This window comes from Prionailurus viverrinus, chromosome F1 (assembly GCF_022837055.1).
Source record: "Prionailurus viverrinus isolate Anna chromosome F1, UM_Priviv_1.0, whole genome shotgun sequence".
NCBI classification, from domain to species: Eukaryota; Metazoa; Chordata; class Mammalia; order Carnivora; family Felidae; genus Prionailurus; species Prionailurus viverrinus.
Genome location: NC_062577.1, coordinates 36890205 through 37034383, shown reverse-complemented (window position 1 = coordinate 37034383; position 144179 = coordinate 36890205). Strand labels below are relative to the sequence as shown.

Here is a 144179-nt window from a genome sequence, read left to right as displayed (position 1 = left end):
TGTGTGATCTTGGGCAGATCGTCTGTCCTCTGAGTTATGTAAAACTCAACCTTTGTTGTAAGGATCGCCTGAGAAGAGGTTGCAAAAGAATCCTGGAGGCTACTTTATGAGATCGGAGAGCTGGTGCTTCTCCAACGGTACATGAATCACCTGGGGGTCTGGTTAAAATCAGATTCTGAAGCAGCTGATCTGAAGCAGCCCCTGAGACTGCTTTTCTCACAAGCTCTTCGGTGATGGCAATGTTATTGGTGTACGGACCCGTGGTAAGAAGCCAGGGTTATACCAAAGCTTTGCCGTAGGCCAGACACACAGGAAGCACTCCAGAGGTGGTAACTATGATTAGTTGTAATATTCTAGATAGGTTTACTCTCATTTTGGTCTAGGGAATTGCTTCCAGACTAACTTTTCAACCCTACCACTAATCTAGACGATGGTATATTTTGTAGCCCCGAGGAATATGTATACCAGGATCTCTTTTTTCCTGAAGAACTCTCCCTGTAGGCGGCCCCTTCAAAGTGAGGGCTTTTCTGATTATGTTTCTAGAAGGATTTTTCTTTATCCCTTTTCATTATCTCTGCTCTATAGATGGGTTAAGATGCATCGCATCTAATTTTCTGTAAAGCCCAAGAGCTTGGGATAATCCTGTGTCACATCAAAAGAAGCATAAGAGCTCACCATTTCTACCAGTTACGTAACAGGTAGAAATGAGACAGGAGAAAATGTGAATTTTCTTATGATCCTCCTTAAATTCCCATAGTCCATTCCATGGCTCTGGAAGATGTGGCTTCCTCCAGTTCTGACATAAAATAATAAATACATGCATAAAATAATAAATAAATAATAAATACAAGCTGGTAGCCCCAAGGAGCTCAAAGATGTCTCTTTTCCTCATTCACTTTTACTGAGTTTTAAAAAATAAAGTTTCACAGTTAACACTGAACTTGAGAGGCATAAGAGAATTTGTAATAGGTAAAGAGAGAAGGAGCCCTTGTCCCTTGGCTGTCAGTCACTGTCTCCATTTGATCTTATTTAATCCTTAACACCTCATTCTTTTTTTTTTTTTAAGATATTTTGTTTTTTGAAGTCATCTCTGCATCCAATGTGGGGCTCGAACTCACAACCCTGAGATCAAGAGTCACATGCTCTACTGACTGAGCCAGCCAGGTGTTCCCTCATAGCCTAATTCTTACTATTACCATCCTCATTTCGCAGGTGGGGAAACCAAGTGCACATTCCCAACAAGGGTTAACGCTCATCAACTGACCAAGAAGATACATCCCTTGACCTCAGTGCTGAGTAAATGATCGAGTGGGGTGGGACGGGATTCCTGTTCTTTTGGAAGAATGGGACAGTTCTTTTCATTCCTTCCATTTGCAGAGGACTTGATGCCTTTTCCCTCAACTGTCCGTGACTAGTTGTTTTCCGTCCGCATTTCTCCGTACAATGAACTTAAAAGGAAGCTCTGGGCTTCCAGTCCATTTGGATTGTGCACCATTTACGAACTGTCACTTTTCACCTTAGGAGGGGCCGCATTTCAGTGGGAGAGGATGTGCTCCCAGTGTGTAATTTATCTGTCCGTTTATAAAGCACTTTAAGGTCTTTTGGGATAGCAGGGCTGTGTAAATATGCTATTTATTATTTATCAACTTTATCCTTGTAATGATCCCCCCCTGACAGGTCTGAGTCAATCCAGAGGGGTCGGCCTTCCAGGAATGCCACTCCACCTCCCTTGAGAGGCTTGGCCACTGCTCACACACTGTCTTGTCATAGGTTACGTTAGGGTCCACAGCTGACCTGAGGTGCTTATGAAATTCCTACGGTCACCTGTGCCCATCGCAAAAGTGTTGTTCAAAACACAGAGACCTCAATTTATGGGTAAGAGAGCAATAGTCTAGCAAATTGAGTATTTTTGTCTTAACCCTTTGGAGTTGCTGAAAATCTTGCTAAACATTATGGCTCCTACTTCCTACCTTGCTTAGTGGAGTATACTGAATGCAAATACTCTTCTAAAAGTCAGACTTTTGGGGGGCATCTGGGTGGCTCAGTTGGTTAAGCATCTGATTCTTGATCTTGGCTCAGGTCATGATATCATGGTTCGTGGGCTCGAGCCCAGCATTGGGCTCTGGGCTGACAGAGAGGAGCCTGCTTGGGATTCTCTCTCTCCCTCTCTCTGCTCCTCCCCCCTCACTTTCTCTCTCTCAAAATAAATAAATAAACTTAAAAAAATAAAAGTCAGACTTTTTTTTTATCTGACTGTGAAAATATTAAAGTGCTCATTTGTAAAAATGTAAGAAAAATAAAGAAATTAAAGAAGAAAATAAATATTACCGGCAGTCCTTGCTGCCCAGGAATAATAACTGCTCTAAGCTTTTAGTTTTAATTTCTTTTGTCATTTTCACACATACACACGTGCACGTGCGCGCACACATAGAGGTTCATCATGCTGCCTCTTGCTCTTTTCATTTACTGTTTTATGTCGAGTATGAGGGTGGTAGAATCGTTTGAGAGCGTACCGGGCAAGAAGCAAGCAATGATAGTAAGACCACGATCACGGTTCTCCAGCAGCCATCACACCTTCAAAGACTCTCTGATGCCTTCACTCGTACACTCTCTGTATTTAGTGATACCAGACATGAGAGCTTAGATAGGTCTACTCTGAGGTAGACCTTTCCCATTCCTTTTAGAAGTGTGAACTGGAACAGGTCAAGCTGTAACTAAAAGAAAATAAATCTGAAATAATTCACATGAAGACCCAAGAGTCCAGGGGGAGAAGCAAGCCTGAGCAAAGTTTAGCCTCCGTGTGGCGAAAGCCCTAACCGTACTGGGTGAGTGTCCATCACGGGCTCTTCTTAACGGGGTTCTTTTTTGGAGCCTCTTCTTATGAAGATTTAATTCTGACCCAAGTTTCTAGCGAGCTGGGGCCGTGTCTGTGTATCCCTTTGTACCGTACCTAGCCCAAACGCACTTGCAATGGCACTAAAAAGAGGTCTTAATGTATTTATTTCCTAAAGAGGTCATGCATGGAGACCTGGTTCAAAATCCAAAAGGCACAAAAGAGTGTCCAGTAATAAAAAGCTTTCTTCCCACAAATGTCCCTAGCCACCCACCTTTTCAGTTTCTTATATGTCCTTCCATAGATATTTTCATGCATTTTATGCAAATACCTATATATTTTTTTCTTCTTTTTAATCAAACAGTACATTCTATATACGCTCTTCTCTGCCTTGCTTTGTTCACATAACAATATTTTGGGAATCATTTCAAAATCCGTTCACTAAGAACTTCATTTTATTTTACAGCTATATGGTATTCCATTGTTTGAGCCATAATTTAATCTATTCCTTATTAACTGACATTGAGGGTTTTTTTTTTTTTCAATCTTTTACTATTACAAATGGTGCTTCAATGAATACAGACAGAAGAGGTCATTTTATACGTATGAGGGGATAATGTATGCCTTTGAGTCTCACTAAGCAGATTTGAAAACTTGAAAGGAACAGGATGAATTGGGGCCAGTGTAGTTTCACATTGACCTGAGTAGGAAGCCAGTTGGCTCAGTTCATTTTCTAGTAAAAACAAAATGAACTAAAGTATCTGGGAAGGCAGATTGCGTACTGTTGGGATGACTGATGTACAGGCTTTGCTCTGTCCTCTCTCTCATCACCGCATGTAGGTAAAAAGCAGTTGATTTTAGGTCCTCACATTTTCCAAGACCTTCTCTTTTATTCTTCCCCTCACCCATCCCATTTTCTTGCATTTTTAAAGAATCACAAATAGATATCAAACATCCCAAACACGGGAATTTCAAGTGCTATCCATTCTCTGTCTTTAGCTCGAAAGGAAAACTGAGCCTCCTGTCATGTTAATTGTATTTCCTTCCCTTTCCTTCCTTCCTTCTCCCCACCCCCCCACCCCGTACCTGCTTCCTTCCCTCTCTTCCTTCTTTTCTTCCACCAGCATCCAATCGCCAGCCTTTACTAAGTGCCTGGTGTGTGTAAAGCCTGTGCCCCAACCTCTGCCCTCCATGTTCTTATGACTTAACAGGAGAGGAAGAGAGGGCAGTCCCTTTGGTGGGACAGTTCAGGGTGGACTTCCTAGAGAGAGGCGTGAAGAAGACCTCACGGGCAGGATAGAGGTCAGGGAATCCCAGGCACTGTTCTCTCCAGGCTGAGGGAACGGAATGAGTGAGGCCCAGAGGCGGAAGGTGTGTGTGACCCAGCCACAAAAAGCATCCAAGCAGTATGGGGTGGGGGGAGCGGGCATTGCAGGCAAGGTTGTAGGTCTTCCCGGTGCTAGGAGTCAGAAGCTGTGTGAACAGAGCGGTGCAGAGGTCAGAGCTGGAATGAAGTCACTGATGGACTAGGCAGACTGGCCTCTGGTGTGGATTGAGGGGAGGGGAGGCTGGCATCTCAGGACCAGGTAGGAGGCCATCACAGATGTCCAACTGAGAAGAGCGAGCCTGAGCAGTGGTGATCGGGGAACCCATAGCAGATGGGGGGGGGGGGGGGGAGGGTGGCGGCACTGGAGAGCTGTAAGCGGAAGGATCTGATGAATACGACACCAAGGCTTTGACGTTACTTTTGAAAGAAAAATTAAAAGTTGCATTTTCCCAGGTTTAGTTGGAATTGTAGGAGAATGCCCATGTGGAGATGACAGGAACGCAGATGGACAGAGAGGGGGGGGGGGGTAGGGGTAGAGAGAGAGGGAGAGAGAGAGAGAATCCGAAGCAGGCAGAGCAGACACAGGGTTTGATCTCACCAACCTTGAGGTCATGACCTGAGCCCAAATCAAGAGTCAGATGCTTAACCAGTTGAGCCACCCAAGTGACCCCAAAAGTCTGTCAAATTAATAGGACCTGATGAGGTACCAGAATGAAAGTCAAACCGTGGGAAGCCTGGCTTCACCTCCCTTGGTCTCTCGTGAGCCTCTCAATGCCTCCTCCTAAGGCTGTTGTGAAGGGAAAATAGCAGGAGGCAGTGAAGAGTTGTGAGACGGAGCCCCGAGTCAGGCTCTGCACTGACATCGTGGAGGCTGCTTGGGATTCTCTGTCTCCCTCTCCCTGCCCCTCCCTCTCAAAATAAATGAACTTAAAAAAATTACATAAAATATAAACATTTTCTCACATTTCCTTACATGTAGCTTTTATGTGTGTGTCGGGGGGAGGAGGGGTTGAGAAGACTTAAGATCTACTCTCAGCGAATTTCAAATACATAATGCAGTATTATTGATTGTAATCACCATGGTGTTCATTAGATCCCCAGAACCCATCACCGAAGGACTGTTTACTTTGACCAGTAGTTGCCCCTTCCCTGACCCTCCAGCCCCTGGCAACTGTGTGAGGTGATGAATGTGTTAATTAACCTGGCTGTGGTAATCATTTCAAATTATTCATATATACACTATATATGTGTATCAAATCACCACGTTGTATACTTTAAATACACACAATTTTATTTGTCAATTATATGTCAAGAAGGCTGAGGGAAACAAATACCTGGTTATTCTTGTCCCCCGGGTATATAGATACCAAATCAAAAACAATGGAAAGAATTTTTCTGAAAATGCCATTTGGATATATACTTTTTTAATGTTTATTTACTTTTGAGAGAGACAGAGACAGAATGCGAGTGGGTTAGGGGCAGAGAGAGAGAGAGAGAGGGAGACACGGAATCCGAAGCAGGCTCCAGGCTCTGAGCTGTCAGCACAGAGCCTGACACGGGGCTCGAACTCACAATCTGTGAGATCATGACCTGAGCCGAAGTTGGACGCTCAACCGACTGAGCCACCCAGGCGCCCCACCATTTGGACATTTTTACGTAAGAATTATCTGAGAAAGAATTTCTGGAAGTTTGAACTCAATGTCTCAAATATATTAAGATCATTTCAAATGAATGTTGAAGGAATGATAGTCATGCAGACACCGATAGTTTTTTAAAAAATGTGTCTTTTTTCTATTTTTAATAATTAAATTGTTAATCTAATTGGAAATGTAGCAAAATAAAAAGAGGAGGACAATAATCCACAATTCTCCTTCTAGAGAAATTATGTTAACATTTAGGAATCTTGTTCCATGTTGAGGTGTTAAATGTAACATATATGTGCATATGCATATACATAAATATGTATACTGCTTTGCTTATTATATTTTCAGTATATTCTCATACCAATCAATATTCTTTCACACCATTACTTTTAATGACTGCATAAATCCATTTCTATGAATGCACCATCACCATTCTTCTAGCACGGGAGATTTGTGTTTTTCCCAATTTCACACTATTACAGATAATGCTTCAGCAAGCATTCTGGTGCATAAACAGTCGCATCTCTGATTATTTCTTTAGGACATATTCACAGAAGTGAGATTACAATATCCAGGGGAATGGAATTTGTAAAGGAGTTGAATAGGTATTGACAAATGTACATTCCCACCACCAGTAAAGGAAAGTGGAAGTCTCAACATAAGCTCACTAACAATGAGTATTATTACTTTAAATAATTTTTAGGCTATTTCATAGGTGAAAAATGACACCTTGCTGTTTATTTAATTTAATGTTTCAGTTATTAGTGAAGGTGAACATTTTTCCCATGTGTTATTTAACCATTAGTGTTTTTTCTTTTTTCTTTTTTTAGTTTTTTGGATGTTTATTTTTGAGAGAGAGAGAGAGAGAGAGAGAGAGAAACAGAGAATGAGTGGGGGAGGGGCAGAGAGAGAGGGAGACACAGAATCTGAAACAGGCTTCAGGCTCTGAGCTGTCAGCACAGAACCCGACTCGGGCTCGAAATCAGGAATGGCAAAACTATGACCTAGGCTGAAGTCTGACGCTTAACTGACTGAGCCCCCCAGGCACCCCTAGTGTTTTTTCTTTTACGAAGAAATTGCTTATGCTTTTTGTTCATCTTTTTATGAAGGCATTAGTGGGGTTTTGTTTTGGTTTGGCTTCTATTTTAGTTTGGGTTTTATGTTAGCCTCTTCCGTGGATTTATAAAATTTTGTCACGTGTATTGTAAGCATAGTTTTCAATTTCTGGTTTGATATTAAACTTTTCTCACAAATATTGCAAATATTTTCCAATTTCTAGATTTCCTTTTAATTTTGTTGTATTTTTGAAATTCAGGAACTTAAATTTTCGTGGGGTCAAAATCAATCAGTATCTTATTCCATTGTTTCTTTCCATACATTTTGTGCCTAGAAAACCTTTTCCTATCTTCAGTGTGTATAAATAACATTGTATTTTTCTAGCTCCTGTTAATGCTTTCACTTTAAATTCTTTAATGCATTTGAGATTTATTTTGCTGTATAAGAGGTAAGGAGGAATTTTCCCAAATAATTAGCCATTTTTATTAAATGCTATTTTTCACACACTACAGTCTTTCCTCCTTGATCTATGATTTAAAAAATAAATATTCAGGGGGGCCTTGGGGGGCTCAGTCGGTTGAGCAACCAAGTCTTGATTTTGGCTGGGGTCATGATGCCAGGGTTATGGGAATGAGCCTCGCCACGGGCTCCAGCGTGTGGCTTCTCGCTGAGTGTGGAGCCTGCTTAAGATTCTCTCTTTGTCCCTTTCTCCCACTCTCTTTCTAAAATAAAAAATATATATATATAAATAAAAAATATAATACTCTAATATCTCAAATATTCTAAGGCTCATTTTATAACCATTTTTTCTATCGCGTCTATTTATTCTCACGTCAGTTCCACATTGTTTTAATTAATATGTCCTTAAGTCGGTTTTAATGTCTGGTAAGCCAAATCCTCCTTCATTATTCTTTTCTGTCAAAATTTCCTAACTATTCTCAACTGTCTATTATTTCAGATAAATGTTGAAATAATTTTGTCAAACTTTAACGGATGGTATTTTAAATTTCCTAAGCCTATATGTTAATTGAAATAAAGTATTCCTCCATGAATTTTCCTGCCTCTCTTCTCAGATGTGTTGCTGATTTTAATCCAACATGAGAAGGCCCTTAAAAGTCCCTGGCAGATGACAGAGAGGAAAATTAGAAGCAGATAATAGCTCTCTTGGGTGACTGGTATTGAACATTACGTATTTCCTTGTCAGAACAATTAGAAAGGGGGAAAAAAATCAGTGGATGCCTTAAAACCTACTAGGGAGTTAAGTGGGCAATTTCAGAAGTAGAAGTTACATGCACATGTATGTTAAAAGAGTCGAAGTGGCCTTAATTGCAAATGTATTGCTTGCGCTCAAGAGAAAGGTCGCACGCTGTGTGTGCCTGTATTTCCTTAATAATCTGGAGTCCCTTTCTGTCAGGTCGCGAAGAGCTCACATCAGCATAAACACAGCCAACAGCAGCCATCGTGTTTTTGTGTCCACCCCCCTCCCTTGCCCCTGCCCCCATTTCGTGGGTTGGCGTGTCATCAAAGGAGTCAAGCATGATTCACTCCGCTGAGTCAGGGTCAGACGCCGGGAATCTTAAAAATAGATGTGCTGCAGAGCAGAGTTAGCCTGATTTCACAAAACATCCTATGGTACAGGCAGTATTAAACCCTGATGGACACGTCAGTATTTTAAGACTTCTCGGAGAAAATTCTCCTTTGGGCTCAGTTTCAGGGGAAACCTAAGGGAAACAAAAGAGAGAAGAAACTCCCTTTAAGTTCTCTCTGATTTTATAAAGACTCACCCATGAGGGGATGAAGTCCTTGTAAAAGTAAAGCTAAAGTACTTTATTCACTTGTGCGGAGCCTTACATTAAAATGACAGCAACGCAAGATGTCTCTGTTGTTACAGAAAAAGCAGTGTTTATCATTTCAAAAAGACTGTCTTGGAGTTTTATTATTTGGGGCGGACTGATTGTTGTAACAAACAACCCTCGTATTGAGGGGTTTAACACAAGAATGCTTTATTTCTCGCTCGTGTTACAATCGAATGAGGGTTGGTGGGGCACTATTTCAGGGGTGCCAGCTCCTTGTACCTGTGGCTGTTCCACCGTCCTTTAGGTTATTGGAGTCCCTTCTTTTCAGCTGGCAGATGGGAAAAAGAAAAGAGCATCCCATATGGGCAGTTTTAACAAGCCCAGCCTGGGCATAGTACTTCCAATGGCCATACTTCGGTCCCATGGCCAGACCTCGCTGCAAAGGAGACCAAAAAGTGCCATCTAGTTGTGTTCCCCGGGGAAGAAGAGACACTGCGGAGTGCTAGAAGCTTCTGCCACAGGACTCCTTTATTCATTCATGACATTTATTGAAGAGCTATAGTGTGTCAGACACTATCTGTAGCTAAGACAGCAGTCCGCAGGATTGCACGGGTGTCTGCCTTCAGGAGAACGTAGTCGGTTCTGAATCCTCACCAGCTGTGTGAGTTTCAGCTGTTTGAGCTGTAAGGTGGGGATGAATGAAGCTTGCAGTGCTGTTTGAGGGCTGTCTGAGATAATCATGCTTTGGATGATGTAGTAAAGGACCTGTTACATGTTGATCGCATAATTTGTCTCAATATTGATCGCTAAACTATCACTGTTAAGGCACAGAATTCACACAATACAGGCTTTCCTCTCAAATCCCAAAATTGTGGATTTGTTTTCAAAGTTCCAACGTTTTTCAGCAGTTACAAATTAAATGGCTGGAGTTTCTATCCAAACATCATTTATCTAAAAAAAACCCCATCTTAATCCTTCAATCTAAATAGTTTATGGGTTTTATTATGGCCCATTTGTACTGTTAATACTGAAGAAATAAAAACATCCATTTGAGAGCCTAGACACCATAGTCAGTATAATTAGTGGGAGTATTGGTGGAAAGGAAGGTCATAGGTTTGCAAATTAAAACCTAGAATTTGAGGGACAAAAGCACCGCCAGTCATCAAGTGCAGTGCTCATATTGGCCACTAGATGCCAGTGTCTCACAGGAATATGGTGAATGCACGGGGTGGCTAGTGGGTCTACTTGCCATTGGACTTCAAGTCCTAACTTCAAAATGAACTAAAAAGAATTTAAAGGAGCAGTAAAAAAAAATGTCAAAAATGTTTTTGTTCTTAATATTGTGAAAATAAATACCTCTAACTCAAAAATTTCTCTTGTGGCATTTTATATCTATTTTTTTAATACTTGGAGGCCAACAGAAATAATACAGTGATTTATGAACGCTGAATGTGTATACATGTGACTTGTGGGGTTTTCTGAGTCATTTTCTGAGTGCCCTTTGAGTTTCACTTCTATTCTTGGTTTTCTATGCACATTGAGGAGCTGGTCTTGATTGGGGCTGCTGATATAAATTCTCATTTTTTCCTGGTGAAAAAGAATAGAATGAGGCATTTATGTGGAGATATCTAGAGACACTGAAAGCTAATGGGGAATTCTAGTAGTTTTTGTCCTTAAGGTGGTCATAAGACTGTCCAATCTGGAATGGAAACCAGGTAATGTTTTATTTGTTGTTTTAGTTATAATTTGTATCTATACAGTTTTTTCAGAGAACTCAATGTTGAGTGGCACATCAGCAGATATGGATGGTGATGGTGCCTTGGGAGAAAACTTCATTAATCATCATCATCATCATCGTCGTCAGAAAGGCTATCATTTATTGAGCTATTGCTGTGTGTCAGGCACTGTTCTAAGGGCTTTACATGTATTATCTCATTTAATTCTCACTCAAGCCAAGCATGTGAAGAAAATACTGTTATGGTTAATTTACAAGTGGGGAAACTGAGGCAAAGAAAGGTTAAGTAACTGGTCCATGATCACAGAGCTAGTAAGTGGTAGATTGAGGACTTGAATGTTAAAGAAAAAAGAAAAAGGAAAAAAATGGACCATTGTTTTTCTTATATGTCATTATTTTATGCGTCTTCTAAATTCTAGGCTCTGTCTGTATATTAGCATTTTCCTCATCAGGTGCTTTCAGAGGTCAGTCCTCATTAACACCATACGAACACCCTACCACTCGCACCCCAAAATCAAACTTCATTTCTAGAACGAATCTAGTGGGGCGCCTGGGTGGCGCAGTCGGTTAAGCGTCCGACTTCAGCCAGGTCACGATCTCGCGGTCCGTGAGTTCGAGCCCCGCGTCGGGCTCTGGGCTGATGGCTCAGAGCCTGGAGCCTGTTTCTGATTCTGTGTCACCCTCTCTCTCTGCCCCTCCCCCGTTCATGCTCTGTCTCTCTCTGTCCCAAAAATAAATAAACGTTGAAAAAAAAAATAGAACGAATCTAGAAAAAAAAATCTAGCCAATCAGCCTCAAGCAAGAAGTTGAAGGAACTAAGATATTATAGAAGTCTTCCCACCGTGGGAAGCTCACTTGCTTTCTCTAGGGAGTGCCTGGAGACACATCCGAGGCCTGAAATTAAGCCCTCCCCACCATTGCCATCAGCCAGGACTGCCTAACACCTTCCCATGGCTTCCCGGTGGTCCCGACACCCTAAACCAAGCAAGGACAGTGAACAGGTCGCCAGGGTGATGCGCCTCCCCCTTTCACTCCCAACCTCAGCTCTGCCGGACACTTACTCATGTTTCTGCTGTTTCATATTGAGTGTACCGGGTCCCTTCTGACCTTCATAGAATGTATCTGGGTTCCCAAGGACGCATTTATTTGGTTACTGGATGGTCCCCCAACAAGGCCGTGAATCCCAGCACAGCCGCGCCCATGGCTTCCGCTCTGTCCATCCCGATCTGAAGGGTGCTTGATACACAGCACGTCCTCCAGCATGACTGCTTAGATGAAGAAACTTACTGGGATCGTATTTGCAGAATAAAAACAAAGTCACACGCTCTGGAAAGGGTCTTTTTCCTGATCGGTGCATTTATTTATAGGCAGTCACGTAAAGGTAAATATACCTCATCACGCTTTTTATTACTTTTAAAAACCAGCATAATCCAGAGCTTTCAGTAATTTATGCTGGAAGCGGGACTGCAGGGAAGACAGGGCTGCGGTGGGGCTGGGGAGTTGGTGCCCGGGCGGCGGGGCCAGACCGTGAAACCAACGACCTGCTCTCCTAGTTCAGAGAAGCGCGGGCCTTGCAGGGAGGCCCCAGGGTGGGGGGCAGAGGACAGGCGGATGCGGGTGAGGGCTGGGGGCTGCCACCTAGACCCCCTCGTGGCGCATCGCCCCGCTTTGCCTGGGGTGGAAACAAACACCACGGGGCTTTCAGCATCGCCTTTCTACCACTTCTCCGTAGAAACTTTTGCACTAAATCTCAGCCTTCGGGAGAAGCAAGCTTTTGGCATCTCAGCAATAGTTCTGGGGCCTCCCGCCCCCGCCGGCTGTCAGGTGTGCGGGTTTTATTTGTGTGTGTGGTTGGAAAATTCCCCTGTGAGCCTGGGCAATAGCATCGATGTCGCTACACAAATGGGCTCGTGGTTCAACCTATAGGATTGGGCGAGCTTTGAAAGTGAGGCCCATCAGAGAGGTGAGGGTCAGGCTGGTAATTTCGCTCCGGGCTCTAGTCCGACATTGGTCTTTGTTCTGCACTATTAGGAGGTGACAACAGCCTGGGGAAGATGAGGCCGCGCTGAGCAACAGGGCACATAAAACACGTTTACGATGCCCACGGTGGCGCTGCTTATGGGCTGTTTGTGAGATCCTGGAACCAGAGCTGTTTTGTGCTCTACCTGAGCCCCCCGCCCCACCCCCCGCTGAAAGTCTCCACAAGGCTGTTGGTGTCGATGGAAGGATCTCCCTCAGTGCAAATGCAGCCTGGCCAGGTCTCTCTCCTTCCATGTCTTCTTACCCCCCAGTGCCCCCACCCCCACCCTCCTCCGCTCTTTTTTTCACCAAAGACACAAAGACAAGTGTTCTCTCTCTCTCTCTCTCTCTCTCTCTCTCTCTTGTCCACCAAAACCAAATCTCTCTTCTCCATGATCCTTGATAGTTTTGGGGGAAGTTCACTACAGGAAATTTATTTCGCATTTTAATGTTTCCATTATTGGGTGTCGTGTGTGATATACAAGCATGGCCACACGCATTGATAAAACCAAGAAGGATTTGCTTAGGAAGCAAGGCCACATTTTAGTTTACACCAGCATCTTTCCCCCCTTCCTTGCTTCTTTGTAAAGTGCTTTTTTGTTGCCAGAGCCCCGTCCGGCACCACCTGTGGAAAAATTGCCCTCTTACCTCTTGGTGTGGGACTTACTTCATCTCCAACCTCTGATTTTCATGTCTCTGAAATTCCCCCAAATCTTTTGGGCTCATATTTAATAGACCTGTGTTCGTGTAAATCAATGCCTATAAACCGTTCACTTGGGAGCCCGGAGCTGGTATTTTTTATGGCTCAAAGGACAGTAAAAGCAGCCTCCACATAGGGCAGCCACAAGTTTTGTGATTGAGTTATTAAGTTCCTGTTAGATCCCTGTCCTGATGTACTGTACCTCTCCAGTAGCCTGTAATTTCTCTAGCGAGAGAGGGGCTAAAAGGCAAGCAAGTTCCAGCCTGAAAGACTCTGGAATCTCAAATACACGTGCAGTTTGAGAAATGATTCCAGTTCAGGTTTCCTGGGAGGGCAAGAATTAAGTATGGGGTGAATTAAATCAGTTCTACCCAAATATATCTTTTGCAATGCTTATTTGTTCCTATATCTTTCTTTCTTTCTTTCTTTCTTTCTTTCTTTCTTTCTTTCTTTCTGAGAGAGAGTGTGTGTGGGGAGGAGTGGGAGAGTGTGTGTGGGGAGGGTGGGGAGGGCAGAAAGAGAGAGAGAGAGAGGGAGAGAGAATCCTAAGCTCAGAGTCTGACGTGGGGCTCAATCCCATGACCCTGAAATCATGACGTGAACTGAAATCAAGAGTCAGACGCTCAACCAACTGAGCCACCCAGGTGCCCCATTCCTATATTTGTTTTTTAATGTATTCTTTCAAAGCAGGGGTTAGCAAAAAACGGCCCATGGGCCAAATCTCATGCCTCTGCCTGTTTTTGCATGGCCCTCAAACTAAGAATGGTTTTTACATTTTTAAATGGTTGGAAAAAAATCAAGAGAATAATATCTTGTAATGTGAGATTACATGAAATTCAAATTTAAAATCCATAAATGGAGTTTTATGGAACACAGGCACACTTGTTCATCGTTATACTGTTTATGGCTGCTTTTGTGCTTTTGTGAGTAGGCGCCACAGAATGAATGGTTTGCCAAAGCCTGAGATACTGTCTGGCCCTTTGCAGAAACAGTTTGTGGGCTCCTGTTCTAAACAACCAAAATGATGCTTCTTTGTTTGCTAATAATTTCTTAAAATGCAAGTCCCCAAAAGGCTACACAATTCTTTCATGTTTAGGAGTGCCTTTCCACAATGGTCCCTTCCGAGCTAGGTCCTGTATCATCTTACAGTTCTTCAGATCAGGTGCTTGTCCCCAGGAAGAAGTCTGTTCAATGAGTATTTTTTTTTTGCCCTAGATGTTACCTTTCAACAGGGACAGAAACTCTTCACTTGAGAAACCTGTAGATCAGGGCTTCTTATCCCTGACTGTACTTCAGAATCAGGGGTGGTGGGGGAGTGGGGGGGGGGGGAGTGGGGGTGTGTGGGAAGCTTGAAAAGAATCCCAGTGGCCAGGTGTTACCCCTGACCCATTAACTTAGAACCTCTTGGTGGGGAGCCTAGGCATTGGTAGTTCCTAAATGTCCCCAGGTGATTCTAATGTGGGTCAAGGTTGACCACCACTGTGAAAATTTATAAAGGGAGAACCGTCTGCTATTTGAAATTAAGGTTCTAATCGCCATAGCCAATTCCATTGAGAATTCAGTTTCTTTCCACACATGTTTATTGAATTCCCACAGCCATAGCCAATTCCATTGAGAATTCAGTTCATGTCCACACATGTTTATTGAATGCCCACAAAATGGTAATTGCTTAGGAAGTTGTATCTCAAAAAGAAAGACAGATGGGGCGCCTGGGTGGCTCAGTCGGTTAAGCGTCTGACTTCAGCTCAGGTCATGATCTCACGGTTCATGGGTTGGAGTCCCGCATCGGGCTCTGTGCTGACAGCTCAGAGCCTGGAGCCTGTTTCAGATTCTGTGTCTTCCTCTCTCTCTGCCCCTCCCCCACTTGCACTCTGTCTCTCTGTCTCAAAAATAAATAAAACATTAAAAAAAAAAAAAAAGAAAGAATATCAACACCAAATGAAGTGTTCTCCTTGTTCCCAGATAGGCTAGTATCGAAGTCATCATTTCTGGGAACCAGTTTAATATGCAGAATTGGGTATGTAGGTATATGGAAGCCAAAAGGTATTAATAAATAAAGTACTAGCTTTATTTTTTCATTCATTAATTTTTTTTTTTTTTTGAGAGCAAAAGAGGGAGAATCTTAAGCAAGCTCCACTCACATTCAGTGTGGAGCCCAGAGTGGGGCTCGATCTCACGCCACTGAGATCATGACCTGTGCTGACATTGAAAATCAGATGCTTAACTTACTGAGCCACCAAGGAGCCCCAAAATACTAGCTTTAGAGCCATCTAATGATCATTTTGGAGATGACTTCATTTATATTAGCCAAAATCTGTATGTGGGGAGCCTTCAATGTTGTTTATCATTAGAAGCAGCAGCATCACAATATAGAGCTCTCAGGTCCTCCCACATACCAGCTAAGCAACCTTTAGCATGTCCCTTGATTTATTTTAGATTTGCTTTCCTCTTTTGTGAAGTAGAGGTAATATGATACCTATGTCACAGAGTTGGTGGAAAGATTAGATAATACAATAGAAGCTCTTCTGTGACTATACAGTTCTAGTCAACACACTTTCACCGGGGCTTACATTGCAGTGGGACAGACAGAAGTAAACAAGGAAACAAGTAAAATATAATGCATGCCTATGGTGCTAAATGCCATCCAGAAAAGTTAAGCAGGAGAGGGGATAGGAGTGCTTGAAGGAAGGGGTGAGAGTGTTGTTTCAAATAGGATGATCAGAAAAGACTCACTGAAGAGACCCCCCCCAACAGCTGTTAGTTATCATGACAGTACTGATGAAAAATAACAAACCATCTGATAGGACTACAGGAAGGTCTAAGAGAAGGCAGTGACCAACTTACCCAGAACTTTTGTCTCCTTCTCTTGTTTGATCCAAAATTGTCGAGGCCCTAATTTGGACAGGGTATAACTTTGCAATATCTGGTGATGCCTCTTGTTCTAATAAGATAATCAGATATGGATAAAATAACTCCCCACTTTTCAGAAACCTAATGGTATACCTCACTTAGGTATAGACTTAGGTCAGCCCCAAACATAGGCAGTTGACTTTGTGTGTTACATGGACATGCTAACTCCAAACCAACTTGCAATTGATAAGATTAGAGGCTGCTTAAAACTCCTTCTAGAAAATGGGTCAAGAACATGAAAAGAACTTCACAGAATAATTCATAAAATTGGTTAATAGACATATGGAAAAAGCTTATTTTCACTAGTGACCAGGGAAAGACATATTAGACCAAGATAACGTTGGGAAATTGGCTTGGTCATAAAATGGTGGCCGGGGTACGAAATGACACCTCCTTTTTTGGAAGGCAATTTGTTGATGCCTGTCAAAATTTAGAATAGATGCACATAAACCCAGAAATTCCATTTTTTGGAATCTATCCTCTATAAATAATCACACACAGTATATAAAAATATATGTATAAAAGTATTTATTATAATAGTAAAAAATTATAGACAATTATTATATCATAGGTACTTGATATATATTTGTTACATGAATGCATAGATAAATGGAATATGGAATATTAGAAGGCAATTATAAATGAGGTAGATCTGTATGAACAAAAAGGAGAGATTACTATGTTAGTGAGAAAGAAGTACATTGGAGAACAATATTAATACATGCAGCGTGTAAATACAAACACGCATACCGTGTTATGAAAAGGTCTGAAAAGCTGCTAATCAGGTTGTACAAATCTATTGTGCTAAGAATAATAAAGGGCACTTAAGTAAAGCTTCTCTTCATATGTTGCAGAGTGGGAGTTAAGGAGATAGTGAGGGAAGATTTTCGCTTTTCATTTTACACATTTCAACATTGGTACACATGCTTTCAATGATCACTTACTACTCAGGTGAGTTTTCAAAATTAAAATAATTCGGGGCGCCTGGGTGGCTCAGTCGGTTGGGCGGCCGACTACGGCTCAGGTCATGATCTCGCGGTCTGTTGAGTTCCAGCCATGCGTGGCCCTCCGTCCTGAGAGCTCAGAGCCTGGAGCCTGCTTCGGATTCTGTTTGTGTGTGTGTCTCTCTCTCTGCCTCTTACCTGCTTGCTCTCTGTCTCTGTCTCTCTCTCAAAGATAATAAACAATACAACATTTCTTTTTTAAATTAAAATAATTTAATGTATGTTTAAAAAGCTTTTTAGAAAGTTATGTATTTGTAACTGGGAAAAAGCATAATATTCCTCCTTAGCTAACTAACAATCATTTCCGACCTAATGTAACTGGTTGAGCATGGAAGTCATCTCCTAAGTGTCAGGCCCTTTGCATATATTTTTTCATTTAATTTTGCCAAATGGGGAGATGGAAGCCTCTAGAAGGTAAGTAATTTGCCAAGGACCACACATCGGCATGTTGTTAGACTCCTCTGGTTTCAAAGATCATGAGTCTTCTTGCTGCTGACCAGTGATCATGGAGGAGGTCAGGGTCCCGAGGACACAGCCTACCAGATAGAAATGAGGGCTCTGAGATCATACCAGGGCACTCTCAGTGGCCCAAGAGCAATATTGGAGGCAGGGACATAAAGTACAAACTGCCTTTTTCACGTTTTGCCTAGTGTCAATCTATGTGCAATTAAAAACCAAGATATGGTGCTAGAAAATTTTGAATCATTTCAACACTACGAGGCCAGACACAGGCACCAAAGAATGAGTTTAGAACTCACTGAGTTGCATTTCAGCCACTGAGCCACAGTAACCAGAAAAAACCATCTGAAACCAGAGAAAGCCATGTGAAAACCAGTTCTCATTTGCTATAAAACAGATTTCTGGGAAACTGACCATTCTGTCCCCCAAGGTCCTGAGTACATGATTCTGGGGAAACATTTGTAGAATCGAGTGGCTAGGCAGGACTCAATTGGTCACCCCGAGAAAACAGCTACACTTTCTCCTTTCAGATAACTTTCAGACAACTAGAACCTTGTAACCCACATGACGCTGCTTTTTGGCTCTGGTTGTTAGAAAGCAAATTTGAAGCTCAGTTATTACATCTGTTAGGCCTTAGAGGTAGCAGATCTGTTGACTCTGGATATTCTCTTCCCAGATTTTCTAATTTTGCTTATATTACATTGCCATGTCTTTTGCCCACAGAGTCAAAGCCAAAGTCCTAACAATGTCCTGTCAGGCTCCCTGTGGCCTGGCTCCTGACCAGCTTTCCAGCCTCACGGCTAACCATTCACTCTGACCACAACACGCTTTCTGCAAACACACACCAAAGTCAGAACTGCTTGGGGCTTTTGTCCTCTCTCGGTTCATTTCTGCACTTCCCGTGCAGCTCTTTACGTGGTTGGTTCCCTTCAGGTCTCGGGGGAAGGCCTTGGGGAGGCCCTCGGTGACCTTTCCCCATTCAGTGTCAGTTACGCTGCACCGGGTCACCATGTTCATTTCCTTCGGAGCATTTATCGTGGTCTGTATTGATCTTGTTTACTTACTGACCATCTCTCACCATTGAAAGGACCAGAGTTCAGGACCTAACTTAGTCCTCTCTATTCCTGACTTAGTCACCTCTATATTCCTAGGGCCTAGAAGGGTAGCATGAAGTGGGCACCCCATAAATATTTGTTGACTGTTTAGTGAATAAATTTGTTTTAGGCTGCTTCAAATTCTTTTTGGTTCTACAGGAAAGGTAAGTTATAGATATTCAGATCAATACAAATCGCAAACATAATTGTGAGCTGGGGAACATTTCTCTCCTATTTGCCTGCCGGAGCACATACCCAGGATTTTAGCTTATTGTACTAAGCACTGCAATTACTGTATTTCCTGTAGACAGGTCTCTGGCAGGGTAGAAACTGCTTTATATAATCCTTGCACACCAGCTATCAAACTTTATTCCTTAGTCTCCCTTTCATGGACCCACAGAATACTGTTATTGAGGGGGTCGAATGCTCCCTCTCGGCCTTCAGACTACTCTAATTTCTCCTTTCTTTGGAATGTTAGGCATCACACAACTGGTTCACCCCTGAGTGTGTGCTCTTTCCCTTTGTCTGCTCTTTCCCATGTGTTGATCTCGTCTCGAGGAGATGTCTGGCAGGGTAGGAAGGGCTTATATTTTCTTATGTGACTTCTCTCACTGCCTGGGACCTCGCACAGCATAGATACTATGTATGCATTTGATGATTGAATGATTGATGGGCATGTCATGTTATCAACAGGAAGGCATGTTTATTTCATATTTAACTGAAGCTGTGCCTTGACAGTGTGTCATTTAGTAATGTGCTAGATGAAGCCAGAGAGCACACTCATCAAGGGTAGAACAGATCTAGGCATTCTGGAGGAGGTTGGATGAATTAGATGGTCTCTGCCTGCAAGGAGCTTGTGGTCTCACTTGGGAAGTGGGAAATATAAAGTTAATTAACTTAAAAGTTAGCAAACTTTATATATATATATATATACACACATACGCATATGCATATACATAAACATAAACATAATTGTGTGTTGAGATAGTATATAGTAAGCTCATGGAATTTTAGTATTAGAAAACATAATAAGGATCTAGGCTAGGTATTAGCAAACTTTTTCGGAAAAAGGCCAGACAGAAAATGTGGTAGGTTTTGCAGGCCATGTGGTCTCTGTTGCAACTGTTCAAATCTGGTGGTTATGAGCGGGCAGAGAGCAGTATTTGGCCCCAGGCTGTAGATTGCTGACCCCTATCCACAGTATTTCAGTAAATGTCTTCGGGTAAGCAGAAAGCTGGGCTCCTGTGGTCCGGAAGGCAGCACTGAGGTAGGAGGTGGGAGCTGACCTGGTCTTTAAGGCATCATTAGGTTTGGAAAGGAGACAAGAGGAAAAGCCACGGTTGAAGTCAGATGACTGTCACAAGAAACAAAGCAAAGCTGAGTATTTGGGGAAATGGTGAGAAGGTATGTTGGTAGGAACAGAATTGGCATTCGGGAATAAAGAGAGGGAGATAAGACAGGAAAGGTGGTGGGACCTTTGGGCTAAAGAGCTTCTGGAACCTTTCTACTCAAACAGCAGAAGGGGATGATAATCTGAAATGATGCTGTCTTTATGAACGGTTTTATCTTTTTTTAAAAAAATATTTATTTATTTTTGAGAGAGAGACAGAGCGAGAGTGGCGGAGGGGGAGATGCACACACACACACACACACACACACACACACACACAGAATCTGAAGCAGGCTCCAGACTCTGAGCTGTCAGCGCAGAGCCCGATGTGGGGCTCGAACTCACAAACTGTGAGATCATGATCTGAGCTGAAGTCGGACGCTTAACCAACTGAGCCACTCAGGCGCTCCCTGAATGATTTTATCTTTAAAAATCATGTAACTTATCATTCTACTCTATAGTGTGTGTTTTAGTGAAAACGACTAATGGCATAACCTACTTACTGCTGTGTGAAATGAATGCTTTAGGAAAATGTGCTCTTTTCATCCAGTGGTTTTGAGGACTGTGCAGCCGTGCTGGAGGTCCTCTTATTTTAGTCTGAGAAGGATGGGTGGAGGCAAGGAGAAGGATTTGCAGAAGCACTGGGACTGGAGAAGGAAGGCCCTTTGTAAAGGCCAGTGTAACATGCTCAGCTCGCTGGGCTATATGCAGAGGGACTAACATTGAGGGGCCTGGGGACTGATTAGAAAGCTCTTTTCATAGACAGCTTTGACATAGCTATGACACAGATAGATGAGAAATCATGAGGGTCTGTAGTGGAGGGACTGGAAAGACAAACACATCAAGGGGCAAGGATGCCAGGGCGTGGTGACAACCAGGTGGGCAAATAGGTATACCCATCCAATAACTTCAAACTTCAAGTTAAGACAAAAGACTGACCATTTTTTTATGCTCTCAGTTTAGAGATATCCATCTGTTGGGGAGGACTGAGAGGCAGGCCTCGTAACATCGTAACATATCTGGAGTCGGAACGCATCAAACAATTGAGGATACAACACGACATTATGAAATTATGGGATGTTTTACCATGCCTGCTTAGATTTTTTTAAAAATATTTATTTATTTTGAGAGAAAGAGAGAGAGAGTGTGGGGGGGATGGGCGGAGAGAATCCCAAGGAGGCTCTGTGCTGTTAGCACAGAGCCCAATTCGGGGCTCGGTCTCACCAACCCTGAGATCATGACCTGAGCTGACATCAAGAGTCAGACACCTAACCGATCGAGCCACCGAGGCGCCCCTTAGATTTGCTGAAATACAGTATTTGTAAGGTTTCAATGATAAATTAGCAGCTAACAATTTCTCTATTTAATATACTAAAAACTGCTCCAATGTGCAAGTAATTTTATCTCATATTAGTGTGTGAATGAGTTAATCAGACTCTCTATCTAGTAGGGAAACAGAGACGGGGAGGCAGAGCTGACTCCAAAGAGAGCAAAAGGTAGGTACAGGTCTGCAAACGAGTGAGGCTGGGTAAGCGATGAAGTGAGGGGAGGCTCCAAGCCCTTCACGCCCAGGCTTTCTGAGCCCATCGTGGGGTTTTTTGATCCTATTCTCAAAAAAGGGCTGTTCTCATTGTCCCGTTAATATATGGAGGCAGCACAGACTAAGCTCCCAGGACTTTTCTTTTCCTCCTGTAACTGCTCAGAACAATGCAAGTTTGTGTGATCACTTAATTTTTCACCTACTATCCAGCAGAGACAACATTATATACAACATGTGAATAAATCCAATAACCCTTCCATGACCTTTGAGAGGATGTAGATTTTGTCAAACCAACGTGAAGATTTTTTCTTCAGACAACGTCCTACTTTTATTTATGGCAGTTAACTTACGGTAAATGTCAGCTCCACTGTTTTCGGAGCAAAATATTAGGTAGTTTGCAATATTCTAAAATTCTGGAAGCTGAAAAATAAAAAAGTAACCCCAAATTTTGGAAGCTGTCCTTTCACTGGGAGGTGAGTGAGTCATCTTGCCTCAGCCTTGGGTGGAAGATCTGGACTGGCCAGAGGTGAGGCGGGGAGTGTGGGCGTGAAGGGCTTGGAGCTCCCCGCCCCCCCACCCTGCTTCATCGCTTACCCAGCCTCACTCGTTTGCAGACCTGCACCTACCTTTTGCTCTCTTTGGAGTCAGCTCTGCCTCCCCGTCTCTGTTTCCCTACTAGATAGAGAGTCTGATTAACTCATGCACACATAAATAAGAGATAAAATTACTTACGTTCTAACCCCCAAGAGGCTTTTGCATTTTCAGTTATGAGCTCATCCCTTCAGCCAAATTGTAAAATTTCAGGAACTCAAACTTACACTTAAAAATGTACTACAGGGGCGCCTGGGTGGCTTAGTCGGTTGGGCGTCCGACTCTTGGTTTCGGCTTGGGTCATGATCTTGCGGTTTCATAGGTTTGAGCCCCTCCATTGGGCTCTGTGCCGGTAATGTGGAGCCTGCTTGGGATTCTCTGTCTCCCTCTCTTTCTCTGCTCCTCCCCCATTTGCCCTGTCTCTGTGACTCTCAGGATAAATAAACGACTAAAAAGTAAAAAAAAAATGTACTATAAAATGTCATCTGCGCATAAAATAATAATAGTAATAATGACATTTTATAGGGTGGTTGTCAATGAGCTGATTTTCTCTGAGTGTCGAGCACAGAGTACACACTCACTAAATGCTGACTGTTATCACTACTGCTATGTAGCAAAATCCCTAGGAACTATCAAAAGATGTTATCTCTGCAATGGTGCAGAGACAGTGAATTCTCCTTCCCAGCTGGCATAAGCCAAGAGCGGTCTGATATAGGCAGTGAGCTTCAAGAGCTACACATTTTATAATGTATTTCTGGTGTGTATTTTTTCAATTTGAAACATGCATGCATTTTCCCACCGTGGCTAGGTTTAGCTAGTAGTAGGTCTCACTGAGCAATGGCAAATTTCAAGGGCAATGAGCTAATCCAAACGTCTTAGCAAATGGTTGAGGACCTATGTGGGATGGGAATTTAGAAGGGATCTGCTAACATCATATTCTTCCTTCCTTAAATTGCCCTCCCCCCACAATGTAAATATTTTTAATGAAGTGAATTTCGTAATGTACCTATGAGATGTCCTTCTCAGGACACAGCTTCAAGGAGATTCCAGGCTGATAGTCAGGTTCTGAGTCGTGGAGTGAGGTTGGTGAGGTTGGTCGGACCCTGCTGGGATTAGGGTTGATTAATGACGTTGTGATAAGCAGGGAAACAGAGTGGCGGCTCCTGCTCCCAGCTGTCACAGCTGTGCCTTTTCACTCTTCCAGCCCCAGGGTGCTCCCGGGCAGCCTTTAAAGCACCTCCTTTCTATGGAATTTCTGCAGATTATTTGCTCAGATGCCAAGACGCCATAGAAGCAGCTGACTCTGAGAATTTGGTCAGATGCAAGTATTACCTTTTAGCAATTCCTCCTCCCTGCCTTCCCCAGGAGGGAAGGGGAATACACATATTCTAACTTTGGGGAGAGAGAGAGAGAGAGAGAGAGAGAGAGAGAAAGCTAGCGAAGTGGCAAAAGCCAAGTGCACAGTTAGTAGGGGAATGTCGTACATCATTTCTTTTTCTGAAATGTTTTATAAAGGTGACTGATGGGTGAGCCATACATGGGCTTCTGAGACCCTTACACAGAGAGTGAATTGCCAAGTGAGACTTGCTGTCTGAGTTAATTCATCCATTGCAGCAATGTGGCATTATTTCCATGGGTAATGGAATAATAGTAATCCAGTGACCTATCACATAGCAACAGGCACTCAAATCACCCTCAACACAGGGATTCAGAGGCACGCTTTCATTTTCAGGAGTCTCCAAAGGGTCAGTCCATTAGGTCCTGAAGAATGATTTAGGCTGGCTGAGGGAGAAGCCAAAAGCAGGCCACACGAACAGTGCTCTGTTTTACCCCAATATGCGCTGCGTGCATCGGGTTTCGAGGACACTAAGGACAGGAGCAATCCATGGCACGTTTACCATGTTGGCTAGACTGGTATTGCTATTTCCATTTTTAAGAGGGAAACACTGAGGCTCACAGAGGTGGATGAACGAGAGAACTAAAATAAGATCTGGACCCACATCTTCTGAGTCCTCAGGCTGTTTTCTTTCTACCACATCATATCAATACGTTTGTTTTTCTTAAAAAAAAAAAAAAAGAAAGAAAAGAAAAGGGATAACACTCGACAATCTGTAAGGTCTCTTCTGTTTTGTTTTTTTTTTAATGTTTGTTTATCTTGATAGAGAGATAGAGAGAGCCAATGGCAGAGAGAGAGAGGTAGAGCTGGGTCTGAAGCAGGCTCCGTGCTGTCAGCACAGAGTCCGATGTGGGGCTCGATCCCACCAACCGTGAGATCATGACCTGAGCCAAAAATCAAGAGTTGGACACTTAACTGACTGAGCCACCTGGGAGCCCATGGTCTCTTCTAGCTCTTGTGGTCTGTAAGTCTATGATTCTGAAATGCAAAACCTGGATTTTCAGACTCAGGTGACTGTCTTGGTCAGCGTCTCAAAGGCTGCATCCCGCAATGCAGACTTGTTCATTCTGAAAAAGTAAGTTGCATCCTTGAAGTCAGAAACAGAACGAGATGATTTAGCAATATTTGTTAGTACGGCATCTAAATATGTCTCAATAAATGGTCTCCAAGTAAATAATGAGAACAATACAGTGAACACTGAAAGGCATTTAGAATTCTTGATCCTTTCTGGAGCAGTTTCAGAAATATGAGCAAAACAAAGAAATGAAAACACTTTTGAAGAAACTCTTGTCGGTTGGGTTTCATGCTATTAAAATAAGACATTACTAAAGGCAACTCGGACCTCCACACTCCTCCCAAGGCTCCTTTACACAAAGCTAGCAGGTAATTTTTCTGAGAGACATTGGAAGACCCATAAACCAAATCTCTCATTAAAACAGGATTATGGAAATGTGTTTTCCATGGGAGAAAGTTAATTTCTTAAATATACATCTTTTCAACTTCTAAATATGGAACAAAAAGTTTCTCTTTATTTTTAGATATAAAATGCATATTCCTGAAAGCAACGTGACTGAAGACCTTTTGTCTGCAACTTCTACTATTTATTTATTTTGCCATTATCTGGGATGTCATCAATGTCTTGTAATGCCTTGTGTCATTACACAAAAGCAAACACAGTCACGTTACATTAATGACTAGGCTGAGATCATATAACTGACTGGCTATAATTCTATGCCCCCTTGCTATAAAAAACATGACCCTAAATCCTAACCAGCTTTGGAATAAAAGGCCCCACAATTATGATATAGTAACAGCGTTCATGTTATATACAATTTGATTGTTTCAATGCTCTTTGTCTATGCATTTTCTTTTACCTACTATTTATATGTGGTAGTGAAAAGTCAAGCAGAAAATCCACTCTGGTATTTTAGGTACAGGACTCATTTACCCAACATGTTTGGCAGGGAAAAACTAAATACAGTGGAACTCTTTTTCATAATCCCGGTGTTTGAAAGTTAGAACGGTGTAATTGTAATCACAGACCTTTTCCATATGTATTCATGTTTTTCTCAAATGAGGCCTGGGTAACGATCTACATCTAAATATATGATCCATCATCCCCAATACCACCTGATTTTTAGCTAACCTTGTCTTTGCCAGATAGTAGGTCCTCAACAAGTGCTAACTATCTGAGGCAGAAATAAGCTTTGTTTGGGCTGCGACTTACCCGACAGGTTCAGCAGAGATTTTTTTTTTTTTTTTTTTTTTTTTTTTTTTTTTTTAGTGAAAGCAGTGATACATGCGCGATATTAGGCAAAACAGCACTAGTGAGAGGGGATCTCTATGATGCTGTCTTCCTGACGCTAGATAGAGAAGGCATCCACCATCGTATCATTTCCTTCAGAGCCAGCAGCTTTTATTCTTTTCAACAAGTGTTTAGAGGAAAGTGTTGGTGCTTATTAATCTGTTTCTTGTCTTAGAAATGTGCTGATGCATGATTGGTGGCAAAACTACCCATCTGACAGCTCTCAATGTAATCTACGCGGCAGGACAAGATTGTTACACTGAACAGATCTGTTTGGAGTTGTTATTCTTTGTAATTACCTTCATTAAGTGAAAGCATGTGTCAATCAACTTTGAACTTTAAACATACCAGTAATTTGCAAGAAAAAAAATGCATTTCTATTTCCTATAGGCGCATGTGTGCTTGAAGATGAGTATATATGTAGGTAGGTATATATACTGTATTAGAAACGTATTTCTGTAACTCTCTGAATATTTACTTACCCCCTGGTTTGCATTTGAGAACTTTAAATATAAATAAAGTGCACAACTCCAGAGAACTGTCAACAAAGTAAGTTTAATAAATAGCTAAGTTATGTGCTGGTGTGAAGACAGTTTTTAAATAAAGAACACTTCTCCCCAAATTTCTGCAATAAGAGTGTACATTCACATTACTTTCAAACAAAAACTGCTCATTAGGGATATAATTCGAAAACACATCAACTCTGTTGCTCTACCGTATTGTAAATCAACCAGGGTATTGCAACTTTCTTGATCTGATCAGACTCATCTGGGTCAGAAACCTGCAGACAAAGTGCAGAGCATTCCACGAAAGCATCCTGAACTTTAACAAGTTAGTCAACAAGCACTACTCATTCTGCCCTTCACTGACAGTTATTAACTGGTACCTTTCTCTCCTCGGTAACAGATGCCCCCATGTGTTTATTCATTTATTCATTCACTCAATCAACCCACATTTATGGGAATCCCTGCGATGTGCGCAGCACTGTGAAGAATTAAAAAATGAATAAGATGCTCACAGCAGAGGCTCTAAGAAGGGTAAGAGGAGGAAAGCTGCGGAAGTAGCCGCATGGTGTCCTGGCGTGGCTCTCCGGGGGCGGCGCATTAGGCAAATTCCTTTTCTGCTTCTTTCAAGTGGCCACTTACCTCCACCAGGGGGTGTTCAGGGATAGAAAGTAAAGATAAAGGGGATGGAGGCAGCTGTGCAATTGCCTGGCAAACTCCGTCCCTGGTAAGGGCTAGGATTAGTGGTGAAAGGGAGGGTCTCAGTTAACCTGTTGACTTCAGCTTATGCTCAATATGGGGATCCCTGGACACGGCCAGTCCCCAGTCTTAAACCTGCCAGCGGCTTCCCAGCTCCCAAAGCGAAAGTCGAGCCACTGTCACCTCATTTGTCTCCTGGAATCCCACACCGTATCCCCCACGACTCACCCCATCTCTGAGGCCACTGCAGCCCCACATCAGCGTTTGCACAGTCTGTCCTCTCTGCCTGGACCTCTCTTTCCCGGATGTGCTCCTGGGTGTACCCCTTCCAGTCTGTCAAATGTCACCTTCTCCATGAGACCCGCTCTGACTGTGCAACCCCTCCCTCTACATGCACTGGCATGACCTCCCCTCCGCCCCGACTTTAAAATAGCGTGTACCTCCTTGTTTTAAAATTTCTTTTTTTTTTTACTCTCATTAGATATATTATAAAATAGCACGCACCTTCTAATACACCACATCATTTATATACTATTTTCATTGTCTGTCTCATCTCATGAAGAGAGAAGTTCTATGAGCACACGGGTTCTTGTTTTATTGTATGTATTCCTAGTTCCTAGAGCAATACCCAGATCCTAGAGCCATAGACATCGTGTCTACTAAATATTCTGCAAATAAATGGGTATTTCCAGATCCCCATGACCAAGCACAATGGGGCTGGCTGTGTTAGGCCATCCCCTTCACTTAAGTTTTGCTATTTCCAGTGGAAACATCGGAGGTGAGTGTTGTCAATGCCACAGTGCCTGGCACATGGTAAGCTCTCGCCACGCGGGAGGGGAGGTCATGATGGGAGGCACAGGGTTAAAATGTGTGCTTTGAGTCTTTAATCCACCTTTCCTTCATGTGCAGCCTTGGAAGATGACTTCATCTCTAGGTGCCTCAATTTTCACTTCATAAAATGGAGATGGTAATAATATGAACTACCTCAGGCTGGGGTGAAGCTTTACTGACTGAATCTCTGTGAGGTGCTTGGACGAGAAGCTGATTCCTGAAAACCTCTTAGGGGATGGCTATGGGAGAGGATGATGGGGGACTATGGTGAGAAAGAAATCTTAGGAGAAACTGAGGGCTAGTCTAAAAACTCTCAGTTCCAGGAGTGCTTGGAGGCAGAGTGACTCACGGAGATCACGAAGCTCTTTGAACAATTTGAGAAAACTTGACTCTGGAGAGCTGACCTGGTGGTGCCCCTGAGGGCTGGTTCACTGTGGGGTTCTTTAGAGGAAGAAATCCTACAAAACTGTGGAGTTTATTCAACTCACAAAATCCCTCGTGGTCTTTATGTGGGGCTGAGCGTATGATGTTGAGTAGATATTGGGTGGGGATGTCATTTGGATAAGGGTCGGTCCCGTACTTGAACACAGGGTCTTTAAACACGAAATCCTAATCTCTTCGGTGAGAAGGGCTATAACTTCCATAACTACCTGTAAGTGGAGGTTGTGAAAATTAGTGAGCCAAATACAGAAAACTTCATGATTGACAAGGAAGAGGTGCCATTAAATTAAATGGGAGAAGGGGAAGACGGGGAAATAGCGTATAACATGCCCAAACAGCACATGCAAAGGTCCCTGATGTTTCCATAATTAAGGAAAACATTTTTGGAAGTGATGGGTCGTATTTCTCTGTGTTATACGGTGACCCCTCTGACTATAATATTCCAATTAACACACTCACTTAAAGTCTACATGATTTTTAAAAAATATGGTCACTTCAGCATTCATAGTGTTCTCTTGTTGAAGTACACACGTTATTTTTATTTCTAATGGTTTTATTCAGATATGATTCACATGGCATATAATTCACCCATTTAAATTACACAAGTCAATGGTTTTTAAAGTGTATTTGCAGAGTTGTGCAACCATCACCACAACTGATTTTAGAACATTTTCATCACCCCAAAAGAATTGTACTTATGAGCAGTCACTTCCCATTCCTCCCTCCCCCAGGCCCTGACAATCACTAGTCTTCTTTTCGTCCCTATGGATTTGCCTCTTTTGGACATTTCATGTACGTGGAATCATGCTGTGCGGGGAGGCTCCTCCTGACATCTTCCACTTAGCATATGTCTTTAAGATTCACCCACGTTGTAGCATGAATCAGTACTTTATTCTTTTTAGGGATGAATGATATTCCACGATATCCATTCTTAAATAAAATGTGGTGCAATCATACAGTGGAATATCGTTGATATTGATGTTGATGGACATTTGAATTGTTTCTACTTTTTTGGCTCTTATGAATATTGCTGCTATGTATATTGGTATACCAGTGTCTGTGTTGATGTATATTTTTATTTCTCATATATATTTATATATAGGAGTGGACTTGCTGGGCCATATGATAACTCCATATTTAATTTTTTAAAGAACTTCCACCCTTGTTTTCAAAGCAGTGAAGCACAGATTCAGCAGTAAAGCAAGAATTGTGTATATGCTATGGCTTTTCAACAAGCTTTGATTTTTATCCAGACCTTCTCCTGAGAGCTGATGTCTGCAACCTGAAGCCTCCAGGGTAGCTGGCCTGCCTACGGTGTCACGGGCAGGTGTGTGGGAGGTCTGATGGAAGAAAGTGAGAGGACAAGCAGGACAAAGAGAAGAGAAAGAGCAGGAGGAAAAAGAAAGAAGGAAGGAAAGGAAGGAAGGAGGGGGGTGGGGGGAGAAAGAGAGAGAGGAAGGAAGGAAGGAAGGGAGGGAGGGAGGAAGGGGACAATGGAGGCAGGAGTAACAGAGGGTTGGGTTGTCTATTTGAGGCTGCCCACTGCTAAGCCTCGAGTTGATTAATGTATCTGTGTTACAAGCTTTGTGAATAATTCTTCCAAGTGCTGGAGAGGAAGCGTGTGTGTCTCAGCTCCGTGAAGAAGGCTGCACATTGTGTCATCGGCTGTAGCCCATCCACAGGATTGCTCATGTCCTGTGGTGAAGGGCAGATAGGAAAGTGACTCACCTCACCTACGGCAGTGCTTCTGACTCACATGAGAATCACCTGGGAGCTTTTAAAAACTATGGATGCCGGGGCCTCATGCCAGACATTCTGATGGGATCTGTCTGGAGTGGGGGCCTGGGTGCAAGTATATTTTAAAAGGTCCCCAGGTACTTTGTATATGCAGCCAGGGCTGAGAACCACTGATGCAGCCCTACGGATTTTATATTTCAACAGACATTTTTAAGACAAACAACTACCGTGATGATCTTTAAATGATCTTTTCAGAAGCACATCAGAGCCCCATTATAGCTGCTTCTAAAGGATGCTAGTGAATAGGGGATTTTGACTGTGATATTAATTTGCCTCCTTAGTGCTCTCCTTTGATCAGAAGCTATTCTATTTTGGGACCATGGAGCACATCTGTTGGGACCCATGAGAATCTCGAGGGGGAAGAAAAGAGTGTCTGGTGGAGCTAGACTAGGTAAGTCTAATCGATATGGCCTCTCAGAGACCCGTGAGCCCAGAATGAGTTTCCTGATCTCCAATCTGGGGGTCATTCTAGGGAGTGATTCTCTTTATCCAGCCATATATTCATCCAATACGTATTTACAGGGCCCCTTCTGAGCACCTCGTAATAATTCAGGGCCCTATTGTAGAGTTAGCAGCCTGGTCCTCTGGGCTCTCTGACTTCTGTTTCCGTGAGTCTCAGTGCCCTTCGCACTGCCACCCTAGTCTGGGCCACCATCTTCCCCAGCCTACACCTTTGCAGACCTACCTGGTCTCCCTGCCTCTGTTCTTAGTCCCGTGTGACCTATCCTTCTCAAGGTTGGAGAGATCATTAAAAAAAAAAGGTCAGACGTCATCATTCCTTTGCTCAAAGATTTCAAATGGCTTCTCATCAGACTTGGAATCAAATTCAAGCCCCTCGATCTTACAAGACCTCACCTGTTCCCATCTCTCCACTCTCATGTCTCTCCTCCTCTTTCTAGCACTTTGGACTTCGTGCTCATTTTCTCCTCAGGGTCTTTGCACTTGTCCTTCCTTCTGCCTGGAATGTCCTCCCCTCAGCTCATCGGTAGCTTTTCTCTGCCATATCCCCTGTGAGATGACGAGCCTCTCTATAGCAAGGACCCTGTGCTTGTCATCTGTGTGTCCCTCACAGCATCTGGTAAGGTCAACTGCATTTAGGAGGTACTCATTAAGACACTTGAGGATGTGAGTGGACACGAATATAAAGAAAGCAACATGCTGGAAAAAACCCTTGTCCAAAGTTCTGTGGAACAGGTAACTCCAAAAAACCAACTCAGCATATTAAAGTCTGATGTGGTTCTCTTGCTGCTCCGGGAGCTGCAAAGATTTTACGCTTGTGCAAGCAGATCCTCTAAAAGAAGTAATTTTCTCTTTAGGAGAGTAGCAGTACACAGGCTCAGCAGTAAATTCACAGCATTTTACAAGAAGATGAAAAGTGAAAATCATATGAAAAGTAGTCATCGTACACTAGCAGCAACTATCTCTGCAACTTAATGGTATGGTGCCATAATTCGCCCATAATTTCTCTCTCCCTCTCTGTTTCTGGCTCTCTCAACTACGGAAAATCCTTAGTGGTCTACACAGCCTGAAATAAACCAGTGGGAATATAGACAGATACATTTTGACACAGCACAGTCCTTGTTACCTATGTTTCTGCTACCATTTCAGGAGCAGTCACCTCTGCCTCTGTATACGTAATGCAGACAATAGTGTGGGACCTTAAAGACATGGCCCATGATGGCTGGAGTCCATGGGTTACCAACCTCAGATGAAGGTAGAGACTGGCAGCAGAGGTGGGCACCATTTCCATGTGGGGTTTTTTTTTCTATCTTTGCTTTTTTTAAAAACAAAATATTTTATTATTTTTAAGTAATCTCTACACCCAATGTGGGACTTGGCCTCACAACCCTGAGATCAAGAGTCACGTGCTCTACCAACAGGTGCCCCCATCTTTGTTTTTAATGGGTTTTCCAAAAATGTTTTCACCCTATAAGATTCATTCTACTTACTATTTCGAAGTTGCTCTTCATCACTCAAAAATTGTCTATGACTGACCTGAGTGTACAAGTCCAAGAGCAATCCATGTGAATTCTAATGGAATAAAGAAAAAACAGTCACCCATAGTTCTACCACTCAGGGAAAAGTCTTAGTAATTCTATATTCCTATGTGGGAATACTTGAACATTTTGAACTTTTTCCCTATGATTTTGAAAGTAAAACATCTTCATCATAGAAATTCTGGAAAATGCAGAAAACTATAAAAGAGGCAGAGGGATAAACAGTCCATAACGCAGGAAGAAATTTTGATAATGAGTATTTTACCACGACACACACGGAAAACAAAAGCATCAGGCTTACTGGTTGAAAGACCCAAGTAAAAAAAAATACAAGTACAAGAATATTCCCCTAGGCCTGAAGTGAACAACATTTGTCGCCTCTCAGCATAGACAGTGCCTTCTAGTTTCTGGAAATGCTGGGGGTAATTCCTGGTCCGGAGGATGACTGTGGAGTGGCTTACAATCACCACAAGAGATGGGAAGCAGGGTGAGGTCTAAGAGTGTGTGTGTGTGTGTGTGTGTGTGTGTGTGTTTGCAGAGGGGACAGGAAAGCAAAGTGGGCTTGCTTACATGAGCATTCAGGGTGGGAGAGGCCACCAGAAGTGGCTCAGGGCAGGGTCCTGAGCTGGTGGCCATTCTAGTTTGCAGGCTGTTCTCCGGGGTTGCCTTGCGGGCCCTGAGATCCTGGCGTGGGGTCCTTCGGATGCAAGGTGGCCTTCTCTGTGGCCTGGCAGGACTATTTGTCTGTAAATCAGCTTCTCTGCACCAACTAGGGTGCCATCTACCCAAGTAGACCAAGATGAAGGGAAAGCGGGCTCCAGAGGTGGAGGTGGACCCTCATCCTGCTGTGTTACGGGGGGAAGTAACGGGGAGAGCTCCAGCTCTCCAGGTGCTTCTGGATGTAGCCTTGAGGAAAGAACACTCTCCTGGAGCTCATCAGGCATCCTGCTTCTCACCCAGCTCTACTACTGGCCAGCCTAAAGCCCGTTGTTCTCTTTAGCCCAAGTGTTTTGTTTTTGTTTTTGTTTTTGTTTTTTAAGTGAAATCAACATCTGCCTTGCTCACCTCTCAGGAGTGTTATCATAAGAATAAAATGAGGTGATAAACACGAGAATATTTTTACTATTTGTAGTAATGTTCTGAGGCTGATTCCCACCCACCCTTCAGATCTGTTAGTTCAGCACTCCCTCCAGGAGGCCTCACTGGACCGCCAGCCTGGGTGAGGTGCCCCCACTTCCATGGCAATTGATCCCTGGCAGATTGATTGGCAGTCTGTTTTCTTCTCTGCCTAAGCCAGTGGTTGGCGTCCTGGGTCTTACCCCAGCACCTCGCAGTGCTGGGGCCCGATACAATTTGTGGACTGAATGGCCAAGTGCTGCTATTGAGTCACTGCAGAATATAATGCAATAGTTACTGGTCTGCTTTTCATATAACACAACCAGAAATTGAGAGATAGAAGAAGTAAAACTCAGGAAGACTCCAGCTGCTTGAGGCACATTTGTATCCTGGACCGGCCAAGCTCCACTGTAAAACTGCCATGCTGGATATTCACTGGGTGGGCATTTTGTGCCCTGGGAAGGAAATCTGTTAAAACCTCATGACTGCTACTTTCCTCCCAGGCCAACTCCTTAGAGCCAGAGGTAACAAAAAGAAGATTGGACGAAGCAGGACACATAAAAAGCCCTGGATTCCAATCCAGCCTCGCCACTGGCCCGCTCTGTGGTTCTGGGCACATGTCACTGCTCTGGAACTTTGCTTGCCTGTCTGCAACATGAGTTGGTAGGGCTGCCTCTGACACCCTTTGATTTATGTTGTCCCGAAACACAAAAACGTGTGAACCCAGCAATACAGGCTTAGGCAGCCACCCAAAGAGATGGGTTTTGTTTGCTGGCTAAGATGAGGCAGCAAATAACCTTTTTGTCACAACGCCTGGCAAGGATGAAAACATTTAAGCGAAAGACGTGAAATGGAAGAATTTGTGCCGTGTGTGTGGCTAAGTTCGCACGTCAGTGTGTGTGCAGAAGGTTAGAGCAAGGGGAAGAGCCACACCACTAGTCCAAGCTGGTTAAGCACGTGTGCCATACTGATTGATAATAAAGAGAATCACAGAAAGTGTGTGTGTGTGTGTGTGTGTGTGTGTGTGTGTGTGGCAGGAGGAACAGAGTGGAGGATTAGTAGGGGAAAAACCATTTATCTCATCATAGGTACACTTTCACTTGCTATTTTGGTAAATTTCCTAGGGTGTGATATATTTTTCACACATATTTGTAATGTGACTGACTATTGTCACCATCTCCTGCTGTGTCACAATTGTTCCTAACTCAAGGACATTCTCTATTCAAATTGTGAAGTTATCCCTGAGCACCTTGTGTTATTATGTTGCTAAGCTCTTGACCTTATTTTATTTTAAATGAATCTAATGCAGTACCTGACATGTTTGTTATACAGATATTATATTTAATATGCACTTCATGTGTATTAAAAGTGTGTAATACAAAATATTTCTGACTTTACATTATAGCATCGATGACTCTGCATTCTAAAATTGGTAGCATGCTTCTCGAATCATATAAGGAATCTTTTCTAGAAAGAAGTAAATTACTTAAGGTTTGGATGGGCGAAAAAAGTAGTTCGCACTTTCTTTAATATTTTTCATTAAAAGAAGTTTTTGTTCATATGTAGTTATTGCAAGATGAACGTGCTGGTTCCTGGTAACGTTCTCATTCCTGCACCCCGCAGCCCCGCCCATCTCATCACTGCATATTTATTTAGTAGCTAAAAGTATCATCCTCAATTGAATGGAGGGTGTTTCAGATCAAGGCACTGGTTATCTAATAATCAAAAGGATGGTTGACTTTCCTACTGTGCCATCCTAAAAAAAAAAAAATCAGTGCATATTTTGGAGATTAGAGTGATCCATCATGCATAGAAACTCTTCATTATTACTCTACAAACTTCTAAAAAATAGGTGTTGTGGACCCAGAAAGAAATGTGTTGTAGACTAAGAATTGCATCTGAGTGTAAAAGAAAAAAAAAAAGTCTGTTCTCTTGTAACAGTGTTTAAGATTTATATAGAATTAAGCTTTTTCCTTTGTTTGAAGAGAACAATAGCACAACTCTCTGTTGGGGATGATTTATCTCTTGCTAAACCGCCCTAACTGTTTATGACAGCAAAAAGACAGGTATCATTAACCTTAGGTGTTGACAATTTAGAATTCATGAGAATGAGTTGGAAACACGATAGACGGGTCCCACCCCTGAGTTTGTGGAAAGCAGATGAATCCTATGAACTATTGCCACTGAAGCCTTTCGTTACCACAAAAGAGTTGCCCTCAAATTTTCATAGAGGGTATTTGGTTTTTAAATGTCCCTTTTCTCTGAAGTGGAAGTGGAAACTGTTTTTAGGAAAAATGGATCTATATTGCAATCCAAGTATTTGCCAAGGTCCTAGAATCAAGTTTATTTGTAAATCCATAATTTACTGAACCATTTTACCTTTCTTGTAAGTGATTCATGTATAAATTAGTGATGAATTCCTGATTAATTTATTTTTGCTGCTGTTCTTGGATTTTAAAAGCTTGCATTCCTCAAGATCACCCTCTTCATAAATACCTTCAATAAATTTCAGCACAGAACGATGGCTCACGCTCTTTTCTCCTTTACAGGATGGTCTAATCGGGCATTCTAAGGCAAATAAGAATTCGGTGACCCCAAAAATGTACCAGATTAAAACCTACCAATAAAAAATAAGGTGTTGCTGGAGAAAATACTCTGCAGCTCTTTTTTGCTTTAGGCATACATAACGACAACATGAATTTAGGGTAGGATCTGGTCTTAGTGCAGCATGCATTAATTCACATTTTGAGGTCTTTTACATATATTTATTTTCCTATGGGCCTATTGCTGTACTACATTAGATCTACTTAAAATCTATTGAGAGTATTGATTTTTTTTTCTTCAGAAAAATCAACGCAGTGAGATGGTCTCTCTCCTCTTATAAAGCCCATTAGAGAAAGCCAGAATTGTGTTGACATAAAAGGAGAATGCTTCCTAATGTACATGACTTATTGCCGTGGTTCAGAGGACTCGGCTCTCATTCAAATCTAATTAACCGATTTTGTCCAGCTTGTGCTCCAGTCTCTGCACGGTGATCACACCTCTACCAACATAAACTCCCCTGCTTAAGAAGTGGCTAAAAAGGACTGATAAAAATATAACTCTCTTAATGCTAGTGATAATAGTATATCCAATAATGGCATGAAATGTTTGAGTTTCATTGGGGCAGCTTTTTTTTTTTTTTTTTAAAGATAATTTCAATTACTATGAGCCTGGAATTGAAGAGTGTATGATTTAGCTGAAGTGTTTTAGTAAAACTTGGTAGATAAATCAAATACCCTGAATTCCTTTAATAGCTGTTACGATTCTGACATCTCCTTGGTTTAAAGAAATTGCTGAAAATTTGACAAAACTAATGTGGATGGCTAAAATTGAACTTGACAACATCTATATGGGGGAAGAGGTGAAATCACTATATTTAGAAACGAATGTTCCCATCCCAGCCCAACTACATATTCAGGTTAAATGTGTGCACATCCTGGTAGCTGGAACATCTGTTTCTAGCTTGTTGTTCCTCTTGGCTGCTTTTCAATTGGATTTCCTCGAGCAGGTCCCAGGCTTGTCACCGCAGCTAGGGTCTGTTAACCATCACCACTGGTCCTACATTAAGTAGGAGGTTCAGGGCTAAGCTAATAACTCGCCTGCCTTTCTGACTGATCACAGTGATGCTCCCCGTGGCCACTTATCATCAGACTCCTCTGGGAGGGTGCTTTTCTTTGTCTGTACCTTTGGGGGGAATTGGTTTTGTTTTTCCTTGCTCCTGGAGTTACATGTGAAAAGGCACAGCTCATTGTTGTTTCTTTGGCGCGGCTGTGCGATGCTTCGCCTGCGTCCCTGCTGTCCCAGAGTCAAAGGAACCAAGTCTCAACCATGACACTCGCTGTGTCCTTTCCCAGGAACCCTGTTATGTGTCTGGGATGATTCTCTTCCTCCTCTACTCTGAAAAACAGAAAAGAAACTGTCACTGAATATGGGTTAAAGGCAGCGAGGCAACTTTTAGCACGAAACGCGGTACTTTAGCGTTCCAAATCGTGGTTATGATTTGGCATAAAATCCCAAGTGGAAAACATTTGATGTCTATAGGGTGGCAAGCATGTTGTCCACATCCCAGGGGGTGCGCTGAGGGTGGGGTTGGAAGGAGATAGGCAATTGTAAAGATGCTTATAAAGGCTTTCGTACAATTCGGTGGCTTCCTCTTTAATAAGTGTTCCAGGCTGAGTATAAAAGGGGATGGTCACATTCAAGGATAGATGAAATGCACTCAGAGAGTTTGCTAATGAGTGTGGGGACGCTTGCCGAATTTGCTTCCCGTTCCTACTTTCCAAATGGCTTCGGAGATCTCAGAGAAATGTGGATTCAATCCAGTCCTTATATCCCGGGATTGACACCATCCTGGGGTGACTTCCACAGTTGAGCTCTGATAGGAATCGGTTCCCTCTGCCAAACCCTATGCTGACTTTAAACTTGGCAAGTATTTCTTTCCCTAGGGCAGGGATTTCATAGGGAATTCTCTTGCCAAACCTTGCCCTGGTCCCTTGTAGGGGTCTATTGCCAGGTGAAACACGGACACTGGATGAGTAACCTCAAGAAATAATAACACCAGAGGGATCAGGTATGGTTATTGAAGTATAGGAAATAAGATCAGGACACAGTACTATTCTGATACATGTGGGTGTTCCTTCTTTTGAGGGGAGGTGGGGAGCCGGTGGGTGTTATCCAGATTTCTGACTACCAAAGTCATGAGTAAACCTAGCACTGAGTCTTACTGAATAGGACAATGACAGATATTTTGTTCTGATTTTATCTATTCCCTTTGCTTACCCATTTTTTTGAAGTTTATTTATTTTTGAGAGAGAGAGAAAGAAAGAGAGAGAGAGAGACAAAGAGAGGGACAGAGAAAGCACAAGCGGGGGAAGGTCAGTGAGAGAGAAGGAGACACAGAATCCGAAGCAGGCTCCAGGCTCCGAGCTGTCAGCACAGAGCCCAACGCCGGGCTCGAACTCATGAACCGTGAGATCATGACCTGAGCCAAAGGTGGATGCTCAACTGACTGAGCCACTCAGGCGCCTTCCTTCGTTTTCCCATTTTATAAACACTTCTGGGAAAGGATCCTACCTTTAGGAATTGTGGTTATTAAAATCTCATTAGCCTGCTTTTAAAGCACAGAATTCCATTGTTAGTGATTTGAACTTTAAAGAGAAAATAAATTGATGACATAAAGAATCAGTGAGAGCTCTCGCATTTGGGGATGAGCCAGCGATTGCCCTTTTGGTCCTGCTGGCAAGAAAAAAATTGCACCTGCTGCTGTTGACAGGTGATGGTGCAGAAGTCGCAGGCTAGTACTTACTGAGCATTTACTATGTAGCTAGTCTTGTACTGAGTGCTTTGCCTGTGTTACTTCCCTGAATTTTCACAAGAATCCCACAAGGTCTCCGTTGCCTTTGTATTTACTGAACCAAAAACAGTGCAGTTGTTCTAAAAGTTTATCAGCACAGCAAGTGTCTACTTCTGTTTAAGGAAAGTCTAAGAGGTGGATTGGGGGGATGGGTGAAATAGGTGATGGGGATTGAGGGGTGCACTTATCATGATGAGCACGGGGCGATATGTGGAATTGTTGATTGACTACATTGTACATTGAGACTAATACAGCACTATGTGTTAACTTGACGGACTTAAAGTGAAATAAAATTGAAAACAAACATACAAACAAATAAAATTGCCAGCTACTAAAAAAAAAAAAAAAAAAGGAGAAAACTATGAGAAATACCTGGATCCTTCCTTCCCCTTCACGCCCCCACTTTGTCCGTTCCCTTTTAGGCTGAGGGAAACTTGTATCGTACATAAGTATAGGGTGAACCCGAGAAAAACCTTGAAGAAAGATGACGTAAGTTGAAAAATCACCTGAAACTGCAGTTCCAGTCCCGAGCTTCGCAGAAGAAATGAAAAAAATCTGGAGGGAGGATAAAGGCAGCAGAGGGTGGCTACAGAAAAGGAAGAACCAAAGGCACAATGAATGTAGTCTTGAGATTAAGAATTTCAAGACAATTAAGGTTATCCTTATTATGATGTCTTTTTGAGTAATCTATAATTTTCTATACTAGAGTGACTTTTTTTTTTTTTGTCTTGTTTTGGGACAGATGCAATTATGTATGATAATAATGAAAGAATTCTCCCCAAGCATAGTAACATGTAAACACCATGACTAAATCCAGACTATTTCCAAATGCTGGGAAGGGGAAGGGAGATACGTATTACAAACTAGCAGTATTAATTCAAACTCCTTCCTTTTTTAAAAAAAAATTCATTTTAAATGATTTTATATACCACATACATTATTTCCTTGACCATAAATAATAGTAACTGCTCATACTTTCTGCCTATATTGCAATTTTCTTATTTTAGGATTTTGTTTTACTTTGATGTTCTACTCAGGCTCCAGATTCAATTTTGCATACTGCCTTCCCCTTCTTAGCATTCTATCTGAAGCATAGCACTTGCTATGGTCTTAAATATGATACAGACACAAGGTTTTTTATTTATTTTTAAAAAATTTTATTTGTAAGTAATCTCTGCACTCAGCATGTGACTCAAACTCACAATCCCAAGATCAAGAGTCACATACGCTTGTGACTGAGACAGCCAGGTGTCCCCAGAGACAAGATTTTTAAAGGCTATATAATGCTCTGTCCAGCAGGTGGTTCAGAATTACCCCCATAGCTCATATTTTGAGGTTGTTGCCAATGTTTTAGTGACAAATTTGTGTATATGTACAAACATTTTAATAACTAGAATTTCTTCTGTGTTATAGTCCCAGCATGACTGAGTTAAAGGTGTGCATAGTTGAAGAAATTTGAAGTTCTTTATTTTTTTTCTTTTTCCCCCTTTTTGAAAACATGCCTTAATTTTTTCAATACCAGAAAGAATGCCCTCTTTCAAAGTTTTAATTTAGCAGAGGAGCTGAAACTTCTACCACAGGGAATTTGCTTATATGACCCACGTCTTAATACACAGGATGGTTCCTGGCTTATTCAGAAACACTGCCTGGGTGGCTCAGTCGGTTAAGTGTCTGACTTTGGCTCAGGTCATGATCTCACAGTTGGTGAGTTTGAGCCCCATGATGGGCTCTGTGCTGACAGCTCAGAGCCTGGAGCCTGCTTCAGATTCTTGTCTCCCTCTCTCTCTGCCCCTCCCCTGCTTGTGCTCTGTCTCTCAAAAATAAATAAACATTAACAAAATAATATATATTTTTTTATGGGGGGGGAGGGGCAGAGGGAGAGAGAATCTTAAGCAGGTTCCATGCCCAGTGCAGAGCTCGAGCTCACAACAGTGAGATCATGACTTGAGTTGAATGCTTAACCAACTGAGCCACCCAGGCACCCCAACCATAAAGAAAATTTAAAGTGAAAAAAGAACCACTGCATACTCTGTGCTCAATACAAACATATTTTCCAGGGTAAAAAAAAAATTCTGATTTATCTCATCTATTTATAAATTTGGCTTGTAAATATATCTTAGGGAAGGCAGCAGATGGGATTAGGAGGATGCACAAACAGAGAGGGTGTATTAATAGGTCTGTAATGATATAAAATTTATTCTGGGGGTAAGGTAAAACTTAATGGTTCATAAATAGCAAATTCATTTTGTTTTTAAGACTTGGGTTATATTAACACCATATAACATCTTTATGGTACCATTAGTAGCATTTAAATCCTTGACTCAACTTGAAAAACAAACATTTCCAAATCTTGACCATGAAATGATTAGCCAAATAAAATGTTTTAATAAATATTATTGGATTAGCACATGGTTGGTTGGGTCATAAACTGTCTTATAAATGTTTTATGTCATCTGTTACACTGCATTTTTAAATGTTAACAAATTAATTTATTTTAAAGGCCACATCAAGGTGAAAACACCTTGTTTTCACTGGGGCATTAGGTGGCAGGCCAATTCATCATGTAAGCCATTTCTCATTCAGTCATATCAGTGGCAGAAGAGATGTTAAGACATAAAATGTGGTACGGTTTGTTAAATATTCATTTATAATTTGCATTCATTATTAAATTCTGTGTTGGGTTAATCTTTAATCTTAAAAATACATACAGTGTCATAAAGCTCTCAGAAGACATAATAAATATTTAATAATTTAGTGTTACTTTAAGTGTTGACTAGAATGCACACAAATGTTTGTCAGTAATGATACTTAATTATTCCAAGGAGATTTGATCTGCATTGGTATTGAGTTCAATAATTCATTCCAGCCTTCAGGTCACTAAGAGAACTATCAGTTTGGGGATCCCATCTCTTCATGATTAATGGTGATTCAGCTACTTACTCCTCATGGTAACACTGTCATTCATTCATTGCCTTAAACCGTTTCGACGGAGTGGTGATTTTTGAGGGGTTTAATTTTTAGTGGTCTCCATGACTATCATGATAAACTTCACTTTGGGTTTGGAAGCTTGAGAGTTGAAATTCTCTGAGATTCCGTCCTTTGAGTGACTATCCCAGAATACAGTAAATTCCAGGCTAAGAATTTCTCATGCTCGAATAGTCAAGTATTTGATTAAGCTCCATAGCCATGATATTCAATTTGCATTTGGTAAACTGAAAAAGTACAACCATCATGAGAAAGCTGGATGTGGCAGAGTGGTGATTTGTATTATAGTAGCCTGGTAGCTGCCCAATGAACCATGTAAAAACAGTTCATTAAAATGTTTATGTGCTTGGCTGGTTAATGCAAAGAAAGCTTTATTGCAGCTTTATAAAACCTTAGCAACTTCAGGTTGGAGTCAAATCAATGCATTGTAATAACTCAGGCATATGTTTCATCTCTCCTGGAGTGGAAAGAAGAACCCAGAAACTTCCTTTTCTTCCTTGTTTCCATGCCCACATATTTTCAGGGTTTTTTAAGCCAGTCTAGACTTCATTCCTTTTAGCTCTTTTTTTAAGCCAGATAAAATATTCCAAGTTCATTTGTAGGCAATTTGTAATAATTTTTTTTTTTTTGCATAAAACCTTGGGGGTACTGTTTGTAATAAAATCTAATCAATGAATATGTGACTGCTACATTTTGTTTGGAGGTTAGACTTTTATGGAATCTCAGCTTTATTGAACATCAAAAAAATAATATGTATTAAATTGGAAAACAGACATGCTTATTTATTTGCCAGCTGGCTTCTCCGATTTACTTAAACATTCTGGGGCGATGTATGGACATATTTTAAGCCCATGAGGATATTACTGGGAGATAATAACTGTCTGAGACTATTAGATTCCTCTATGTTGACATTTAAAAAGTATTTAAAAACAACTGGATTTATAACAAGAAATTATTTTTTAAATTCCCTTAAAACAAACAGAACATCCGTTTTAACAGAAAATCAATCTCTGTGGGCATTTACCTTCATAGGATATACACAATTAGGCTTACAGTTGGAAAGTAGTATTTCCAATTCATCAATACAAAGTCCTCTAATAAAAATGGTTTATTTATTAGATTAATATGTTGAAAACAAGCATGAGAAGAACATACGCTTTCAGGAGCAGAGCCAAAGATGCTAATGTCATAAAAGTATAATATATATATATATATATGTATGTGTATATACATATATACATATATGTATATATACATACATATATATACATATATACATATACGTATATACACATACATATATATAAAATACATATATATTATATATATAAATATATATAATATATATATTATACTTTTACATATACTTTTATATATATATATTATATATATACTTTTATATATACATATATGTATATATATATATTTGTATCTATGTATATATATATATATATATAAAGTTTATTTATTTGAGAAAGAGAGAGCATGCACACAAACAGGGGATGGGCAGATTGAGAGAGAGAGAGGAGAGAGAGAGAGAGAGAGAGAGAGAGAATCCCCAACAGACCCCACACTGTCAATGCAAAGCCTGATGGGGGGCTCGAACTCACTAAACACAAGATCAAGACCTAAGCTGAGATCGAGAGTCAGACGCTTAACCGACTGAGCCACCCACATGCCCCCAAAGACTACAATATTAAGAAGTATATCTCTATATATTTTCTCTCCTTCCCTTGCTATACATACCACTATTAATTATAAAAAGCTAACACAGAGGAAGAGACCACATAGTACAATATTATGGTAAAAAATACATCAATTAAAATAGATGCTACCTGCACACAGAAGTCTCAAAATATTCTTAATGTTCTGTGCATCAGCTGAACCATGACATTTGAAAATTGCACCTTAATATGCTTGTGAACATCCAAACCTACCCCTACCCTCCCCACCTCCCGTAAAGTTGAAAATTGGATGGCTGCCTCTAGTTGGCACTTGGAGTTATACTTCCCTAATTCCCAGAACTGTTCAATCTAAAGGGGAGTTCTTTTGGAGTTAGGTACAATATCATAGCAAGATGAATTTGACTGCAAGATACTGTATATATTCAAAAAGTATCAGTAATAAATCTAAGCCAGCACCAAGCACAATGTTTGATACATGGTAGACACTCAGTAAACATTTGTTGAATGAATGAAGGGATGTTGAAGGAGTGACTTTTCAAATCTGCTTTGAAATCCAATGGCTGGTCCTCTTACCCGAGAGTCTGAGGGAAGGAAAGGAAGGGAAGAATTCATGAAGCTAAATACAAGAAGCCAAATACTGATCTGCTTTGGAGCCCTAGCCTAGGCTTCAGATGTACACAGAATACCATTTAAAACACCTATCAGTGGGGCTCCTGGGTGGCTCAGTCGGTAAGCATCCGACTTCGGCTCCTTACTGACTTCGGCTCACATCATGATCTCACGGCTCATGAGTACAGCCCCGCGTCGGGCTCTGTACTGACAGCTCAGAGCCTGGAGCCTGCTTCGGGTTCTGTGTCTCACTCTCTCTCTGCTCCTCCCCGACTTGCACTCTGTCTCTCTCTCACAAATAAACATTTAAACAAACAAAAAAAACATCTATCAGCACACTGCTGGACACAAGACAGTTTTCCTTCCCTATGTGCATTTTTAAAGGAGACTTTGAGTTGTTGAATTGGGTCTGAAGCCACACCAGTTTAAGACCACTTAATTGAGAATCTCTTCTTATCATTTTAGATTGCACATCCCATCAACTTCCCCATAAGATTAAGAGGATGTAAGCAGTGATGTGGCCTCTGGTGCGTTATCCTCTGGTTCGTGATTATAAATGGGGCACTTATGTGTGCTGACCCATATCTTACACTACACTACAGATATCTGTGGCCATACTCAGATTTGGATGACTGTTTTGGCTTCAGATGAGACTCAAAGCAAGTCAAGAATCAATTTTTAAATTTATTTGACTAAAATCTGTGTGTGTGTGTGTGTGTGTGTGTGTAGCTATGGGTATGACTATGTGAGTACAGTGGGAGAGGGGATAGTACAGAGCTGGAACAGAAGGCCCTAGATCTGAAACTCACTATACTCCTGACCATGGCTTTTCAATTCCTAGGATGAGAAAACAGATCTTGGATAAGTTTAATTAAGCTCCCTCATCTCTTGCAGTTTCAAAAAGGCTGAGTGGGGTGGAGGGAGGAAAGCTTGCTAACCATGTGGGTCTCCTCAAGCCCTCTCAGATTTAATTGCAAGCATAAATGACCCCCAGTCCTGCAGCGTATCAACTTGATGTGTATAATTGATAGCCAAACATTTTTTACAGACTGTTAAATGGTAAGGCCAGAACGAAATGCATATAATGTTGATTAAAGTGATTTTTTTGGTACAAAAGGGTCAGAGACATTAACAAGTTAAAAGAAAAGTTGTGAGCTCTGTTCTTATTCCTCTAACCTTTGTTCGGTTTTTTCCCATAATTGACACCACATGTTTACTATGCCTATTTTTGTCAAATCTAAGGCTGTAAGTATTGAATGTATTTAGAAGTGCTCTTGAGATTAAGACACTCGCAGAGTGCTCAGAAAGGTAGATTTCAGATATTATTGTATATAGGAGTAAGATTTAAATAAACCCCTCCAGTGTGCCTTGTATTAAATTGTCTGGCTCCTAATGGCAGACTAAAGTAACAGTAACTCTGAAAAGGATTCAAACGGACATCTAAATGATAATTACTGGGTAATTTTGTTTTGGTTATAATTTGTGGTGTTATTTTTATAACTGACATGAGACATAATATATTTTTCAGGGTTCTGCGATAGCCGAGCAACAAATGGAAGCTGTCAGAAAGTATTTGTAGGAACAGTTATTGAAGAACACTGTGAGGTTGCTGAAATGCTACACAGACTAATTTTTTTTTTTTTTTTAGCCCATACAGCAGTGGAATACCTTCTTAATAGTGTAATGACTGCGGACATGTGTTGTATAGCAAGCCCTCTGCCTAGGCTGTTAAAATCCTTTTATTTTCATTAATGCAAAACCCAAAGTTATCTTTCAAGAATTTTTTTTTTTTTCCCAACACGTCCTGTGTCGTAACGTCAACATCATTGAGCATTTGATGCTGGAGGTGTTCGCTGTCTCACCTCCTATTCTCTGGACCCATCACCCCTCTCCCTCTTCCTCACTCTTTCCTCTCCTGTCTGGGCTTTGGATCTGTCTGTGGCTCCAAGGACACCACAGGGTCTTTAGCTCTTGGTCCTTAACTGGCAGCACTCAAGTCTGCTGAATTTACTGACCTCTGCCCGAGCCATGAACTGAGACGGATGAACAGACCACCCAAACTCCCTGCAACTGCCAGATGGCGGCCACACTCGGCCCTTCCAGCACGAGGTAATTTCGTGAAATTTACCTCTCTGCTCATACGGCTCTGATTATTTGCTGACTTGCAATTTTAGTTACTTGCGTGCAAGTCTTATCTTCCTTGCCAGACTATACGCTGCTAGACGACAAGAGCTATGCCTGGTGCTTTTCGTGCGTCTTCCCTCCTCCCCCGGGCTTAGTATGGCGCTCTGCACAATGTGGAAATTCAGCAGACACACACTGTGAATGAATCGGTGACATTTAAGCTACAGACATGGGGTATCCTAAAGACAATCCAGGTATGAATGCCCAGAGATTGGCCACATCCCTGGCTAAATCTTCAGCTGTTCAAAGTAAGTTTCCAGTTTCTTAGTTTCATAGCTATGAAATCAAGAGGATCTACATTTTAAGATTTCCACAATATCTTATTGCCAGAGATTTGAAATCAAGATGTTGTATCTTCCTTCGATGAGTAGGAAATAGCTCTCAACGCCCTGCTGTGGCAGTACAAGGCTGAGGGAGTTATAATGATCCTTGAACTCAAATCTACTGATAACACGTTTTGTTAACTGGCTGGAGACCAGAATAAGACTGTGGGTGAAACCAGCGTGTCTGAAGCAATCCTAATTTTCAGGCACGGAAACTGCACTTTTTAGCAGCAGAATTTAATTTGAGAAGTGACTTTACAAGAGGAAGTTCTACCAATCATTTAGCTTCTTTCTTCCCCGAAGTTATAGAAAAAGGGTAACTCATAGCCTCAAATCCTCAAATATTTTTGACGTTATAATAAGTAGACACATTTGTATCTTGTTTGCACAATGGTAATTTTGGAGAAATGCACAAGAGGCTAACTGGGTTTCTAACTTTTCCAATTTGTCCTGCCTCGTTTTTTGCCACATAGAGATTTAAAATAATAAAATAGTTATTATTATTCAATAGTTACTGAAATAATTAAAACAGGAAAAAGTCAGTACTATTCTACATATATTGCCTTCCAGAAAAAGGATTCTTTCATCCCAAATTTTATTTTTCCTCAATTTCTGTTCAGTCTTTGATATTACATTTTAATAATAATTTAATAATAAAATATTTTTCACATCGTAAGCCCATCAGCAGATAAGGTATTTCTACTGTAAGTTATAAAAGTGAAAATTCGAGGATACTGAAGTTAGAAACATGTTTGTGTCTTTTTTCCATGACTAACCCATGTCTATTCTCTATGAAATTGATGTCAAAAAAGTATTATATATTTTCAGTGGGAAATAGAAGACTGCCCTCTACTATCCTTGTCAGGATGTCGTATCCCTTTAATCATACTTTTCATTTCAGTACATTGAAATTTCCGTTACCAAGGACAACATCATAAATAAAAGTGTTTGTGAAATTTTACCTGCGGCTTCCTAACTTTGTGCATTAAGCATGAGACTAGCAGAGAGGTGGTCAAATGTGAAAATTTATAATCATTTATTACGTACGGCTGAAGCAAGAAGGGAATAAAAGCGTGAAGGCATACATCTATAAACGGAAGCCGAAAAGCTTAAATGAAAAGTAAAGTGAATTTCTGTGTCTTGTCATAAAGTAATGAGAAGCTAGAGCTTTTATTCATAGCAACCCAAGATGCATTTACTCTCAATCTAGCTTCAGCAGTAAACGCTTCCCTGATGTATTGCTTTGGACTTACAAAGAAATATTTGTGCTCTACATAATAGTATAGTTAGGAGAATTACTGCATGGTTGAGAAGATTCTATAAAGGTTTATAGCTGGTGGTGTTACTGTAATTTAATCACAATGTAGCTAATGTAGTACTTTAATATCATAGGTTACTTTTTTATTTACCATTTATTAGTAACTGACAGAGTCAATCATCTCTACATCATAAACAAATCACGGATGGATTCTGTAGAAACCCTAAAATTCCAGAATAGATGTACTATGGTTGTTTTACACTACCACATTCCCTGTAATGAGCTAACCATCAAATTATTATTTACATCTGTGGAATGTAAGTCAGGCTTCTTGTTCTCAGTCCATTGGCCAAAGACAACTTGAGAACATTTTATCTTATGAATACAATTAGCCCTGCATGTTGTTTACGCACAGAAATAAGCCCTTGGTCCAATTCGAGCAATAATTGGAAGTGATTTCTGAACTTACGGTGTTTAGCTAGAGATTCTTCATAAGTGTTCTGTAATATATTCATGAACATTACCATAATATTAAACTTAAACAAATGCTTTCTCATTAGGCTTTTTTTTAAATGTTTTTATTTATTTTTGAAGGAGAGAGAGACAGAGCATGAGCGGGGGAGGAGCAGAGAGACAGGGAGACACAGAATTTGAAGCAGGCTCCAGGCTCTAAGCTGTCAGCACAGAGCCCGATGCGGGGCTCGAACTCATGAACCATGAGATCATGACCTAAGCTGAATTCGGACGCTTACCGACTGAGCCACCCAGGCGCCCCTCTCATTACACTTTTTAATAAAAAGTTTGTTTTTGCATTTGAAAACAAAATGCAATTACTTCTATACTTTCTGTTTATATATATTCCTCTTTTGATACGTAAAGAGATGAATGAATATGAACAGATAGTAATAATTACTTTTTACGTAAATCAAGCCGTGTTAGGCAAGGAGTATTAATCAGGACTAGTCAAAGAAAGGCACTGATGTAAGCTGTGTCACATTGTGGAAATTAAGCCAAGGTTTAATTCTCCGACCTTGGACAAGTCTCCTGACCTTGGTGAATCTCCATAGTCCCATCCATAAAATAGGAGTAGTGGGACCTGCCCTACTAATCCCTTTGGATTGTTGTAAGGACCAAATAGGACATTGCATGAAAAATCATTCTGCACACTGAACAGGTACACAAACTATCAGTACATTGGACATAAAAGACATTAAATGAATGTAGATTTGAGTGTTCAGAGCTGATTATTTTTATGTAATATTTCAGCAGCCTTTATTACAAAGTGGGCACAAAAGTCATCTGAAAAAAAAGGTCTGTCATCTAACTAGTATTTTTTGAGCACCTACTATGTGTCACACTGATGGAGCCTATTGCACTGAGAATAGTTGATGAAAGTTTCCAAAGGGATAATGAATTGAAACTCGGTTAAATGTTAGTATATAGCTAGTCTCAATCATCTCTTCCAGAACCTTTGCACTTGAGACTATATGTCACTCTGCTTTTCAGTGTGATTGATTAGAGCTTCTAAATTCTTTAATTTCTGGGAATTTACAGACTTTCAAATTTTCTGTAGACCTCCAGTTCACGTAAGGCTAGTCCCATGTGAAGTCGTTAGGCCGTAATTCGGTGACAGTGACCGATTTCTAGTTTGGGAGGTGATACTTCTGGCAATAAAAATAGCCCCGTTCAAAAGTACAGTCTTAGATTAACAACTCAAAGAAAGAGAAACAGTCTTCAGGTAACTGAAGTGACCATTCAGTTGAGAACAGAAACGTCAACACAGGCATGGGTTTTATTGATTTTTTTCACGATGTTATTTAGTTCATGGTGCCTGGAATACCCTTCCCTTTGTCTGTCAAAGTCTTGCTAATTCTTCAAGGTCCAGTTGAAGGGTTACCTCCTTTGTAAAAATTCTCCTGTCTGCCCCTTGTACTCCACTGTAGTACATCTCATAATTCTAACATTCTGCTCCTATTACTGTTATTTCCATGTCATTATGTATTATACTTTCAATTGTTAAAAGCAAGGGCAAGTTATCTTCATCTCTGAGCTCCTTTTGGCTTCTGATGCTATGCCTTGCACAAGAAGCTAACCAAATGGTTGTTGAATTTAATTACCACTATTTTTAAAAAACATGATCTAATATGCGTGTGTATATAACATCAGGATTTTAAAATAGTGGTGACTTCAAAAATAAGAGCTAAAGCTATGTTAGGTATGATAAGACAGTGATATATTGGTTTTATTGTTTTCTTTTATGAGATTAATTCTTAAAATTAATATCAAATGAAAATTATGGTTAAAAAAATTTTTTTAATGTTTATTTTTGAGAGAGACAGACAGACAGAATACGAGCAGGGGAGGGGCAGAGAGAGGGGGAGACACAGAATCTGAAGCAGGCTCCAGGCTCTGGGCTGTCAGCACAGAGCCTGACGCGGGCCTCGAACTCACAAACCGTGAGATCGTGACCTGAGCCTAAGTCGGACGTTTAACTGACTGAGTCACCCAGGTGTCCCAAATTAAAATTACGTTTTTTTTTGTTTTTTTTTTAATTTTTTTTTTCAACGTTTATTTATTTTTGGGACAGAGAGAGACAGAGCATGAACGGGCGAGGGGCAGAGAGAGAGAGGGAGACACAGAATCGGAAACAGGCTCCAGGCTCTGAGCCATCAGCCCAGAGCCCGACGCGGGGCTCGAACTCACGGACCGCGAGATCGTGACCTGGCTGAAGTCGGACGCTTAACCGACTGCGCCACCCAGGCGCCCCTAAAATTACGTTTTAAACATCACGAAATTTTATACTTTAAATGTAGCATCACCTTATTCTTTCTCCTTTGTAGTTAATTTTAACTCCTTTTTTGGGAACATATTATGGCATTCTCTTTAGTAAAAAGTAACAACAGTTCTGGCCTGAATGGTCCTCCTATGTTTGTAGCACTGTGATGGGTACAAAAGAAAAGGAGAAGATGAAGTACCTTCCAGGGACCTTCCTCGTATTAAGAGTTATAACAGATTGGGGGATCACCCCTCTATCAAAGCGAAACACTGTGATGATCCCTGTGAAGGTGTAGGTTCTATTTGATTTGATATGGATGGCATATCAAAGAGGGAAAACTGAGACAATTTACACATCCCGCTTTTCCAGCCTGACTGTGGTTGAGGCACATTATTTCCATTCTAGAATATTGAACATCTTATGTTAGGGACAAGAGAACAGAAAACTACAGCAAAATAGGATTAATAAAATATGCCCAATGCCTTCCTATTTGAGGTAATTTTTGATCATTTTCTAAATAATTTATCTTTCTATCACCATTGGGTAAAGAGATAAATATTTGTGTTAGTAATAATAGAGAATTATGATTTAGTGCCCCAAAACCCCACCACAGTTTGGGAAGTTCTGCGCATTACATAAGCTCTAACACCTGTCTGAGTATCTAGCTTCACATCTCTATATATAAAAACATTGATTTTTTTCATAACACATTTTGTGTGAAATGTCTAACTGTACCTTTTACAATTACAGACTAAGAGAATTTAGTTTGGCTTAAAAATTTTTTTGAAAGTCTACTCTGTGCCAGGTTCTTTGCTAGGGGTGCGCGTGTGCTTGTGTGCACACAAATGCATGGGTATGAATGCGTGTGTGTGTGCACACGTATGTGTGCCTATGTTCTGGAGGATGTTGTGAAGAGAAGGATAAACAGGACTTGAAGTCTGCTGGGGAGGAGGATGTAGATCACTTAAATGCAAATGGCTTACCATAGATGATGCAGTTTGCACAGCATCTATAAGGGAATTCACTAATAGGAAGTAGTATCTCTCATATAATATTTGAGACATATCTTCCCAATTACCTTTCCTTTTAGTTGTTTTTAAGTGCTTTAGATGTCTATTCTTCTTGACTGGAACCTATTATCTTTTGTGATTTTTTTTTTCTATTTTCTTCCAAATCTTGGGACACTATCATTCTTCCAAAGGAGTGATAAACACAGATGAGCTTTTCATGATTAATATTTGACTCCTTCAGTCAATGTTGTTAAAGACACTTTTAAACCTCATTTTTCCAGATACACACAAAATAGAGGAAACTTGCAGATGTAAAGAGCCCCTTGGAAATTTTTGAAAGGCGTTTTAGCACAATACAGAAAACAAGTAAAAGAAAATCTTGCTGGGTTTAGAAAGAATCTCCACTCTGGAGAGGTATGATAGGTAGTAAATAAAATAGAGCAGGGGAAAATATTTGTCACTGTGACTGGTATGTAGAAAATACCCAAATTCTTGTTGTATTTGAAGCTCAGGGAAGATGCTTGTGATAACTCTGGAAACCACTTGAAATTCCAGGTATGGAGACGATCCTACGTATGATGCTTTTTACTCAAGCCTAAGGGAAAAAGCAGGAAAGATATGTAGGCATGAAAATCAAGGTGAAAAGTAAGTGTACTTACATTTTTGCATTTCTTGAAATGTTGCTTTACATTATATAGTTTCAGGGCACCTGACTGGCTGAATCGGAAGAGCACGTGACTCTCAATCTCACAGTCGTGGGTTCAAGCCCCACGTTGGGCATAGAGATTACTAAATAAATAAATAAACTTTAAAAATAAATGACATGGTTTCAATTTAATTGTAATTATTTAACTTAATTAACATAATTACTCAGATGCAGTGTTTCTATTACTGATATTTAATGATAGTATTTAATGTAAAGCAATGATCAAATTTAATGAGATTATTTAGCTGCCTAGAGAAAAGCATAGCCAAGTGGCTAATTCTGCCAAATTGGTACCCCAGTTAGTTATATTCATTCATTCATTCGTTCATTCAATACTATTTATTGAGTTTCTACTTTGTGCCTGGCACTGTGGGTATAGCCAACAACCAGCTGTAGGGCTTAATTGTGGCAGAGAGAGATATTCAACAACTAATTACAAAATAAGTATTTAACTACAAATGTGCAGAGTGTGTCACAGAAGAAGTACAGGGGGCTAAGAGGGTACAAGTTAGATGTCCCAGATGGAAAGCTGGCTGGTGGGCTTTTCTAGAGATGAGGTCACAACTGAGACACCATGAACTCATCATGGTGTCCAACCTCTCCTATACTTGTATAACACCTTCCTGAAGAAGGAGGAAATGGCCTATGGTGAAGATGGGTCCTCTAGGCCCATTGTCACCCCTGTTTGATAGTCGATCTAATTGCAACTGGCAGGGAGGGCAGAAGAGGGAGCAAGAGAAAAATTCATTATGAGAAACGCAAAAGGAGAAAGTTACAACTGGGATTTTCCCATAGACTCAGGAATACTCAGAGAATGGTTTGGAGCCGCTGTTGGACTTACCTTAAATGTTATCAAATAAGGTCTCTGGTAACAGAGGGCAGGTGGCAAAGGCAAGGAGATTTAAAAGAGGCTGAGGGAGTGAGAAAATGAACAAGAGATTTAAGGAACATTTGAAAAAGAACTGAAAGGAGACAGGGGGAATGTCCGACAACATTGCAACCTAATATGAAACAACTTATGGTTATTTAAATTAACATACTATGTCCCTTTGTGGTGAATATTCAGCTGAGTGCCTTAAATGTGCTAGGTAATGTGGTAGGTGCTGGGAATACAAGGGGGGACACAACTAGACCTTATTCCTGTTTTCATGAAGTTTGCAGTCCAGTAAATCACAAAGTAAATTGTAGGGAGAGATGTATAATTAGAAGTGGATTCAGCTGGATCACATTGGCTAAGTGCTGTGAAAGACACAACTCTACAACAGCATGCCACAGGGGAACCCCACCTGGTCCAGGACAAAGGGCATGAGGCCAGTCATATCTGGTTTGAAAGGTGAAGAAACAATATAAGGGTTCACTAGTAGAAATGGAATGTTCCAGGGACAGGGAATACCATGTGCAGAGGCCCTGTGTCTGAAGAGAGCGTAATGTGTTGGGAGTCTAAGACATTCAGTATGATAACAGCCAAAAGCAAAAACAAGTGTAGACAATGAGACTGGAGAATAGAGGGGTCAGGCTGGACAGGGCTTAGTAGAGCATATTTAGGATTTGAGTATTCGCCCCAAGAGCAGTGGGATGTGTTAAAGAGCTTTAAGTAACAAGTGCTATAATCTGAGTTTTATAAGATTGTTACTGTCGTGAGAAGCACGTACTGGAAAAGGACTTGAATGGATTCGGGAAGACCAGTTGGGATGCAGCTGTTGTAGCCTAATGGAGCGATCATGGAGGTGTGAGCTAGAGGGGGGCTGGTGCTGCTGAACACGGAGAGAAGCAGACAGACCAGGCGTATGTTTAGGAGGCAAAGTTTTCAGGACTAGGAGAAAGTTCTGGTCCATGGAATTCGCTGTTATTTCCTGGCAGGGTCATTTTCTGACAGAGGGAAGCCTGAAAAAGGACCAGATGTGCCTTGCAGACAAGCAAGTGGAGATGTTGAGCAGGCAGCTGGATATTTGTGTTTGGAGCTCAAGTAAGCGATCAGGGTTAGAGCTAAAAATGTGAGTGCATTGGGCTGTGGTCACAACTAAGATGGCCTTAAGAGGGATTTAGGGGAAGAAAAGTACAACTTTTGGGACTAGCCTTGAAAAGTTCTAGCCTTTAGGGTTTAGGGAGGGGGGAATAAGGCTGAGAAGGAGCCAGAAAATAGGGTCTGGATTGCAACTCCAGCTTTCTGAATTCTGGTATTCCAGTATATTGCACTTTTTTTTTCTCTCTTCATGGAAAACAACATACCATTATCTCATAGTCCACAAATGCTGATCTGAGTCATTTGTGTCTTGAGACAAACCTAGATGGTTATGTACTGTTCCAAAGTCTTTCACTGAACAAAGATGCATTGATTAGCAAAGCACTTAGGTCACATCTCTCTCCTGCTCAAAATCTGTCCAAGGGTTAAAATATTGCTATTTTAATTCCCATTTCTTGAGTTACAATGAGGCTGAGCACTGTTTCCTTTTCTCATATCAATAGGGAAATGGGAGCCACCTTAAAAATTTATGGGGGAGGGGCGCCTGGGTGGCTAGGTTGGTTAAGCTTCTGAGTTTGGCTCAGGTCATGATCTCGAGGTTTGTGAGTTCAAGCCCCACGTCGGGCTCGGTGCTGATAGCTCAGAGCCTGGAGACTGCTTCAGATTCTGTGTCTCCCTCTCTCTCTGCCCCTCCCTCTGTCTCTCTATGTCTCTCAAAAATGAATAAATGTAAAAAGAATTTTTTTTTTAAATTTATGGGGGAAAGGTGGAAAGGAGGACAAGAGGAAAGTTTCCAGGACTAATCTTAGTCTCAAAACCTCTCTTCCCTCTGCCCCCATCTCCTGGGGCGTAGCCATGGTTTACCTAAAATAATTCTTGAAATAGACCCTGTCATCTCACGTGGGAAGAGATTCAAGCTGCAAGGACAGCCTGAACCCTGGCCTTTTAGGATGGGAGAACATCTGAAGTTGAAGCGTGGGAGGGAGGGTGATCACCTCTTGCCTCTTCTGAGTATGTGAAGTAAACACCCCAGGATCGCTATTGCTGGTTTATATCCGTACTGCAGTCGCCAAGAGGGAAGAAAATGAGGAGACCATGGTGTCACCAAAGTCAAGGAAGATATTTCAAGGAGAAGGTCAAGTAAGATATGGCCTCAGATATGTCTCATAAAGCTGAGGAGATCATTTTTCATGGGAGCTGTTTGGGGGTGAAGGCATGGACACTGTTTCAAAGTGAGTTGAGGAGTTAAGTGGGAAGTGAAGAAATATATCGGAAGTACAGATGTCTCTTTAGAAATTTGATTGTAAAGAGGAAGAGAGCAATAAGGCCGGAGAAGGATGTGAGGTTTAAGGAAGGTTTTTATTTTTTGTTTTTTGTTTTTACTGAGATGGGAGAATCCTGAGTGTGTTTAAATTTCTATGGCAAGGATCCAGTTGAGAGAGTGCAGTGAATACGCCTGTAGAGAGGAGGGATAGTTAAGAGGAATTGAAAGTAACATTCCTAAGAAAGAAGGAGACTGGGATCCAAACTCCTGGGGCACTGGCCTTACATAGCAGAAGGGAGACGCAAGAGAACTCAAGAAATGGGCAAAGATGCTCTTGAAATAAGGACTGCATCTTCTCATCTTGAAAATGAGGAAAATGAAGCAGTTTTAAAACTGGCTAAAAAATTCTCCCACTAGGGGCGCCTGGGTGGCTCAGTAGGTTAAGCCTCGGACTCAATTTCAGCTCAGGTCAAGATCTTGTGGTTCGTGGGATCGAGCCCTGCCTTGGGCTTTGCACTGGCAGTGCAGAGCCTGCTTAGGATTCTCTCTCTCCCTCACCCTCTGCCCCTCCCCCACTTGCACACGTGCACTCTCTCTCTCTCTCAGATAAATAAACATTAAAAAAAAATCTCCCATTGGATTGTGAGTTCATGGAGGTTAAAGACTCTATCCTAATTATTTTTGCTAAAAAAAATAAACCCACTCAATAAATGTGTGTTGAACTGAATTGTTAAAAGCCTTACTATTTCTTAAATCTCTAGTAAATGAGTGCTAAAATCCAAATCCAAATCCTGTGGGCTATGGATTATGATGTAACCTATAAAACATACAGATCTTTTTTAGCCTGGTGAGAGGATATATCTTAAAATGCATGGAGGTTGATAGAATGAAACCTCACCATATTTACGAACAGCATCATTATTGATAAATTTTTATTTTAATCCAGCAGAATTTAAGAATGTGTGTCTTACTTGAATGTGAAATTCAATTTTATTTATTTGCCTGATTTTAATGCTTGCGCTAGTGCTCCATGAAAGCCCCAGACTGGTATGTTTGCATTCTGTAGAGTCCTAAAACTAACCGTATCTTATTTTATAGTATTCAAGGTATGTAGTGGTATTTAAGGTAGATCTATAAATGAGGAATAATTATGCATTAGAACACTTGTAATATCAAATAAAAGTCAAACTTGTTGGCAGCCACAAAGAGAGCCACCAAGAGCATTATATTAGGAGAGAACACTAGATTGTGACTTCCGGTTTCAAAATAAATAATTATCATAAACAATTGAATCAGCAGTAAGTCTGGCAAATTTCTACTTTCTTTATTAAACTAGATTTTTGTAGATAGAGAACAAGTTTCCCTTCCTATTTTTAAATAAAGTTCATCTGTCCCTCCCTTAAGTCAGTCTGACACCTGTTAAGTCTTTAACATAAGGAAGATACTTGCATGAGAAATACAGTGTTGGCTTGGGTCACTATTGAACATCATTAGAATATTCATTCATATTTATTTATATTGATATTAACTTGTTATCCAATGTCAAGTTCCATAAGTTCCATGTCTCTTCTGCACTCATATAATTTTTGTATTCACATGTTTTTATGCATATGTATCAATGCTGAGCACAGAGCTTGGCTTATCAGTCAGTGATTATCAATTAAACAAATTAATGCTTCCCAATGATACATGTAGATGTCACGTATGTGTCTCCTCCATTCAACAATAAATGTAGGGCAGGTGCCATAACCTGTTCCCCCTTCCACCTCTTACATTGCCCGGCATGCAGTAGATACTTCATAGATATTTGTGGAATAAGTGCATATTTTGATAATTGCATTTAGTGCTTAGTTTGCCTTTAATTAATAATGTCTCGAAAATAATCATTATTTGCTTTCTTTAATTTTGGTTCTTTTTTTTCCCCCTGTTCCTTCTCTCCCCTTATATTGGTCAATTTCTCTCTTTACCCTTTCAAGTGTATTTTGGTATTAATCCCTTTAAATTTTGCAGTCTGGCTGAACAGGGGGGATTAGGTCACACAGCCTCTTCAGTCATAAAGACCCCACAGTGTCAGTGCTATGATTGATAAAGTATAGTCAGCACAATGATGACTCACTGTGACGCCGAAACCCTTGGATGTCCTTCAGAATTTGTCAGTTGAGGTGACTTCAGTGTGTGTGTGTACAAGTGTATGCACAAGTGCATGTGACTGTGTAAATGTGTATGTATGTTCCATTCACAACCTCTATCCTTATTGTAATAGAGATAAAAGAACACTATTTTCCACTTCTCTTTTTGTGGTTTATTGACCCTTCCTTGTCGTGTATTCATAATAATGATTTTGGCATTGGAATCATGACATTTGTGGCTATATCAGCTTCCCTTGGATGTTTAATCACCCACAAAAGCGGCTCATTATGTTTTATACTCCACTGCCACGAGCATTACTTCTTAAATATATTTTGATTTAGCTCAATGGGACTCATGTACTTTTGAAAAATAAAGTAACAATTATGATAAGTTTTTGAGTCCGATACTCACGGTAATTCTTGTTTGCACTTTCAGACCCTCTTTTTTTAGGTGGGTTCAAGGAAGCAACATTAAGCTAATCTGAGTCTGTTTTGCATCTTGACAAATTGTATCCTAGTGAATAATAATAATTATTGTCCTTGATTGATGGTTTAGTCTGTGACGGTATTTGACTTATATTATTCCTCACCATCACTACATCCATACAAGGTATTATTCTCCTTGTTCAGATGAAGAAATTGAGAGTTAGCAAGGTTAGATTACTTGCTTATAGCTATTCAACTAGTGGCTCGATTATAAAAGAAGGAACTACACAACTTCCAAAGAGAAACATACTTTGTAAATGGGGTGGAGGGTGGTGGAAATGGGGAGAAAATGGTTGGACAAAGAGGATAGACAGGGTAAGTGATTCCCTGACTCCTGACTTCCTCACATGACTGCTATGATCCAGATTCCCACCAGGAATTTCTGGCACCATTGCTAAATGGAGGTAAGAAACTAGTATAAAGTCATGCCCTACCCCAGAAAAAATTTTCTACTGGCATAATGAGTGGAGGGAAAACAGAGATGCGGGGATGGGATTAGGAGATTTCAGCGAGGTGTATTTCGAGTAGACCATTCATCACCTGCATCAGATCACCAGGCATGCTTGTTAAAATGCCAGTTCCAGGGGCTCCTGGGTGGCTCAGCTGGTTAAGCCTCTGACTCTTGATTTCAGCTCAGGTCGTGATCTCGTGGTTGGTGAGTTCCAGCCCCGCATCGGGCTCCATGCTGACAGTGTGGAGCCTGCTTGGGCTTCTGACTCTCTCGCACTCTCTCTGCTCCTTGCCCGCTTGATTTCTCTCTCTTTTTTTTTCCTCTCTCTCTCTCTCAAAATAAATAAATAAACTTTAAAAAGAAATGCAGTTTCCTGGACTTGCTCCAGGCCTGCTTCAATGAATCTTGGAACGGATGGGATGGGGGCTTGCCAGGTGACACTCAGGCACAATGGGGAAACTCCTAATTTAGGGTAAGAGCCAAGAGACTGAAAGGTGCTAGGACAGGAAATCATGATGGAAAGATGATATAATTTAATATTTCCAGCTTGCTCTCCAAAATTGACTTACAGTCCCTGCTTTGCCAGCACATATGCCAAAAATAATTAGCAAGCAAAAAAAAAAAATCAGAGAAATAAACTTACTGATAGTTTAGTGGGATTATTTTTACAAGAAAATTAGGAAATTTAGGAAAATATAAAGAAGACAATAAAAATAACAAACAATCCCACAACTAGAGAAAATCCCCGTGACTATTCTTGCTATTTCCTGTCAGTCTTTTTCAGGATCCAAATCCCAATATATTTATGTAATTGGGGTTACACTCTTTATACTCTCTTCTCCTAACGTTTATCTATCATAAGCAAATCTTCAAGTTGCTAAAGATTCTTTGAAAAATTGACTGCATAATATTTTATCATTAAAATGAAACAATTCAATGATCTTTTCATCACTGGACATTTAAGTTGCTTTCATCCCCCCCCCCTTATAGTCAGTATCTCCAATATCGTTTTTATTATTTAAAATTCAGCTTTAACTGAGTTAACTAATCTTTTTCATATGTTAGAAAGTTCAAGGAAGGTTCTGAAAGATATGTGTTTCAGGTATTTTTTTAGTATTTTTGCATTCTGAGATGCATGTCTATTTAGCTGGGGCCCAAGGGAATGGATGTCTCTGGGTACAAACAGGGGTAGCGTAATGAGTTTGGCTTAGAAGCGCATTATTAGAAAGAATGAATGAATGAAATAGTTATCTGAATAAAATCAAAACCAGGGGATTTTGCTGAAGCTGCTTTCAAAACATGAATGACCTATGCTGACATAAGGAAAGAATAAAGATTACAAGGTTTGGTTTCTATATGATTGTTTTGGGGGTTTTCCAGTGAAAAAGTGTTATTTACTAGTACTATAAAAGTATGCCAAAAATATGTCTTCAAATGCAGAAGAGATCATTGGGTTTCACTGTCCCAAGTCAAAAGAAAAAGAATTATTTTCTGTCCAATCTCTAAAACTTTGGCCACCTGCCTGGTATTTCTCTTCAATTTCACACTTTAGAATGGCCTCCGGGCAGACACCGTTCAGGATCAGTACCAAAGAACAAAGCTGCCAAAGTAACCTTTCCACCCATTTTTCAAAGCAAACCAGCCATATTAAATCTATATGGAGAAGGATTGCTAAAATTAACTTTTGCTTATGGAAATTATTGTTTTTGTGTCATATTTCTCATAGTATGGCTATCCCTGATTATAAGCCAACAAAACTCATGCAATTTATAATAAACATAAGCTATCTCACCTGAATCTTCAGGCTTATAAAATTTTAACTAGATTGTGTTCATTTCCCCACAAAACTAACTCTCGGCATATTTTTGAAAAAGATAAAGTGTTTCTTTGGATATTCTTGCACTGATGTTTTTGGGGTCCTTACACGTTCTTCCTTTTTTCTATCTGCAAACCATTCACGCTAAGTTACAAAGCACCAAAAATCACATAAAATGTTACCCCTCCCAGATGTTATCGCCTGTAGGCAATATTTCTCAAAGTTTAGAGTGCAAAAAAGTCCTTGCTAAACTGCAGTTCCTGTCCCCGCCTTCCTGGGTGAAGCCCAGGAATCTAAATTATTAATAAATACCTCAGGTTACTCTGATGCAGGTGATAGAGAACCCCATATATAAGGGGAGAAGGCTCAGATGGTTGGGATTATAAATGCTGTCCAGTGGGCAGCTGAATTATCATAGTGAATATTGGACTCTTTTCTGTGGTTCCTAAAATGGATGCAGGGAAATGTTCTTTTTTTTTAAACTGAAGTATATATGACATGCAACATTATATTAGTTTCAGATGTAAAACATAAAGGTGGTTGGACATTTGTATACGTTGTGAAATGATCACCACAATAAGTCTAGTTACTGCCTATCACCATACAAAGTTACAACATTCTTTCTTCTTATGATAGGAACTTTTAATATTTGCTTTCTTGGCATCTTTCAAATTTGCAATACATTATTGACTATAGTCACCTTGCTGTGTATTACATCCCTATGACTTATTTTATAACTGGAAGTTTATACCTTTCAATCCCCTTCACTCATTTTGCCCACCCACAACCTCCCTCCCCTGAGGCAACTGCCAGTTTGTTCTCCGAATTTATGAGTTTTGTTTTGTTTTTTAGGTTCTACATTTATGTGAAATGGCACGATATCTGTCTTTCTCTAACATTTCACTCAGCATAACGCCCTCAAGGTCCATCCATGTTGATAAAAATGGATAAGATTTTATTCTTTTTTCATGGCCGAATTGTATTCCAGGGTGTGTGTGTGTGTGTGTGTGTGTGTGTACGTGTGTGTGGACATGGGCACACGTGCATGCATGCTCACATATGTACACCATCATCCGTATCCATTTTCTTTAGCCATTCATCCCCTGATGGACAATTAGGTTGTTTTCATATCTTGGCCATTGTAAATAATGCTATAATAAACATAGGGGTAAACATATCTTTTCAAATTAGTGTTTTCATTTTCTTTGGGTAAATACTCAGAAGTGAAATAGTTGGATCATATGGTAGTCCTATTTTTAACTTTTTGAGGAAACTCCACACTGTTTTCCACAGTGGCTGCTCCAAATTACATTTCCATCAACAGTGCCTGAGGGCTCCCTTTTCTCCACATCTTCACCATTCGTTATTTCTTGTTCTTTTGATAAAAGCCATTCTGTCAGGTGTGAGGCTACATCTCATTGTAGTTTTTATTTGCATTTCCCTGATAATTAGTGATGTTGAGCACCTTTTCATGTGCCTATTGGCCATCTATATGTCTTCTTTGGAAAAACGTCCATTCAGATCCTCTGCCCATTTTTAAAATTGCATGTTTTTGGTTGTTGCTGTTATTGAGTTGTATGAGTTCTTTATATATTTTGGATATCAACTCTTCATCAGCTATATGATTTGCAAATATCTTCTCCCATTCAGCAGGTTGCTTTTTCATTTTGAAACCATTTGTTCGCTGTGCAGAAGCCTTTTAGTTTGATGTAGTCCCATTTTTAAATTTTTGCTTTTGTTGCCATTGCCTATGGAGTAAGATCCGAAAAACATTGCCAAGACCAATGTCAAGAAATTTACTGCCTATGTTTCCTTCTAGGACTTTTATGGTTTCTGGTCTAACATTCAAGCCTTTAATTTGAGTTTATTTTTGTGTACGGTGTCAGTTTCATTCTTTTGCATGTGGCTGTTCAGTTTTCCCAACACCATTTACTGAAGAGACAGACCTTTCCTCATTGCAAATTCTTGCCTTGTTCATCATAAATTAATTGACTATATAGGAGTGGTTTATTTCTGGGCTCTCTATTCTGTTCCACTGATCTATGTGTCTATTTTCATACCGATACCATACTGTTTTGATCACTAAAGCTTTGTAATATAGTTTGAAATCAGGGAACGTGATGCCTCCAGCTTTGCTCTTCTTTCTCAAGATTGCTTTGACTATTCATGATTTTTTTTGTGGTTCCATACAAATTTTAGGATTGTTTGTTCCAATTCTGTGAAAAATGTCATTGGAATTTTGATAGTGATGGCATTAGATTATTTCGAATAATATGCATATTTTAATAATATGAATTCTTCTAATCCATGAGCACAAAATATCTTTCCATTTATGTATGTCTTCTTTATTTTTTTAAGGATTTAAAAAATATTTATTTATTTAGTTTTTGATAGAGAGAGAGACAGAGAGAGAGTGGGGGGGGGGGCAGGGAGGCACAGAGAGAGCGAAAGAGAGAGAATTTTAAGCAGGCTCTGTACTGTCAGTGTGTACTGACGTGGGGCTCAATCTCACAAACCGTGAGATCATGACCTGAGCCAAGATCAAGAGTCAGACGTTTAACTGATTGAGCCGCCCAGACGTCCCTCTTCTTCAATTTCTTTCATCAGTATCTTATAGTTTTCAGTGTATGGGTCTTTTACTTCCTTGGTTAAATTTTGTCCTAGGTATTTCATTCTTTGTGATGCCATTGTAAGTGGAACTGCTTACTTAATTTCTCTCTGATGTTCACTGTTAGTGTATAAAAACAGAACAGATTCTTGTATATTGATTTTATACTCTGCAGCTGTACTGAATTTGTTCATTAATTCTAACAATTTTTTGGTAGAGACTTCCATATATTTTTTAAAAAGGGTCTTTTAATGTATAAAATCATGTTGTACACAAATAGTGACAGTTTTACTTCTTTCTGTCCACTTTAGATGCCATTTATTTATTTATTTATTTATCTTTCCTACCTAATTTTTCTGGCTAGGACTTCCAGTATTATGTTGAATACAACTGGTGAGAGTGGCATCCTTGTCTTGTTCCTGATCTTAAATGAAAAGCTGAAGCTTTTCATTGTTGAGTATGATGTTAGTTGTGGGCTTGTTATATATGACCTTTATTTTGAGGTATGTTCCATCTCTATCCACTTTGTTGAGAGAGGGAGAGGCTCTTAACCTACTTCCAGCTAGGTGAAATCTATTCTTCAACTGTTTGTTAACTATTCATTCACTTACTCATTCGTTCACTCACTCATTCAATCATTTAACACATTGTATTTTATGGGGCGCCTGGATGGCTCAGTTGGTTGAATATCTGACTCGTAATTTTTGGCTCAGGTCATGGTCCCAGGGTTGTGGGGTCAGGTTGCACCCCGTGTCAGGCTCCATGCTGACCATGGAGCCTGCTTAATGTTCTCTCTCTCCCCCGCTTGTGCTTGCTCTCTCTCTCTCTCTCAAATAAAAAAAAAATTATTTAAAAAACATTTTAAATGCATGATCTTTTAGGGAATTGATGGGGTGGGATGTGGAAAAGTAAAAGGTGAAAAAGACTTTATATTTGCCTATGAATTATACTATGGAATTTGCATTTGTTAACAAGGAACCATGGTATGAGACAAAATTCAAGATATACCAAATAATATTAATTTTTCATAAGTTTTTGTTGACTTATTTTTACCTTATTTGGTTTCAAAAAACGATGTGAGATGGCCCCAAGGATACACAGCACACAACTGAATGAAAACAGAACAGATGAAGAAGTCAGAAAAATACAAAGGTAGGAAAAGAAGATGAAATCAGAGCCAATACCATACACAAAATGTCCATCTTAAGCATATGTATTACTAGAGATGGGCAGCACATTTGGATCTGAACTCTCTTGGCTGCCAAAGAACTGGCTTATATGTGGCAAATTCACTATATCTGTAGATATAAATCCTCCTGGAACTAAAGCTTGAGAAAAATCTCTTTTGTTGGTCTTCATCAGGGATACCTGTGTGATGTAGTGGACACTATTACCAACCAACCACATTGCTTCAAAAAATACAAAGTTGTGTTTCACAGAGCAGTTTATTATAATGCTAAGATACTCCTTGTAAAAAGAACCTAGGACAGCTACATGCAAAAGAATGAGTTGGGTCCTTACCTCACACCATATACAAAAATTAACTCAAAATGAATCAAAGACCTAAAAGTAAAATCTAATGTTAGAAAACTCTTAGAAAAATGTAAAGGTAAATCTTTGTGACAATGGATTCTTTGATATGACAACAAAAGCACAAACAACAAGTACATGGGATTTCATCAACATCGAATGATTTGTGCTTCAAATCAGCAACAAAGAATGAAAAGTCAACCCATAGAATGAAAGAAAATATTTGCAAATATAAGGAACTTCTTTCTTGAATATACCAAGAACTTTTACAATTCAATAATAAAACAACAAAGAACCCAATTTAAATAATGATCAAAGGATCTTAATAGACATTTCTCCAAAGAAAATACACAAAAGGCCAATAAGCTCATGAAAAGATGCTCAGTATCATTAGTCATCAAGGAAATGAAAATCAAAACAACTAGATACTACTTCTCTCTGACTAGGATGACTGCAATCAAAAATTCAGATAGGGCACCTGGCTGCCTCAGTCGGTAGAGCATGCAACTCTTGATCTCGAACCCTACATTGGGTACAGAGTTTACTTAAGAAAAAAAGTCAATTAATAGCAAGTGTTAGAGACGATGTGGAGAAATCAGAACCTCATATACTCATGGTGAGAATATTATAGTTACTGTGCAAACCAATCTGGCAGTTCCTCAAAAATTTAAACATAATGAGGGGGGCCCGGGTAGTTCAGTTGGTTAAGTGTCTGAATTTGGCTCACATCATAATCTTGCAGTTTGTGGATTTGAGCCCCACATCAGGCTCTGTGTTGATAGCTTGGAGCTTGGAGCCTGGAGACTGCTTTGGATTCTGTGTTTCCCTGTCTCTCTTCCCCTCTCCTGCTCGTGCCCTGTTTCTCTCTCTCTCTCTCTCTCTCTCTCTCTCTCTCAAAGATAAGCATTTTAAAAAATGAAAAAAAATTAAACATAATGATCCCATTTGGCCCAGGAATTCTACTCTTAGGCATATACCCAGAAGAAATGAAAACATAAACCCACCCCAAAACCTGCACATATTGATAGCTGCATTATTCATAATATTCAAAAGGTGGAAACAACCCAAATGTCTATCAACTGATGAATGGATAAATAAAATGTGGCATATCCGTACAATGGAATATTATTTGGCCATTAAAAGGATGAAGTACTAACACATGCTACAACATGGTTGAACTTTGAAAATATTATTAAGTAATGAAGGAAGCCAGTCACAAAAGACTACATATAGATAATTCCATTTCTGTGAAATGTCCAGAATAGGCAAATCCATAGAGATGGAAAGCACTGTAGTGGCTGCTTAAGACTGGGGGAGATAGGCTGTGGAGAGGTGATTAATGGGTACTTTTGTTATCATTGTCATTAGATGATAAAAATGTTCCAAAATTGATTGTGTTGATGGTTATACAACTCTGTGAGTATTCTAAAAACCACTAAATTCTACACTTTAAATGAGTGAAGCATTTATATCTCAGTAAAGATGTTACCAAAGGGGGAAAAAATCCTAGGAGATTTCAAAAAAGTTGCAGTCAAGTATATGGCTGTCTGATGGTTTGGCTTGATCCCAGACAAAATTGAGAATATCTAGGAATAGACAGGTTATATATCTTTCTGGAAATTGTCCATTAATATCATTTCTCATCAGTGGGCTTTGATAAGAAGCGGGTAGCAGAGAGTTCAAGTTACATTTTCTGGCAGGATTCCAAGACATAATTATTTTTTGATGATTAAAGATAAATTCACATACTTTGGCAATCCAAAATACAGTTCTTTCTACACCTGAAACTAATATAACACTGTATGTTAATTATACTGGAATTAAAATAAAATTTTAAGAAATAGAATTCTTTCACAGGGCCTGAAACTTGCGATATATTCTCTTGAAACTGCTTTGAGGTCTTTTGATTAAAGCACCGCTCAGTACTGAAGACAGAGATAAAACATCATAGTGATTTTAGTCAATAGTCAGAATAGTTGTTCTCAATGCAGAATGTACTTTTAACAATTAAACTAGCAGTGGTCCCAAGTACCAGAATAAATTAAAAATAACATAATTTTCTTTTTTAAAAAACATTTTTTTTGTTTTATTTTATATTTGAGAGAGAAAGAGAGAGACAGAACATGAGCAGGGGAGGGGCAGAGAGATGGAGACAGAATCTGAAGTAGGCTCCAGGCTCCACGCTGTCCACACAGAGCCTGATGCAGGGCTTGAACTCACGAACGTGAGATCATGACCTGAGCTGAAGTCAAGAGTCAGACGCTCAAACAACGAAGCCACCCAGGTGCCCCGAAACAACATAATTTTCTAAAAATAGTGGCATCTTTTGTGGTTTTCCTAAAATTCTTACATTAAGAACCACGGTTAAGTGAAAAAAAATGTATATTTTTTTAAAAGACTCGTGGTCAACCAGAACAGTCTTACATAAGCTCTCGGTTAGCAGGTGCTCATCAGCTTCTCTAGTCAATTTGCTGTGTGATGCCTGTGGAGTTTGCACAAGCTCATATTCCCTCTATCAAAAATAATTACAGTGTAAAGGGGAATAAAAGCCAAAGACCATCTTGCTCTGGGTACCCCGAACTTGGTACCCCGAACTTGGATAACTCTTCTCCTTGCATCATTCTTTTGGTTAGAAGGAGTGCAAGAAGACATGACTGTCTCACCCATTTGGAAAGCCCATGTTTGCAGCCATCACTGCTGTCTCCAAGGAAGAGGCCTTTGCCCAGCCCAGGGGCCTAGAGACATCCTCACAGGCTGCCTGCTTTGAATGTTTTCTAACACAAGGCTTCGTTGTGTCACAACAGCTCCAGAGGAGGCCACTCAGGTCCCACTCTGTCACCTTGAAGCTCCATCTATCTGCCTCAACATACTGCCGACAGTTCCCATCTTGGGTTTGAGCCCTCCCCCCGAATTATTTTTAAGGCTTCTAGAGGAAGCAAATAAGACTATACTGCATACTGCTTGCAGAAGGTGCAAAAGTTCATGGATAATAATAATGAATGTAAGTTTTCTAAATGACTTGTTTTCAAAATGATTTTTCCTGAATGAGATGGAGAGTCACATTATCATCTTATCATAGCAGAGGCTCTGAACAACACATCAAGAAGGGGGTGAGAGGTAGACCCCATCACTACTATTTACTGGGCCAGCCACTGAATCTCCCTGGGTCTGATTTTCTTCATCCTTAAAATAAAAAGGTGGGGCTGTTGTATAGTTATTAGGAGATGGTATTTAAGGCATTTTCCAGCACTAACATTTATAACTATTTTAATGGATCTTACTCGTCAGATGCAGAGAGAAATCAATCAAAACTGTGCTGCTAACCTGTTATTTTGTTTCCCTCAAGGATTATGGCCTTTATACTGGAAAGAGTGACTAAGAAGGATTTGATGCCCCATTTGGATGTCAGAGTTTTGGAAGAAGGTTCAGCTTAGAACCCTGACTCTACCCCTCAGGATACAGCTCCTGACAAGGAAAGGAAACCATCCTGACCGGCTAGGATCCTTTAAGACTTATGAGTTCTCTCCCAGGGGAAGACTCCAGGTGTCCTTATCTGCTGCAGGGTTTTGCCGATGGAACAAGAGCAGCAGGTCACTGTCCTGGATCTCAGGCCTAGCTTTTGCCCCATGCAAGGTTTCTGTCATGTAGCAAATATTTATTGAGCACCTACTATGTATTAGATCTTGAGACCTTAGCAGTGACCAGATTGACAAGGTCTTCCTTCGTGGAGCTTGGGGAGGTGGGCAAAAAATAAACAAATAAATATGGTAATTATTCATACGGCAAGAACTAATAAAGAAGTAAGTACGATGTCTACATGAATGCAACAATAGAGAATTATGGGTATGGGATGGGGAATGTCCCAGAAGGTTAGGTTAGGCAGTGCCCCTCAGTAGAGGAGACTTTGAACCTGAGACCTCAAGGCAAGAGGAAGCTGGCCTTGCAAGGACTAGGCAGAAGGAAAGCCGACACAAAATTCCTGATATGGAGAGAGTTTAGTGTGTCTCAGACTCACGGAGCAGGGTGGTGGTGCAGAGGAAGCAAAAGAGAGAAGGGTAGCCTGCTTGGGATTCTCTCTCTCTCTGCCCCTCCTCTGCTTGCACTCTCTCTCACTCTCTCTCAAACTACATAAATAAAAACATTAAAAAAAAAAAAAAAGGTAGAGGGGCAGACAGGAGGCTGAAGGGAGAGCCTGGACCGACTTGTCAGGGCCCAGAAGGCCCTGACAACCGTCCAGGTTGTAAGAGGAGAGAAGCAGGATCTGATCATGGGTTTTAAGATCAGTCTGGCTCTTGGGTGGAAAATAAATGAGAGGGGGTAGGGGGTAGGGGTACAAGGAGAGGAGGGTCACTGAGGATTGATCCTAAGGAGTAAGAAGTTCCATTCAATTTTGCCTCAAATAGCTAGCCAGTTGTACCATAGTATTAATTAACTTCTCTTTCTTTGAACTCTTTTAATTTATATTCTACATCCCCAAGTATGCATGTTGATCTCTTTCTGAGCTCTATTTCATCCGTCTGTTGTATATTCATGCCAGTGCCCCTGTTTCAATTGCTATAATTTTATACTATATCTCAGTATGTGGTAGAGCTAGTCCCCCTATTACCTTTTGAATATCTTGAGTACGGTCATATCAGTGGTCTTCAGACGTTGCAGAACACTGGAATCACCTGGGGTGCTTTATAATGCAACCAGAGCATTCGGATTTTTTTTTTTTAAGTAGTCTCTATGCCCTACATGGGGCTCAAACTCACAAACTCAATCAGGTGTTGCATGCTCTACTGACTGAGCCAGCCAGGTGCCCCAGGGCACCTGGGATTTTAAAAGCTCCCTAGGTACTTTGATAGGGATTGCATTTAAGTGTGTAGATTGCTTTGGGTACTACAGACATTCTAATAATATTTGTTCTTTCGATCCATGAGCATGGAATGTTTTTCCATTTCTTTGTGTCTTCTTCAATTTCTTTCATAAGTGTTTTACAGTTTTCGGAATACAGATCTTTCACGTCTTTGGTTAGCTTCTTTCCTAGGTATCTTATGGTTTTTGGTGCAATTGTTAATGGGTTCCATTTCTTGATTTCTCTTCCTGCTGCTTCATTACTGGTGCATAAAAATGCAACTGTTGTTCACAGAGCTAGAACAAACAATACTAAAATTTGTATGGAATCACAAAAGACCTGAATAGCCAAAGCAATCTTGAAAAAGCAAAGCGGGAGGAATCATAATTCCAGACTTCAAGTTATATTACAAAGCTGTAGTGATCAAGACAGTACTGGCACACACACACACACACACACACACACACACACAAACCACAAAAACAAAAACAAAAAACAAAAAACAAAAAACAAAAAACCCCCCAAAAAACAGACACATGGATCAATGGAACAGAATAGAAAACCCAGAAATAGATCCACAACTATATGGTCAACTAATCTTTGACAAAGCAAGAAAGAATATGCAATGGAAAAAAGACAGCCTTTTCAACAGATGGTGTAGGGAAAACATGCAAAAGAATGAAACTGGACCACTTTCTTACATCATACACGAAAATAAATTCAAAATGAATGGAAGACCTAAATGTGAGACAAGAATCCATCAAAATCCTAGAAGAATTTCTGGCCTTCCCTTTCAATTCATCCTTATGAACTCCCACCACCATCATCTCTGCCCAGCAAGGAAACTATTTTTTGCTTCCGTGAATCCTAATAGCATTTTGACTAGACTTCTCTTGTGGTTCCTATTCATTATGATAATGATAGCACTTATAGCTGGTTTCCTTACAAACAGTAGGCTTATTGAGGTTAAGGTCTTTTTTGTTTTTTCCCATAGTCCGTACCTCAGTAACTTTGTAACATATAAAACACTCCATAAATTTTGTGAAAAGAAAAAATGAACGATGACATCTGTGTAGAAAAAAATAGATGACGTGATAAATGAACAAAATGAATGAGCCCTTGACTTAACCACAATGAAAGTTCTGTGCTGACTTTTGCCTAAAAGTTCAAATAAACCTAAAAACTAGGATTTAGTAGTATGCTGTGGGAATTTGTCCTTGATCCTATGTTGAACCCTTCAATCCTTCATTTCTTCTCTCATTCATAATGTCCTTCTATGTGCCAGGAACTATGTTCACTCGGGTGGGAGCAGAGGAGTAAAACTCAGAAGGCTTGGTCTTTGCTGTCTAGTAGACTCTGGGAAAGCAAATAATAATAATAAAAAAACAATGATAGAGAATTAAAATGATTGGCTACAGAAGGTGAGTGGGTGAACTGGAAACACAAAGAAAAGAGCAGTTGATCTGAGGTGGGAGGAGGGGAGGCATTGGAAAGGCTTCATACAGAAGGTAACCCTTGATGTGAGTCTGTGTTTGGAAATTTTATCAAATTCAGATTAAGAAAAAAGGTGTGCTTATCACATTTACCGAAAATACAAAACTAGGAGAGACATAGTAGATGACAAAGTTAGGAATTAAAAAAAAAATTATGATAGCAGTGCTTCTAGTAATTTCTACCAAGGAGATTATCACACAAGTGCAGAAAGACTGTTTACCATAGTTCTGCTTATAAAAGTGTAATTTGGAAGCAAATCACTTGTCTAAGTTGTACTTCACAAATGCAATAGAACACTACACAACCATTAAAAATAATGTTGTTATTCTCTATTTATTACCTGAAAAGATGTGTATGTTGAGAGAAAAGAGCATGTTATAAGACAGAATATAGTGTGATCCCATTGTAAACATTGCACATTCACATCAATATGCATGGAGTTTCTTTTTTACACCGTTTGGCAACTTGTATTTTTTCTGTATTATGCCACAGGTCTCGTTCTAAACTTAAAAATGACAGAACACGGGTGCCTGGGTGGCTCAGTCATTTGTGTGTCTGACTCTCAATTTTGGCTCAGTTTATGATCCCGGGGTCATGGGATTGAGCCCCATGTTTGGTTCTGCACTGAGCGTGGAGCCTGCTTAAGATTCTCTCTCTCCCTCTGCCCCACTCCCCTGCTTGTGCTCTCTCTCTCTAAAAATAAATAAGTAAATAAGTAAATAAATAAATATTTTTAAAAAGACAAAACATAATTAACAAAGCAACGGTAAACTTACTATTATAAATAATGTTTTCTTTGATACCATTATAAAAATAAACTTGTGTGTTGATTTTTTTAAAAATGCAATCACTCCTAGGTGTAGAATTTGGGATGATTTTTACTTTCTGTTTTGTACTATTACCATCTGAATTTTTACAAGGAAAAATAATTTTTTTAAAGCATCAATCTACTCTTTTAATCATAAAAAGCTAGCTACGTATCAAAATAAACAAGCTGAGACAAAGAGGGATATTTTATATCCTCCAAATAAAGCACACAAAATAGGGGAGGGGCAACTTGATAGTTTATATGAATAAGAGCTGGGGTTTTAATTATTCATATAATTACATGCCCACCATGCATAGCCCAATGGTATGATGTAGTTATTAAAATTTGAATGCAATTTTAGGCTACATTAACAGAATTATAATATGCCAACCATTGGACTGTGAGCCTGTTTAACCACATATGGATCCAGTTCCAACTTTGCTCTATAGTAAGAGACATTATAATTTAGGGTGTGTTCAGCCAGAAGAGAGAGATCAAAACACTGTCACAGATCAATGTTGAGAAAACTCATAACAATTAGCTTGGAAAAGAGAAGATGCAAGAGGGCACATGTCCGATATCTTCAAATATTTTGAAAATGGAAAGCAGCATAGAGTTCTTCTGTGTTGTCCCAAAGAGCAAAACTGGGCATAGGAATGGGATTTATAGCAAGGAAGGGTTCAGCACAATATCGCAATATAAATCAGAGCTGCCCCCGAACAGATCTAGCTGCCCACAAAGCAGTAAGGGTTGGAAGCAGGTAAGAGATCATTGGGGGGTTTTGTTTTGTTTGTTAATTTATTTATTTTGAGAGAGAGAGAATGAGAGAGAGAGAGCATGCGTGCATGAGCTGGGGAGGGGCAGAGAGAGAGTAGGACAGAGAATCTGAAGCAGGCTCTGTACTGACAGCAGCAAGCCCAATGCGAGGTTTGAACCCACAAACTGTGAGATCATGACCTGAACTGAAGTCAGATGCTTAACTGACTGAGCCACCCAGGCGCCTCGGTAGGAACCATTTGACAAGGAGGTTATAAGTGCTGGGAAATGGCTCCAAATAACATACAGATGAATTAGATCCCTTCTATTTTTAAGATTCAATGGCTTATTTTTTCCCTCCATAAATGTGAATCCTCATTGGCCCCATATGTTCATATGTTCATTTCTGACTACATCTTCATTTTATTTATTTATTTATTTAGGAGCAGAGGGAGAGGGAGAAGGAGAGAGAGAATCTTAAGCAGGCTCCATGTGAAGCACAGAGCAAGACTTGGGGCTTGATCCCACAACCATGAAATCATGACCTGAGTTGAAATCAAGAGTCCAATGCTTAACAGACTCAGCCACCCAAGTGCCCCTGTCAGTCATTTTAAATCATAGTCTTATAATCCTTAGCTGGGAGAGCCCACGGTCCAAAGGCCAGATGGTTATTAACAAGGTATTTCTTGGTATGAGTTCATGCCAAAACAAATTAGAAAATGTATCTTGCTGAAAAATCTCATGTCTTTTCACTTCTAGGATTTGTTTCAATAAAGGGAAGTTTTTAATTAATAAAAGATATGCAGTGCCACTTGAAATTGGTAATGATAATTCAATTCCCTTCCCTTAATGACCCATCAAAATCACTCATAGCAGGTCTTCTATGGATTATCCCATCCTCTCTTGGCAAGGTACTTTTATAGGAACTTCTGGTGTTGGCAACAGTTATAATAAGGTTAATAACAGTTAATAAGCTGTTAAGAAGGTTATTTTAACATAGCTATTTAAAGATGATCATTTTGGGGCACCTGAGTGGCTCAGTCAGTTAAGCATCTGACTCTTCATTTCAGCTCAGATCATGATCTCATGGTTTGTGAGTTTGAGCCCCACATCAGGCTCTGCCCTGACAGTGTGGAGCCTGCTTGGGATTCTCTCTCCCTCTCTCTCTTTGTCCCTCCCCTACTTGCATGCACTCTTTCTCTCAAAATAAATAAACTTAAAAATAAATAAATAAAAAGATCATTTTGACAAAGTAATCTGTGCAAGAGACATTCTAGGCTCTCAGTGCCATCCCTGAACCTATTTCCAATCCTTATTGAATTTTTTGTTCCATCCCTGAAAATTGCCCCATCACACAACCTTATCAATTTGTTTATTCCTACTCCATGACAGATCCTGAGCTCATCCTCACCCTCTCCCATCTAGGAAAAGGGTGTGGTTCCTCGGGAAACTGAACTCAGAAGGCCTTAGGCAGGAGGTAGGTGTGAGAAATAATTTCTCATTTCTCTCTGAAACCACTTTCTTAGATACAAACATCCGGAAGTCAAGATGTCTAACGAAGGCGGGAATTAGGGAGGATGCTAAAATAGTGCCCACCATATGGAGGCAAAACATCAGCTAGAATGGGGCTACATTCCTGAGGGGAAGATTAATTTTTAAGCAAGATTATTTATTATTATTAATCTCTGTTGTTTCCTGTTGTACTGTATAATGTTAAAGCCTTTATTTAGTCTTTCTTAGAAGTTTTATTTCCACTTGATGATCATAACCGAACCATTTATTAATTTGTTGATTTGTTTAATCATTTATTCACTGATCCATCAAAGATTTATTGAACATTGCATTCAATAGCAGGAACACAAGAAGGAACAAGATACAGACCTACCTTCAAGATGCCCACACTCCAAACTGGATGGGATCTCCATTCTTGATGCTCCCAAAATAAAAAGGTCACACTTGGGGAAGTATAATGGCCCAGCTGTGATCTCTACTAGTGAATTATCTTCCCCAAAGCCAATCTTAAAGAAGGGGGTGGGGGTTTGTTAAGAATGTAGCTCCCTGGGGTGCCTTGGTGGCTTAGTAGGTTGAGCATCCAACTTCATTTTGGCTCAGGCCATGGCCTCATGATGCTGTCAGCACAGAGCCCACTTTAGATCCTCTGTCTGCCCCCCCACCCCCCGTTCACTCTCATGCACTCTCTCTCTCTCTCAAAAATAAATAAACACTAAAAAAAAAAAAAAAAAGAATGTAGCTCCCTGGGAAACTCCTATTCATCCTTTGAAACTTAGGTAAAATATTTAGAGTAGTGTCTGGTGTCATATTTAGTAGACCCTCCTTGACTTGCCCTGATGCTGAAGAATTTTGAAGAATCCCCCAGACAACTTTTGTACTTCACTGTTTGCCTTTCTGTTTTCTTTTCCAGATAGTTAATTTTCAAAAGGAGGGGCTGAATTTTAGCATTACTGTATCCTTACCTCCGCCAGAGTTCCTGGCATGTAGCTAGTGCACTAAACACCTCCAGGAGTGAATTGCCATGAAGGCTCGGTGGTCTGCTGTTGCCAAAGCCGTCCTCTTCCTGGTGTTGGGGTCACCTCTTTTTTCAGATGGTATCTCTCCCCAAACAATCTAGATACCAAGGTTCTTAGACTTGCTGAGTCACAATAGGAGAGAGACTTAGAGGGAACCTTTCTAGTTTAAAGAACAGTTATTTTCATTCTCTTAAATGTCAGCATTGTTTCTGCTTCCATTTTAAGATCCCAAATAGGAGTTCTTCTTTGTGGGGAGAGCTTGCAGCTCGGTCATTTCCGGACATGCCTGTCCTTCACCCAGAGTACCACGGAATGGAATCCTTGTGTTTTCACACAGGATTGATTATTTCACACAGCAGTCGTTATCATTAAGTCTGTTTTTCAGGATAGCCTATACTGACGCTGCCAAGGTTTTGTGAACCAAAAATCAGAGCTTATGTTCAATTGCATAAGGAAATACTCACAGACAGAAATTGGGACTGTCACAAATAACTGGGACATAGAATCATTGGCTCTCATGCTCCTCTCCCCACATATAATTCTTCTGAATGTCAAGCATGTGCTCTGCTCTTCAAAAAGTATACCATGGATGTTACCAGTTTGTACAGAACCCCCACTGTTCTTCCATAGTATTCCACAAGAAGGCTGTGTTGGTCTCAGGGAGAAAACACACTTGGAGCTGGGTTTTAATTCCTGGCTTTGTAACCTACCATCTTAGGTGTGACCCAGAAGTTAGCTGACTTCTCTGAGCCTCTTTTCTTAACTACAAAAGGGTTATTTTGGGAATATATGTGATGAAGTAGATAACATGTCTAGCAGGCATGACAGACACCTGATATATTCTAGATCCTCGTTTGTCTTCTTTGGCTCCTGTGAGATACTGAAATGATCACTTCATAAAACCAAACCAAACTAAGCCCAAACAAGAGAAAAGTAAATTTTTTAAAAAGGAAAAGACAATAGGTTTAAAATTCTGGCTTCCAAAGTCCTGAGCACTTTACTCCAGGAGCTGTGGTCACATTGCAGAATAACCTGGGTTACCTCTGGATTGGGGTCCCTGTGGCTCACTGTGGGCCCCAGAACTGGATATTGTGTTTTTCTTTGGGTTGACAGTGGCCAATTTCCTAAGAATCAAATTCTCCATGTGACTTGCAATGTTGATTCAGCTTTTGTCACGTATGTTGATAGATGTCATTCAGAACACAATTCAAAAACTTGTCAAAATCATATTCTGCATTCCTTCAAACTCAAATAGTAAAATTTATGGATCATCAATTTGGGTAGAAATCCAAGTTCTCTGTAAATCTCCAATGCTACAATTTCTCAGCAAGTAAAATTATGAAAGATCAGGTTTTGTCTAATAAGGGTTCTTTGTTTCAAAATCAGTTTATTAGTTTCCTTAGAAATGTTTTCAAGTTCATTCTTGATGGTTTTTCCCTAAAATTTTCCAAGCTATTAAAGCGAGGCTGACTAATACATTATGTGCAATGTAAACAAAACTCCAAAAGGAAAACAATTGAACTTAAATTTAATGACAATGACGATATGGTTGTAATAGGTTACGTGAAAACCACAGGCTATAAAACAAAGTATAGGAGGAATTTCAGTTTCCTTTCAAACAGAATGCATTTAGTTATGAAAAAAGTCCAGAAAGATATGTACCAAAGTGATAACAGTGGTTATCCCTAGACTTCAAAATTACAAATAACTTAAACATTTTTTTTTCTAGTTTCTAACTCATGAATCAATTGACAGGTAGTCTAAAATGAGCATATGCCACTTGTCTAATATAAGATAAAAAAGCTTCAAAAGTTATTTTAATTTTTAAAAATCTGACTTTTAAAATGATAAACTGGTTGGACAATTGCATTAATGTTATTTATAGCTCATGCTATAATATTTTAAGCCAATAAAACACCCTAACCAGATAAGCATTTGGTGAAACCTCCAACCCCAGGCAACTTTTTTGTGTCCTACTCTTAAATAGACATAAAAGAAAAATTTTTTTTAAATCCCAAATTCTAGGGGCGCCTGGGTGGCGCAGTCGGTTAAGCGTCCGACTTCAGCCAGGTCACGATCTCGCGGTCCGGGAGTTCGAGCCCCATGTCAGGCTCTGGGCTGATGGCTCAGAGCCTGGAGCCTGTTTCCGATTCTGTGTCTCCCTCTCTCTCTGCCCCTCCCCCGTTCATGCTCTGTCTCTCTCTGTCCCAAAAATAAATAAACGTTGAAAAAAAAAAAAATTAAAAAAAAAAATAAATCCCAAATTCTATGATTAATATAATTAGTATCCCTGAAATGAGAATCAGACACTGTTAAAAGAAAAAAAAATCAAAGAAAAAACACACAGTTTTTGAAAATTAAATTATGATATGACAGATGAAAAAAAAAACGGAATAAAAGGAAGGAACATAAAGTTGAGGAAATATCCCAGAAAGCAGAATAAAATAATAGAGAGGGAATATAAGGAAATAAAGAAAATTTAGAGATTCTATTCAGGAAATCCAACATTCAAATAATGGGGTATTTCAAATGGTGGGGGAGGGGACAAAGAAATTAAGAGAAGACAGAAGAAACTATTGAAGAAACAACTTAAGAAAATTTCCCAGACCCTTTTCCAAATGCCTTCCTCAAGGAATGAGATTTCACCCATACCAATGACATCATTAAACACTGTCAATGAGAGAGTGGGGTTAAAGAGCCAAATTCACATTTTCCATTGTGGCGAGTCAAAGATAGAATAGAAAATGAGGGGCACCTGGATGGCTCAGTCAGAGTCACGAGTCTGAGCCCCACACTGGGTGTAGAGATTACTAAAAAAAAAAAAAAAATTAATGGAAAAAAAAAGAACAAAAACTGAAAACCAGGAGGTAGCAATAGAAGCATATTATTTAGACATATTGAGTTAAGTAAAAAAAAACAATCAGTGAAAATCAGTGGCCTCTGTGAGGAGGAAATTCGAATTTGGAGGTAGAAGTCAGTGTTTCTTACTACATGTCTTAGAGAACTATTTGATTCCAGAAATCATATCCATGCATAACCTTGATAAGAATAAAACTTTAAAAAATTCCTGTAGAAATGGCATTACTCACTGAAGGCACTTGTGTAAGGGAGCAGTGTTGATGTGATCCAAATACTGTATTATTGTTTTCTGACTTTACACAGAAATAGCACTCAAAGAATCTAGGAATAGTTGACATATATCCTAGATGCCATTTCTCACCAATATCAGGTGTCTAGAAACAGCTTTTGGCAAGTTCTGGGTTGCAGTCAATGGATGCTTGAAACCCTGTCAAGTGTCTGAAGAGCTGATATTCCATGTTGTCGATGGAAGGGCTTCCAATGAGCTTAGAAACTGGATATACAAGACAGAACTATCCTTTTCTCGTACCATACTAAGAACTTCTGTGTACTCTTGCAGATTGTGGGTTAGCATACTTGTACATGGATGTGGGAGGAGGGGCCCATGCAAGTATTCTTTTGAACACTTTTAGAGCCATACAGAAGCCCAGAAATTTGTTGCAGTAACACAGAAGGTGTTATTTTGGCCTGAAGAACTCTTACCTGAAAAATGCAACCTAACAGAGCTCTCAAGATGTCAGCCACCAAGGTATTCCCGAGTATCTGAGTATCATCCTATTGAACAGTCATCTCACAGTTATTTTAATGTTAAAGGACTTCTGTTATGATGCTCTTGCTGTCAATATATTTGATGCTAAGTTGCTGCTTCCTACTTCGATAAGATAACTGGATTAGCTACTTCCAAAGTCACACTCAGGTGACGCAGAACACTCTAGACCATCAGCTAAGAGGCTGGTGCTTACTCAGTTCATGGAATAATTGTTACTTAACTATAAAGTAAAATAATAAAGAGCCTACAATAATGCCTTATTTTATACTCATTAGGACTGAAAGTACTTTCCATGATTTACTCAGTAATGTTTTACACGTTTTGAAAAAGAATGGCTAACGGTCTAGGATTTAGAGACAATTTAGTTACTGTTCATGGTGTCAAGAACTGAAAGTCTGATTATGTTGCAGAGACCCACATTACCCTCAACGACTCACGGTGAAGTGAAACAGGATGTAAATTATAATGGACCCATTGCTTTTGCAAGCTGCTTAATCTTCTCAGAAGATGTCAGCTTGAGTCCAAAAATTTGTTGAGTAAAAAACTCAAGATATTTGGCAGAAATGGTAGATTCAGTTTCACCTTTTAAAGATGGGCTACACGTGAAACTAATTTAACACTGTATGGTAACTATGCTGGAATTCTAAAATTTGAAGGAAGGAAGGAAGGAAGGAAGGAAGAAAGGAAGGAAGGAATAAATAAATAAATAAAATGGGTTCAATAAAATTTTGAATCCCTCTTAGGAATTTGTATTTATATACTATCTTCTATAAGAAAGTCCCCAATTAATTTTTGGTCTACCATATGAAGAGAGCAAAGATGATAACTCTAGGTATAAAAGAAAGAGAAACAGACACAAATAAGCCATTTTATTAGTTAAATGGAAGTGTGCAATAGTAGAACAAATGCCAAACCAAGAACCACAAAATCTAGGTTCTATCTTTGCTCTGCTACTTTATTTTGTTACATTAGGCAAGTAACTTATTTTCCTCATTTTTTAAAATGGGATTCACTGAGTCCAAAATGAAATCATGTTCCATAAAAGTAACTTAAAAAAAACCCATAAAGTAGTGTGCAAATGTTTAAAAATGAACAAATTAAATGCAAGGAACTGGAAAAGGGAACTTGCATAGGGCTAGCCTTAGGAGTTCTGGCTCTTACAAATACTGTGACGAGGGTTAGACTTATGGGGAAATTTCCAAACATTTTGGCCTTAGGCCATTTTATGGTTGATTTTTTAAATTTCATACTTGTTCTTTATTTCAAAGTAGGTTTTTTTGGTTTGTTTTTGTTTTTGTTTTTTGTTTTTTGTTTGTTTTTACTATGTTTAATACACCAAATTTGACACCAGTTGGCATATGTATAACAGAGAAGCCCTTGGATTTGATGACAAGTCTGGAGACTAGGATTCTGGAAGTTAAATATCCAGGCAATTCAAGCACCCAGCAATGCATGTTCCTAGTGCGCACTCAACAGTACATGTTCAGTGAAGGTAGGTCCTGATGAAGTTCAACTTGAAAGGTACATAAGGTCAACACAGCACCTTAAGATGAGAATTCTATTGAACTACACTCTGAAGTCCAAATGGTATGTATTCCAAGAACTGCAGTTGGCTTTGGCAAAAGATACAGCTCGGTTCAACATGCCAAGACTTTTATGCTTTTTTTGCTTTTCAAAATTTTCAACAAACCGTGTCAATTACTTAGTTAATTTGTTGGCCTAGAACAATTTGCCCAAATTCCCTGAAGAGGCTACTGTAGCCTCTTTTTGATTCAGAGCAACAACTTGTCCCTATGTTCTGTCACCAGATGGCAAAGTAGCATAATACCCCTATGTAATTATGTCTACTCTATGTGATTATCTTCTAGACACAACAGGAAGTATGGAAGTTGTTGTTAGCTCTGATCTTCTGGGAAGTTCTAGGAAACTTAACAGGTTGTTAGTTTCTGCTAAAATGTTAAGATGGTTTTGCAAAACTCTTTCCTGGAAGTGTATAGTGACCTTTCAAAATGAAAATAGAAGTCTAGATTTCTAGCAGATACCATTCATACATAAGTGGCAGAAGAGCTACTCTGGATATTTCACATTTATTAGGTTTTTATGCTTATGAAGCTCTTTTTACATTATTTGGAGAGGCAGTTCTGATTATAAAAGAAACACAAACCCATTGGAGAAACAGGAGAGAGTAAGGATAAAAATGCAGGAAAAAGACATTTCCTGGAGTTTTACCACACAGTAGCAACACTTAAAATATTTTGGTGCATTTTGTCCATTTTTTAAAATGTGTTTTCTTATATGGTTGTGATTATATTGTGATACAAATTCCTATGCATTTTTCTTTCTTTCTTTTTTTAAAGTTTATTTATTTAATGGGGGGAGGGGCAGAGAGAGACAGAGAGAGAATCACAAGTGGGCTCCACACAGAAGCACGGTTTGATCCCACGACCGTGAGATCACAACCTGAGCAGAAATCAAGAGTTGGTCGCTTAACCGACTGAGCCACCTAGGCGCTTCCGTAGGCAGATTTTTCTTATTTAACAGTTTACACTTATTGCCCCGTGCCATTAAAAATCTTTTAAAATCGACTTTTAGAAAATATTTTTCTGATAATAAGAAATATACAAAGTTTGAGAAATATATAATAGTATAAGGGAAATAAAATTTATCCATAATCTTGGGGTGCCTGGCTGGCTTAGTCAGAAGAGCATGTGACTTTTGATTTGGGGTCGTGAGTTGGAGTCCCATGTTGGGAGCAGAGAATACTTAAAAAATAAAATCCTTTTAAAAAATGTTTACTTATTTTGTGAGAGAGGAAGTACACGTGCGCTTGGGAGCAGGGGAGGGGCAGAGAGAGACCAAGAGAGAGAATCCCAAGCAGGCTCCATGCTTAGTGCAGAACCCAATGTGGGGCTCAACCTCACAAACCGTGAGATCATGACCTGGGCAGAGATCAAGAGTCACTTAACTGACTGAACTACCCAGGCATCCCCCTAAAATAAATTCTTTAAAAAGAATTATCCACAATCTTACAACTAAAGGTAATCATCAATACTTTGGCATATTTCCTTCCTTTTTCTTTATGGTTTTTTTTTTTTTAATTTTAAATGTTTATTCATTTTTTGAGAGAGGGGAGAGAGAGAGAGAGAGAGAGAGTGCAGGAGGGGCAGAGGCAGAGAGAGAGGGAAGCACAGAATCCAGAGCAGGCCCCAGGCTCCGAGCTGTAATCAGCACAGAGCCCAATGTGGGGCTCAAACTCACGAACCACAAGATCGTGACCTGAGCCAAAGTTAGGTGCTTAACTGACTGAACCACTCAGGTATCTGTTCCTTTCTCTTTAAATGCATTTCCTTTTACACAGCTGGGGTAATACCTTTTGTAAAATCCTGTTTTCTTCACTCATTTATCTTTTTTTTTAAGTTTATTTATTTATTTTGAGAGAGACCCAGATAGCGCAAGTGGGGAAGGGGCAGAGAGAGGGAGACAGAGAATCCCCAAGCAGGCTCCGCACTGTCAGCCTGGTGCCCGATTTGGGGCTGCAACTCAGGAAACCATGAGATCATGACCTGGAAACCGTGAGATCATGACCTGAGCCGAAACCAAGAGTCAGACGCTTAACCAACTGAGCTACCCAGGCTCCCCCCCTTCACTCATTTATCTTAAGCAGTTTCCCACATGATTAAAATCTTTCCCAAAAGATTGTTTTTAATGTCTGCGGTGCAATGTTATATCAATACACATAATTTCCTTCACCATTTCTCTTCTTGGGGCTTTTTATTTTTTAATAATTTTTTATTTTAGAGAGCGATCAAGAGCAAGCCAGGGAGAGAGGCAGAGGGAGAGGGAAGGAAAGGGGGAGAGAAAGAGAGACAGAGACAGAGACAGAAAATCTTAAGCAGGCTCCATGTTCAGAGCAGAGCCCATCATGATCTGAGCAGAAATCAACAGTCGGACCATCAACTGACTGAGTCACCCAGGCACTCTCCTTTAGGGCTTTTTCCAACAGTTTAATTCTTTCATAGAATGATCCAGAAGTCTTGAATTTTATATTAATTTGTAATATTTCATAAAAAAGGTTGAGAAATTTATATCAATAAGGTATGAAAGAGGAAAACAAGACATTATACATATGAAGTCAAGAGGCAGTCCTTCGTAGTCATAGGGACAATGCTGGACCCTAAATACATGCTGCATGGGCATTGCTTTCTTACCTTTTCCAAGGAGGGTTTGGGATGGCGTATAGAGATACTCAGAAATTAGGACAAAGTAAAAAAGGGGCTAATGGCGAGCCGCAGATTTAATTCTGAGCACCCAGCAGCCAAAGAAATTGATTTTAAGACAATTTCCTTAGAATGAAAACCAAGTTGGGCACCGAATGGCAGCTACCTGGTATCGAAACATAAGAGAAATCTTTATAAAAGCGTGCAAGATGAGGGCATGGTCTGTGGGTTATGCCCGAGACTAGGGTACAGGAGGTCTGGATCCCGGGATTGGCTTTGCTACTAACCAGAAGTGCAAACTGGGTAAATCGCTTAACCACTGGTAAGGCCTTTATCTCTGTCATTTAATGTTCATTTGTAAGGGCTCACTATGTGCCACTAGGATTCCAAGGGCAAATAAGTTTGTGTCCTTAAGGAGCACAGATACTCAGGAGGAAGACAAGCATGGAAGCTGTGGGGGGGGGGATCCACTGCAGAAACGGTATAATAGAGGGATGAACAGGGACATGAATGTCTCAGCTGACGTACATCTCGACTTCTAGGTTAATCTAGACACCAGATATCACCTTCTGTAAAATTCCATTATGTTAAAATCAATATTCTGAATTAAGAAATATTAAAATCCTAACAGGATTGAATTGACTAAAGTATCTGTGAAGCAACCGTCACTGAGAATGGTAACCGTGTTAATGTGGAAAACTGATCGAAACATCTGTGGTTTTCTCACTCGCTTTTGTAATTGTAATAGGGGTTGCTTTGCAATATCTGTTCCATCCAAGGATGGTCTTTTTTAATTGTATGCTTTGTCAGAAGACCGACTCTCTCTATTTCTTTCTCTTCCTACACCCTCTCATGCTGTTTTCCTGTAAAATAGTCTGGCTAAGCTCTCCTTTCAGAATCTCTTCCTATTGCCCCTGTCTTCCACAATCGTCATTGCAAATCTCCTTTTTCTGTTTCACATTCAAGTTTAACATATTCACATTCCTTGGCACTTATTTTTCTTTGGTTTCTTGTATCCAATCAATCAAATTCTACAACTTTTTTTTTTTTTTTTTTTTTTCTGAAGAACACTCAGATTTTTCATTTGCCTCTGTTGTCACTGACAATCCCTTGCCTTCACTTGTGGTAAATTCTCATTCGGGATCCTCCCATATCTTCCTCATGTGGGTTCTCTACCTTTATTTCCCACACTCCATCTGAGTATTTCCATACCTCTTTACATCACTGGCTTCTATGGTGATTTAATTCTTAGAATTCATTTCATAACACTGCCATTTTCCAGAGTAAATGACTAATTTGGTCTTAGTGGGAAAACTACCAAGACTCTGATCAGGATTTTCCATCCAAGCAGGTTTTATTTCATATACTTTCTCTTTTCATATAATCTTTGTCTCTCAGATATAAGCCCTCTCATTGGTCACTATGATTATTTCTTCTCTTTTAAAATTCATAATCTTGATTCTCCACAAATCTTTTAGTATTTAACTTGTATTTTTATAATACCATAGTCCACATGTATAAGACTTCCTTTATTTCATATATACAAATTTCTTTCTTTCTTTCTTTTGAGAGAGAGATAGAAGATACAAGTGAGTGAGAGGCAGAGAGAGAGTATCCCACAAGGGGAAGAGAAAGAGAGAAATGGGGTTCACCTGGGGCTCCTGTTTTACCCAAAGCGGAGATCGTGCTCACCCAAAGTGGGTCTCGAGCTCACCCGATGTGGGACTCGAACTCATGAGCTGTAAGATCATGATCTGAGTCGAAGTCAGATGCTTAATGACTGAGCCACCCAGGCGCTCATACAAATTTCTATATTTTGCTCCCTCACTAAGTTGTGAGTCCTGAGGATAGTGACCGTGTCTGCAGTAAACACTAACTGGGGTAGCTGACGTTCCCCACATGATTACTTCTACCCCTCTCCCTCCTCCAGCTCTAGCTAAGTGGTCTGAATGGAAATGGTCATCTTCTTTTATGATCCTGCTCTTCTGATCATAGGATTGGTTAAGGTGTAGACTTGTCACCATAACAGCTCATTCCCTGGACCACAGTGAGTGTTTCAGAGTGACATGTGACCTAAATAGGGCCAGAATCCTATCTCAAGAGTTGAGAGAGAAAAACCAGTTTTTCTCTTGTATTAAAAGCTGTAAAAACGAGAGCCTGGACCCTTTGGGTGGTACATGTCCCACCAGAGAAAAATGATCTGGGAGAATGGCTGAGAAGCAGACAGAGAAATCTTTGTTCATTCCTCTTCTTGCCAATCTGAGATTTAATTATTTAACTATTTATTCAATTCTTAGAGCTAGTTCTCAATAAATCTCTGTCCTTTTATTTGTTTCATCTGGTTTGAGTTGAGTTTGTCATTTACAACCATGGAGGTCCTCATTCATATAATATTTGAACTATATTTTGAAATCCTTGTAGAATTGATCTGTAACATGGGGACCTCTATATATGATATGCCTCGTATCTGACCAATTAGCTTAACTTAAAAAAAAAAAAGAGCTCCAGAAGAAATTTTTTTTTAATTTTAAATTTATTTTTTTCATTTACATCCAAGTTAGTTAGCGTATCATGCAACAATGATTTCAGGAGTAGATTCCTTAATGCCCCTTACCCACTTAGCTCATACCCCTCCCACAACCCCCTCCGATAACCCTCTGTTTGTTCTCCATATTTAAGAGTCTCTTATGTTTCATCCCCCTCCCTGTTTTTACATTATTTTTGCTTCCCTTCCCTTATGTTCATCTGTTTTGTCTCTTAAAGTCCTCATATGAGTGAAGTCATATGATATTTGTCTTTCTATGACTAATTTCACTTAGCATAATACCCTCAGTTCCATCCATGTAGTTGCAAATGGCAAGATTTCATTCTTTTTGATTGCCAAGTAATACTCCATTGTATAAATATACCATGGTATATTTATCTGTTGATGGAAATTAGGTATATTTTTGTTGGTATATTGTTATACCAACAATGTATATTTTTGTTAGGTATATTTTGTTGATGGAAATTAGGTATAGGTATATAATGTGGTATATTTCATCTGTTGATGGAAATTAGGGCTCTTTCCATACTTTGGCTATTGTTGATAGTGCCGCTAGAAACATGGGGGTGCATGTGTCCCTTCTAAACAGCATACCTGTATCCTTCGGATAAATACCTAGTAGTGCAATTGCTGGGTTATAGGGTGGTTCTATTTTTAATTTTTTGAGGAACCTCCATATCATTTTCCAGAGTGGCTGCACCAGCTTACATTCCCACCAGCAGTGCAAAAGAGATCCTATCTCTCCGCATCCTTGCCAACGTCTGTTGTTGCTTCAGTTGTTAATGTTAGCCATTCTGACAGGGGTGAGGTGATATCTCATTGTGGTTTTGATTTGTATTTCCCTGATGATGAGTGATGTTGAGCATTTCTTCATGTGTCGGTTAGCCATCTGGATGTCTTCTTTGGAGAAGTGTCTATTCATGTCTTTTGCCCATTTCTTCACTGGATTATTGTGGTTTTTTTGGGTGTTGAGTTTGATAAGTTCTTTATAGATTTTGGATACTAACCCTTTATCTGATATGTCGTTTGCAAATATAGAAGAAAACTTTTGTTGTCAAAACTCTTTAAATTCTATCCTGAAATTCTTCCTAATTTATTTACTCCCTAAGCTTTTTGGTTACAATACCTGAAAATCAGTGCATGACAATTTAATTTGCCTTCTAATAAGGCACACTCCCACCTCCCTAAAGTTACAGACTCTAATTTGTCGATTGTCCCTTAAAATTGTGATTTGTTCATTTTACATAACAAAGATATACTGAAGGCTTATTTTGAGCCAGATGTGCTAAAAATTTACCTCTTCAATCCTCCAACACACCTCTGAAGTAGGTACTATTATTATCTCCGTTTACAATGAGAAAACTGAGGCACAGAGAGACTGAGTAATTTGCCCTAGGTCACAGAGTTAGTACATAGTGGAGCTGGAATTAATTCTTAAACTTTATTATGCATCAGAACAACTCAGGTGTGTGTTAAAAATGCAGATTCCTGGAACCTACTCGTCCAGAATCAGACCAAGAAAAGGTAAGACTACTTTTTAGATTTTTTTACGGTTACCAAAAAATTCTCTCATCTGTAGCCTTCAGCTATCTTAAATTTGGTTGAGAATACACTTCATCTTTTTTGATTTTTGTAATAGAATGAGATTCTGCCACATGTGGATCTGATATTTAAACTGAACTGATCTTCTGTATGCCAAAAACTATAGAAAGCTTATGAAGGAAATTGAAGAAGATATAAAGAAATGGAAAAACATTCTGTGCTCATGGATTGGAAGAATAAATATTGTCAAAATGTCAATACTACCCAAAGCTATCTACACATTCAATGCAATCCCAATCAAAATTGCACCAGCATTCTTCTCGAAACTAGAACAAGCAATCCTAAAATTCATATGGAACCACAAAAGGCCCCGAAAAGCCAAAGTAATTTTGAAGAAGACCAAAGCAGGAGGCATCACAATCCCAGACTTTAGCCTCTACTACAAAGCTGTCATCATCAAGACAGCATGGTATTGGCACAAAAACAGACACACAGACCAATGGAATAGAACAGAAACCCCAGAATTGGACCCACAAATGTATGGCCAACTCATCTTTGACAAAGCAGGAAAGAGCATCCAATGGAAAAAAGACAGTCTCTTTAACAAATGGTGCTGGGAGAACTGGACAGCAACATGCAGAAGACTGAAACTAGACCACTTTCTTACACCATTCACAAAAATAAACTCAAAATGGATAAAGGACCTGAATGTGAGATAGGAAACCATCAAAACCCTAGAGGAGAAAGCAGGAAAAGACCTCTCTGACCTCAGCCGTAGCAATCTCTTACTTGACACATCCCCAAAGGCAAGGGAATTAAAAGCAAAAATGAACTACTGGGACCTTATGAAGATAAAAAGCTTCTGCACAGCAAAGGAAACAACCAACAAAACTAAAAGGCAACCAACAGAATAGGAAAAGATATTTTCAAATGACATATCAGACAAAGGGCTAGTATCCAAAATCTATAAAGAGCTCACCAAACTCTACACCCGAAAAACAAATAACCCAGTGAAGAAATGGGCAGAAAACATGAATAGGCACTTCTCTAAAGAAGACATCCGGATGGCCAATAGGCACATGAAAGGATGCTCAACGTCGCTCCTCATCAGGGAAATACAAATCAAAACCACACTCAGATATCACCTCACACCAGTCAGAGTGGCCAAAATGAACAAATCGGGAGACTATAGATGCTGGAGAGGATGTGGAGAAACGGAAACCTCTTGCACTGTTGGTGGGAATGCAAATTGGTACAGCCACTCTGGAAAAGAGTGTGGAGGTTCCTCAAAAAATTAAAAATAGACCTACCCTATGACCCAGCAATAGCACTGCTAAGAATTTACTCAAGGGACACAGGAGTACTGATGCATAGGGGCACTTGTACCCCACTGTTTATAGCAGCAGTCTCAACAATAGCCAAATTATGGAAAGAGCCTAAATGTCCATCAACTGATGAATGGATAAAGAAATTGTGGTTTATATACACAATGGAGTACTACATGGCCACGAGAAAGAATGAAATATGGCCCTTTGTAGCAACGTGGATGGAACTGGAGAGTGTGATGCTAAGTGAAATAAGCCATACAGAGAAAGACAGATAGCATATGTTTTCACTCTTATGTGGATCCTGAGGAACTTAACAGAAAGCCATGGGGGAGGGGAAGGGGGAAAAAAAAAAGAAAAAGAGGTTAGAGTGGAAGAGAGCCAAAGCATAAGAGACTCTTAAAAACTGAGAACAAACTGAGGGTTGATGGGGGGTGGGAGGGCGGGGAGGGTGGGTGATGGGTATTGAGGAGGGCACCTTTTGGGATGAGCACTGGGTGTTGTATGGAAACCAATTTGACAATAAATTTCATATATTGAATAAATAAATAAATAAATAAATAAATAAATAAATTGTACTGATCTTGCTTCAATAAATAATAACAAATACATACCCTTCAGGCACTCACCAGAGATCCTAATCTTGAACTGACCACCAGCCAGATCACTGCAAAGAAATAGTTGAAACAGTATGTGAGAAAGACATGACCAAAGAACATGCTTACTACTTAATCCTTTCGCTTTCCTTACTCTATCACCCAAATACAATAAATCGCCCACAAATCCACATACTTGGACTTTGTCAGTGTGATTCTCTGTGGAAATGCTTTCAACTCTTCTCAGTCTCTCAATTAACCAGCTCCCATTCAATGCTCAGTTTCTGGGTATTGTCCCCACCATACTTCTAAAGGCACTGTTACTGACGTCACCAGCAGCCAACTGGGGACTATATGATTTCGAGGCTAAGGAGGTGTTCTCCGAAGTCAGTCCAGCTCAATTCAAATCCCGATTCTGCCACCTCCTGGCTCCAGCTCCTTGCTGAACCTCTCCGTGTTGCTCAATGTTCCTACCTGTAAAATGAGAATAATTATGGTACCTATATCCAGGGTAAGTGTGAGGAATGAGCGAAGTAATAATGCTTGTCAGGTGATGAGAACAGTGCACACACAGTCAATGAATGCTATTCGCCAGAATATAAGCTCCTTCAGAGCAAGTTCAATGTTTCCTTCATGACTATGTTCTCAGCGCCTGACATATAGAAGTTACTCAAATGTAAATGCAATGAATCCAGTAACTACCAAATCTAATGGCATTTTCAGGTCCTTTCTTAGTTGATCTTATGTGACATCAGTCAAATACTCAGATAGTATTACCTCTGCCAGGCACTGTTCCAAGCACTTTACACTTATTTACTCTTTTAGTTCCCATAACAATCTTATGAGACAGGCACATTACTGTGAGCATTTTATACACGATGAAAGTGAGGAACAGAGATGCTTAGTAATTTGCCCAAGCTCACACAGCTAGTAAGTGGTAGAGCCAGGAATGGAACCCAGGCAGTATGGTTTCAGAGTTTATGCCTTTAACCTATGTTTGCCGCTACTCATTTCTTCTTTAAAACTCTCTTCCTGGGGTGCCTGGGTGTCTCACTTGGTTAAGTGTCAGACTTTGGCTCAGGTCATGATCTCACAGTTCGTGGGTTCAAGCCCTGTGTTGGGCTCTGTGCTGACAGCTAGGGGCTTGGAGCCTGCTTCAGATTCTGTGTCTCCCCACCTCTCTCTGCCCCTCCCCTGCTCCTTCTCTCTCTCTCTCTCTCTCTCTCTCTCTCTCTCTCTCTCTCAAAAATAAACATTAAAAGAAATAAATAAAACCAAATAAAGAAAAAAATAAAACTCTCTTCCATTGGCTTCCATGAAAGCACCATCTCTCTGACTCCTCCTTCATTGGTTTTCTCTCTGCTTAGCTCTAAAGCAGGAATGACATTTCCCAGAAATCTGTCTACAGCCACTGCCTTCATTTACTTTACGTGCTTCCTAGTTGACGGCACCCACTGCCATCCCTCCTTGGATGATTCCCAGCCCTGTATCTCCATCCCAGAGATCCTTCCTGAGGCTTAGACTTGTGTGTCCAATTGCTCAGTGGACCACATTCCCATCTGACACATATAATAAATGTATTCTTTTCCTCAGCAAACATGCTTCTTTTCCATTTAATTCTCTGCCTTAGGAAATCACCCATCACTGAAGCCAGTGAGCTGACAATCACCTGTAACCCAGCTCTTGCTTTCTCCTGTCCCGTCCAGTCAGCATCCACCTCCGTTCGATATTTGACTGTACCTCCCAAACGTCTCTGAATTCTCATAACCATTTCCCTCGTTTTGGATTCTCTTACCCTGACTGTAGCTTCCTAACCGGTTGCCCTATGCCTCTTTAACCCATTTCTCTCAGTGCTATAGGAGTTACTTTACAACAACACAACCCCCCAAAGCTCCTGACATCACTTTCCTGATGAAAACTTTGTAACGACCCCCTTTTCTAAGAGAGGAATAACTGGATTCCTTGACACGATATGCAAGGCCTTTCGCGGTCTGGTGCTGCCCCTGCTTCTGGTTTCATCAGCTTCCCCTCTCTCGCTTGAAAGCAACTTGCTCTAGCAATTCTGAGCTCCTTGCGTGTCCCCTGGAGATCTCTGTGCTTTCATGAAGCTGTGCTTTCTCAAAGATCTCTCGTAAATGCCCTTTCCCAGCTGTCTCACTGACCACGCTTCCTTCTCCTTCAAGAATCAGATCTTCAGAAGAGCAGCAAACCAAACACATACCACAAGAAGCCATCGCTTGATAGATTTTAGCTCCCTTCTCATGATGCACCCACGTTCCCTGGCAAAATTGATGTGTTCTGCTGCATAAACTGCTTATTTTCTTTAGTCTACTAATCACAAGTATACATTTATTGGTAAATTATACCCCGCTTTTAAAAAATAATAAATTCATCTTATTTTTTAATGTTTATTTTTGAGAGAGAGCGAGAGAGCGAGCGTGTGTGTGAGTGCAAGCGGGGGAGGGGCAGAAAGAGAGGGAGACACACAATCTGAAGCAGGCTCCAGGTTCTGAGCTGTCAGCACAGAGCCCGACGCGGGGCTTGAACTCACGAACACAAGGTCATGACCTGAGCCGAGCTCTGACACTTAACCGACTGAACCACCCAGGTGCCCCAATGAATTCATTTTAAATAAACCCACTTACATCTTTTTTCGTTCAAATGTATTATACTCTTTATTTTTTTATATTTATTTATTTATTTTTGAGAGAGAGAGAGAGAGAGCGAGAGCGAGAGCACATGTGTGCATGTAAGCTGAAGGAGCAGAGAGAGAGGGGGACAGAGAATCCCAAGCAGGCTCCATTCGGTCAGCACAGAGCCTGCCATGGGGCTTGAACTCACCAACCGTGAGATCATGACTGAGCTGAAATCAAGAGTCAGACATTTAACTGACTGAGCCACGCAGGCACCTCAGGTACTCTTTATATTAAAATAATAGTGGGGATGCCTGACTGGCTCAGTCATGTGACTCTTGATCTCAGGGTTGTGAGTTCGAGCCCCACTTTGAGTGTAGAGATTACTTAAAAATAAAAGCTTTAAAAAAATAATAGGAGTCAAGAAAAAACCCCAATCTTACCCCAAATCAAATCAGTATTTTATTTGTCCATCTTATCTTTAGCTCCTTATCCACGTGCAGATTCTCTTTTCTATATTTATATGTAATATCCTCCATAGAATTGTACATTCCACCTCCTTTGATAAGGTCATACATGTTTTTCTAGTGTGCTTCTAACATGTTTCTGACTTGCTTCCTCTCCCTCACGTCTTTTCCACTAGGAAAACCAGTGACAACAGTTTGGTGTGCACCTTTCCACCCTGTTCTCCTGTTGAATCAGTTGTATTTGGGGAGGAGGAAGGGAGGTTTTGTTATTTGTTTTACAAAAAAGAGACGATATAACACACGTGTCTTCTCCTCTTGCTCTTCTCCTTTAACAATTCATGAAATTACTCCAGGCTAATAAACATAGCTCTAACTCATTCTTTCAGCTGCCTAGTATCTTAAGGGATGAAGAGACCACGATTTACTCAGCCAATCCTGTGTTGAAGGGCATTCAGGTTGTTTCCAGTTCTTTACCACTACACACAGTGTTGCAACAAGCAAATACACATATCCTTGCACACTAATGCTTTTGTTTCCATGGGATTTCGTCCCCCAAACAGGAATTGTTTATAGAAACTAGGTTGGAGCATGGTTTGTAGATAAATAAAAGCACACAGCATAGCACCATACATTCAAAGAAGGTCAGTAAATGATGATAATGATAAAGGATATTTGACTATGTGGTTACCTAGCAGCGTTTTGATGGGAAAAGATATGTTTCCCAGCAACTAGCAAGTATACATCATTGAATGAGAACTTGTAAGGAAGCACAAAAGACAGAACCTGGTGCATAGCAACTAGGAACCACTGTTGCAAAGTGTATTTCCTGTTGTATTTGCTAGGCCATCTTAGACTGTGGAGCACTAGTCTAAGCAGCTCTATTACTGGATACTGAGTCCCTGACCTTCTACAGTTCTAATCAAACTATAATATGCTTTCAAAAAACCTCAGCTTTTAAAGAGCTCACCAATTGTATTACCTTGAAGCTGGTGATTTCAGAGTTACGAAGGTGTCTATTTAAGGCAGTTGTATGTGAAAGCACATTGGATGAGGAGTCAGAAACTAATCCTTGCCTCTGCCCACTTGTCAGCACGGTGGCATTTTGAGCAAGCCTCAAAATCCTCATATGTAAAAAAAAAAAGCTAATAACACTCATGCTGCCTACTTTGCAGTATTGTAGTGAGGAACAAATGGAATTATGCAAATGAAAGTACTTTGAGAGAGCTATACATATATTAGCATTGTTAATATTCTTCTGATTCCTGAGTGGGCAATGTACTGTGTATAGTGGCACCTTCCTGTTCTTTGTATCGCCAGGAAAGAATACATTACCACAGAAAAGATTGATTTTGTAGCAGTCATGAAGTGCACTAGGAAAGTACAGAACAATCAATATAAAAATAACAGACTAGATGTCAGCCATTGAATCTATCTGCCGACGTTGTTCAATGAACTTCTAGGACAATGAAGATATTTACAAAGCTGCCTCAGTTTTTAATGTTTCATACATAAATGAAAATAAAATAATATAGCATGATTTCCCCCCTTCTTTCCTGTAAGTTTCTATTTTTAACTCCTGTACAGCATCAGATGTAATACCCTTGTGTTCTTTCCCTGGTCCTGGCTCCTGCCCATAATGTATACACATGCTATAGGAATCCAGCTACGCTTGGGATGTTTCCTGTCCAATTACTGTTATTTTTACTGCGATTGAAACATTGAGAAATTGGTTCCATTATAGATTAATACTCCATATATATTTTGAATGGATAGGTCTATGGGTGGAATAGCAGAAACTCCCCAACGGACATGAAGGATCATTCGTTTCAGAAATAAGGCATACTTACAGTGTTCACTCTTTGGTGGGACAGAATGTTGGTGGAAGGAGCTCAGAAGTCTCAGTGCCAGTTGAAATTTGGCAGTTGGTTCCTTCCAGCTGTTCTTAAAGGTATTCTCCCTGCGGGGATTTAAAAGTGGCTCCTAGTTATGGCTTAAGATTTTTATGTTTAGCTATTTCTGTTTTGATTCTTCCCTTGGGAAAATAGAGAAAATGAGATGTTTAACCAGTAGTGAAGGGCTTATGAAGTTCTGTAGAGTTAGATCTAAATTATCACAACTGCCAATAGTTGGTAAAATCAGTGGGGAAAAAAGGCACCATGTATAAAACACACAATTTATTATTATTGTTGTTGTTGTTATTATTATTATTGTTTTACTTTTCAGCTGGTTGTGGTGACATCAGGTAGACAACCCAAGAGAAAAAAAAGCAGAGATTCCTTGGAGTGATTTCAAGTCTCAGGCTTTTTCAGGATCTTTGAAGTAATAATTTGGGGATTGCTTACCATGCTTTTAAGTGCGCATCTGTTGAAGAGAAAGGAGAAAGAGAAAAAAGCTTCTGAGACTGAAGCTGCCTTTATTTAAAACAGTTTTTCAGTCTAAATCTTTTTTTCAAAAGGCAGACTTTTGTTGTGGATCATTTTATATTACTTTAAAGAGTTAAATATGTGAGAACTTAAAATGTATAACAAGTAACATGGAAATAGAGTAAATAAAAATATTAGAACATACTCCATATCCTCCTTACTTTACCAAGACACGGAGAATAAATGTGATTTTTGAAATTTTCTTTTCTTTTAGAGAAAAATGAATTTACAAAATAGATAAATTACAGAAGTGATGATACACATCATAGAAGGGCTCTTCCATAGATGTCTCAAAATATACAGATAACAGCCGAATTTCTTTTTTTGTGCATTTTTTAATGTTTATTTATTTTTGAGAGAGAGCATACGGAAGGGGCAGAGAGAGAGGGGGACAGAAGATCTGAAGCGAGCTCCTGGCTGATGGCAGAAAGCCCGATACGGGGCTCAAACCCACAAACCATGAGATCATGACCTGAGCTGAAGTCAGCTGCTTAACTGCCTGAGCCACCCCAGCACCCCAACAGATGAATTTCTTAACATATAGAAATCACAATGCCTATTGTTCCATACACAAGGCATTGTGGTGAAGAACTTAGGTACTGCACAAAGCAAAACACTCCTGTCTCATACATAGAAGTAATTTGAGTGACCTACTCTTAATTTTATATCTATATAACACAATATGAAATAAAGAATTAGCAATTATGAAAGGAAGGAGCACTATTACTTATTGTATAGTTTTGTCATAAGTCAGAGAACTTTTTTCTTGGATTATCTAGAATCTAGGCAAACAAGTAGCCTATAAAATGAGTATCATCTAAGACGCTTGAATTCACACTATGTAGATCTTGAGAAAGGCTACTTGGATGGATTTGAGTATCGATATTGAGCTATGGGACGTGATGTATACACAGTGAAGAAACTCTCACTGTACTTGAATTTTTAAAAGTCAATGACCCAGTAGACATTTTTGGTTGTTCAAAACTCTTTGTCAACCTTTCTTCCTAATACAAACACATGTAATGAAAGTTTGTTTCTGATATTACATAGAGAGTAGTATTGAAAACTTGTAAGATTAATTGTAATGAACATACCATACTAAAGTAAAATGACGAGGGGCACCTGGCTCAGTCAGTATTGCACGCAACTCCTGATCTCAAGGGTTGTGAGTTTGAGCCCCATGTCGGTGTAAAGATTACATAAGAAAATAATAAAGAAAGTAAAATTGTTCTTAAAAAATAAAACATGTTACAGAAGAAACTAACGAGCAAAACCTAGTTCTGTTTTATTCAATCTCCTTATTATAGGATTGTTCCCGTTATCTGTAAGATGTTAAGTATACAGATATAAAACAAATATTAAAATATTCCTGTAATATTTTCCTTTCGAAATGTCACATTTTTTAACTATTTGAACCATTTCCAGACTTTAGTCCAGGCATCTATCTCATATTTGGTTTACTCATACCTAACAAGAATAGGATAATATAGATTTTTTCTTTCCCCTGCAAAGCCAAAATACATGGAAAATTTCTTGCTATTTTCTCTAATAAGTTTAAACTACATCAGTTTTATTTTCTTAAAAAATTTAATATTTTAGATTTAAGGGTGAGATTCATTTTATATTTTACAATTAAGTATTTTCTAAAACTAAGGACTAATAAACAGCAGATCTTTGAAACTTCTTTATAAAAAGTTTACAATAAAAATGTGTGTAGTTTTACAAGTGATAATGTGAAATTTTATCTTAACCTGAACTGGAGTTTTAAATATTGTTTAGAAACTATTTATTACCCTAAGTTTATCCTTTTAGTTCTTTTCATTAAAAAAAATTTTTTTACTCCTGTGAAGACTTTAACCAATATATTCCATTTTCCGTAGTCTAAAACAGTGTTTAGAAATATTGATGCTGAGTGCTATTGATTACTTTGATGACATTTTCTGAGTTTAATTTTTTTCATTACCTAGCTATCTTTCAGAGACTGGCATTTTGATTTTTATAATTAATATTCTATGTACCAGGAATGGTATTTTTATTTCCTATTTATGAAGAATTGCGTAGCACACCACTGTAAGTGATGTGCTGGTATGTTACCTTATAAATGCTCAAGGTACAGCTTCTAATGTTGAAAAATAGAAAAATAAATTGACCTTGATGAAGTGTGTCTTCTTTTGTCTGTTCCCAGGAAAGTTTATTTCAGGTATTTCTACTGCTGAAATGATTAGCGTTAACAGCTTTTTCCCTCCATTTTATTTTACAGGGTCTCTTCATCTTTCTGATATATGGGGTATACAACACAGAGGTAAGTCTGCTTGGAGTATCTCAAGGCTGACAGAGTGAATGAGAGAAATGACAGGTTTCTTATCTTGATAACTGAGGAACAAAGTTGGCTTTTCATATGAGTGTCCTACTGCCCTTCATGCTTGGACTAGCTTATATGCATCCCAGCTTACCATTAAACACTGACGCCCTGAATAAAGGGACAGCCTCATTTCTCACAGGCATTGACTAATATTTTACTACTGCCTTAAGTTTTGGAATTTTCAGTCTTTCTTTTAACACTTAGCTATCCTTGACGGTATTCAGGTTTTACAATTTAAGTGGCAGAATGCTTATAGGTAACTTCATGGAATTAGAATAATATTTCTTACCACCAAATGTTCATTAAATATTACCTTTTAAGTTTCTGCACAGGTTCAGAGAGGCCCATAAAGAATAATGAATAATCTTATGGTTTCAATGGTGAAGTTTCTCAGAGAAGTCATTTACTATTTAGTTATGAGCAGTTATTTAGTTAGAAATATTGTGAAAAAATGGACTTGAAATTTCACGAAGAAAATATACTATGTAAACGAATTATTGTGATGGTTCTAGTCGTTTTATGAAAAAAAATTGTGATTTATATAGGCTTTGTTAGGCAAGTAGCTGGTTTAGATTTTGGCACGTTTAATATGAAAGTGAGTGCTTTGTGTACACTAGCCACTGAGTAGAGACTTGTGTGGTATTTGTTAGTCTCTGATTTCAAGATTTTACTTTGTAATTTTCCCTCAAGAAAAAAATTGTAATTTTGCATGCGTTTCTCAGCAGTCTATACTGGGGGAGGGCAGAGTGAATCCTAGTACGCGTCTTAGAAGGGCCTGGTAGTCAGTTTTTCCTAAATAAGTAACATAAGGGGCTAGGCAACATTGTAACATTGCAAACAGAGTCATTAGCCAGACTGAAAAGGTATGTGGGCATTTAAATAACATCTGATGATGATGAAGTATGAGTGTGGGCGTGTTTTACAGGGCTGCAGCACCCGGATTACACGCGGTTTCCTTCTTCAGTAGCCTTCAGGTAGGTTGGCAGTAAAACAACTTTTTTTTTTTTTTTTTTTGCAACGGTTTCAAAGCAGGCTCCTCCTATAAATCCAAAGGTACACGCCCACTATTAAAATATTTCCAACCTAAGAGGGATAACGGAAGAAATCTGTTTTAATAAATGTTGGGCATTTGAAGTTTACTGCTTTTAGGCAGAACCAAAAGTGCCCTAAGTGACCCACTTCTGGGTTTGGATTGTGATTCAATACCTAGACTACAAATTGTAAACTAGAAAAAGCCCCAACATTCAGTCCTCAGTTTCCCCCATCTTGCCAGCCTCTTTCTCTGCAGCCCCCGAGCCACGCCGCAGTAAGGTCCCGCGTAATTCCGCCCCTTGGGTTCCACCCCCTGAGCGTCCTCCCCCAGAAGCCCTCACCCACGTCCAACTCCGTCAGTGCAGCCCACCAATCACGCCCGTTCGCCTGGAAGCCTCTTTCTACAGGGGACCCAAATCCCCGCCCCTCGAGCCCTGGGCCTCCCCTCCGCCCAACCGCCCCAGTGATTGACAGGCAGACCGGGCGGAAGCTGCAGCGCAGGCGCCGTGGCTCCGCAGAGCTCCCCTCTGGCTGGGTTGAAGAGTTCCCAGCAGACACCGCGCCGCGGCTGCGCAGTACGGGGGAGGCTTTTAATTCCATTGTGGAGAGGACGGCGTTATTTTTATTAACTGGAGGCGACGGCGGCTGCGGCGGCGGCGGTACCCGTAAGTGTTGCCGGTGGGTCTGAGAGGGAGAGGGCGAGGCCCAGGGAAGAGTCCCAGGACCATGTGTGCCGGTGCCGGAGGCGACCGGGCTGGGAATTAGTGCTGGGCGCGTTGCGGTCTGGGCGGCGGCGCGGCGGGGTCCTGGGCGCTGCGGTGGTCCCGGCCCGGGGCCCGGTTCCACCCCCCTTTCCTCCCTCTTCCCTCTTCCTCCTCCTCTCCTCAGCCAGGCCTCCTTCGGGGTATGAAAATCGGCAGTGGGTTCCTGAGTGGCGGCGGTGGTACCGGCAGTAGCGGTGGTAGCGGCTCCGGCGGCGGTGGTGGTAGCGGCGGCGGCAGCGGCGGCGGCAGCGGCAGCAGCAGGAGGGCAGAGATGGAACCCACCTTTCCCCAGGGTATGGTTATGTTCAACCACCGGCTTCCCCCGGTCACCAGCTTCACCCGGCCGGCGGGGTCGGCCGCCCCTCCCCCGCAGTGCGTGTTATCCTCCTCTACCTCCGCAGCCCCGGCCGCTGAGCCCCCCCCTCCGCCAGCCCCGGACATGACTTTCAAGAAGGAGCCGGCGGCGTCAGCCGCGGCCTTCCCCTCGCAGAGGACCTCCTGGGGATTCTTGCAGTCTTTGGTTAGCATCAAACAGGAGAAACCCGCAGATCCTGAGGAGCAGCAGTCCCACCACCACCATCACCACCACCACTATGGGGGGCTGTTCGCTGGGGCTGAGGAGAGATCTCCTGGCCTAGGAGGCGGGGATGGGGGGAGCCACGGCGTCATCCAGGACCTCAGTATTCTCCACCAGCATGCCCAGCAGCAACCAGCCCAGCACCACCGTGACGTATTGCTCAGCAGCAGTAGCAGGACTGATGACCACCATGGCAGTGAGGAGCCAAAGCAGGACACTAATGTCAAAAAGGCAAAGAGGCCAAAGCCAGAATCTCAGGGAATCAAAGCCAAGAGGAAGCCAAGTGCATCTTCCAAACCTTCTTTGGTTGGAGATGGAGAAGGTGCCATCCTCTCCCCAAGTCAGAAACCTCATATCTGTGATCACTGTAGTGCTGCTTTCAGAAGCTCCTATCACCTGCGGAGACATGTCCTCATTCATACTGGAGAACGACCTTTCCAGTGCAGCCAGTGTAGTATGGGTTTCATTCAGAAATACCTACTACAGAGACATGAGAAAATTCATAGTAGAGAGAAGCCATTTGGATGTGATCAGTGCAGCATGAAGTTTATTCAGAAGTACCATATGGAGAGACACAAGAGGACGCATAGTGGAGAAAAGCCATATAAATGTGACACTTGCCAACAGTATTTTTCAAGGACTGATAGACTGTTGAAGCACAGGCGCACATGTGGTGAAGCCATAGCTAAAGGAGCCGCTGGTGCAGAACCTGGGTCATCAACCCATAGCAGTATGGGTAATCTGGCTGTGTTGTCTCAGGGAAATACAAGTTCTTCAAGGAGAAAAACGAAGTCAAAAAGTATAACTGTTGAAAATAAGGAACATAAGACTGGTAAAACAAGTGAATCACAAATTTCAAATAATATAAACATGCAGAGTTACTCAGTAGAAATGCCTACTGTGTCTTCCAGTGGAGGCATAATTGGCACTGGTATTGATGAACTGCAGAAAAGGGTGCCAAAACTGATCTTTAAGAAAGGAAGCAGAAAGAATACAGAGAAAAGCTACCTTAATTTTGTGTCACCATTACCAGACATCATTGGACAGAAGTCCTTGTCTGGGAAACCAGGTGGCTCACTTGGCATAGTTTCGAATAATAGTGTGGAGACTATTAGTCTTCTCCAAAGTACCAGTGGTAAACAAGGTCAAATAAGTAGTAATTATGATGATGCCATGCAGTTTTCAAAGAAAAGAAGATATTTACCAACTGCCAGCAGCAACAGTGCCTTTTCTATAAATGTAGGACACATGGTCTCCCAACAGTCCGTCATTCAGTCTGCAGGTGTCAGTGTTTTGGACAATGAGACTCCATTGTCCCTTATTGACTCCTCAGCTCTAAATGCTGAAATTAAGTCTTGTCATGACAAGTCTGGAATTCCTGATGAGGTTTTACAAAGTATTTTGGATCAATACTCCAACAAATCAGAAAGCCAGAAAGAGGATCCTTTCAACATAACGGAACCACGAGTGGATTTACACACCTCAGGAGAACACTCAGAGTTGGTTCAAGAAGAAAATTTGAGCCCAGGCACCCAAACATCTTCAAGTGATAAGGCAAGCATGTTGCAAGAATACTCCAAATACCTCCAACAGGCTTTTGAAAAATCCACTAATGCAGGTTTTACTCTTGGACACGGTTTCCAGTTTGTCAGTTTGTCTTCACCTCTCCACAACCACACTTTATTTCCAGAAAAACAAATATACACTACATCTCCTTTGGAGTGTGGTTTCGGCCAATCTGTTACCTCAGTGTTGCCATCTTCATTGCCAAAGCCTCCTTTTGGGATGTTGTTTGGATCTCAACCAGGTCTTTATTTATCTGCTTTGGATGCTACACATCAGCAGTTGACACCTTCCCAGGAGCTGGATGATCTGATAGATTCTCAGAAGAATTTAGAGACTTCATCAGCCTTCCAGTCCTCATCTCAGAAATTGACTAGCCAGAAGGAACAACAGAAAAATTTAGAGTCCTCAACAAGCTTTCAGATTCCATCTCAGGAGTTAGCTAGCCAGATAGATCCTCAGAAAGACATAGAGCCTAGAACAACGTACCAGATTGAGAACTTTGCACAAGCGTTTGGTTCTCAGTTTAAGTCGGGCAGCAGGGTGCCAATGACCTTCATCACTAACTCTAATGGAGAAGTGGACCATAGAGTAAGGACTTCAGTGTCAGATTTCTCAGGGTATACAAATATGATGTCTGATGTAAGTGAGCCATGTAGTACGAGAGTAAAGACACCCACCAGCCAAAGTTACAGGTAAGGTCCCCAAAGTGACCAGGCTGGAGGTCTAATGTAATTTTGTTTTATTTTGAGAACACTGCCATTGGAATGTTTCTACACGATCCTATTAAGAATAATGTAATGCCCTTTCAATGCAACTTTTCATATTTAGTTTATTTTGTTAGTGTGATTTTAGCTCTGTTTGTATTATGATTTTTAATCAAAATCAATAGATTAAAAATAGTTTGACATTCAAAGTGACAATGTTTAGCAATCAAATTTACATGTATAGATTGTCAGGGAATAGCCCAAAAGTTTTAAATGCAAAAAAACCACAAAAATACAAAAAAAAAACAAAAAAAGCAAAAAAAAAACCAAAAACAAAAAAAAACCTACAAAAAAGACAAAAAAAAACCCACAAAAAAAAAAAAACTTTGTTGCTAGGATTAAGGTTATTCTAATTGCTTTACTCTCAGGAAAGTGTAATAACGCATGGGAATTCTGTACGTTATCACTGTAATGGAATATCCAATTTACAGATAGTATGATAATACATTTTATCATTTAAGTAAGGGATCGAAAACATTTCAAATTGCTCTATCTGGGCTGATATACATTTCATCATTTTAAGTAAGGGATCGAAAACATTTCAAATTGCTGTCTCCATCTAGGCTGATCCAAAATTCTGAGATGTTGGCTACCTATGTTTTGTTGCAGCTTTTAAATGTACTCTGAACTTCCAAACCATTCATTCCAGCCTGGTAGAACAAATATTCTTGGATCTTTGATCAAAGCCTGGAATGATAGCTTTAATAAAAGAAGAAGAAAAAATAGCACCCTCTCCTTATCCCAACTGTAACAGGGCTGTAGTTCCATTAGGAGTTATGATATCTGGCACAGTGTTGACACCCAAGTGGTTGGTTGGATCCAGTATTAGAACCCAAGTTGGAATTACATAATTTTTTGAAATTTGGGGTATGCATTATTTATTATACATGGCTTAAAGCATCGTTTTCTTGTCTGTGTTATTACGTGTCACCCACACTTCTGTTTTTTTGTTCTTTTCTTGACTTACCCTCTTTCTTAAAGTTCTGAGCCTGCCTTGTTCCCTCTTCTCTCTGGACAGTTTCAATTTTAGAATGATTTACATTCCATTAGGTAACTCATTAGGCATTTTATATGCCTTGTGGCATTCAAATACTAAATAATAGGATAAACAACCCCCCATCTTTAAAAAAAAAAAAACCATAGAGATTTCCATGTATAATAAAGCCCCACCTAGTCTGAGCTACAGATACTGTTAATAAGGTTGTAATTCCAACTGGTGACCTAGCTAATGTGAGGAATAAGTGTCTGCATTTAGTAGTGACATCAGAACCTCTTTGTGAAATTGCAGCCTTTAATGTACATTTTAAAAGGGTGCATTAGTCAGTATTGTACAGGGGTCTTGTAAAGTCATCAAAACTTGCTATGAACGCTAATTGCCATTTGAAGCTACTGATAAGACAGTGGCTTTGCTCTAAACCACTTTTTAGCAATTGTATTTTTTTCCTGATTATATTTTTTAATGTACTTTGATGTTTATGCTGATGAGTTTTTTATGTACTTTTGGTGATGTTTCAGTCTTATGTACTCTTCTGACGTCAGAAAAGTACCACTGGTTGTTTGCAGTCTTATTGTGTAATCAGCCTACCACAGGCTTCCATGTATAATAAAGTAATTAATATTGTGCAAGTGTAAAACACTTCTGTTATGAAAGCAGTGTTTGGAAAATAAGAAATTATTAAAAATGGTTACAAAATATTAGTTAATTTCCTTTCCCCACTTTCCTCCCTTAAGTCTGCTTACCAGCTAAAGGGTCACCTATTTGTCATTGCAAGATTCTTAGAAAATGTGTTTAATCCTCTTAAATACATCAATACTAAAACGTCTGTATATCTTATTTTGGTAAGTGCGGTAAGTTCTATTGGGTACAGAGTACAAGCTGTAATCAAAGGATGGAGAGGACCTTTACCACTGTATCTCTTAAGCTGTATGATTTTTCTCCAGTGTTTGTTTTATACAGGTTTTGAATTTCTTTAACTTTTATTGTGTGTACTGAATACTGCATATGTATTATTCTGATTGTTTGCTCTAGTTTACTACCAATAAAAGACCTGTTAATCACAAAATTGAAGAAAGGAGATATCACTTAATATCCAGTAACATTTTTCATTTTTTTTCATGAACTACATTTTCTAAAATATTCACATCAGTGGTATAACTTGCAGTTTAGAGACTTGTATTTCTATTGTTTTTTTTTTTTTTTTAACGTAAGTATTTCATGTTTCTAGGTTTATTTTATTTGAAAACTGGTTAAGCATTTTGTGTCTGAGGTGCACTATATGGAAGGATAGAAAGTTAATATGTATATTAGAACATGTTTTGTTGAAATTGGGTTACGTGTCCTAAGTATTACATCAGAGAGACTATTGAGGCCTCACTTAAAATCAGATTCCAATATCTTTTGGTTCTAGATGCATCCTTTTTGCCTCAAAAAGGTTGTAATAACAGTAGGACACAAAAAGGGCCTTGAGCATTTTTAGTAGGAAAACTATTAGTCATAGTCTAACAATGTTTAAAAAAGTTGAAAGTATAGATATCAGAAGGAAAGAGGTAAGACATTTAAATATTGAAGATGCAGAAGAGATATTTGAAAGTAAGTACCTTTTAAAGATGGAGAAAAAATTGTGGGTGGCTATGTAAAATCATGAGAAAATTGTGCTTTGAAATTCAGTAGCTACAAATGTTGAATTAAGGAGTAAAAATATTAAAGGATAGAATAGGTCTTTGAAGCTTTGCTTTTTTTGGGTATATGATACTATTAGAGGGAAATGATAAATTATATTAGACATAAACATGGGTTTGTCTCTAGAGAAATAATCTGCTAGGCCCATATGATTGGGAAAAGTAAATTAGTTCTTTCTTTGCCAAGGTCATTTCCTAGCTTTGGTATTTTCTCGAACAAGACTGCTAAACAGAATCTCCCTGATTCTGCATTCAAATCCAGTTCTTAATTTTTCTGCACAGATGACTGACTTCTCCATTCTAGGTTAACCTTAACTTTTTTTTTTTTTTTTTTTACCCACCTACCCCCCCCCGCCCCCCCCCCCACCGTTTTCTTGTTTGTGGAATGGCCATATTTGAATATCGTCATTTTAAAATTAAGCTTTTTACTTTCAAGATGTTAGGGTATGAAGTAGAAAACTGTTGTGTTGCTGTACATTCAGGATGAATGTACCATAATTTACCATAATTTAGCAGTTGCTAGTCAGTAATTTGTGTGGTAATTCAATAATGAGAACAGAAATACGTGAAAAAAGATCTGTGCTTAATCTTTTTTCTTTATTAGTAGGCTCTACCGCCAGTGTGGGGTTCGAACTCACGACCCCGTAGATCAAGAGTCACATACTCTAACGACCGGGTCAGTCAGGTGGCCCTGTACTTAAAATTTTTAATATTTCTAAAAAATTGCAAACAGTGATACAAATATTTCTGCCTCACATTTAGTTTTCTGTATTACATTAATCAGGTGAGAAAGGCAAAACTTTCTGTTCATTCCTGGTATCTGGCATTTTGTAGTTTCTTGTAATTAGTAGCATTTAAGCCTGAACTGGGTGACAGTTTGAGCAATAGGACATACACAGTCCTTAGCTTCCAAATTCGTAGGTCTTGTTAAACTGAAGAACTTTCTTCAAATGAAAATTAACTTCTGGACTTCAAAGTTATGTTTTCAGAGTAAACTACATCTGAAGACTTACCATTTTTTGAGTTTTACGGTCTTCATGTTTTCTGTGATCCATAATGACAGGTTTTAATTTTTAAAATGTGATGCAAGATTCCTTTGTTGGTGCTATGATACTCATACCGTCTATGAGAGGATAACGAGTTCCTGGCAGATTTTGAGAGAAAATGTGTTAGTTCCACTTGTTATTTACGTCCTTAGTCATTGATTACTTAAAATGAACATTAACATAAAGACAGCATTAGGAATTCTATTGTCTTATCCTTGATCAAAAAACTTGAAAATAAATCCTCTGAAATTATAGTGAGTTTAAACCATACAGAGGGCATACAATTCTAAAATTGTTTCTCCTTTTTACCTGTTTCGCTTTTTAAAAAAGTATTGACTGCATGTGAGTGACCAACGTAAGTAGATTCTACTGTAAGATTTTCATGAACCTTTGCTCTAGGGAGAACTATATATAACATTTTTAGTGTCTCAAACTCTGGGCAGCTGATGAGAGAATTGATATCTCCCCACCCCCATTCGTTACCAGAAATATATTTGCACATGAAAGTTTACAAGCCAATTTGTATACTCACAATAACCACCCCCCTCCTCAAAATGAACAAACTCCAATACAAAATTCTTAACCTGTGGACCTTAAAGATTCCCTGCCTTGGGGCGCCTACCAGGCTCAGTGGCAAGAATACGCAACTCTTTATCTCGGGGTCGTGAGTTCGAGCCCCACATTGGGTGTAGAGATTACTAAAAAAATAAATAAGCTTAAAAAAAAAAAAGAATCTCTGCCTTAGAAGAATGCCTAAATATTGAAATTTTGTGTTATAAATAGTCATTACCTAAATTAAGCGTCAGATATTAGGCATACTTAAAAGTTTCTTTATCTGCAATTTAATTAGTTACTTAGCATTTATGGAACCACATTTAGGTTACATAAGGCCATAAAATTTTATGATAAAGCTGGTCAGATAATTAGTGGAATATAATTCTCTGCACAGTTTCCCATCTGATAATAAGTACCATAGAGACGCTAAACGTGACAATTGTTCAGTATTTTCAATCAACAAAGAAATGTGTTAACAGTGTATAATAACTACAGTCAACCATTGTGCTGCTTCAGTTGCACAGGAGTAGCTTCCCTCATAAGCAAGTATATTGATAAAAATGAAAGCCCACAGCCACCCCACATCTTTTTGCCTAAAGAATAATACTGAGTTCTTAATAACATGAAAACTCTGCTTCATGTAGCCTGAGTGTGACTAGCTAGGTTGAAATATACTGTGCAAGATAAGCCTTGAGAAGTATGTTGTTACATGTTGAGATAAGTATCTCTTGGGAAATGTAGATAAACAGCTGGAGAAAAATGTAATGATTTGGATCTTATACTCCAAAGGGAAAATTTTGTTTCCTGTGTTTGTAGGGAGTAAAAGAATAATGAGCAGAGGTTGTGTGTTAAGGAAGGTAAGCAATATGTTAGAATAGGAGAAGGAAAGGAATAGGTTTGAAGGAAAATAGGGAATATAAAATTTACTCCAATATTGATAAGGGTCCTGGGGAATTTAAGTAACTAGAAAGGTAAAGGAGATCTTTGAAAAACTGTTCGTATTTTGTCATTCTCTCAGTTCAGACTTCTTTAGGTACTTTGGTTTGGTATGAACTTTAGTACTATTGTGGAACAATTAATAAATAACTCTTAACAGACAACTGTGGTGAACTTCTGTTTACATTCCCAATCTAGGAATAAGATGGCTAATCTTTGTGTTTATATATTAAATCTTTTCTTTAGTAACTCATAAAGTCACACAGCTCCCATTGGTTGGTGAGACTTGCAAATAACTTTTCTTACCAAAACAATTGCTGTCAAAATTACTGTTATATGTGTTGAACTGAATATGCACAGAATTGAGGAATTAAGACAAAATCTCTGAATCAACATCCCCAACCACCAAGAAAGAGATGTACAAGTACAGTGTATAAAGGCATATTGTGTTCTGACAAAGAAAAAGTGTAACATGTTGGAAACTCCCTAATTATTATTTTTTAGGTTTTGCTTTGAAAAGTGTTGTTTAATTTTAACTTGTGACTGCCTCATTTGTTCATTCTACTTTATACAAGATCTTGTTTTTATAAGCATTATCTATTGGAAAATTAAAAGGAGCTAAAGTTTAATCTTGATTTTTGAGATAAATACAGCTTTTTAAATCTGGGAGTGACATTTTTAGATTAATTTTTTAACAGTGGATTGCAAAATTGAATGACAAGATCAGCAATGTAACTATTTTATGTTTGGTTGCACATAAACTAGGCTCTTCCTACAAGGAAGCCAAGTATAAACATTTGAAAGAGAGTTCCTTCTTTTTGGAGGATAATGAGAACTGTAAATGGGTATCATTGTGGGTCTCCATGAATAGACAACCCATGACCTTGATCAGTTTAGTAGTGGTCCTGGAAATATCCTCTCTGAGGCTGCAGTTTTGTTACTTAGTGGCCCCAAATAACAAAAGTGTTCAGTAAGAGATTAGAAAGCAAGCTGAGATGAGACCTGGAGTTTTCCTCTTGCAAATGGATGAAGTACAGGAATGAAAGTTATTAGGAAAATATTTGCTTTTAATAGACCCAACATGTAAATTTTACTGTCCTAAGCACAATATTAGAAAACTGATTGAGGTTCATAGCACTGCATACGTGCATTAAAACATTTTTAAAAATTAGTCCTGTATGATCCCCTTTTGTTTAGCCTTTCAATGAACATCTTAAAATTGTGTTAATATTGTTAAGAATTATGTTGTTTCTAAGTTACTGTGGAATTTTATTCCTTTGAGTTTGGGAGACAATGCTGCAGAAGTTCCCAAGATTTTTTTTTTTTTTAAATGTTTATTTTTGAGAAGAGAGAGAGAGCATGAGCTGGTTAGGGATAGAGAGCGAGGGAGACACAGAACCCAAAGCAGGCTCCAGGCTCCAGTCAGCACAGAGCCCGACGCCGGGCTCGAACTCACAAACCGCCGAGATCATGACCTTAACTTAGTTAAGCCGAAGTTGGACACTTAACTGACTGAGCCACCCAGCTGCCTGAAGTGTTTATTTTTTTAATGTGATTTTTTCCACTAAGATACCATATATGTTTCGATCACATTTGGAGTAGTCAGCTGTGTATCTTTATGAGTGTTAATGTTAGCAATTTAGCTAATCTCTTAAAAGTTTGGTGAAGAAAATTTATATGGGTAATCTGAAATCATTACACTCTTAACTTTTTTAATTGTTTCATTTTTAGTAAAGAAGAAATCATAACTAAACATAGTTCAGGATTTATTTGAATATAAAATACCTAAGAATGTTGAACATAGTGTCAAAAGCATTCAAACTGTTGTGACAGATTTGTCTTTGAAAAGGAAGGATTATTGTGTAAAAGAAAAGTGTAAAGGGATGTAAGGAGATTAATATTAGTGGATGTGTTTACCATAGTCGTATAGTAAAAGATCTTAAAGATTTGAATGAGATGCATTTGGGAGACTGGTAATAACAGTAAGCTGATATGGGTTACTGCTGATGAATCACAGGAATGTATTATGGAAGCACAATTAAAATGCGATTTGGGGAGATTTCTAGAGAAGGCTGGGGGAATGAACAGAAAATTACAGTTTTCGTTTTGTTCACACTTTAATTTTATTAAACCTCTAAAGCAAATTGATATTTGACAAGGAGAGAAAAGGTATATTAGTGAAAGATACAATGTTATTTTTGCTGATAATGCTAGTGTGTATGACCTATGAAAGGAGAAAAGGTAGTATTTAGGAAAAGTTGGGAGAAAGGGGGGCATCTTGCATAATCATGTATTTCTAACAAGAACATTTCAATTCCCTGCCTTGTAACTGTTGAGATTTTGAATTACTGTAATTTAGTATGGGTGAACATCTTAATTTATAAAAAATAATGTTCTCACAAACAACTAATTTGTTAATACAGGGTAAAAGAACACTTTTATTCTTATCTAAAAACTAGGTAGCTAAGAAAGAATTATAAGGGGGAACTTTTTTTTTCTTTTTTGCTTTTAAATCCCATCAGTTCATCTGTGTATGTAATTGAAATCTTACATAACATGCAAGTAAAAATTTATAAGATTGGATGTATAATTATGGAATCATTTCAAGGCTTCCCATGGCATTTAATGATAGAAATTATTTGTCTGATTTTCAAACCCAAAATAAATAATATGCATTTTCTAATTTAATAAGAAATGATCACTCTGGGTTATATCAGTCACTCACCCAACTGGACCAATACTCCATCTGGAGCTAAAATACAAAAACATTTTGAACAGTCTGAACGTACTGCTTGTTAAAAACATTCAGTACTGAATATCAGTTGGAATTTTGGCAGCTGAATATCAGAGCAGAAATTCAAAATATTTGTAGAATTGCTTTTCAGACTTCAGTTGGTGATTTTGTTTATAAACCACATATAAATAATTATTTAGATGATCAAGTTTATTCTAACACCCCCCCCCCCCATGTACTTGCTTTGTAATAAAATATTCAGAACACAAATTACTGGGGCTGAATATATTAAAAAAAGAATTGTATTTTTAGATGGAATACTAGCAAGAGCAGATGGTAGGGACATTGCTCAGCAATAAATAAGATTAATGTGTTTAGAGCTATTAAGATTGTGAAGAGAAAGGAAAAAAGTTTAGCCTATCAATAGGAAGCAAACCACTGCCTGAACCTGACTTGACTGGATTTGAAAAAGCTCATTTCTCAGAAACATGGCTAGAGAATTGAACTTCACTGAACACATATAAGGTTTAAGGTAGATCCAGTTTCTCCCTGTGTGTTAAGAGCAGCCACTTCAAATCTTTCAGGAGGCTTTCAAATGTTGGAGAGCAGCAGTTGTTCTGGTGTATTATAAAATGTACGTCAAAGATCTCTTTTTGAAAAACACTGAATTTTTTTCACATGATAAGATTACAATGGATATCTAGAAATGTCTGTTGAAAAGTAAAATGAAATAATTCATAAAGATATTTAGTATTTACATTGTGAACATGTGAAATAAATTATTCTTTAGAAATGGTCACGATAGTGTACTTAGAATAGAAGGAATAAATTTAGTTTATACTTTGGAAATGGATATCTTCAAAATTCTCTTATTCCTTTCTGCCATTTGTTCTATGAAACCATCAGGTTAGTTGAAGCCTATTAACTTATTCATTTATAAATAAGTTTGAGTCATATTTTTTTCTCTTAAATACAGCATCACTGTATTTTACATTAGGAATAGATAAAAAGAAATGTATTGGTAATTTTATAGTTGCACTTAGCTGATTTGATTTAAAATTTTAGCCATTTTTAATAAAAGTAAATTGAGCATTTTACTGTTACCAGAGACTCTCATAAGTAAACATAATATATATTTTTTAAGTTAGAAACCTATGGTGCTCCGTGTTCTTCTTGATTTTGGTCCCAATTACATTGTTATCCAGATTGAAACTGGGACAACTGGTCTTGAACTTGGGAATGTATTCCCTTCTCCATTTAGCTACTTCTTAATCTCATAATTTTCAACTCCTCATAATCTACCCACTACAAAATTCAGAGTTTGTATATGTGTTGGATTAAGCATTAAATAATGTTGAAGGAGAATGTGGAAAAGAAAGCTTTTGCTAATCTATTAGTGAAATCAGACACATTAGTCACTAGTATTTTGTATTACATGGTAATCAGAAATTAAGCTAAATGTTTTTTTAACATCAAACATTTCAGTATATTGCTTCCTGAGCAAGTCCAAATGTATATAGATGATCATTGCATCAAGAAAAAGATGCCATACAAATAAAAGAGATTATATGGTACTGGGATTTGCAAGATTTTTAATTCCATGAAGTATTCCTTGCATCTATCTCGTCAGTTTTAGAAGCTGAAAGGAAGGCAATATAGAGAAATATGGCATTACTTTCCGTTAGCAAATAATTCCTCTGCTTAGTCTTTGGCAGCCCTAATTCTCATCTAGTGAAAAGTTTTAGAATGTTTAAAACATTAGCCAATGCTCCAACACCACCTCCTTGGCTTTCCTTTCTCATCTCAAATCAAAATCCATCTGATTTCCACAGGTCCTTAATTCCAATTTTCCTGCTTTAATTTTTGCATTTTTTTGGTTTACTGTTTATGATTGAGTTTTAATTGACATGTAACATTCTATTAGTTTTAGGTGTACAACATAATGATTTGATACATGTGTATATTGTGAAATGATTACTATGTTAAGTTTACTTAACATCCATCACCACACATAGTTACAATCTTTGGTTTAGTTTTTTTTTTTTTTTTTTTTTTTTAAGATTTTATTTTTAAGTAATCTTTACACGCAACATGGGGCTGGAACTTACAACCCCAAGATAAAGAGTCACATACTCTACCAGCAGCCAGCCAGGAACCCTATGATCTTTGGTTTAGTTTTTAAGAATCCACTGAGAAAACATCTAGGTGCCCACTGTGTGCCAGGCATTGTGAGGTGAATAGAAGTGAAAAGAGAAGAAAATTAAGTGTCCTTAAATTCTACCGGAGGAGCTGGGTGAACAAATGTCCACTATGATGTGGAGTAGGGTGAGTGCTAGGAAGAAAAAATAAAGGGACCAGAAAGTGAGAGTGAGGTGGGTGCTCTTTCATATAGGGAATTCCTAGGAGGAGTACTATTGGAACAAAGACCCAAAGGAGGTAGGAAAGAATCTGGGGAAGAGATTTTAGGGTGCTGATAACCTATCATGAGGGAAAAAAAATCATTTGATGATAATTCTACTTGTATGCCATCAGTCCACATAGTACTTGTATGCTATAGGTTGTGGGAGTATTCCTTTTCTAAAAATTTGTTTTTGGGGGCACCCCAAAAAAGTTGAGTGCCCAACTCTTGATTTAAGCTGGGGTCATCCTGGGGTTATGGGATGGAGCTGCACATGGGGCTCCATGCTGAGTGTGGTCCCTCCTAAAGGTTCTACCTCAGGGCACCTGGTGGCTCATTTTGTTGAGCATCTGACTTTGGCTCAGGTCATGATCTCACTGTTCGTTGGTTCGAGCCCCATGGTGGGCTTTGCGCTGACAGTTCGGAGCCTGCTTCGGATTCTCTGTCTCCCTCTCTCTCTGCCCCTACCCCACTAGTGCGTGTGCATTCCTCCCCCCCCCCCCCGCCTCTCTCTCTCAAAAATAAACATTAAAAAAATTCTATCTTTCCCTCTCCCCTGTGCATGCTCTATCTCTTAAATAAATAAATAAGAATTTGTTTTTTAAAATTTCAGTGTAATCAACATGCAATGTTATGTTAGTTACAGTACAGTGATTCAACAATTCTATACTCTGTACTCATCACAGTAAGTGTACTCTTAATCCCCGTTACCTATTTCACCCATCCCACCACCCTAGATGGGAGTATTTTTCTATCACTGGTGGAGAAGAGACCCAGAAAGGGAAGTGACCGCTCCCTTAAGGGTGGTGAATCCCTTTCATGAATCTAAATCTTGTGGGTTTATTTTGTTTAGTTTTTAGCTCTACTCATCCTACTATGCCTTCTTTCTTCAGAGGTCTTTGTCCTTATGGAAGGATCTCTCCATATAAAAAGCTTTATAGTTAGGTCTAATTTAAAATCTTGGTTCTGGCATTGAATAAAAAAGTTACTTCATCTTCCTGAACCTGAATTTCTTCATCTACAAAGTAGTACATGTAGCAGCCACTGTATGGGGCTAGGGCTCATAACAGTGTTCAGAGGCATTAACAATTGCCATTGGATCAGTGACTGTTGAGGGAGTGCATGTGCACTTTAACAAGGGTCTTGTCGAGGCAGAGACACCAGAGAAATGAATAAATCGGTGATTCAGCCAGGGAGCAATTTTGCCCGGCCCCTCCCTCCCCCCCCCCCCCCCCCCCCCCGCCAGGGACAATGGGCAATATCTGGAGACATTTTTGGTTGGGACATCTTCGAGCCATGTTGTGTACTACTGGCCTTTAATGGGAAGAGACTAGAGATGTTGCTATACAACCTACAATGCCTAGGACAGCACCCCCCCCCCATCCCCCAAAGAATTATGCAGCACAGAATGTCAATAGTGCTGAAGAAATTTCTAAATGATGTGCCACTATTGGGATAATTTGGGGACAGATGGTGAGAGCTTTTGGAATAAGATAACCTGAACAATCACTGTTTGAGAAATGAATACAGGGCTAAAGCTGGAGCAATTTTTAGTGGGAAACCTTCCCAGAAAAGCTCCTTGGGCCTATCTGATTCGATTATTTTGTTTTTAAGCTTGTTTATAGGCCAATGACAGTTTTATTTCTGATCATTGTTTTTGGCTGGCAATATATTGGCAAACCGAAGGAACTTACTGCTTCTTAAAATCACTGATGGAATATTAGTATCTACAGGCTTTCCCCAAAGCTCTAATCTTGTGTATTCTGGATAATTTTGGGTCCACTGTAATGATAGATTTACAGTTATTATGTGGTAATAAGAGCTCGAGATTAGCCAAATTTCTTAAATGAGAATAAATCTATTTGCAATTAGCCAAAACTCCCTATTTATATTATCATGTTTATAGTTACCATTTAAAAAATAGTCAAGGAAGAGATATCTAATATCTCTTTAATTCCAAGACTCTTTAAAATCTCCTCTCATAAAGACAGGTCTTATTTTTTATGCATTTTCTGAATAATACCTTTATGTAGCATACAACTGTGGCAGAGGAATTGAGTAGCAATTATTGCTTCAGATCGGTAGTGGCAATGGATACAAATGGAGGAAGGAGGAGTCCTGTTAACGTTGCTAGGAAAAGTGGTCTGCGTGTGACTTGAGACTCTAGTCCATCAGTTGGAATGTCTGATTTTGGAGCTGAATAAACCAGCAGAATTCTGTTTGTTGTGTGTCCTGCCATATTGGGATAGAGTGTACCAGTATACAGAGTACACATCCTGAGGAACCCAGGGTTGCTCAGGAAAGTTGCACAGGCTGCTTGTGGCCCTTGGGCATATACGCATTTGTGGAACATCTTTATGGCCACAAATTTTACATACTTTGCCTCATTTAATTCTCCTGACAAGCCTGAAAGGCAAGATCATATTAATCTCATTTTACAGATGAACAAACTGGGTTAGGACACTTCCACCAGAGAAACACTGGAAATGGTGGCACAAGAATGCGCATGTGGGCTGAGCCTTAGACCCCTGACATTTTGACGTGTGTTCACTATCCAGCCTGGCACCGGCTTTCATTATAATGGGACAGAACTCAAGTCTACAAGTCCAGATGCTTGAGTTCTTAGAACAAGGCCCAGCTCCAGAACTTTTAAGCTGTGTGATTCAGGGAAACGGCTAAACCTTTCTAGATCACTTCTTCCTGTAAAGATAAAAATACTTGCCTGCCAGGTTCTCAGGACGGTGACCATCGCAGCAGAGAACAGGAAATTAGTCTGCAATAAGTAAGGCCTATGACCCAAGGAATCCTAACCTGCCTGAGTTACATAAAAGAGGTTGTCTGGCAGAACTGGGCTAACAATGTGGAGGAAAGAAGGTTTTCTATTTTTACTCATTCTTTTTTACAGAATCTTTCCATGTCCTATTTGTGATTCCCTGGTTAGATACTGTCGATCCTATCGTGCTCAGCTGTTGTTTGCAATTTTCAATGTGTATAGTTATAGTGCTAATATTTAGAATTTGCACAGTGGGAATTTTTTTTGAGGGGAGCAAATTTGTAATATGAAAAGGTAGGTTATTTTCTATCTCTGATGTTCAGATTATTTTTATCGTTTCCACTGGAAACATGAATATAAAGGAAATTTAGTATAAATATTACCACCTTCCTCATTTTGTTTCCCCAAAGTGTAACAATTTATAGAAAACAACTGACTCTTCTTGTTATCCTGTCATAGCATTCTTTTTCTTTCTTTCTTTCTTTCTTTCTTTCTTTCTTTCTTTCTTTCTTTCTTTCTAGCTTTTTATTTTTTTTATAATTTGTTTTAATTTTATTTTTTTTAATTTACATCCAAATTAGTTAGCATATAGTGCAACAATGATTTCAGGAGTAGATTCCTTAGTGCCCCTTACCCATTTAGCCCATCCCCCCTCCCACAACCCTTCCAGAGTCTCTATGTTTTGTCCCCCTCCCTGTTTTTATATTATTTTTGTTTCCCTTCCCTTATGCTCATCTGTTTTGTCTCTTAAAGTCCTCATATGAATGAAGTCGTATGATATTTGTTCCTGTCATAGCATTCTTTCTTAATAAATAAGTAGATAAAAGGAAATATAATTTTCTCAGGAATAGAAATAATGTCAGTGTTGTTTATATATACTGTGTACTTTGATTTGTTTTCAGAATAACCACTTCAGAGGAAAAATAGAAAATAATATGATAATTTAAAAGTAAAAACTCTAGTGTTTTTTTAAAAACACTCTAGTGTTATTTAACTATTTTTTGAGTTATAGTCTATAGAGGAATCTTTGCTGAAGCAGTTTAGTGCAAGATATGCTTAGAGAATAAACTGAGAAATTGAAGATAATTTGAGAATATTTTGAAGTTGTTTTTTTAATGTTTGTTTGTTTGTTTGTTTATTTATTGAATGTTTATTTATTTTTGATAGAGACAGAGCAAGAGAGGGGGAGGGGCAGGGAGAGAGGGAGACAGCAGGCTCTAGGCTCTGAGCTGTCAGCACAGAGCCCGACCAGGGGCTGGAATTGAGGAGCCGTGAGTGAGATCATGACCTGAGCCTTAGTCAGACGCTTAACCGCTTAAACCACTGAGATCCCTCCCCTCCTCCCCGGGGCCCCTTTAATGTTTACTTTTGAGAGACGTGAGCTGGGGGGAGGGACAGAGAAAGAGGGAGACAGTGGATCCGAAGTGAAGGGAGCCCACAGGGCTTGAACTCAAGAACTGTCAGATTATAACCTGAGCTGAGATTGGACTGAGCTACCCAGGTGCTCCTGAAGTTTCTTAAAACAAAAGTGCCACATGGTTTTCTACTGCTTGTGTTTATTACCTGATGATGGTTTTTTTTGGCCTCCTCATTGTTTAGCCAGTCGGCCCATTTAATCTTTTCCCAAAAATAGGTCTAAAGGAAAACAGAATTTGTTGCTTGCATTTGGGATTTGACTTAAATATTCTAAGTACATGAATGTCAAACATAAAAGATAGAATTTAGGAGAGTATAGACACTTCAAAATGCAAACAAGTATTTTGTTAGTGTCATCTCATTAAGATGCAAATCATGCTTTTTAATTTTTAAGGATTTATCTTCACTAATACACTTGGTGATTTTTAACAAAATTTTTTAAGACCCCAGTATAAGATTAATAATAATATCACATAATGGGTAACAGATTTTCTTCATTGTTGAGATCTCACATTTGAGCATGCTGACATACACTAACCAGCGGGTTTTTTATTTTCTTTAAAAAAAATTTTTTTTTTAACATTTATTATTGAGAGACAGAGAGACACAGGGTGTGAGCAGGGGAGGGGTAAAGAGAGGGAGACATAGAATCTGAAGCAGGCTCCAGGCTCTGAGCTGTCAGCACAGATCCCGACACGGGGCTCGAACTCACAAACTGTGAGATCATGACCTGAGCCGAAGTCGGACACTTAACCAACTGAGCCACCCGGGCGCCCCTAACCAGTGGTTTTAATGACAAATTTTTTAATTAAAAAAAAAAAAATTTTGTCTTTTATTTTAGAGAGAGAGACTGCATGCATGCGGGAGAGAGCCAGAAGGAGAAAGGGAGAATCTTAAGAGTGTAGAGCTTGACATGGGGCTCGATCCCATGACCCTGGGATCATGACCTAAGCCAAATCAAGAGTCAGATGCTAAACCAACTGAGTCACCCAGGCACTCTGACATAAACTTTTTAAAAGGTGATTTTTAGGGGCACCTGGCTGGCTCAGTTGGAAGGGCATGTGACCTTGATCTCTGGGTGGTGAGTTCGAGCCCCATGTTGGGTGCAGAGATTACTTAAATAAATAAAGATAAATAAAAGATGACTTTTCAGTATTAGCATTCTGAAACAAAAATTCCGAAAGGAATAAATACATGAGCATTTAAAACGGTCCATGTTTCAGATATTCTGTGCTGCTGAATAGATCCTAACATCAGTCAGATATGTTGCAAATTTATGTCATTGGTCACAAGGGAGATCAAAAGGGTTAATCAATGTAAAAATCAATGCCTGCTGGCGGTAAGCCAATTTTATATCACTTTCCTTAGTGGGACAGTCTTTACATGCAAAGGATAACAGACTAGGTAAGTTTGGTGAAAGATCTAATGTTATGCTTTCACTTTTTCAACTCAAAAATCACTCTACTTTTTATGTTTCAGTTTTTAAAATAGGATATTACCCCATAACAGTATTAAGTGCATGCCAAACACTACTAGCCACTGGCACTAAAGTTAAGAATCAGACATGGTCCTTGTTGTCCTCTTAAGCTTAATTAAAGTCTAGTGAATTTTATTTATTTTTTTAAAATTTTTTTAACATTTATTTATTTTTGAGACAGAGAGAGACAGAGCATGAATGGGGGAGGGGCAGAGAGAGAGGGAGACACAGAATCCGAAGCAGGCTCCAGGCTCTGAGCCATCAGCCCTGAGCCTGACGCGGGGCTCGAACTCACGGACTGCGAGATCGTGACCTGAGCTGAAGTCGGACGTTCAACCGACTGAGCCACCCAGGCGCCCCTAAAGTCTAGTGAATTTTAAAAAAGGGCCTGAAGCAGAGTATAATGAGAGGAAGAGGTGATGAGGGTATAGAGTTGGATAGTTGGATACTTACCCTGATTTAGGAATCACGAAGACCTGAAAGATAAGGAGGTAGGCAGGCAAAGAATAAGTGTAGAGAAAACAAGTGGAAATTTCAGAAGGACCATGACTATATAGCAAGTGGTACCAGTTGGAAAGGACAGGCATAGATTTGCTAGGTAGCGGAAAGGATGACAATTGGAAATGGAGTATTGGATTGGGGTGGAATCCAAGCTGGATAGAAGCAGACAGGGAGATGGGAAAAAAACCCAGCAGTTTGGAAAACAGCTGTGGTGGAATTAGATGAGGAAGCCCAAAGGACAAGAGGTTCGGGTCAGAGTGGGTTGTTACAACTTATTCCAGAAAGAGCAGGTTTGGACCTTATGAGGTCTCGGGTGCAACTTAGAGACGTGACTGAATTGCTGCAGGGCAGAATAAAGTTGGAGATTAGGGTGGTCAAGAACAAGAGGGGCAAAGTGATGGATGGCTGATTCCCTTAGATCTTGAAGATATTCAGAAAGATGGCAGGACTTGGGGAGGAGAGGAGCCCGTTTACAAAGTGTTCCTCTAGGATCTGGCTAGGTAGTTAATAGAAGCTAAGAGAAATGGTGGAGAGGGATACAGCCAAATGCCATGAGGTTCAAAGAAACTAGCTTTGCAAAAAGGGAAAACCTTTAGAAAGTTTTTAGGAAGGAGGTGTGTGGGAAAAGAGGACACTGACCCCACCTAGCCCCAAATCTGTGTCCTTCTTAATTTTCCCCAATTTCAGTATATTGGCAGATTCTACTGACGTGCAGAATGTATTTTCAATCAGTTCTGTTTATTTCCACTGCCACTATTCAGGTTCAAGGCACCATCATCTCTCCTTCAGATGGTTTTCACTGCCTAACTCTCCTCCCTTTTTTCATTTTTGCCACCACTCAATCCCTTTCCTCTAAAATTATTCGTATAATGTAACTCCCCTGTTTTAAACACTTCAGTCACTTCCTACTGCTCTTCGAATAAAATCCACATTTCCTGTGGGGCCTTGTACAGCCACTCTGTCTGCTCCTCTCAGATTGTGCCCTACTCTCCTGACACATAGGCTTCCTCTCTGTGCCTGCAAGAGGGCCAGCCCAGCGCCAGCTCAGAACACTGCATTTGTCCTTCCTCATTACCATATTCATGGTGCTTTGCACTTTGCCTGGCACTTGGAAGGTACTCAGTATTTGTTAAAACGGATGAAAGCACAGCCTCCTCTTAAGAGGACTGTGGGAGAGAGGTTTTAGGTGCATGCCAGGAGGTTAAGGTTGTAGGAGAGTTTGACTGTGGAATGAGTTCCAAAGGATACAAAGGAAGGCTTTAAATGGGGGAGTATGGCCAGGCAAGTGGAAGCACAGAGAATTTTGAGGTCTGTGGTACCATAGCAGGCTATATAATTATGGTGTGACAGGTAGACTAAGTATTAAAAAATAGACCAGGGTTTAATGTGGCCAACCTGTCAACACTCTTCATATGATTTGGGGCAACACAAAATTTCTGAAGGTTTAAGGTTTGGGTCAGGGCATAACTCTAGAACCCTTCTGTCCCAAGTCATTTTTTTCATACTTTTTAGGAATGCTCAATTTGAGGACTTGATTTTTTTTTTTTTAAAGAAATGTATTCAGTATTTTTAGTAATCTCTACACGAAATGAGGGGCTCAAACTCAAGACTCAGAGATTAAAAGTCACATGCTCTTCCAACTGAGCCAGCCAAGTGACCCTGGAGATTAATTTTTAATTACTGTGGGGAACAGTAGTTTATTGATGATTTCATTGTGTCTCTATTACATTAGAAGTTTTCAGACTTTTATTCATGACCCCATAGTCAAAAATATATTTTATATCACCTATGATACAAATCATATATAACGTTTTCACACAAAATAACATCTTTCTTATTGCCTGCTGATACATTCTATTTTTTTTTCTAGTTTCATTGAGAAACAATTGACATACACCACTGTGTAAGTGTAAGGCATACGGCATGATGGTGTCATTTACATTTATTGTAAAAAGATGACTCCGATAAGTTCTTCTATTTCATTTTTGAAAAGTGCTGGATAGGACCCACTAAAAACGCATCTGTAACTTGAAAAACACTATTCTAGAAGATGAGGAGTAGCATTTCTCTGAACGAGAGCATAGCATCTACGTCTATGTCTACATCTGTCTTGGTTTTGTCCCTTCTAGAGGGAATGAGGGAAAGAGATGGAAAGGGTAGAGAAAAAGGGCTTCTGTTTGTGACTCTAGTTTTTACATCAATATTGACAGCAGCTTCTGAATATTTTTGAGTGAATAAACTAACAATTCAAAAGGCCTCTGTCCCATTTCCTTTTCCTTGCTCTGTTTCCAAATGCCCGTTGCACAGGGCGCTGGAATGGAGAATAAGTGACTAATTCTTTTCCTTTGATCCACTTTCTGTCACTTTTGTCTTTATTAACAGGAAACATCTTTTATTGCCACACATATCATAGGCAGGCCTTGAATTGCAAAATTATCGTGCTGTTAAAAGGTCATATAAATTATCCTAAAGAAAGGCGAATTTTAAATAATTTCATGAACTACCTAGAAATTATAGGGCAACATGTAGAAGTAAAAATATTTTAAGTTTTAATCCCTTAAATGAACAATGTCCATTAACTGTAGGCTACGATGCTGAAGATAAAACTCCAGTATTCTCAGAGAACTTGGTAGCATTTTTACTGAAAGAAATAAAGTTCAGTGACTGCACACATTTTTATGTTTCTTTTATTTTTTTTTCCAGTTAGCAGGCAGAGATTATTGTTAAGAAGCTGGAAGATACAAAAAAGAAGAAAAAGCATCCAGCATTCAGACAACTATTTAAGCAACATTTTGTTGTATTTTTTTTTTCAGTTTCCCCTATAGAAATGTAACTATTTTTCTCAAGATTTTATTTTTAAGTAATCTCCACACCCAACATGGGGTTCACACTCACAACCCTGAGATCAAGAGTCATACGCTTTATCAACTGAGCCAGCCAGGTGCCCCATAAAATGGAGCTTTTAAGTCTTACTTTAGTTCATAGGTATCTAATTACTGATCATTGGTAACTTTTCACTGTTATGATGAAATATATAACACTCTGAATGCCTTTGTTTGTAATTCTTTATACCTGTGTCTGGATTATTTTAGTATGATAAAGTCTATAAGTACACTATACTAGGTTAAAGGGTTTGAAAATTCTTAAGGCTTTGATATCGCTAAATTGACCTCCAAAAAGTTTGTTCCTATTTACTTACTTACCTGCAGACTGTGAAAGTGCCCATCTTAGGCTCTTTTCTTTAGCCAACTCTAGATATTTCTAAGGAATGTTACCTTTTGAGAGAGGAGAAATGTAATCATTTTGATTTGCATTCTTTGGTGATTATTTTGAAAGTTGTTTTCTTGTGTTTATTGGCCATAGTTCTTTGTTAATTGATATTGCCTACATCTTGACTTAAGACATCATCTAAGGGGCACCTGGGTGGCTCAGTTAATTGATGTTCCAACTTTAGCTCAGCTGGTGATCTCGCAGCTTGTGGGTTTGAGCCCTGCATTGGGCTCTGTGCTGGAACCTGCTTCAGATTCTGTCTCCCTCTCTTTCTGCCCCTCCCCTGCTCATACTCTGTGTGTCTCTCTCTCAAAAATAAATAAACATTAAAAAAAAAAAAGACATCATCTAAGTTAAATGCATGATTAATGCAACATCCCTTTAAAGTGTCCTAAACTTCCCATTTTGCAGTTTACATTAGGACTGCTTTTCTGGAGGTTAGTTTATATCAAAAGGCTTAAAATATGCACAGAGCATTTGAGCTACCAATTATAATTCTAGAGATATTTTCTATGGGAATATTGTGGAATATGGACTAAAGATGAGCAAAGATATTCATCCTAGCACTGTTCATAGTAGTGGAAAAATTGAAACATTCTAAATGTCCAGACAGGTTAAATAACATATTCTATTCGTAGAGAGTGCAATCATTAAAAATGATTTTATAAAAATGGAAAGATGCTCAATATTTATTCACTTAAAAAAAAGTTGTAAAATGTAAGATGATACTTCCTTTTTGTCAGAATGTGTGCATAGGAAAAAAACCTGGAAGTGTTAACAAAGTATTATTTCTGGGTGATGGGATTGTGCGTGGTTTTTTCCGAAGTCTTTGCTTATTTGTCTACAGTGATACTTATATGCAGAAAAGTAAAGCTCTGCAAAAACCAACAAAAATGAGGTGACCTAAATTGCATCAAATATCAGTATCATCAGTATCACTGGAAGCAAAAAGCATACTTGAGGTAACGTTATAGAGTGTATCAATACGTGGTTACTTTAGTTGAAATATATTTTAAAATAAGCTAAAGTATCTTTAAACTCACTCTCATCATTTAGTTGGAATGTTATTTGCTCCATTTTAAGTTAATGTGAAATTTAAATTCACTTTTATGATTTTTGATAGATCTTTTGTTAATATGCTAATGTGAAAACTTTTTACCTCTGCTTGACTCACATTGTCAGTCACCTGAGTGAGATGTTGCCCTTTTTATGCAGATAACACACATTAATTCAGATTATTAGAGTATGTTTAGAGTTTTTCTGAACCCTTAGAATGGTTCTAGGATGGTTCTCTGTTTGACAATAAATCCTATGCCTTTTTTCTTTTTGAAGGAAAATTAATTTTTAAAGGGAGACTGAATTAGTTTGTGTCTTAAACTACATGAATATTAAAGAATATGATAGAAATTCATTTTAGTTATATATAACCAGTGTCTTCAATAGATGTGATCACTGTTACATTCTTTTAAACTCCTGGCTATACCCACTCAGGGATGATTGCTTCTTCCACATCTTTATAGCTTTAAGTAAGGGCCAGCATATCTGGAATTTTACTCTAGTTTTTTGCTGGAAAAAAAAAATTGCTGAAGCCACAGTATCACATTTATTTTTGAAGCAGCTATTTGCACTCATTAGCTACCAAAAACCATCCCTGAATATCACATGCATAGAAAATGACACCTGGCTCAAGAAAAGGTATCTGGTACTTGGTAGAATGTAAGTGGGGTAGAGATGTCTGGAATTGAGAAAAGTGTAAAGTTTGCTGAAATCTTTAAGAACTCTTGTTAGAATCTTTCTAGAAAATCTCAGTGGGCTCTTTAGAGACAATTCATGCTGAACTCCACAGCCACTATTGACTAACTTATAGTTAACTAGAAGCTACAACAAATTGTAAGGCAATTGAACTAGACTTTTTGGTTTTTGTGTAGTCTCTTCTTGCTGAGTTTTTTTTGCCTCTCTGTTCTGATTACATGGTGCCCCTGGAGGGCTGTTTGGCTACTTTGAAGAGTCTCATTTGGCTCTTAAGTCATTTATGGTAAGATTTGCCATAGGGCCCTTTCCTCAAGGATATGTGGTTTAGCTTTTTGAATCTTTCCGTCTCTATTAATTTCCTTGAAAGAGAGCTATCTTCTCTTCTCACCATGGTTGTTTCTCACTTTATTTCTTCCTATTAAATTTATTTAATATCCTCATATAGAGATTGGTCCTTTAGGGAAGAGAAAAACATAAAACATTTGACAAAGAGTGTATCAGGGTATTGAACTGTGTGGGACAGATCTTATCTGCGGGGCTAGAATGGCCAGACTGCAGAGAAGAATGAGGATTTGAATCCAACCTTCCCTACAAGGGTTCACTAATGTTCTTCTATTAACTTCCTTCTGTGCAATGGGTTCTACCCAAGAGATTTGTAGATTGTAAGTAAATTAAGATTCTATGAGGGGTGTGGGGGTGGGTGAGGAGAAAGAAGGAAGCGCCAAATTACACCTATGTAGTGAGTTCCTTTGGTTTTCTTAATATTCATTAAAGGGGGGGTGCCTGGGTGGCTCAGTCGGTTGAACATCCAACTTTAGCTCAGTTCATGATCTCACAGTGTGTGAGTTCGAGCCCCGCATCGGGCTCTGTGTTGACAGCTCAGAGCCTGGAGCCTGCTTTGGATTCTGTGTCTCCCTCTGTCTCTGCCCCTCCCCTGCTCATGCTCTGTCTCTCTCTCTGTCAAAAGTAAATAAACACTAAAAAATTTAAAAAATATATATTCATTAAATGGATTCATTCAACAAATAGTACCTAACACAGTCCCCCTCCATCACCATTTGAAAGTTTGTTTTATGCCACTTTGTTTTTACAAAAGACCTACATTAGTACTTGAAAGACCTACATTAGTACTTGTTTTCACCAACTGAGATAAGTCTGAAGAGGATTTTCATTTTTACAGAATGGCAATTGTTTCTTTGCTATAGGATACTTGAGCTTAGGAGAGGTTTCATAGGAACACTGTGTTTTCGGAGAGTGGGGGAAACTTGTAACTTCCTGGCACTGTTTGAGGTCCTGGTGCTACAGTGGCAAACAAAAAAGTAATGTCCTTGCCATCTGAGTGGTATAGCTAGTATCTTTAAAGCTGGTTTCTGAGTAGGGTATGTATTTAAATACTTCCATGAATAATTACTCCAAAATGGTGCTAAAGAAAACTAAGATGTTTTGGGGACCCATCTCGTAAGTTGTCACAGAGGACCACAGCTTCCCATGAACTCCTGGGCTGGATGGACCAGTCACTGGATATGACTTCTATCCTACTTCTCCGATGCTCTACTTGATATAAGCTAAGTCCATAACATTTTAATATTCATCATATACTTCCTGGAACACCCATATTACTCATGTTTCTGAGAATAAACTTTTAAACCTGGGTTGAAATGTAATCAAGGTGTGAAAATGTTCATGTTTTTTGACTTGTTAATCCCAGTCCAATAATTTGCTTGCTTGCTTGCTTGCTTGCTTTATTTATTTATTTATTTATTTATAGTTTATGTGAAAGTGAGAGAGAGCATGAACAGAGAAGAGGCAGAGAGAGAGGGAAAGAGAGAGAATCCTAAGCAGACTCTGCACTGTCAGTGCAGAGCCCATCATGGGACTTGAATTCAGGAACTGTGAGGTCATGACCTGAGATGAAACCAAGAGTCAGACACTTAACCAACTGAGCCACCCAGGTGCCCCCCAAGAATTTGTTTTAGACTTTCTAGTAAACTGTATCTTTAGTGTTATTTTTGATGGTGTCCCCCAAACAAAAGAAAAATGCCCTATATCCCACAGAAGGAGCATTTAAAACAAATCACAAATTTTATCAGATGGTATATTTCACCACTGAAAGTTACAAATGGAAATGTCTGCTATATATGGAAACATATAAAGCAAAAAAGACATAATTCTAAATAGCATGTATAGTATAAAGGCAATTTAAAATTATGTTCATGTATTGATAAGGAATGAAATATTTGATATGGTGCAATGACAGTATTATTCCATTAATCCTTTCCTTCTTTATGCTAATTTCCTTTACTGTTGCTATAATATTTGCACAAAGGTAAAATAACTGAGTTAATAATATCCATGCTATACCTGGTTTTGGAATGATTATTGATATAGGCAAAAACTGTATAATATTGAACCCAGTGTATGGGAAGGTGATGAAAACAAGTAAAACAGCTAAAAATGAATGTTGAACTTTTATGCTTTCTTAATTTTTAGCTAGGCTTTAAGTTACCATGATAATACCATGACCTATCAATGTGTAGCATGTCTGAATATATCTCAAGAAGGTTGATCTGGTGTGTATTCATCTAGGTTGTTGGGAGTCCCATTTTCTTTCTTTTTTTTTTTTTTTTAATGTTTATTTTTGACAGAGAGAGAGAGAGAGAGAGAGAGAGAGAGAGAGCATGCGGGGGAGGGGCAGAGAGAGAGGGAGACACAGAATGGGAAGCAGGCTCCAGGCTCCGAGCTGTCAGCACAGAGCCCAACGTGGGGCTGAACTCACAAACCGTGAGATCATGACCTGAGCCGAAGTCAGACGCTGAACCAAATCAGCCACCCAGGTGCCCCGGAAGTCCCATTTTCAACAAATGTGTGGATTGATACCAGCAGAATCTTTTCACCCTAAAATTATTCAAAGTAGACTTGTGCCATAGACGTGATGCACCCAAGGAAATGGACTATATTGCAAAACCATGGAATAATTCAGGGAATGCAAAATAAATACACTGCAGTTAGTTAGGCTAGGCAGTAAATTTACACCTAGATTCAATTTCACAGTTACTGCTGCTAAGAAAAGTTCCTGTTAAATAAAATCTTTTCCTAGGAATCCAGATATAATGAAAACTAGAGTATCCTAAAGTTACAGGTTAAGACAAAATGAAGAAATTAAAATGTCTTTGATAGAGAATCTACAAATTCACCATTGAATTAGTGAATTGAGTATTTTTACTATACCACTGATAAAAATAAGCATGGCAGGAGATTTATAGTTGCTTGTTAAATTGAATGGACTTGCAGATGATTTTGTAGCTGGAATCTTGCAGTTTTAGATACCTTAATGTTTAAAAACTTATTTTGGGAAATATAAGCCTCTTCTTATACTTGAGAGCAGTTTAAACTTTGAGCTGTCAAGATCTTTCTTAGAATCTGTCTGGAATGGGAAGGCTTGTATCACTTATCCATGGATAATATGTCAGTTACAATGCCTTTTACCAAATCTTAATTAAAAACAGAATTCCATATTGTTGTATAGCAGCCTAGGGCAGCAGTCTAAGAATAGTTTTACATATGCCTTCCCGTAGCCAGTAAGCAGCTATTTACCTCACCTTGGATCTACTATTCATTTAGTCACTCATTCATTCATTTTTAAGAATTTGAATATCTACTAGGTACCAGGCACTGTGTCAGGTGCTGGAATACACTGATAAACGAAGAGAGTCAAGGTTCTTGCTCTCCTGGAAGTAACATTCTAGTGAAGTAAGCAGAGAATAGCAAACAAGATAACCAGATTGTGATAAGTGCTACAAAGGAAGGACACAGGGTGGTGAGCTAGAGTAAAACAGGGGTGGGATATGCTTTAGACTGTAACCCTGGGAAGAGTTAAGATCAATCTTGGACTGTGTTTCAGTTCGTAACACTTCTAGGAACAGCCTCTGAGTCCATTAGTCAACTTGACCAAGAAACTTCTGAAACTCCAATATGATTGAATCTATGGAGACAATCTTTAGAATAGCTCCTATTTGGTTCAATTAACACTTTAGCCATGGTTTATTATTATTATTATTATTGTTTATTATTTCTGAGAGAGAGAGAGAGAGAATGAGCAGGGGAGGGGCAGAGAGAGAGAGAGAGAGAGAGAGACAAGAATCCGAAGCAGGCTCCAGGCTCTGAGCTGTCAGCGCGGAGCCCTTTGCGGGGCTCCAACTCTTGAACCTTGAGATCACAACCTGAGCCAAAGTCAGATGCTTAACCGACTGAGCCACCCTGGCGCTCCTAGCCATGTTTTAAATGTGGGATCTGTACTTAAATTTTAACACCCACTTTTTAAATACGGTATGTAGCAAACATACTCACTTCTAAGCAGAATCTTTTTAATGACTTAAGGCAAGTATGCCTGCCTCTATAATCTCACATTTCAAACTATGTTTTTATTTTGATGAGCTTTGTTCCTTTATTTGTGCATTCATTCATTTACTCAACAAATACTTATTGAGAACCTACTAGGTCCTGGAGATACTGCAGGAAACCAAATAAATAATAATCTCTGCTCTCATGTAGTTATAGTCTCTGGTGATGCCACATGGTTCCTTTTCTTTTTCATTCTGACTTAATAATACAGCATTAATATCACTTCTTAACTTAAGACCACATTGGGAAGGCAATCTTTATGTGATGTAAATAGACCTATTTCATGTTCTGCTGTTCTTAACACTTAAGCATTATTGTTATCAGTGATTTTTATTCTTTGGGATGTGGGTAATTTACCTTTTATTAAGGTAATTTTGCTATGTTAGATACTCAACTCTTTTGGCCATTAGAGTGCTTTTCTTTGTTTAGGAGCATATAACTACTTGTCCCTGACTGATTGTGCAGTCATGACATAGCTAGAGTAAAGATCCAACTTTAAACATTGTGAGATAAATCATTTCCACATTCTTGCTTAAGTGGCCATTTTAGTGTAGAGAAGCACATTTTCTTTTGAAAGCCAACGCGAGTGTCTCCTTGACCCAAGGTCTCAACAATTTTTGAGCAACATAGGTATGATGGTTTAGAAAGAGTTTGATAGATCAAAAACAAATGCTGTGAAATTTAAATTTTTTCCCTTTGAAGAATTATTGACAGAACATTCATTTGAAACAGTATATACATACATATATATATATATATATATATAATGGGGTCTATTTTTATTTCTTATTATTTACTGACATACCAAAATGGCCATGTCTGAGTTTCCTAAGCATTAGCTTAGCAATTGCATGACTTCTCTAGACAGATTTCTGAGTTCTTATGAACATTTTGGTCTCAAGGCAGTGAAACAAATCAGTAGAATTTGGTAGGTTTTTTATTTTTCCCTTTTAATGATTAGATAAGAACAACTCTGTCTCCTTTCGTGTGTGAACATTGATGACCAATATCTACATGAACGCAGAGTGCAAATAGTCAGCGTTCAGGCTCATTCCCCACACGATTTGTGGGGTGATTCACTGCTTTTGGTAGCAGATGCAAAGCAAGAAGAGAGGCCCCACTCTTTATTTGCCTGTGAAAGGCTGGGACGTCCAGGTTCACTGGGTGTGAAAAATCTGTTTTAGAGAAAAAAACATCAAAACAAAGTCCTCGTAGCTGTGTACTTTTCTACCTTTGGAGCTAGGATCCAAAGTCCAGTCTCGATAGGACTTACTTGCCTTCCAGAGGGCAGGGGTAGCTGCAGGGGATGGTCCCAGAGCTTTGCACAAACTGGGTCCTCTGTAGAAATAGTAGGAGCTTGGGATACAGAATAACACAACCAGTTTCTTTAGGAGAGGGAGTTCCCTAGGGGCGGAGCCATGTACCTGGTCAACCTGACTGTATCCTGGACTCCGGTGAATCTGGGTTGACTTTGGACAGGTAAGAGGGGGTTGAGGCAATACTGATGTGAGTATTCTGTCGGCTGTCAAATGTTGGACAAGTACCCTGCTCCCAATTTTTAATGGCTAAATATTTTGAAATAAGCTGTTTATAGTTTTAAAAGTATTTATGTACTGCCTTATTTATATAGAGCATAGTATGGAGCATTGTACATATCACTTTTTTCTTTTGAAATTGATCAAAACAGTAGATCAACATTACCAAAAGCTAAGGGAAAAAAGCGGGGGGGGGGGGGTGGTGGTGGTGGAAATAACCCATTATCCTACCTTCTGTTTTTTCTGCATGAAAATAGATTTGAGAGCTGTAAGTGTGGTTCAGTCAGTTAAGTGTCTGACTCTTGATTTCAGGTCAGGTCATAAGATCAAGCCCTTCGTGGGATTTGTGCTGGGTGTGGAGCCTGCTTAAGATTCCCTCTCCCTCTCTCTCTGCCCCTCCCCTCCTCGCACATGAACTCTCTCTCTCTCTCAAAACAAACAAACAAGATTTGGACATGGTCTCAATCATAATGCACATATAATTTGTATTCTGCTTTTTTTTTTTTAAGGTTTATGTATTTAGGGGCGCCTGGGTGGCTCAGTTGGTTAAGCATCCGACTTTGGCTCAGGTCATAGTCTCGTGGTTTGTGAGTTCAAGCCTGCGTCAGGCTCTCTGCTAACAGCTTAGAGCCTGGAGCCTGCTTCGGATTCTCTCTCTGTCTCTCTCTCTCTCTCTCTCTCTGCTCCTCCCCTGCTTGTGTTCTGTCTCTCTCTCTCAAAAATAAACATTAAAAAAAAATTTTTTTTATTTATGTATTTATTTTTGAGAGAGAGAGAGAATGTGAGAGAGAGTGAGTGGGGAAGGGGCAGAGAGAAAATACCAAGTAGACTCTGCACTATTAGTGCAGAGCCAGACACGGGGCTTGATCTCACAGACTGTGAGATCATGACTCGAGCTGAAACCAAGAGTTTAGATGCTTAACGGACCGAGCTGCCCAGGCACTCCTGTGTTCTGCTTTAAAAAAAAAAAAATTGTTTTTTAATGTTTTTATTTTTGAGACAGAGAGAGACAGAGCATGAACGGGGGAGGGTCAGAGAGAGAGGGAGACACAGAATCCGAAGCAGGCTCCAGGCTCTGAGCTGTCAGCACAGAGCCCAATGCCGGGCTTGAACCATGTACGTGAGAACATGACCTGAGCCGAAGTCGACGCACAACTGACTGAGCCACCCAGGCACCCCTCTTCATAATTCATTTTTAATGTCTGTGTAATATCTCATTAGAAAGATGTACCATAACTAACATTTTCCCTATTATTGGGCATCTAAGTTGATTCACATTTTGTAGTGAACATCTCTTGTGGGGTGGGGGGCGGGGCGGGGATCATTTCTTAAGATCAGTTCCAGCAGTAAGATTACTGTGTCAAAGGGAAGAGACATTTTTATGACTCTTGATACACATTGTTAAACTGTTTTACAAAAGGTTTGACCTTCTTTGCACAACTTAAAGGTGAATCATCAGCCATGATCCAGGGCTTACATTTTGGACAGTTAATTATTATTTCCATATTAGGCAGAGAGACAAGTTCTGTGCACATTTGAACTTCTTCTAATTGCTTTCATTACATAGAGCTGACTTGTCGAGAAAAATGTCCTGGCTGTGAGACATTCCAGACAACAGAGCCATCACTTTTGAAAAGTTTGGACCAATCCCAATTTTGTAATCAGTTCCCAGGGCTGTTCATATTTCTTTTGGCAGAGATGTCTGTCTCTGTGGTCAAATGCAGCTGAATGGTTGAAGTCACAGGGTGAGCTGATCAAGGTGCCTATTTTAGCATTAGGTTGGCAGTCTGTGGCCAGGTGTCTGGGTATTTTGAGAGAAGTCATTTTGAAAAGTAATTTGCAATTCATAACCGTGAATAGTATCAGAAGAGTCATATGCAGGTCCTCTGTGGAAATTCTCCCCCCTCCCCTTCCCTATACCAATTGGAAGATAATCATTGGGTTTTGGTGGAAACACACGACATGCAAGGAAGTCAGGATGCTTTAGTCCTGGCCACACATCTCATGGTGCCTGTGCTTTGAGCTGGGTTTCCCCCTCTGACAAACAACAATGTTGGAAGCAAGAGTCCCAAAGTCCCTAAAATTTTTTAGGTTCTCTGTCCAGTGGATGACTCCAATTGTATCTTCATTTTTAAAAAAAATGTTTATTTTTCGGAGGAAAAGAGAGGGCACATGTGCGAGTGGGGGAGGGGCAGAGAGAGAGGGAGGGAGAGAGAGAACCTCAAGCAGGCTCTGCACATGATTCAGGACTCGGGGCTCAAACTCACACACCGTGAGATCATGACCTGAGCTGAAATCAGAGTCAGATGCTTAACTGACTGAGCCACCCAGGCGCCCCTGTATCTTCATTTTTGTAGCCAAAGATGTAATTTCCCTATTCACTGGTGGTTCTGTCAGACAACAATGGAAAAGAACAGGATGTGAAACACAAACCAATGTTTATATTTTGACATTTCCACTAAAAGGTTTCATGGCATATATAATTAGAACTAATGGCTATAACTATGTTAACTACCTATGGCTTGAAATTACTGAGACCATCCCTGTTCCTCATTAATATGTTAAACATAAAACCAGGAAAAAAAAAATAGCACTCACTCACTCTTGTCCAGCAGGTTGAGAGGAAGTTGATCCAATCTGTGTAACTGGTCTTGAATTTACTGACCATTACTTTATTTGCTGACTGTAAAAATTCTAGCATAAAAAATAGCGTTCTCAGCAGCAACATTTTCAAACATGAAGGCCAGCGATATTTTATTTAGCATATTTATTTATTTATTTATTTATTTTTATTTATTTTTGAGAAAGAGACAGAGTGCAAGTGGGGGAGGAGCAGAGAGAAAGGGAGACACAGAATCCAAAGCAGGCTCCAGGCCCTGAGCTGTCAGCACAGAGCCCAATGTGGGGCTCAAACCCACAAACTGTGAGATCATGACCTGAGCTGAAGTTGGACGCTCAACCGACTGAGACACCCAAGTGCCCCTAGCATAGCATTTTTAAAATCTAAAAGCAATTTGATAAAAGAAAAAAAAAAACCCACAACTTTGGCCATTTAGGGGAAGAATAAAGGATACAGTCACTTTCTGTTAGCTCAACTGAATTATTTTTCACTTAGTCTCTTAATAATAGTAGCTATTCTCATTTTCTCCTATGAAGGCACAGTCAGAAGAGAGATTTAATCATGAAGTTTGTGGTCACTTTAATGTAGTTGCTCTTAGAAGGCTTTTCAGTTGACTATGGAAACTTCATCATGAGAGGCAAGGTGAAGGTCACTCTAGCTGAGTTCGAGCAGTTTACTTAACCTGTCTGCTTCTCTACTAGTAAAATGGGTTGTTGTGTGGATTCAAGCTAATATAGTAAAAGCACCGAGCTACTCTCTTGCACATGAGGATGCTATATTTAGAGAGGAACCCAATTCTCAACCTCTCCCCAAGGGACAGTTGCAGGAAAGTGCTGGATGTCAGGCCTGAAGGGTTGAGACAGTTTGAAAGTTTGAAAGCAGCTTTTAGCATCATAAAGCCATCCATATTCTTTCATCAAATTCAGCTGTTTTGTTTTTTGTTTTTTTGAATGCCTATGATGAACCAGGTACTAGGGGTACTATTGTGAACAAAACAGAAAGAGGTCCTGCCCTGCTGAGTGGACAGACAATAAGTAAACAAACAGGATTCACCAGATGGAGATAAGTGCTATTAAAAAAAGAAAAAAACAAAACAAAAACAAAAACAGAGTAGGAGATAAGATAGAGAGTGATAGGATGGGAGGGATGCTGTTTTGGATAGGGCTTTCGGGTCAAATAAGATCAGCCTCTTTGACCAGAAGACATTGGAGCAGTGTTCCTGAAAGAAGTGAGGGTGCTCTGAACTTGTGATATGAATCCTGGGCAGAAGATATCCCAGTCAGAGAGAACAGTACGAGCAAAGGCCCTGAGGCAGCAGCATGTTTGGTATGTTCTACTAAAGAGGCCAGTGTTGTGGCTAGAATGGAGTAAACAAGGAAGAGAATGGGACTAGGGACTGAGACCACAGAGCTGGGTAGGGTGGCTGGATCATATAAAGCCTTGTACATTAAAATAAGCACATTCTTTGGCTTTTATTTTGAGTAAAATGGAAGCTAAGGAGATTTTTAAAAAATATATTTTATTTACTTTTGAGAGAGCACAAGCTGGGGAGGGGCAGAGAGGGAGGGGCAGTGAGAGAGGGACAGAGGATCTAAAGCGGGTTCTGTGAGCCCGATGTGGGGCTTAAACTCATGAACTGCAAGGTCATGACCAGAATCGAAGTCAGGTGGCTCAACCGACTGAGCCACCCAGATGCCCCAGCCATGGAGATTTTTGTGCAGAGAAGTGACATCACCTGACTTTAAAGAAGATTTTTTAGTGTGATATAGAGTCAGGAAATGGAGGATAGGGTGGATGGGAAGAGGTCACATAGAATTGTGCTTTCCAAAATTGTAGCCACTAGCCATAGGTGGCTATTTTAATGTAAATCAGTTATTTAAAAATACGAATTCATATTCTTTTTTTTAATTTTTTTTTTTTTTGAGAGAGAGAGAGAGAGAGAGAGAGAGAGAGAGTGTGCACGCGTGCAAGCAGGAGAGGAGCATAGAGAAAAAGAGAGAATCCCAAGCAAGCTCTGTGCTGTCAGCACAGAGCCCAAGGCAGGACTGGATCTCACGAACGGTGAGATCATGACCTGAGCCAAAATCAAGAGTCAGATGCTCAACTGACTAAGCCATACAGGCACCCCACAGATCCATATTCTTAATTGCACTACCCACATTCCAAGTGCTCAATAGCCACATGTAGCTAGTGGTTACTGTATTGGACAGTGAAATAGAAATAATTTCCATCATCACAGAAAGTTCTGTTGGACAGTGCTGATGGAATCTTAAAGACCTTCATAGAGTCTTTGGCTTTTACTCCGGGTAGATGGAAAGCCGTTGGAAGATTTTAAGCAAAGGAGGACATGCTCTGAGTTATGATTTTGAAAGATCACTAGGGTTGCCATGTTGAGAATAGACTGTGAGGGGCAAAGCTCAGAGACCATTAATTATCTAGTTGGGAGATGATTGTGTCTTGGTTGGTTGCAGTGGTGATCATGAGAAATGGTTGGATTTTGAACATAGTTTGAAGGCAGACTCGGTAGGCTTTTCTGATAGAATTGATGTGTGATTTGAGAAGAAAGTGATAAAAGTGTTGTGGCTGAAGATGACGGGAGAGAACATAAAACACAGGTGGAAGGATTGAACACACAGAGGAAGAGTCCCATTCATCATGAACTGGGAGACAGAGCAGGGCTGCGGCTGGAAGAAAGAGGTCTGGAGCGCCCTCATCTGAGTACTAAAAGATGGAGAGGGAGAGATAGGTGTGCCGAAACTGTAAGAATGGTGGAGAAGATTCCAAGTAGTTATTGGAAAGGGCCCATTTGAAGTTGGGGATTATGAAACCACCTACTCTTTTGATTCTCTCCAGCAGAATATGACTGCTTGCATACAAGCAAGGGGGAAAGAGATGAGTGGGTTCATTCAGGGCTGATGTTTTCCTGGATGGATTTGTGACAAGGATATTATAACATGGAGTCAAACTTGATAAAGAGGAGAGTGAAAAAAGCAGAGGGCTGATGAATTGGGAGGAAGTAGAGGGATCAGCACATTTTCTTTGTTTCTTTTTTTTTATTTCTAACGTTTATTTATTTTGAGAGAGAGAGAGAGAGCACAAATAGGGAAGGAACAGAGAAAGAGAATCCCAAGCAGGTTCCGTACTGTAAACGCAGATCCCGATGTGGGGTTGGAACGCATGAACTGTGAGATCATGACCTGAACCCAAACAGAGAGTCGGATGCTTAATCAACTGAGCCACCCAGTGGAGCCACTAATAGTTCTAAGAACAGTTGCAGCTGTAGACCATGCAAGTTAGAAGGAGAGATGCACGTCGAGGGGTGCCTGGGAGCCAGCAATTTCTCAGATGGATGTTTCAGGTGACAACAAGTTCCAGCCTTTGGAATCTATGCAGCTGTATCTTCATTCTGGGCTGACTTGCTATGTCCCGGGATTCCACATAATCTGATCTCAACTGTGGATCTCATGTAGGCGGGTTTGGAAACCAAAAGCCCAAGAGCATGGCTGTGGGGCCTACCCTGCAGTTCCAGGCCCATAGCAAATAGGCTGTGTAACCATGGACCTTGAGGAAATGAACTTCATGGTCCCTTCCATCTCTCATCTGTGACTGTATGGCCTCATTATAATTACAGTCTTTTTCCAAACACTGACCTTCAAGATGGACCCTGGGGGATTTGCCTATGAATAATATGCAACTTGGGGTGCCTGGGTGGCTCAGTCGGTTAAGCATCCGACTTTGGCTCAGGTCATGATCTAGTGAGTTCGAGCCCCGTGTCAGGCTCCGTGCTGCCAGCTCAGAGCCTGGAGCCTGCTTCTGATTCTGTGTCTCCTTCTCTCTCTGCCCCTTCCCTGCTCATGCTCTGTCTCTATCAAAAATAAATAAATGTAAAAAAAAAATTTTTTTTAGATGCATCTCTATCAAAAATAAATAAATGTAAAAAATAAAAATAAACAAAAATAAGCCTGGGTGGCTCAGTCAGTTTAGCAGCTGCGTCTTGATTTTGGCTCAGGTCATGATCTCAGGGTTCATGGGATCGCGCAGGATCTGATAGCACAGAGCTGGCTTGGGATTCTCTCCTTCTCTCTCTGCCCTTACCCTGCTTATGCTCTTTTTCTCTTTCTCAAAATAAATAAACATTAAAAAAATATGCAACTTTGCAAATATTTATCTGCTGCTTCTTGGAATATTAAACTCTTGGAAAGCTGTCTTCTGGGTCACATGACAGAATGTTGGCCATGTGGTCACCTGAGCCTGTGTGACAGGAATTCTATACCAGCTGCATCTGGATCTAGGTGTCCTTCAGGCCCTACTCTCTCCAATGCTCTCCACCTAACAAGCATTTCTCCCTCTTTCTCTGTATCTCTCTCTATTTTATTTTATTTTATTTTATTTTATTTATTTTATTTTATTTTATTTTATTTTATTTTATTTTATTTTATTTTGTGTCGCCTGGTGGCTCAGTCGACCAAATGTCTGACTTTGGCTCAGGTCATGATCTCACGGTTCATGAATTTGAGCCCCACATAGGGCTTTGCCCTGACAGTGTGGAGCCTGCTTCAGATTCACTCTCTCCCTTTCTCTCTGCCTCTCCCCCTCTTGCTCTCTCTCTGTCTCTCAAAAATAAACAAACATTTAAAAATATATAAATTTATTTTAAGTAATCTCTAAGCCCAACATGGAGCCTGAACTCTCCACCCTGAGACAGGGAGTGACATGTTCTACCAGCTAAGCCAGCCAGACACCCCGCATTTTTCTCTTTTAATTGTGTTAGTGCCTCATAGGAGAGCTCCTTCAGCAGAAGTGATAGACGCTGTTGCTCTCAGAATCGAATGCAATATTGTGACCTGTAAATTCCTATGACCATTTCAACATTTTGTTGATATTTATTCAGGAGAGATTCCAAAAGGCAAAACTGCCCCCTCCTTTCCCCTCCTCCTCCTCACCAATCACTCTAACCTCTCTCTCGGGCTGTGAGAGTATTAAGAACAATCTAAGGTAAATTTTTAACACGATAGTCTAGCTTGGGCTTTGTAGGCTTGGCTAAATGAAGTAAGTGGTAGTTTTTAGCCAAAATAACCGGATTGTTTGGACAAGTTTTCTCCTTTGAGTTTTCTAGGGTCATTGGAATGATCTAACTACCTTACCTGCTATTTGAACTGGCTGAGCTCTGGAAGGACAGAAAACAAAAGAAGGGTGTTGAAATGCAAATAGACAGCTCTAAATTCCAGTCCCGGGCTGCCAAAATAGAGCCAAAACTGACAAGGAGGGTCTCCACAGAGGTCTGTGGAAAGCTCTAGAAAAATCTCACAAGATGTATTCCTTTTCGTGAATTGGAGTCCTCCGGTAGGTAAGAAAAACAAAAACAAAATAAAAACAAACAAAGGATTTCATACTTGGAATTTGCTCAGTACCAGTTGAATAGCTAATTGTTTCTTGTTTTCATCCCCCGACACCCCTCCTTTTTTTTTTTTCTGCCTGAATAGATAATCCTTACAAAACATCCATTCATTCTACAAGTGAAAATTTCAGGAATACTCGATACTGACCTTGGCAAGACTAATGGACCGAGATTGAGTGATGGATTTGTGTGTGTTGTGTGGCTGATGTGCGTTTTGGTGTTTTGTATGCTAGTTTAAGGAACATTTAAGCGATTGGATAGAAAAGATTTATGACATCTTAATTAATGAATATGATGAAAGCTTCAACTTATAGATGAAATGATAAGATATAACATTATATTTATAGCTTATTTTTGAGCACAAATTTGATTGTGTTTGTTGTTTCAAGAAAGGACCTGCTGATAATTAATGCTAGCTTTCCAATGTGACCACTTTAACTGATATGTAAACAATTATTTTTTTTTAGGAAAATAAAATAAGGGGGCAATACAGCCTAGTGAAAAGGACACACAATATCAGATTCTTAGTTTTCTATATTAAATTCGGGCTCTTATTTGACTTCTGCTCTGAACTGGCTGTGTGACTTTGAATAAGTGATTAAGTTCCTTTTTTAAAAAACATATAAAATTGGAATGAGAAATATGTGATGGTGAAAAAAATATTTGTGAAGGCGTTTTAAAGTCCCAGGAGGAAAGCACAATCAGAAACCACAGTCAGGTTGGCTTTTTCACTGAAAATATCTGATTTTGTCAGTAAACCTACATTTTAGTATATTAGTTTTTTTTTTAAGCCATTTAATTTCAAGTGCTTACAAAATCTTCAGTGTGTTAATGGAAAGAAACGCCATACACTCCGGATGGCTACATAGCAACTTTATTCGGGTAAAATAATCTCTTAAATCCTTGTATACAGAGTCACTAACTGTTGGCTTTATAAGGTCAGTTTCAGCATACCAGCCCTGTGGCTGTTAGGAGCTGAGCGTGTCCAAGATAGCATTAACTCGAACAAACACAAACAGCAAATCGTTTAAACAGTACCAGTTGATCTGTATGTAAACCGGTCTGAAAAGAGGATTCCTCAAAAAGCTCACCAGCAAAGTTACGTTAGTTACGGAGATTGTTAGGTGGTACCCGTGGAGGTTAGCTATGCCTTATTAAAAAGCAGAGGTTAGAAAATGGAATCTTAAATTCAGATACTCAAACAATTTTAAAGGCTACAACTTGCAGGCCAACCTTTATTTCTGACTGCTGACTACTTTTGAAGGAGAAAACTTTGGAAACTGATATTCTGGTTCCCAGGTCCTCAAAGAAGCGAAGTGAAGAAGTAAATTCTGCTGGGGTTAGCAGAAGCCTTGCGGTTTTAGGAACGGAGGATGCCAGGCTCCCTGGGTTCTGAGTTCCAGTTATTGACTCTGTCCGTGAGTCACCCTGACTAGTCACCCACTGTCTTGTGTTTCCTTCTTTAGGGAAGAGCTAAGACTATTGACTTTTTTTTTTTTAAGATTTTATTTTTAAGTTATCTCCACACCCAACGTGGCTCGAACTTACAACCCTGAGATCAAGAGTTGCATGACTGCACCTACCTACCGACTGAGCCAGCCAGGCGCCCCAGACTATTGACTTTTTCAGAGGTTGCAAAACACATTATAAAAGGATAGGATGGCACTAAACAAACATGTAATTATGAAATATTAGAGGGGGTACATATTAATAAAGGCAAATGCATTCCTTTTTTATTTTTTTATTTTTAAGTAATCTCTACACCAACATGGGGCTTGAACTCACAACCCCAAGATCAAGAGCCACATGCTGTACTGACTGAGCCAGGCACCACTATAAGGGTAAGTGGATTCTTTTGAAAATTAGAAGTTGATAATCTTTATGTAAGAATAGGGAGTTTGACTTCAAAATACAGTTTTATGTTTGAACATTGTGAATTTGGGTCCTTGTTTGCTCTGTTAATCTATGTTGCTTACTGAAAGGAAACTGTTAACAAGTTGCCTTACTGGAATGGTTAATTGCTTGTCAGGGATCAGAATCCCCCCAGTCCTTCTAGAAACGTGTATTTAAATTTAGTAACCTGACTTTCAAAGAGGGAAACTAATATTTATTCATTGAGTGGAGGGCACTGAGTATGGGTTTCTGTATGTGTTGTAAACAAACCAAAAGTACAGAGTGAATCCTCTAGAGACCAAAAGTACAGAGTGAATCCTCTAGAGACCAAAAGTACAGAGTGAATCCTCTAGAGACCCTAAAAAAGTTATTTGTTTGTTTGTTTTGAAGGAAATTGAGGCACCCATTTTTTTCCTCACTTTCCCAGGACCACTATTAAGCACCAGCTTGGGTTTTGAATTCTGTCTTCTTGCTGGACATCAAGTCGAGGCCTCCTTAACACAGCAAAGCTTTCAAAAATGGAACCCAATGTTTGTTAGTTTTCTTAATGGTGCCTCTCATAATTAAAAAAAAAAAAAGTATAAATTTGAACTTTCCATCCTTTCAGACTTGTTTAGACCCTCTACCAATCTACTCAGTCCTGAGAGCCCTTCAGGCTTTCCATCAGTGTCTAGCATCCCTTTTCTGATTCCAAGTGATGGACTATATTCTCATCACCCCAAATTAACAGCTATTGTTATTTTTGTCATATCTGTTTCGATTTTTTAATGACATAAAACATTGGAGATAAGGTCAAGTTTCCTTTGAATACTAATTCGACTTCCATTTCTTCCTTCTGTCCTCACCTCATAGAACCCCTGTTTAGTTTGATATGTGCTTTAAAAATATTTTATATATGGGGGCTCCTGGGTGGCTCAGTCAGTTGAGCATCCGACTTTGGCTCAGGTCATGATCTCACAGTTCATGATTTCAAGCCCCACATCGGGCTCACTGCTGTCAGCACAGCCTGCTTCAAATCTTCTGTTCCCTGCTCTCTCTGCCCCACCTCCACTCATGCATGCTCTTTCTCTCTCTCTCAAAAATAAACGTGTATGGGGCGCCTGGGTGGCGCAGTCGGTTAAGCATCCGACTTCAGCCAGGTCATGATCTCGCGGTCCGGGAGTTCAAGCCCCGCGTCAGGCTCTGGGCTGATGGCTCAGAGCCTGGAGCCAGTTTCCGATTCTGTGTCTCCCTCTCTCTCTGCCCCTCCCCCGTTCATGCTCTGTCTCTCTCTGTCCCAAAAATAAATAAACGTTGAAAAAAAAAATAAACGTGTAAAAAATATGTATTTTCTATATGTTTATGGCACCCATAATTAATATGTAGTATTGTTTTATGATTTTAAATACATATGAATGGTTCCATGTGTACTTATTTTTCTATGATTTGCTTACTTTCACTGAATGTTTTTTGATATCTATCCATGTATCCATATATACATATATCTATCCATATATATTTATATTTATACTTATATATAAATATACCAGATATAAATTATTTATAATTTCCTGGTATTTCATGGTATGAATAATACTATATTTTATTAATCAGTCCATTAGTGGATATGGGATCTTTTTATATTAAAATTTTATTTTATTTTATTTTATTTTTTTACAGGATCATTTTTTTATTTGCTTATTTATTCATACACAACACAGACTATTAGGGAGATATGGATTGTTTTACAATGTTAGCGAACATAAACAATGCTTATATTATTTTTATCTATGTCAGATACAGGTGTTAGTTTTTTAGGCTGGATACTGGCATGTAGAATCACTACATTTTAAATATGCCAAATATCACTTTCAAGAGATATCACCAAATTGATTTTCAACTGTTTGAAACTGTTCCCTAAATACTCTTAACACTTGTTAGACTTGCTTGCTTTAAAATTTATTTAAAAACATTTTTTTTTCTTGTGATAAGGACTCTTAAGATCTCTTAAGCAACTTTCAAATATGCAATACGGTATGGTTAACTATCTTCACTAAGCTGTACATTACGTCCCTATCGGGCTTCTTAATTTTTGCCAATTTTAGTGTAGCCAATGGTTTTCTCTCGGGTTTTCTAGCTTCCTTTCAGTTCATTATATTTGCAGTCCTTCCCTAAGGACCGATCTGTTCAGAGGCTCTCTGGGCCAGACACTTCAGAGGCTCTCCACTATCTGCTCAATCCAAACCGCGGCGGCCCCAGCCAGACGCTCTGCAAGCAGCCCGCGTAGCCTCCTCTGTACGTGCCTGGCTGCACCAAAATGAGCTACTCACCATTTTCTCAAATGCAGCTCTTGTTTTTCTGCCTCTGCAACTTGATCACGCTCTTCTGTGTTACTTTATTGATTCAATAAATATTTAGTGAGTTCTTTACTTCCTGCCAGGTGCCGAGAATGTAAGGGTGAACCAGAAAGGCAATATCTAGGCGTGCACGGAGCTTACGATTTCTAGCAGAGGATGGGAGGGGCAGAAAGAAACCAGTAAAAACAAACAAACAAACAAGATCATTTTTCATAGTTGTAAGTACTATAAAGAAAGCGAAATGGAATGTTCATGTGACTTTGTGTGGAGTTGGGTGTGTTGGGCAAGGGGCTGGGGCGGGGAGTCCAGGGTACGTGGTTCATATCGGCGTGGGAGCCTTAGAAGGGCAGGTGCTCAGGGAAGGCTTTGCAGAGGAGGTGATATTCCTCCTGAGACGAGCCATATGAAGCTAACTCACAGCCCAGGCATGTTGCTCACCTGGAGCTGCTTCTAGGCAGGGATGGCCCGGGTGCACTGAAGAACAGAGCTGCTTCTGTGGCTGGGTGGTCAGGACTAGGGGAGTGGTTGATGCCAGAGGAGGCACCTTGCTGGTGTTCTCTTCAACTGTAGTTTGTCCTTTAGATATATATTTATTTACTTTTAAAGTAAACCCTACCCCCCACATGGGGCTGGAACTCACAACCCTAAGATCAAGAGGCTCATGTTCTACCAACTGAACCAGCCAGGGGCCACTGTAGTTTATCCTTCCTTTCTTTCTTTCTTTCTCCTTTTTTTTTTTTTTTTTAAGTTTACTTATTTACTTATTTTTGAGAGAGAGACAGAGAAAGGGAGCCAGTGTGAGCAGGGGAGGGGCAGAGAGAGAGAGGGAGAGAGAGAATCCCAAGAAGGCTCTGTGCTGTCAGCACAGAGCCCCACACAGGACTCGATCTCACAAACTGAGAGATCATGACCTGAGCTGAAATCAAGAGTCAGACTTAACCGACTGAGTCACCCAGGTGCCCCCTGTAGGTTGTCCTTCAAAGCCATGATCAAATGTTCTTTTTATACCCATGCCTGAGCCTGCCAGCTGAGAGCCATCTTCTTGGACCCCCATGGCACAGTGGAGGTCCCTCTTATGGAACTTTATGTGGCACTTTGGGATCTTGGTGTCTGTTCTTCCCAAGAGCTAATTTGCTTTCATTTTGAAATTTTGTTTCTACCTTGTAGGGGGCAATATTTTATTTTACTTTATTTTTTTAGGTTTTATATTTTTAAATAATCTCTATACCCAATGTGGGGCCCAAACTTACAACCTCAAGATGAAGAGTCTCAGGCTCTACTGACTGAGTCAGCCAGGCACCTGGCCAATATTCTTATCTTAGATTGAGGAAAGTAGAGGGAGAAAAGGTACAATGCAGAAGAAGCCTGTCCTTTCTGATTGAGTCACTTTGGAAGGGCCTGAGTTTCGGTGAAATAAACTTCCCTTTAGTGTACCTAAGCTAATTTTCACAGTGGCTCATAAAATTAATTTACTTTTCTTTAATAACTGTTAAGACCAGTTGGAGTTCCCAAAGTGACATTTTTATCCCACCTAGGTTTTTTTTGTCAGAATATCAGTTATTCATTGCTATTAACAATTAATAAACATTAACAATCTTGGTTTGTTTACTTTTTTTTTAACTGTAGTAGTTTTTTTTTTTTTTTCTTTTTAATGTTTATTTATTTTTGAGAGAGAGAGACAGAGACAGAGACAGAGCATGAGCAAGGCAGGAGCAGAGAGAGAAAGACACAGAATCTGAAGCAGGCTCCAGGATCTGAGCTGTCAGCACAGAACCCAACAAGGGGTTCAAACCCACGAACTCCAAGATCATGACCTGAGCTGAAGTCGGACACTTAACCGACTGAGCCACCCTGGTGCGCCTGTTTACTTTTTTTTTTTTTTTAAGTAATCTCATGGGACTCAAACTCATGACCCTGAGATTAAAGATTGCATGCTCCATGGACTGACACAGCCAGGTTCCCCAACAATCTTGTTTTAGATGCTGTGCCCACTCTGAGCTTCAGCTTTTTATGCAGAAGTGATGGTGTGTTATCTGCAACGGGGACCTTTCTCCAGCTCCACCAGCTGTTGAGGGCAACATTGTGTGCTTGAGACTGATATGTGTTTCATGTGGTTATATCCCTTTATCTTCAGGATAATCTTTGAGTTGTGAGTTAGATTTATTTTCTAGATGAAAAAAAAAAAAACAAACCAGGTTCATAGAGGTCATTTTCTGTTCCCAGGTTACAGAATTAGCAAATAGTGAGCTCACATTTAAATTTGGGGCTTCTGACCACTTCTTTGTGAAGCTGCCATGCTTTAAATAATAATATAGCAGACACCAACCGCTTGCTATTTCCAGATACAACCTGAACCACTGTGCTCTTAACCACTGTGATGTGCTGTTAATCTCTTCTTCCTTCTTTAAGTCTCATTTTCTCTGAGCATTTATCAGACAGCGAGAGGCAATTCATGGAGGAGGGAAGAGCATGAACTCTGTCTGGAGCTAGATGGTTTGGGTCAAGGGCTTCTCGAAAAGCTTACTAGCTGTAAGCTAGTAAAATCCCTGTCTTGTTCTTCCCTTGTTACCTAGCAAGTAACTAGGGGCAAATTACTTAACATCTCTATAGGTTGGTTTCCTTATTTTTAAGGTGAAGATAATAACCATATTACCTCATTGGGTTTTTGTAAGGATTAATGGGATAATGCCCATAAAGGGCTTAGAAGGAGCCTCCTGACCCCTGGAGCTAGCATGGGCCTCCCACAGGCACTCAACATCTCTGCCCTCTGCCTACTTCCCTCTGAGTGGTCTTCCCACAGTGGGTGGACTGCCTTATCTCCCCAGTGACAGTGTGAGCTCTTGCTGGCTTGGTCTGCTTGTTCAAATCTTAGGCTCCAGGGCAGTGCCTGGCATGTAGTTGGTGCTCAGCGTGCATTTGTAGTATGTGTTTCGGATAAACCTGAACTACAGGTTCCATTTTGAACAAAATAATCGCTACTCTGGTTTCCCGTCAATATGCCCTATGAATTAGCGTTCCCCGAAATTCCATTTCCAGGGCTTCAAATGTGCTCTCAAATGACTCATGAATCTGCTCTTCTGGTTCTGACCATTTTTAAAATCTGTGTCTCCAACTACCTATTGGAAAGAAAATCCTGTAGGCATCCCAAACTCTACATGTTCAAAACCAAACGCACTGCCTTTTCCTTCAGACACAGGTCTTTCTTCTGTGTCCCCAGCCTGGTTGATGACATGTG

At 39.6% G+C, this 144179-nt stretch overlaps 1 protein-coding gene and 2 long non-coding RNA genes across 7 annotated transcripts; 1 reads left to right on the top strand and 2 right to left on the bottom strand.

Annotated features, from left to right (window-relative positions):
* Positions 1–51770: 51770 nt before the first annotated feature.
* On the bottom strand, positions 51771–93626 carry LOC125155644 (uncharacterized). Of its 2 annotated transcripts, XR_007148294.1 has the most exons (4): positions 93584–93626; positions 88833–89110; positions 88670–88707; positions 51771–52002 (listed from the first exon to the last, which is right to left on the bottom strand). It is a non-coding gene; the product is annotated as an uncharacterized LOC125155644 (long non-coding RNA). The 2 variants fall into 2 exon arrangements; XR_007148293.1 differs by lacking the exon at positions 51771–52002 and having other exon boundaries at positions 88664–88707.
* Positions 93627–96413: 2787 nt separating this feature from the next.
* Positions 96414–103287, top strand: ZNF281 (zinc finger protein 281). 4 transcript variants are annotated; one of them, XM_047841109.1, is made up of 3 exons: positions 96414–96461; positions 97447–97495; positions 98442–103287. In XM_047841109.1, exons 1-3 carry the CDS (start codon positions 96442–96444, stop codon positions 101154–101156), a joined length of 2784 nt encoding a protein of 927 aa, XP_047697065.1. In that variant the 5' UTR covers positions 96414–96441; the 3' UTR covers positions 101157–103287. The 4 variants fall into 4 exon arrangements, with proteins under 4 accessions (XP_047697065.1, XP_047697068.1, XP_047697066.1 ...); XM_047841112.1 differs by lacking the exons at positions 96414–96461; positions 97447–97495 and adding an exon at positions 98102–98218 and having other exon boundaries at positions 98446–103287; XM_047841110.1 differs by lacking the exons at positions 96414–96461; positions 97447–97495 and adding an exon at positions 98111–98218.
* LOC125155643 (uncharacterized) lies at positions 100696–141044 on the bottom strand. Its single transcript, XR_007148292.1, has 3 exons — positions 140918–141044; positions 104917–105047; positions 100696–100830 (listed from the first exon to the last, which is right to left on the bottom strand). It is a non-coding gene; the product is annotated as an uncharacterized LOC125155643 (long non-coding RNA).
* Positions 141045–144179: the final 3135 nt, after the last annotated feature.

Excerpts from the sequence above, each read along its gene's own strand:
- ZNF281 (XM_047841109.1), top strand. The coding sequence starts at position 96,442 with ATGGGGTATACAACACAGAG. Across the intron at positions 96,462-97,446 it reads ATGGGGTATACAACACAGAG|GGCTGCAGCACCCGGATTAC; the intron begins GTAAGTCTGCTT and ends CGTGTTTTACAG. Across the intron at positions 97,496-98,441 it reads CCTTCTTCAGTAGCCTTCAG|CCAGGCCTCCTTCGGGGTAT; the intron begins GTAGGTTGGCAG and ends TCCTCTCCTCAG.